The following is a 144,179-nucleotide window of genomic DNA, read 5'->3' as shown; positions in this document are numbered from 1 at the left end:
AGTGATCATTACCCCATAGTATGTACAGTAGGGAGTGATCATTACCCCATAGTATGTACAGTAGGGAGTGATCATTACCCCATAGTATGTACAGTAGGGATTGATCATTACCCCATAGTATGTACAGTAGGGAGTGATCATTACCCCATAGTATGTACAGTAGGGATTGATCATTACCCCATAGTATGCACAGTAGGGAGTGATCATTACCCCATAGTATGCACAGTAGGGAGTGATCATTACCCCATAGTATGCACAGTAGGGAGTGATTATTACCCCATAGTATGTACAGTAGGGGTGATCATTACCCATAGTATGCACAGTAGGGATTGATCATTACCCCATAGTATGCACAGTAGGGAGTGATCATTACCCCATAGTATGCACAGTAGGGAGTGATTATTACCCCATAGTATGTACAGTAGGGAGTGATCATTACCCCATAGTATGCACAGTAGGGAGTGATCATTACCCCATAGTATGCACAGTAGGAGTGATCATTTACCCCATAGTATGTACAGTAGGGAGTGATCATTTACCCCATAGTATGTCACAGTAGGGAGTGATCATTACCCCATAGTATGCACAGTAGGGAGTGATCATTACCCCATAGTATGTACAGTAGGGAGTGATCATTACCCCATAGTATGTACAGTAGGGAGTGATCATTACCCCATAGTATGCACAGTAGGGAGTGATCATTACCCCATAGTATGCACAGTAGGGAGTGATCATTACCCCATTGTATGCACAGTAGGGAGTGATCATTACCCCATTGTATGTACAGTAGGGAGTGATCATTACCCCATAGTATGTACAGTAGGGAGTGATCATTACCCCATAGTATGCACAGTAGGGAGTGATCATTACCCCATAGTATGCACAGCAGGGAGTGATCATTACCCCATAGTATGTACAGTAGGGAGTGATCATTACCCCATAGTATGCACAGTAGGGAGTGATCATTACCCCATAGTATGCACAGTAGGGAGTGATCATTACCCCATAGTATGCACAGTAGGGAGTGATCATTACCCCATAGTATGTACAGTAGGGGAGTGATCATTACCCCATAGTATGTACAGTAGGAGTGATCATTGCCCCATAGTATGCACAGTAGGGAGTGATCATTACCCATAGTATGCACAGCAGGGAGTGATCATTACCCCATAGTAATGTACAGTAGGGAGTGATCATTACCCCATAGTATGTACAGTAGGGAGTGATCATTACCCCATAGTATGCACAGTAGGGAGTGATCATTACCCCATAGTATGTACAGTAGGAGTGATCATTTACCCCCATAGTATGCAGAGGGTGATCATTACCCCATAGTATGTACAGTAGGGAGTGATCATTACCCCATAGTATGCACAGTAGGAAGTGATCATTACCCCATAGTATGCACACAGTAGGGAGTGATCATTACCCCATAGTATGCACAGTAGGGAGTGATCATTACCCCATAGTATGCACAGTAGGGAGTGATCATTACCCCATAGTATGCACAGTAGGGAGTGATCATTACCCCATAGTATGTACAGTAGGGAGTGATCATTACCCCATAGTATGCACAGTAGGGAGTGATCATTACCCCATAGTATGCACAGTAGGGAGTGATCATTACCCCCATAGTATGCACAGTAGGGGAGTGATCATTACCCCATAGTATGCACAGTAGGGAGTGATCATTACCCCATAGTATGCACAGTAGGGAGTGATCATTACCCCATAGTATGCACAGTAGGGAGTGATCATTACCCCATAGTATGCACAGTAGGGAGTGATCATTACCCCATAGTATGCACAGTAGGGAGTGATCATTACCCCATAGTATGCACAGTAGGGAGTGATCATTACCCCATAGTATGCACAGTAGGGAGTGATCATTACCCCATAGTATGCACAGTAGGGAGTGATCATTACCCCATAGTATGCACAGTAGGGAGTGATCATTTATTAGGCTTGGGTGGGGGACTCAGGTGCAGAGACGGACACGCGGACAACGAGGGTGAATTATGATGTAGTTTATTCAGCGTGTTATGGTAGAGAGAAGCAGTACAGGGTGGAGTAGCTTCAGGCCGGGTAGGAGCTGAGTAGGGGTGGAGAGCCAGTAGTCCTGAGGGCTGGATGACGAGGATATCAGACAACAGAGCAGGTTGCGGCGTGGGAATGGCAGGCAGGCAGGCAGCAGGAACAGACGAGATCACAGGTAGTGTAGGAACGAACTGGCGCTGGAGAGGTGTCCAGCCGGGTAGATAACTGCTGGTTGATTGTTGACAATTAGCTGCAGCTGGGTGTAACTGATCTTGTGAGAGAATGGCCACGCCCCTGACCTAGATCCTCTGACTGGACTGCACAGCAGGGGAGACAGACACAAACAACACACACAGGGAAAAAGGGAAAGGAAAACCAGCAGGAACAGGACCAACAGTGCCGGACCGTAACAGTACCCCCTCAACGGGCGCCACCCGGCACCCACCCGGCTTGTCAGGGTGGTCCCTATGGAAGTCAGCCACCAGCTGCGGATCCAGTATAAATCGTCGGGAATCCAGGACCTCTCCCTCGACCGTATCCCTCCCAGTCCACCAGGTACTGAAACCCTCTACCACGCCTCCGGACGTCCAGCAGTCTCCGCACCGTGTAGGCTGGATGGTCGTCAATAATACGCGGTGGCGGAGGGGATCCACAGGCGGACACAAGGGCTGGAGGGACCAGCTTCAGCTGGGACACGTGAAATGTAGGATGGACTCTCATGGCCTGGGGAAGCTTCAAACCGAACAGCCGAAGGGTTGATGATGGAGTCGATCTCGAAAGGACCCAAATACCGGGGCGACAGCTTCACGGGAGTCAGTGCGCAGGGGATGTCGCTGGAGGAGAGCCAGACTCGCTGACCAGGCTGGAACTGGGGAGCGACTACCCTGTGCCTGTCCGCCACCCTCTTTTACGCTCTGCTGTCCGTAGAAGAGCCTCACGGTGTCCACCCACACCTTAGCGGCAGCGCTGAAGGTTATCCTGAACTGACGGGACGGCTAACTCCCTTTCCTGGAGGCGGGAACAATGGCGGTTGGTACCCCACAGCCGCCTCAAATGGTGAGAGGCCGGTGGCAGATGAGGTGAGGGAATTGTGGGCATATTCGACCCACGGGAGATGTTTGGCCCAGGTGGACGGGTTCTGGGATGTCACAGCGTAGAGCAGCCTCCAGGTCCTGATTGGTCCTCTCAGTCTGGCCATTGGACTGGGGATGGAAACCTGATGAGAGACTGACAGTGGCACCCAGAGCGAACAAAACTCCTTCCATACCCGAGAAATGAACTGTGGACCTCTATCGGACACTATGTCCACAGGTATTCCATGGGACGGAATCATGTAGGACAAAGAGGTCGGCTGTCTCACTGGCAGATGGTAATTTTGGTAATGCAACAAAATGGGCAGATTTAGAGAATCTGTCCAACGATGGTGAGTATGGTGTCATTACCCTCAGACATAGGAAGTCCAGTGACGAAGTCCAAGCCCACTGAGACCAAGGACGACTCGGGACTGGGAGAGGCCGCAGCAGGCCGAAGGAGCCCTGTGGGAAGCCTTATTTTGGGCACAGATGGAACAGGCCGCCACGTACTCCCGGACGTCAGCCTCGGCGGATGGCCACCAAAAGTGCCTCTTCAGTAGCGACAGTGTACGGTTCATACCAGGGTGGCAGGAGAAGCGTGAGGTGTGGATCCAGTTGAGCACTTGCGGCCGCACGGCTGCGGGAACATAGAGAAGGTCGGGGGCCATCGGCGGTCCAGGTTCCAACTCTTGTGCCGACTGGACGAGGGACTCGATTTCCCAGTGAACCGCCGCCACCAAACAGGAAGCGGGCAGAACAGATTCAGGATTGCTGGAGTCTTCATTGTCTGTAAACTGGCGAGAGAGAGCATCAGGCTTGACATTACGTGTGCCAGGGGACGATATGTTAAAATAAACTTGAACCTGCTGAAGAACAGAGCCCATCTGGCCTGACGGGGAGTTCAGCCTCTTGGACGACTGGATGTAAGCCAGGTTCTTGTGGTCTGTCCAGACTATGAAGGGTTGCTCAGCTCCGTCCTAGCCAGTGCCTCCACTCCTCCAACGCCAACTTGACAGCAAGCAACTCCCCGGTTACCCACGTCGTAGTTCTTCTCAGCAGGGGTCAATCTCCTGGAGAAGAAGGCCACAGGATGGAGCTTCTGGTCCGTGAGAGACGTTGTGACAGGACAGCCCCCACCCCCCGAATCAGAGGTCCCACTTCCACAATAAACTGCAAACTAGTGTCTGGATGAATAAGAACAGGTGAGGTGGTGAACAGTTCCTTCCAATGTACTCACGGCTGACTCGGCCTCAGGCGTCCACAGGAATGGCACCTTAGGGGAGGTGAGCTTGGTCGGGGCAACCACTGGCTGAAACCCCTGATGAAGCGCGGTAGAAGTTGGCGAAGCCCAGGAAGCGTTGTAGCTGCTTCCGAGCGTGGGTGTCGGCCACTCCACAACCGCTCTGATCTTGTCAGGGTCTGGTGACACTTGTCCCGCTCGATAATAAAGCCCAAAAAGGGGACGGACTGCGGTGGAACTCACATTTTTCTGCTTTCACATACAGTTTGTTTTCCATGAGGCGTTGGAGAACCAGACGGACGTGGGAGACGTGTTCATCCTGTGACTTAGAAAATATTAGAATGTCATCCAAATAGACAAACACAAAAGCGGTGTAGAAAATCCCTCAACACATCGTTAACCATGGCCTGAAACACTGCTGGGCGTTAGTGAGACCGAATGGCATGACTAGAGGTATTCAAAGTGTCCGAGAGGGGTATTGAACCCAGTTTTCCATTCATCTCCCCGCCTGATCCTAACTAGGTGGTACGTTACGTAGGTCGAGGTTTGGTAAACACAGTGGCACCATGAAGGGGTTCAAATGCTGAGTTGATGAGAGGCAGGGGTATGTATTTCTGACTGTGATGTTATTTTGTCCTCTGTAGTCAATGCAGGGGCGTAGGGGTTTTGTCCTTCTTCTCTACAAAAAAGAACCCAGCTCCAACAGCGGAAGATGAGGGACGAATGATGCCAGAGGTTAGGAGTCGCCTATGTAGGTTTCCATAGCTTCTCTCTCAGACGGGACAGATTGAAAAGCCGACTGGACGGCAAAAGGGCTCCAGGCAGTAACTCAATAAGCGCAATCGTATGGCCTATGAGGTGGTAATGAAAGTGCCTTGGACTTACTGAATACCTCGGCCAGGTCCAGGTACTCCTCAGGGACTGAAGAGAGGTCTGGGGTTTTGACAGGGAAGCAGGGGAGCCGAGCCGAGGCGGAATAGCCGACCCAAGGCAAACAGAATGGCAGTGAGTGCTCCAACTGTGTATCTTGTGGTTTTGCCAGTCAATTGGGGGGTTGTGAAGGCTAAGCCAAGGGAAACCGAGGACAGGGGAGGCCGAGGAGGAGACTACTTTAAACTGGATGGTTTCTTTGTGATTGCCGGACAGCATGAGAGAAAGCGGGGACAGTTTGGTGGGTGATATTGGCAAACTGATGGCCGTCAATAGCGGTTACTGTTATAGGCTTAGGCAGGGAGCTTAACAGGGGATCTCAGCCTGAGTGACCAGGTTGACGATCAAGGAAACTATCCTCAGCACCAGAGTCGATTAGAGCAGCTAGTGGGAGAGATAGATTCCTGAACTGGACTGTAGCTGGGATAACTAGACGGGTGCTGTGGGCATTGAGTCAGGTGCTTAGCACTGCAAGTACGCCCACTTTTACCTACGAGCTTGGTCTTTTGGGCGAACCGGACAGTTAACCAGAAATGAGTCGGTCCCCACAGTACATGCACTCACCAGCCCGCATGCGCCGTTCCTTTTCGGCAGGGCGCGCACGCCCAGCTGCATGGGCTGCTCTGTTCCGTGGAGGGATCCGCTGAGGTGTGTGGGCGGTGTCCCAGTGGTGGTGTAGCTCGGGCTGCCGAAGCGAGGGGGCCCGCCTGTGGTGTGGACCCGACCGCCCCCTCTCCTGTCTCCTCTCCCGTAGCCTGTTGTCTATTCGTGAGCAAGGGAAACGAGAACATGAAGGTTAGCAGGCTCATCCCGAACAGCTAGTTCATTCTTAATCGGGTCACTTAGACCGTTAACAAACGCTCCCTGAAGAGCTTCGTCATTCCACTTGGAATCGCTGCCAAGGTCCAAAGTCAGTGGCGTATTCAGCCACGCTACCGTGCCCTGTCGTAGCTTCAGCAGTCTCTTTGTGGCGGTCCCGGCATGGTCGGGTGATCAAACACAACTTTAAATTGAGAGGAAAAATCGTCAAACGACAGGCTGGCAATCTGCTGAGTAGAACAAGCCGCTTCTGCCCAAATCAAAGCTTTGCCCCTCATTAACCCCAGTCGTAATGTACCTTTGAGGATTCCGTGGAGAAAAGACAGGGCTTCTGTTGGAACACCAAGCGGCACTGAAGCAGGAAACCACGGCATTTGTTCAGGTCCCCGGTGAAAGGTTCGGGTGAGGTTGTAGGGGGTTCCCGAAGGGCAGGATGGAAGCCAACCTGGAGCCACTGTAGGAGGAACAGGCGGAGGAGAAACAGAGGGAGGAAGGCCAGTTCGTTCTATTAGGCTTGGGTGGGGGACTCAGGTGCAGAGGCGGACACGCGGACAACGGGTTTTTGTGTTTATTCTGTTATGTAGAGAGAAGCAGTACAGGGTGGAGTAGCTTCAGGCCGGGGTAGGAGCTGAGTGGGGTGGAGAGCCAGTAGTCCTGAGGCTGATACGAGGATATCAGACAACAACCAGGTTGCGGTGGGAATGGCAGGCAGGCAGGCAGCAGAACACAGAGATCACTGTGAGGAGCGAACTGGGCGCTGGAGAGGTGTCCACGGGTAGATAACTGCTGGTTGATTGTTACAATTAGCTGCAGCTGGAGTGTAACTGATCTTGTGAGAGAATGGCCACGCCCCTACCTAGATCCTCTACTGACTCACAGCAGGGGAACAACACAAACAACACCGGGAAAAAGGGAAAAGGGAAAACCCTGCAGGAACAGGACCAACAGTGCCGGACCGTAACATCATTACCCCCATAGTATGCACAGTGGGGAGGTGATCATTACCCCTGTTGCACTAGGGAGTGATCATTACCCCATAGTATGCACAGTAGGGAGTGATCATTACCCCATTTGCACAGTGGTGATCATTACCCCCATAGTATGCACAGTAGGGAGTGATCATTACCCCATAGTATGCACAGTAGGAGTGATCATTACCCCATAGTATGCACAGTAGGGAGTGATCATTTACCCCATAGTATGTACAGTAGGGAGTGATCATTCCCCATAGTATGTACAGTAGGGAGTGATCATTACCCCAGTAGTATGTACAGTGGGAGATCATTACCCCATAGTATGCACAGTAGGGAGTGATCATTACCCCATAGTATGTACAGTAGGGAGTGATCATTACCCCATAGTATGCACAGTAGGGAGTGATCATCACCCCATAGTATGCACAGTAGGGAGTGATCATTACCCCATAGTATGCACAGTAGGGGTGATCATTACCCCATAGTATCACGTAGAGTGATCATTACCCCATAGTATACACAGTAGGGGAGTGATCATTACCCCATAGTATGTACAGTAGGGAGTGATCATTACCCCATAGTATGCACAGTAGGAGTGATCATTACCCCATAGTATGTACAGTAGGGGAGTGATCATTACCCCATAGTATGTACAGTAGGGAGTGATCATTACCCCATAGTATGCACAGTAGGGAGTGATCATTACCCCCATAGTATGCACAGTAGGGAGTGATCATTACCCCAGTTAGTATGTACAGTAGGGAGTGATCATTACCCCATAGTATGTACAGTAGGGAGTGATCATTACCCCATAGTATGCACTAGGGAGTGATCATTACCCCATAGTATGCACAGTAGGGAGTGATCATTACCCCATTGTATGCACGGTAGGGAGTGATCATTACCCCATTGTATATCAGTGGGGAGTGATCATTACCCCATAGTATGTACAGTAGGGAGTGATCATTACCCCATAGTATGCACAGTAGGGATTCGATCATTACCCCCATAGTATGTACAGTAGGGAGTGATCATTGCCCCATAGTATGCACAGTAGGGAGTGATCATTACCCCATAGTATGCACAGTAGGGAGTGATCATTACCCCATAGTATGTACAGTAGGGACTGATCATTACCCCATAGTATGCACAGTAGGGAGTGATCATTACCCCATAGTATGTACAGTAGGGAGTGATCATTACCCCATAGTATGCACAGTAGGGAGTGATCATTACCCCATAGTTATGCACGTAGGGGTGATCATTGCCCCATAGTATGTACAGTAGGGAGTGATCATTACCCCATAGTATGCACAGTGGGAGTGATCATTACCCCATAGTATGTACAGTAGGGAGTGATCATTACCCCATAGTATGCACAGTAGGGAGTGATCATTACCCCATAGTATGTACAGTAGGGAGTGATCATTACCCCATAGTATGTACAGTAGGGGTGATCATTACCCCATAGGGTATCACAGTAGGGGAGTGATCATTACCCCCATAGTATGTACAGTAGGGAGTGATCATTACCCCATAGTATGTACAGTAGGGGTGATCATTACCCCATAGTATGTACAGTAGGGAGTGATCATTACCCCATAGTATGTACAGTAGGGAGGATCATTACCCCATAGTATGCACAGTAGGAGTGATCATTACCCCATAGTATGCACAGTAGGGAGTGATCATTACCCCATAGTATGTACAGTAGGGAGTGATCATTACCCCATAGTATGTACAGTAGGGAGTGATCATTACCCCATAGTATGCACAGTAGGGAGTGATCATTACCCCATAGTATGTACAGTAGGGAGTGATCATTACCCCATAGTATGTACAGTAGGGAGTGATCATTACCCCATAGTATGCACAGTAGGGAGTGATCATTACCCCATAGTATGTACAGTAGGGAGTGATCATTACCCCATAGTATGTACAGTAGGGAGTGATCATTACCCCATAGTATGCACAGTAGGGAGTGATCATTACCCCATAGTATGCACAGTAGGAGTGATCATTACCCCATAGTATGTACAGTAGGGAGTGATCATTACCCCATAGTATGTACAGTAGGAGTGATCATTACCCCATAGTATGCACAGTAGGGAGTGGTCATTACCCCATAGTATGCACAGTAGGGAGTGATCATTCCCCCATAGTATGTACAGTAGGGAGTGATCGTTACCCCATAGTATGCACAGTAGGGAGTGATCATTACCCCATAGTATGTACAGTAGGGAGTGATCATTACCCCCATAGTATGCACAGTAGGGAGTGATCATTACCCCATGTATGCACAGTAGGGAGTGATCATTACCCCATAGTATGTACAGTAGGGAGTGATCATTACCCCATAGTATGTACAGTAGGGGTGATCATTACCCCATAGTATGCACAGTAGGGAGTGATCATTACCCCATAGTATGTACAGTAGGGAGTGATCATTGCCCCATAGTATGTACAGTAGGGAGTGATCATTACCCCATAGTATGCACAGTAGGGAGTGATCATTACCCCATAGTATGTACAGTAGGGAGTGATCATTACCCCATAGTATGTACAGTGGGAGTGATCATTACCCCATAGTATGCACAGTAGGGAGTGATCATTACCCCATAGTATGTACAGTAGGGAGTGATCATTACCCCATAGTATGCACAGTAGGGAGTGATCATTACCCCATAGTATGCACAGTAGGGAGTGATCATTACCCCATAGTATGCACAGTAGGGAGTGATCATTACCCCATAGTATGCACAGTAGGAGTGATCATTACCCCATAGTATGTACAGTAGGGAGTGATCATTCACCCCATAGTATGCACAGTAGGGAGTGATCATTACCCCATAGTATGCACAGTAGGGAGTGATCATTACCCCATAGTATGCACAGTAGGGAGTGATCATTACCCCATAGTATGTACAGTAGGGAGTGATCATTACCCCATAGTATGCACAGTAGGGAGTGATCATTACCCCATAGTATGTACAGTAGGGAGTGATCATTACCCCATAGTATGCACAGTAGGGAGTGATCATTACCCCATAGTATGTACAGTAGGGAGTGATCATTACCCCCATAGTATGTACAGTAGGGAGTGATCATTACCCCATAGTATGTACAGTAGGGAGTGATCATTACCCCATAGTATGTACAGTAGGGAGTGATCATTACCCCATAGTATGCACAGTAGGGAGTGATCATTACCCCATAGTATGCACAGTAGGGAGTGATCATTACCCCATAGTATGCACAGTGGGAGTGATCATTACCCCATAGTATGCACAGTAGGGAGTGATCATTACCCCATAGTATGCACAGTAGGGAGTGATCATTACCCCATAGTATGCACAGTAGGGAGTGATCATTACCCCATAGTATGCACAGTAGGGAGTGATCATTACCCCATAGTATGCACAGTAGGGAGTGATCATTACCCCATAGTATGCACAGTAGGGAGTGATCATTACCCCATAGTATGCACAGTGGGAGTGATCATTGCCCCATAGTATGCACAGTAGGGAGTGATCATTACCCCATAGTATGCACAGTAGGGAGTGATCATTACCCCATAGTATGCACAGTGGGGAGTGATCATTACCCCATAGTATGCACAGTAGGGAGTGATCATTACCCCATAGTATGCACAGTAGGGAGTGATCATTACCCCATAGTATGCACAGTAGGGAGTGATCATTACCCCATAGTATGCACAGTAGGGAGTGATCATTACCCCATAGTATGCACAGTAGGGAGTGATCATTACCCCATAGTATGCACAGTAGGGAGTGATCATTACCCCATAGTATGCACAGTAGGGAGTGATCATTACCCCATAGTATGCACAGTAGGGAGTGATCATTACCCCATAGTATGCACAGTAGGGAGTGATCATTACCCCATAGTATGCACAGTAGGGGAGTGATCATTACCCCATAGTATGCACAGTAGGGAGTGATCATTACCCCATAGTATGCACAGTAGGGAGTGATCATTACCCCATAGTATGCACAGTAGGGAGTGATCATTACCCCATAGTATGCACAGGTAGGGAGTGATCATTACCCCCATAGTATGTACAGTAGGGAGTGATCATTACCCCCATAGTATGCACAGTAGGGAGTGATCATTACCCCATAGTATGCACAGTGAGGGAGTGATCATTACCCCCATAGTATGCACAGTAGGGAGTGATCATTACCCCATAAGTATGCACAGTAGGGAGTGATCATTACCCCATAGTATGCACAGTAGGGAGTGATCATTACCCCCATAGTATGCACAGTAGGGAGTGATCATTACCCCATAGTATGCACAGTAGGGAGTGATCATTACCCCATAGTATGCACAGTAGGGAGTGATCATTACCCCATAGTATGCACAGTAGGGAGTGATCATTACCCCATAGTATGCACAGTAGGGGAGTGATCATTACCCCATAGTATGCACAGTAGGGAGTGATCATTACCCCATAGTATGTACAGTAGGGAGTGATCATTACCCCATAGTATGCACAGTAGGGAGTGATCATTACCCCATAGTATGCACAGTAGGGGAGTGATCATTACCCCATAGTATGCACAGTAGGGAGTGATCATTACCCCATAGTATGCACAGTAGGGAGTGATCATTACCCCATAGTATGCACAGTAGGGAGTGATCATTACCCCATAGTATGCACAGTAGGGAGTGATCATTACCCCATAGTATGCACAGTAGGGAGTGATCATTACCCCATAGTATGCACAGTAGGGAGTGATCATTACCCCATAGTATGCACAGTAGGGAGTGATCATTACCCCATAGTATGCACAGTAGGGAGTGATCATTACCCCATAGTATGCACAGTAGGGAGTGATCATTACCCCATAGTATGCACAGTAGGGAGTGATCATTACCCCATAGTATGCACAGTAGGGAGTGATCATTACCCCATAGTATGCACAGTAGGGAGTGATCATTACCCCATAGTATGCACAGTAGGGAGTGATCATTACCCCATAGTATGTACAGTAGGGAGTGATCATTACCCCATAGTATGTACAGTAGGGAGTGATCATTACCCCATAGTATGTACAGTAGGGAGTGATCATTACCCCATAGTATGTACAGTAGGGAGTGATCATTACACCCATAGTATGCACAGTAGGGAGTGATCATTACCCCATAGTATGTACAGTAGGGAGTGATCATTACCCCATAGTATGCACAGTAGGGAGTGATCATTACCCCATAGTATGCACAGTAGGGAGTGATCATTACCCCATAGTATGCACAGTAGGGAGTGATCATTACCCCATAGTATGTACAGTAGGGAGTGATCATTACCCCATAGTATGTACAGTAGGGAGTGATCATTACCCCATAGTATGTACAGTAGGAGTGATCATTACCCCATAGTATGCACAGTAGGGAGTGATCATTACCCCATAGTATGCACAAGTAGGGAGTGATCATTACCCCATAGTATGTACAGTAGGGAGTGATCATTACCCCATAGTATGCACAGTAGGGAGTGATCATTACCCCATAGTATGCACAGTAGGGAGTGATCATTACCCCATAGTATGCACAGTAGGGAGTGATCATTACCCCATAGTATGCACAGTAGGGAGTGATCATTACCCCATAGTATGCACAGTAGGGAGTGATCATTACCCCATAGTATGTACAGTAGGAGTGATCATTACCCCATAGTATGCACAGTAGGGAGTGATCATTACCCCATAGTATGCACAGTAGGGAGTGATCATTACCCCATAGTATGTACAGTAGGGAGTGATCATTACCCCATAGTATGCACAGTAGGGAGTGATCATTACCCCATAGTATGCACAGTAGGGAGTGATCATTACCCCATAGTATGCACAGTAGGGAGTGATCATTACCCCATAGTATGCACAGTAGGGAGTGATCATTACCCCATAGTAATGCACAGTAGGGAGTGATCATTACCCCATAGTATGCACAGTAGGGAGTGATCATTACCCCATAGTATGCACAGTAGGGAGTGATCATTACCCCATAGTATGCACAGTAGGGAGTGATCATTACCCCCATAGTATGCACAGTGGGAGTGATCATTACCCCATAGTATGCACAGTAGGGAGTGATCATTACCCCATAGTATGCACAGTAGGGAGTGATCATTACCCCATAGTATGCACAGTAGGGAGTGATCATTACCCCATAGTATGCACAGTAGGGAGTGATCATTACCCCATAGTATGCACAGTAGGGAGTGATCATTACCCCATAGTATGCACAGTGGGGGAGTGATCATTACCCCATAGTATGCACAGTAGGGAGTGATCATTACCCCCATAGTATGTACAGTAGGGAGTGATCATTACCCCATAGTATGCACAGTAGGGAGTGATCATTACCCCATAGTATGTACAGTAGGGAGTGATCATTACCCCATAGTATGCACAGTAGGGAGTGATCATTACCCCATAGTATGCACAGTAGGGAGTGATCATTACCCCATAGTATGCACAGTAGGGAGTGATCATTACCCCATAGTATGTACAGTAGGGAGTGATCATTACCCCATAGTATGCACAGTAGGGAGTGATCATTACCCCATAGTATGCACAGTAGGAGTGATCATTACCCCATAGTATGTACAGTAGGGAGTGATCATTACCCCATAGTATGCACAGTAGGGAGTGATCATTACCCCATAAAGTATGTACAGTAGGGAGTGATCATTACCCCATAGTATGCACAGTAGGAGGTGATCATTACCCCATAGTATGCACAGTAGGGAGTGATCATTACCCCATAGTATGCACAGTAGGAAGTGATCATTACCCCATAGTATGCACAGTAGGAGTGATCATTACCCCATAGTATGCACAGTAGGGAGTGATCATTACCCCATAGTATGCACAGTAGGGAGTGATCATTACCCCATAGTATGCACAGTAGGGAGTGATCATTACCCCATAGTATGCACAGTAGGGAGTGATCATTACCCCATAGTATGCACAGTAGGGAGTGATCATTACCCCATAGTATGCACAGTAGGGAGTGATCATTACCCCATAGTATGCACAGTAGGGAGTGATCATTACCCCATAGTATGCACAGTAGGGAGTGATCATTACCCCCATAGTATGTACAGTAGGGAGTGATCATTACCCCATAGTATGTACAGTAGGGAGTGATCATTACCCCATAGTATGCACAGTAGGGAGTGATCATTACCCCATAGTATGCACAGTAGGGAGTGATCATTACCCCATAGTATGTACAGTAGGGAGTGATCATTACCCCATAGTATGCACAGTAGGGATTGATCATTACCCCATAGTATGCACATTAGGGAGTGATCATTACCCCATAGTATGCACAGTAGGGAGTGATCATTACCCCATAGTATGCACAGTAGGGAGTGGTCATTACCCCATAGTATGTACAGTAGGGAGTGATCATTACCCCATAGTATGCACAGTAGGGAGTGATCATTACCCCATAGTATGCACAGTAGGGAGTGATCATTACCCCATAGTATGCACAGTAGGGAGTGATCATTACCCCATAGTATGCACAGTAGGGAGTGATCATTACCCCATCAGTATGCACAGTAGGGAGTGATCATTACCCCATAGTATGCACAGTAGGGAGTGATCATTACCCCATAGTATGCACAGTAGGGAGTGATCATTACCCCATAGTATGCACAGTAGGGAGTGATCATTACCCCATAGTATGTACAGTAGGGAGTGATCATTACCCCATAGTATGCACAGTAGGGAGTGATCATTACCCCATAGTATGCACAGTAGGGAGTGATCATTACCCCATAGTATGTACAGTAGGGAGTGATCATTACCCCATAGTATGCACAGTAGGGAGTGATCATTACCCATAGTATGCACAGTAGGGAGTGATCATTACCCCATTGTATGCACAGTAGGGAGTGATCATTACCCCATTGTATGTACAGTAGGGAGTGATCATTACCCCATAGTATGTACAGTAGGGAGTGATCATTACCCCATAGTATGTACAGTAGGGAGTGATCATTACCCCATAGTATGTTTACAGTAGGGAGTGATCATTACCCCATAGTATGTACAGTAGGGAGTGATCATTACCCCATAGTATGCACAGTAGGGAGTGATCATTACCCCATAGTATGTACAGTAGGGAGTGATCATTACCCCATAGTATGCACAGTAGGGAGTGATCATCACCCCATAGTATGTACAGTAGGGAGTGATCATTACCCCATAGTATGTACAGTAGGGAGTGATCATTTACCCCATAGTATGTACAGTAGGGAGTGATCATTACCCCATAGTATGCACAGTAGGAGTGATCATTACCCCATAGTATGTACAGTAGGGAGTGATCATTACCCCATAGTATGTACAGTAGGGAGTGATCATTACCCCATAGTATGCACAGTAGGGAGTGATCATTACCCCATAGTATGCACAGTAGGGAGTGATCATTACCCCATAGTATGCACAGTAGGGAGTGATCATTACCCCATAGTATGTACAGTAGGGAGTGATCATTACCCCATAGTATGCACAGTAGGGAGTGATCATTACCCCATAGTATGCACAGTAGGGAGTGATCATTACCCCCATAGTATGCACAGTAGGGAGTGATCATTACCCCATAGTATGCACAGTAGGGAGTGATCATTTACACCATAGTATGCACAGTAGGGAGTGATCATTACCCCATAGTATGTACACGTAGGGATTGATCATTACCCCCATAGTATGTACAGTAGGAGTGATCATTACCCCATAGTATGCACAGTAGGGAGTGATCATTACCCCATAGTATGCACAGTAGGGAGTGATCATTACCCCATAGTATGCACAGTAGGGAGTGATCATTACCCCATAGTATGCACAGTAGGGAGTGATCATTACCCCATAGTATGTACAGTAGGAGGAGTGATCATTACCCCATAGTAATGCACAGTAGGGAGTGATCATTACCCCATAGTATGTACAGTAGGGAGTGATCATTACCCCATAGTATGTACAGTAGGGATTGTGATCATTACCCCATAGTATGCACAGTAGGGAGTGATCATTACCCCATAGTATGCACAGTAGGGAGTGATCATTACCCCATAGTATGTACAGTAGGGAGTGATCATTACCCCATAGTATGCACAGTAGGGAGTGATCATTACCCCATAGTATGTACAGTAGGAGTGATCATTACCCCATAGTATGTACAGTAGGGAGTGATCATTACCCCATAGTATGTACAGTAGGGAGTGATCATTACCCCATAGTATGTACAGTAGGGAGGATCATTACCCCATAGTATGCACAGTAGGGAGTGATCATTACCCCATAGTATGTACAGTAGGGAGTGATCATTACCCCATAGGTATGCACAGTAGGGAGTGATCATTACCCCATAGTATGCACAGTAGGGAGTGATCATTACCCCATAGTATGTACAGTAGGGAGTGATCATTACCCCATAGTATGCACAGTAGGGAGTGATCATTACCCCATAGTATGTACAGTAGGGAGTGATCATTACCCCATAGTATGCACAGTAGGGAGTGATCATTACCCCCATAGTATGTACAGTAGGGAGTGATCATTTACCCCATAGTATGTACAGTAGGGAGTGATCATTACCCCATAGTATGCACAGTAGGAGTGATCATTACCCCATAGTATGCACAGTAGGGAGTGATCATTACCCCATAGTATGCACAGTAGGGAGTGATCATTACCCCATAGTATGCACAGTAGGGAGTGATCATTACCCCATAGTATGCACAGTAGGGAGTGATCATTACCCCATAGTATGTACAGTAGGGAGTGATCATTACCCCATAGTATGCACAGTAGGGAGTGATCATTACCCCATAGTATGTACAGTAGGGAGTGATCATTACCCCATAGTATGCACAGTAGGGAGTGATCATTACCCCATAGTATGTACAGTAGGGAGTGATCATTACCCCATAGTATGTACAGTAGGGAGTGATCATTACCCCATAGTATGCACAGTAGGGAGTGATCATTACCCCCATAGTATGTACAGTAGGGAGTGATCATTACCCCATAGTATGTACAGTAGGGAGTGATCATTACCCCATAGTATGCACAGTAGGGAGTGATCATTACCCCATAGTATGTACAGTAGGGGAGTGATCATTACCCCATAGTATGCACAGTAGGGAGTGATCATTACCCCATAGTATGTACAGTAGGGAGTGATCATTACCCCATAGTATGCACAGTAGGGAGTGATCATTACCCCATAGTATGCACAGTAGGGAGTGATCATTACCCCATAGTATGTACAGTAGGGAGTGATCATTACCCCATAGTATGTACAGTAGGGAGTGATCATTACCCCATAGTATGTACAGTAGGGAGTGATCATTACCCCATAGTATGTACAGTAGGGAGTGATCATTACCCCATAGTATGCACAGTAGGGAGTGATCATTACCCCATAGTATGTACAGTAGGAGTGATCATTACCCCATAGTATGTACAGTAGGGAGTGATCATTACCCCCATAGTATGTACAGTAGGGAGTGATCATTACCCCATAGTATGTACAGTAGGGAGTGATCATTACCCCATAGTATGCACAGTAGGGAGTGATCATTACCCCCATAGTATGTACAGTAGGGAGTGATCATTACCCCATAGTATGCACAGTAGGGAGTGATCATTACCCCATAGTATGCACAGTAGGGAGTGATCATTACCCCATAGTATGTACAGTAGGGAGTGATCATTACCCCATAGTATGTACAGTAGGGAGTGATCATTACCCCATAGTATGTACAGTAGGGAGTGATCATTACCCCATAGTATGCACAGTAGGGAGTGATCATTACCCCATAGTATGCACAGTAGGGAGTGATCATTACCCCATAGTATGTACAGTAGGGAGTGATCATTACCCCATAGTATGTACAGTAGGGAGTGATCATTACCCCATAGTATGCACAGTAGGGAGTGATCATTACCCCATAGTATGTACAGTAGGGAGTGATCATTACCCCATAGTATGCACAGTAGGGAGTGATCATTACCCCATAGTATGTACAGTAGGGAGTGATCATTACCCCATAGTATGTACAGTAGGGAGTGATCATTACCCCATAGTATGTACAGTAGGGAGTGATCATTACCCCATAGTATGAATTCATTACCCCATGTACTGCTAGGAGTGATCATTACCCCATAGTATGTACAGTAGGGAGTGATCATTACCCCATAGTATGTACAGTAGGGAGTGATCATTACCCCATAGTATGTACAGTAGGGAGTGATCATTACCCCATAGTATGTACAGTAGGGAGTGATCATTACCCCATAGTATGTACAGTAGGGAGTGATCATTACCCCATAGTATGCACAGTAGGGAGTGATCATTACCCCATAGTATGTACAGTAGGGAGTGATCATTACCCCATAGTATGTACAGTAGGGAGTGATCATTACCCCATAGTATGCACAGTAGGGAGTGATCATTACCCCATAGTATGTACAGTAGGGGAGTGATCATTACCCCATAGTATGTACAGTAGGGAGTGATCATTACCCCATAGTATGTACAGTAGGGAGTGATCATTACCCCATAGTATGCACAGTAGGGAGTGATCATTACCCCATAGTATGCACAGTAGGGAGTGATCATTACCCCATAGTATGTACAGTAGGGAGTGATCATTACCCCATAGTATGCACAGTAGGGAGTGATCATTACCCCCATAGTATGTACAGTAGGGAGTGATCATTACCCCATAGTATGCACAGTAGGGAGTGATCATTACCCCCATAGTATGTACAGTAGGGAGTGATCATTACCCCATAGTATGCACAGTAGGGAGTGATCATTACCCCATAGTATGCACAGTAGGGAGTGATCATTACCCCATAGTATGCACAGTAGGGAGTGATCATTACCCCATAGTATGCACAGTAGGGAGTGATCATTACCCCATAGTATGCACAGTAGGGAGTGATCATTACCCCATAGTATGCACAGTAGGGAGTGATCATTACCCCATAGTATGCACAGTAGGGAGTGATCATTACCCCATAGTATGCACAGTAGGGAGTGATCATTACCCCATAGTATGTGACAGTAGGGAGTGATCATTACCCCATAGTATGCACAGTAGGGAGTGATCATTACCCCATAGTATGCACAGTAGGGAGTGATCATTACCCCATAGTATGCACAGTAGGGAGTGATCATTACCCCATAGTATGTACAGTAGGGAGTGATCATTACCCCATAGTATGCACAGTAGGGAGTGATCATTACCCCATAGTATGCACAGTAGGGAGTGATCATTACCCCATAGTATGCACAGTAGGGAGTGATCATTACCCCATAGTATGTACAGTAGGGAGTGATCATTACCCCATAGTATGCACAGTAGGGAGTGATCATTACCCCATAGTATGCACAGTAGGGAGTGATCATTACCCCATAGTATGCACAGTAGGGAGTGATCATTACCCCATAGTATGCACAGTAGGGAGTGATCATTAACCCCATAGTATGTACACAGTAGGGGTGATCATTACCCCATAGTATGTACAGTAGGGAGTGATCATTACCCCATAGTATGTACAGTAGGGAGTGATCATTACCCCATAGTATGTACAGTAGGGAGTGATCATTACCCCATAGTATGCACAGTAGGGAGTGATCATTACCCCATAGTATGCACAGTAGGGAGTGATCATTACCCCATAGTATGCACAGTAGGGAGTGATCATTACCCCATAGTATGTACAGTAGGGAGTGATCATTACCCCATAGTACGAGGGAGTGATCATTACCCCATAGTATGTACAGTAGGGATTGATCATTACCCCATAGTATGTACAGTAGGGAGTGATCATTACCCCATAGTATGTACAGTAGGGAGTGATCATTACCCCATAGTATGCACAGTAGGGAGTGATCATTACCCCATAGTATGTACAGTAGGGAGTGATCATTACCCCATAGTATGCACAGTAGGGAGTGATCATTACCCCCATAGTATGCACAGTAGGGAGTGATCATTACCCCATAGTATGTACAGTAGGGAGTGATCATTACCCCATAGTATGTACAGTAGGGAGTGATCATTACCCCATAGTATGTACAGTAGGGGAGTGATCATTACCCCATAGTATGTACAGTAGGGAGTGATCATTACCCCATAGTATGCACAGTAGGGAGTGATCATTACCCCATAGTATGCACAGTAGGGAGTGATCATTACCCCATAGTATGTACAGTAGGGAGTGATCATTACCCCATAGTATGTACAGTAGGGAGTGATCATTACCCCATAGTATGCACAGTAGGGAGTGATCATTACCCCATAGTATGTACAGTAGGGAGTGATCATTACCCCATAGTATGTACAGTAGGGAGTGATCATTACCCCATAGTATGTACAGTAGGGAGTGATCATTACCCCATAGTATGTACAGTAGGGAGTGATCATTACCCCATAGTATGCACAGTAGGGAGTGATCATTACCCCATAGTATGTACAGTAGGGAGTGATCATTACCCCATAGTATGCACAGTAGGGAGTGATCATTACCCCATAGTATGCACAGTAGGGAGTGATCATTACCCCATAGTATGCACAGTAGGGAGTGATCATTACCCCATAGTATGTACAGTAGGGAGTGATCATTACCCCATAGTATGTACAGTAGGGAGTGATCATTACCCCATAGTATGTACAGTAGGGAGTGATCATTACCCCATAGTATGCACAGTAGGGAGTGATCATTACCCCATAGTATGCACAGTAGGGAGTGATCATTACCCCATAGTATGCACAGTAGGGAGTGATCATTACCCCATAGTATGCACAGTAGGGAGTGATCATTACCCCATAGTATGCACAGTAGGGAGTGATCATTACCCCATAGTATGTACAGTAGGGAGTGATCATTACCCCATAGTATGCACAGTAGGGAGTGATCATTACCCCATAGTATGCACAGTAGGGAGTGATCATTACCCCATAGTATGCACAGTAGGGAGTGATCATTACCCCATAGTATGCACAGTAGGGAGTGATCATTACCCCATAGTATGCACAGTAGGGAGTGATCATTACCCCATAGTATGCACAGTAGGGAGTGATCATTACCCCATAGTATGCACAGTAGGGAGTGATCATTACCCCATAGTATGCACAGTAGGGAGTGATCATTACCCCATAGTATGCACAGTAGGGAGTGATCATTACCCCATAGTATGCACAGTAGGGAGTGATCATTACCCCATAGTATGCACAGTAGGGAGTGATCATTACCCCATAGTATGCACAGTAGGGAGTGATCATTACCCCATAGTATGCACAGTAGGGAGTGATCATTACCCCATAGTATGCACAGTAGGGAGTGATCATTACCCCCATAGTATGCACAGTAGGGAGTGATCATTACCCCATAGTATGCACAGTAGGGAGTGATCATTACCCCATAGTATGTACAGTAGGGAGTGATCATTACCCCATAGTATGCACAGTAGGGAGTGATCATTACCCCATAGTATGCACAGTAGGGAGTGATCATTACCCCATAGTATGCACAGTAGGGAGTGATCATTACCCCATAGTATGCACAGTAGGGAGTGATCATTACCCCATAGTATGCACAGTAGGGGAGTGATCATTACCCCATAGTATGCACAGTAGGGAGTGATCATTACCCCATAGTATGTACAGTAGGGAGTGATCATTACCCCATAGTATGCACAGTAGGGAGTGATCATTACCCCATAGTATGCACAGTAGGGAGTGATCATTACCCCATAGTATGTACAGTAGGGAGTGATCATTACCCCATAGTATGTACAGTAGGGAGTGATCATTACCCCATAGTATGTACAGTAGGGAGTGATCATTACCCCATAGTATGCACAGTAGGGAGTGATCATTACCCCATAGTATGCACAGTAGGGGAGTGATCATTACCCCATAGTATGTACAGTAGGGAGTGATCATTACCCCATAGTATGCACAGTAGGGAGTGATCATTACCCCATAGTATGCACAGTAGGGAGTGATCATTACCCCATAGTATGTACAGTAGGGAGTGATCATTACCCCATAGTATGTACAGTAGGGAGTGATCATTACCCCATAGTATGTACAGTAGGGAGTGATCATTACCCCATAGTATGCACAGTAGGGAGTGATCATTACCCCATAGTATGCACAGTAGGGAGTGATCATTACCCCATAGTGTGCACAGTAGGGAGTGATCATTACCCCATAGTATGCACAGTAGGGAGTGATCATTACCCCATAGTATGCACAGTAGGGAGTGATCATTACCCCATAGTATGTACAGTAGGGAGTGATCATTACCCCATAGTATGTACAGTAGGGAGTGATCATTACCCCCATAGTATGCACAGTAGGGAGTGATCATTACCCCCATAGTATGCACAGTAGGGAGTGATCATTACCCCATAGTATGCACAGTAGGGAGTGATCATTACCCCATAGTATGCAGTAGGGAGTGTCTTACCCCATGTATGCATGAGGGAGTGATCATTACCCCATAGTATGCACAGTAGGGAGTGATCATTACCCCATAGTATGCACAGTAGGGAGTGATCATTACCCCCATAGTATGCACAGTAGGGAGTGATCATTACCCCATAGTATGCACAGTAGGGAGTGATCATTACCCCATAGTATGCACAGTAGGGAGTGATCATTACCCCATAGTATGCACAGTAGGGAGTGATCATTACCCCATAGTATGCACAGTAGGGAGTGATCATTACCCCCATAGTATGCACAGTAGGGAGTGATCATTACCCCATAGTATGCACAGTAGGGAGTGATCATTACCCCATAGTATGCACAGTAGGGAGTGATCATTACCCCATAGTATGCACAGTAGGGAGTGATCATTACCCCATAGTATGCACAGTAGGGAGTGATCATTACCCCATAGTATGCACAGTAGGGAGTGATCATTACCCCATAGTATGCACAGTAGGGAGTGATCATTACCCCATAGTATGCACAGTAGGGAGTGATCATTACCCCATAGTATGCACAGTAGGGAGTGATCATTACCCCATAGTATGCACAGTAGGGAGTGATCATTACCCCATAGTATGCACAGTAGGGAGTGATCATTACCCCATAGTATGCACAGTAGGGAGTGATCATTACCCCATAGTATGCACAGTAGGGAGTGATCATTACCCCATAGTATGCACAGTAGGGAGTGATCATTACCCCATAGTATGCACAGTAGGGAGTGATCATTACCCCATAGTATGCACAGTAGGGAGTGATCATTACCCCATAGTATGCACAGTAGGGAGTGATCATTACCCCATAGTATGCACAGTGAGGGAGTGATCATTACCCCATAGTATGCACAGTAGGGAGTGATCATTACCCCATAGTATGCACAGTAGGGAGTGATCATTACCCCATAGTATGCACAGTAGGGAGTGATCATTACCCCATAGTATGCACAGTAGGGAGTGATCATTACCCCATAGTATGCACAGTAGGGAGTGATCATTACCCCATAGTATGCACAGTAGGGGAGTGATCATTACCCCATAGTATGCACAGTAGGGAGTGATCATTACCCCCATAGTATGCACAGTAGGGAGTGATCATTACCCCATAGTATGCACAGTAGGGAGTGATCATTACCCCATAGTATGCACAGTAGGGAGTGATCATTACCCCATAGTATGTACAGTAGGGAGTGATCATTACCCCATAGTATGCACAGTAGGGAGTGATCATTACCCCATAGTATGCAGTAGGGAGTGATCATTACCCCATAGTATGCACAGTAGGGAGTGATCATTACCCCATAGTATGCACAGTAGGGAGTGATCATTACCCCATAGTATGCACAGTAGGGAGTGATCATTACCCCATATAGTATGCCAGTAGGGAGTGATCATTACCCCATAGTATGTACAGTAGGGAGTGATCATTACCCCATAGTATGTACAGTAGGGAGTGATCATTACCCCATAGTATGTACAGTAGGGAGTGATCATTACCCCATAGTATGTACAGTAGGGAGTGATCATTACCCCATAGTATGTACAGTAGGGAGTGATCATTACCCCATAGTATGCACAGTAGGGAGTGATCATTACCCCATAGTATGTACAGTAGGGAGTGATCATTACCCCATAGTATGCACAGTAGGGAGTGATCATTACCCCATAGTATGCACAGTAGGGAGTGATCATTACCCCATAGTATGTACAGTAGGGAGTGATCATTACCCCATAGTATGCACAGTAGGGAGTGATCATTACCCCATAGTATGTACAGTAGGGAGTGATCATTACCCCATAGTATGTACAGTAGGGAGTGATCATTACCCCATAGTATGCATACAGTAGGGAGTGATCATTACCCCATAGTATGCACAGTAGGGAGTGATCATTACCCCATAGTATGTACAGTAGGGAGTGATCATTACCCCATAGTATGTACAGTAGGGAGTGATCATTACCCCATAGTATGCACAGTAGGGAGTGATCATTACCCCATAGTATGTACAGTAGGGAGTGATCATTACCCCATAGTATGTACAGTAGGGAGGTGATCATTACCCCATAGTATGCACAGTAGGGAGTGATCATTACCCCATAGTATGCACAGTAGGGAGTGATCATTACCCCATAGTATGCACAGTAGGGAGTGATCATTACCCCATAGTATGTACAGTAGGGAGTGATCATTACCCCATAGTATGCACAGTAGGGAGTGATCATTACCCCATAGTATGTACAGTAGGGAGTGATCATTACCCCATAGTATGCACAGTAGGGAGTGATCATTCCCCATAGTATGTACAGTAGGGAGTGATCATTACCCCATAGTATGCACAGTAGGGAGTGATCATTACCCCATAGTATGTACAGTAGGAGTGATCATTACCCCATAGTATGCACAGTAGGGAGTGATCATTACCCCATAGTATGCACAGTAGGGAGTGATCATTACCCCATAGTATGTACAGTAGGGAGTGATCATTACCCCATAGTATGCACAGTAGGGAGTGATCATTACCCCATAGTATGCACAGTAGGGAGTGATCATTACCCCCATAGTATGCACAGTAGGGAGTGATCATTACCCCATAGTATGTACAGTAGGGAGTGATCATTACCCCATAGTATGCACAGTAGGGAGTGATCATTACCCCATAGTATGCACAGTAGGGAGTGATCATTACCCCATAGTATGCACAGTAGGGAGTGATCATTACCCCATAGTATGTACAGTAGGGAGTGATCATTACCCCATAGTATGTACAGTAGGGAGTGATCATTACCCCATAGTATGCACAGTAGGGAGTGATCATTACCCCATAGTATGTACAGTAGGGGTGATCATTACCCCATAGTATGTACAGTAGGGTGATCATTACCCCATAGTATGTACAGTAGGGAGTGATCATTACCCCATAGTATGCACAGTAGGGAGTGATCATTACCCCATAGTATGCACAGTAGGGAGTGATCATTACCCCATAGTATGTACAGTAGGGAGTGATCATTACCCCATAGTATGCACAGTAGGGAGTGATCATTACCCCATAGTATGTACAGTAGGGAGTGATCATTACCCCATATGTATGCACAGTAGGGAGTGATCATTACCCCATAGTATGTACAGTAGGGAGTGATCATTACCCCATAGTATGTACAGTAGGGAGTGATCATTACCCCATAGTATGCACAGTAGGGAGTGATCATTACCCCATAGTATGTACAGTAGGGAGTGATCATTACCCCATAGTATGTACAGTAGGGAGTGATCATTACCCCATAGTATGCACAGTAGGGAGTGATCATTACCCCATAGTATGTACAGTAGGGAGTGATCATTACCCCATAGTATGTACAGTAGGGAGTGATCATTACCCCATAGTATGTACAGTAGGGATTGATCATTACCCCATAGTATGCACAGTAGGGAGTGATCATTACCCCATAGTATGCACAGTAGGGAGTGATCATTACCCCATAGTATGTACAGTAGGAGTGATCATTACCCCATAGTATGTACAGTAGGGAGTGATCATTACCCCATAGTATGCACAGTAGGGAGTGATCATTACCCCATAGTATGTACAGTAGGGAGTGATCATTACCCCATAGTATGTACAGTAGGGAGTGATCATTACCCCATAGTATGTACAGTAGGGAGTGATCATTACCCCATAGTATGCACAGTAGGGAGTGATCATTACCCCCATAGTATGTACAGTAGGGAGTGATCATTACCCCATAGTATGTACAGTAGGGAGTGATCATTACCCCATAGTATGTACAGTAGGGAGTGATCATTACCCCATAGTATGTACAGTAGGGAGTGATCATTACCCCATAGTATGTACAGTAGGGAGTGATCATTACCCCATAGTATGTACAGTAGGGAGTGATCATTACCCCATAGTATGCACAGTAGGGAGTGATCATTACCCCATAGTATGTACAGTAGGGAGTGATCATTACCCCATAGTATGTACAGTAGGGAGTGATCATTACCCCATAGTATGCACAGTAGGGAGTGATCATTACCCCATAGTATGTACAGTAGGGAGTGATCATTACCCCATAGTATGCACAGTAGGGAGTGATCATTACCCCATAGTATGCACAGTAGGGAGTGATCATTACCCCATAGTATGTACAGTAGGGAGTGATCATTACCCCATAGTATGTACAGTGAGGAGTGATCATTACCCCATAGTATGTACAGTAGGGAGTGATCATTACCCCATAGTATGTACAGTAGGGAGTGATCATTACCCCATAGTATGTACAGTAGGAGTGATCATTACCCCATAGTATGTACAGTAGGGAGTGATCATTACCCCATAGTATGTACAGTAGGGAGTGATCATTACCCCATGTAGACAGTGGGTATACCATAGTATGTACAGTAGGGAGTGATCATTACCCCATAGTATGTACAGTAGGGAGTGATCATTACCCCATAGTATGTACAGTAGGGAGTGATCATTACCCCATAGTATGTACAGTAGGGAGTGATCATTACCCCATAGTATGTACAGTAGGGAGTGATCATTACCCCATAGTATGCACAGTAGGGAGTGATCATTACCCCATAGTATGTACAGTAGGGAGTGATCATTACCCCATAGTATGCACAGTAGGGAGTGATCATTACCCCATAGTATGTCAGTAGGGAGTGATCATTACCCCATAGTATGTACAGTAGGGAGTGATCATTACCCCATAGTATGTACAGTAGGGAGTGATCATTACCCCATAGTATGTACAGTAGGGAGTGATCATTACCCCATAGTATGTACAGTAGGGAGTGATCATTACCCCATAGTATGTACAGTAGGGAGTGATCATTACCCCATAGTATGTACAGTAGGGAGTGATCATTACCCCATAGTATGTACAGTAGGGAGTGATCATTACCCCATAGTATGTACAGTAGGGAGTGATCATTACCCCATAGTATGTACAGTAGGGAGTGATCATTACCCCATAGTATGTACAGTAGGGAGTGATCATTACCCCATAGTATGCACAGTAGGGAGTGATCATTACCCCATAGTATGTACAGTAGGGAGTGATCATTACCCCATAGTATGTACAGTAGGGAGTGATCATTACCCCATAGTATGCACAGTAGGGAGTGATCATTACCCCATAGTATGCACAGTAGGGAGTGATCATTACCCCATAGTATGTACAGTAGGGAGTGATCATTACCCCATAGTATGTACAGTAGGGAGTGATCATTACCCCATAGTATGTACAGTAGGGAGTGATCATTACCCCATAGTATGTACAGTAGGGAGTGATCATTACCCCATAGTATGTACAGTAGGGAGTGATCATTACCCCATAGTATGTACAGTAGGGAGTGATCATTACCCCATAGTATGCACAGTAGGGAGTGATCATTACCCCCATAGTATGTACAGTAGGGAGTGATCATTACCCCATAGTATGTACAGTAGGGAGTGATCATTACCCCATAGTATGTACAGTAGGGAGTGATCATTACCCCATAGTATGCACAGTAGGGAGTGATCATTACCCCATAGTATGTACAGTAGGGAGTGATCATTACCCCATAGTATGCACAGTAGGGAGTGATCATTACCCCATAGTATGTACAGTAGGGAGTGATCATTACCCCATAGTATGTACAGTAGGGAGTGATCATTACCCCATAGTATGTACAGTAGGGAGTGATCATTACCCCATAGTATGTACAGTAGGGAGTGATCATTACCCCATAGTATGTACAGTAGGGAGTGATCATTACCCCATAGTATGTACAGTAGGGAGTGATCATTACCCCATAGTATGTACAGTAGGGAGTGATCATTACCCCATAGTATGTACAGTAGGGAGTGATCATTACCCCATAGTATGTACAGTAGGGAGTGATCATTACCCCATAGTATGCACAGTAGGGAGTGATCATTACCCCATAGTATGTACAGTAGGGAGTGATCATTACCCCATAGTATGTACAGTAGGGAGTGATCATTACCCCATAGTATGTACAGTAGGGAGTGATCATTACCCCATAGTATGTACAGTAGGGAGTGATCATTACCCCATAGTATGCACAGTAGGGAGTGATCATTACCCCATAGTATGCACAGTAGGGAGTGATCATTACCCCATAGTATGCACAGTAGGGAGTGATCATTACCCCATAGTATGCACAGTAGGGAGTGATCATTACCCCATAGTATGTACAGTAGGGAGTGATCATTACCCCATAGTATGTACAGTAGGGAGTGATCATTACCCCATAGTATGTACAGTAGGGAGTGATCATTACCCCATAGTATGTACAGTAGGGAGTGATCATTACCCCATAGTATGTACAGTAGGGAGTGATCATTACCCCATAGTATGCACAGTAGGGAGTGATCATTACCCCATAGTATGTACAGTAGGGAGTGATCATTACCCCATAGTATGTACAGTAGGGAGTGATCATTACCCCATAGTATGTACAGTAGGGAGTGATCATTACCCCATAGTATGTACAGTAGGGAGTGATCATTACCCCATAGTATGTACAGTAGGGAGTGATCATTACCCCATAGTATGTACAGTAGGGAGTGATCATTACCCCATAGTATGCACAGTAGGGAGTGATCATTACCCCATAGTATGTACAGTAGGGAGTGATCATTACCCCATAGTATGTACAGTAGGGAGTGATCATTACCCCATAGTATGTACAGTAGGGAGTGATCATTACCCCATAGTATGTACAGTAGGGAGTGATCATTACCCCATAGTATGTACAGTAGGGAGTGATCATTACCCCATAGTATGCACAGTAGGGAGTGATCATTACCCCATAGTATGTACAGTAGGGAGTGATCATTACCCCATAGTATGTACAGTAGGGAGTGATCATTACCCCATAGTATGTACAGTAGGGAGTGATCATTACCCCATAGTATGTACAGTAGGGAGTGATCATTACCCCATAGTATGTACAGTAGGGAGTGACATTACCCCATATATGTAGGGAGTTGATCATTACCCCATAGTATGTACAGTAGGGAGTGATCATTACCCCATAGTATGTACAGTAGGGAGTGATCATTACCCCATAGTATGCACAGTAGGGAGTGATCATTACCCCATAGTATGTACAGTAGGGAGTGATCATTACCCCATAGTATGCACAGTAGGGAGTGATCATTACCCCATAGTATGTACAGTAGGGAGTGATCATTACCCCATAGTATGCACAGTAGGGAGTGATCATTACCCCATAGTATGTACAGTAGGGAGTGATCATTACCCCATAGTATGTACAGTAGGGAGTGATCATTACCCCATAGTATGTACAGTAGGGAGTGATCATTACCCCATAGTATGTACAGTAGGGAGTGATCATTACCCCATAGTATGTACAGTAGGGAGTGATCATTACCCCATAGTATGCACAGTAGGGAGTGATCATTACCCCATAGTATGTACAGTAGGGAGTGATCATTACCCCATAGTATGCACAGTAGGGAGTGATCATTACCCCATAGTATGTACAGTAGGGAGTGATCATTACCCCATAGTATGCACAGTAGGGAGTGATCATTACCCCATAGTATGTACAGTAGGGAGTGATCATTACCCCATAGTATGTACAGTAGGGAGTGATCATTACCCCATAGTATGTACAGTAGGGAGTGATCATTACCCCATAGTATGTACAGTAGGGAGTGATCATTACCCCATAGTATGTACAGTAGGGAGTGATCATTACCCCATAGTATGTACAGTAGGGAGTGATCATTACCCCATAGTATGCACAGTAGGGAGTGATCATTACCCCATAGTATGTACAGTAGGGAGTGATCATTACCCCATAGTATGTACAGTAGGGAGTGATCATTACCCCATAGTATGTACAGTAGGGAGTGATCATTACCCCATAGTATGCACAGTAGGGAGTGATCATTACCCCATAGTATGTACAGTAGGGAGTGATCATTACCCCATAGTATGTACAGTAGGGAGTGATCATTACCCCATAGTATGTACAGTAGGGAGTGATCATTACCCCATAGTATGTACAGTAGGGAGTGATCATTACCCCATAGTATGTACAGTAGGGAGTGATCATTACCCCATAGTATGCACAGTAGGGAGTGATCATTACCCCATAGTATGTACAGTAGGGAGTGATCATTACCCCATAGTATGCACAGTAGGGAGTGATCATTACCCCATAGTATGTACAGTAGGGAGTGATCATTACCCCATAGTATGTACAGTAGGGAGTGATCATTACCCCATAGTATGCACAGTAGGGAGTGATCATTACCCCATAGTATGCACAGTAGGGAGTGATCATTACCCCCATAGTATGTACAGTAGGGAGTGATCATTACCCCATAGTATGTACAGTAGGGAGTGATCATTACCCCATAGTATGCACAGTAGGGAGTGATCATTACCCCATAGTATGCACAGTAGGGAGTGATCATTACCCCATAGTATGCACAGTAGGGAGTGATCATTACCCCATAGTATGCACAGTAGGGAGTGATCATTACCCCATAGTATGTACAGTAGGGAGTGATCATTACCCCATAGTATGCACAGTAGGGAGTGATCATTACCCCATAGTATGTACAGTAGGGGAGTGATCATTACCCCATAGTATGCACAGTAGGGAGTGATCATTACCCCATAGTATGCACAGTAGGGAGTGATCATTACCCCATAGTATGCACAGTAGGGAGTGATCATTACCCCATAGTATGTACAGTAGGGAGTGATCATTACCCCATAGTATGCACAGTAGGGAGTGATCATTACCCCATAGTATGTACAGTAGGGAGTGATCATTACCCCATAGTATGTACAGTAGGGAGTGATCATTACCCCATAGTATGCACAGTAGGGAGTGATCATTACCCCATAGTATGTACAGTAGGGAGTGATCATTACCCCATAGTATGTACAGTAGGGAGTGATCATTACCCCATAGTATGCACAGTAGGGAGTGATCATTACCCCATAGTATGTACAGTAGGGAGTGATCATTACCCCATAGTATGTACAGTAGGGAGTGATCATTACCCCATAGTATGTACAGTAGGGAGTGATCATTACCCCATAGTATGCACAGTAGGGAGTGATCATTACCCCATAGTATGTACAGTAGGGAGTGATCATTACCCCATAGTATGCACAGTAGGGAGTGATCATTACCCCATAGTATGCACAGTAGGGAGTGATCATTACCCCATAGTATGCACAGTAGGGAGTGATCATTACCCCATAGTATGTACAGTAGGGAGTGATCATTACCCCATAGTATGTACAGTAGGGAGTGATCATTACCCCATAGTATGTACAGTAGGGAGTGATCATTACCCCATAGTATGTACAGTAGGGAGTGATCATTACCCCATAGTATGCACAGTAGGGGGTGATCATTACCCCATAGTATGCACAGTAGGGAGTGATCATTACCCCATAGTATGTACAGTAGGGAGTGATCATTACCCCATAGTATGCACAGTAGGGAGTGATCATTACCCCATAGTATGTACAGTAGGGAGTGATCATTACCCCATAGTATGTACAGTAGGGAGTGATCATTACCCCATAGTATGCACAGTAGGGAGTGATCATTACCCCATAGTATGTACAGTAGGGAGTGGATCATTACCCCATAGTATGCACAGTAGGGAGTGATCATTACCCCATAGTATGTACAGTAGGGAGTGATCATTACCCCATAGTATGCACAGTAGGGAGTGATCATTACCCCATAGTATGTACAGTAGGGAGTGATCATTACCCCATAGTATGTACAGTAGGGAGTGATCATTACCCCATAGTATGCACAGTAGGGAGTGATCATTACCCCATAGTATGCACAGTAGGGAGTGATCATTACCCCATAGTATGTACAGTAGGGAGTGATCATTACCCCATAGTATGCACAGTAGGGAGTGATCATTACCCCATAGTATGTACAGTAGGGAGTGATCATTACCCCATAGTATGCACAGTAGGGAGTGATCATTACCCCATAGTATGTACAGTAGGGAGTGATCATTACCCCATAGTATGCACAGTAGGGAGTGATCATTACCCCATAGTATGTACAGTAGGGAGTGATCATTACCCCATAGTATGCACAGTAGGGAGTGATCATTACCCCATAGTATGCACAGTAGGGAGTGATCATTACCCCATTGTATGCACAGTAGGCCGGAGGGAGGGGGAGGTGTTAGTGGAGGGAGCAGGTGGGTGTTTGGAAGGGCAAAGTGGGATCAGTTTCAGGAGCTGAGTGAGCAGGTGATGGCTCGGGTGGATATGAGAGGGGATGTGGATAGTATGAATAACTGGGGGAGAACAGCGTTAGTGGGGGCAGCTACTGAGGCTATACCTAAGAGTTCTGAGGCTATACCTAAGAGTTCAGGGAGGAGGAGGAGGAGGAAAGCAGACCCATGGCGGACGGAGGAATGTGGGGCGATGGGGAGGAGTAGGAACAGGGCATTTAGAGTACTGAAAAGGATGCATAACTTCCAACATCTGATTCAGTATAAGCAGGCCCAGGCCCTGGTGAGGACAACTATCCGTCAGGCAAAGAGGTCATGTTGGCATCGGTTCTGTGACACCATTGGAAGGGCGATACCTGTGGGAGAAGTGTGGGGGCGAATTAAGAGGATGAGTGGGGTCAGAAGGGAGTGGGATTATCCAGTGTTGACGAGTGGGGAGGATGTGGCAGTAACAGATGAGGAGAAAGCAGAGATGATGGCCAAAGCATTTGTCCAAGTGCATAGCTCTGCAAATCTGTCAGAGGAGGGGCAGAGGGGGAGAGAGAACCCGAGAGAGGAGCATCCTGGAGTGCTGAAAAGGAGGGAGGATGTAAATGATGTGTTGAATGCACCATTTACCAGGGCAGAGGTGAAAAGAGCAATAGGTAAGGCTGGGTTAACTTCACCTGGGAAAGATGAGGTGTGCTGTGTTATGTTGGCCCATTTTAGTGATGAGGCACTGGATAAGGTATTGGTGTTGTACAACAGAGTGTGGGAGGAGGGGAAACTACCAGGCAGTTGGAAGGAGGCAGTAGTGGTACCAATCCGGAAGCCCGGGAAGGATCCTACGAAGCCAACAATCTATCAGCCAATAGCTTTAACATCACATGTATGTAAGATTATGGAACGTATGATTACGGAGAGGCTAACTTACTTCCTGGAGAGCAGAGGGCTAGTAACGCCACATCAGAGTGGGTTCAGGAAGGGTAGGGGAACTATGGATCCAGTGCTCTGCTTAGAAGCAGAGGTCAGGAAGGCTCAGGGAAACAAGGAGACTGTTGTAGCTGTCTTTTTTTATGTGGAGAAGGCGTATGATATGATGTGGAAGGAGGGGTTGTTAATCAAGCGTGATATTATAGGGGTTGGAGGAAGAATGTACAACTGGATAAAGGATTTCCTGTGAGGGTAGGAAGTCTTTATCAGGCAGCTACTTGGTGGATAATGGTACACTGCAATGATGTGTACTCTCAGGTACGGCTGGATATTGGGAGGTGGTTATTTGCAGATGATGGGGCCTTATGGAAGAGGGGAAGAAATGTGCCATACATAGCCAGGAAGGTACAGGAAGCAGTTGATGAGGTAGAGCGGTGGGCATTAATGTGGGGATTCAGGTTCTCTGTAGAGAAAACTCAAACAGTGTTCTTTACCAGGAGGAAGGTGGGAGATGAGGTACGCTTGAGGTTATATGGGAGAAACTTGGAGAGGGTGGTGACCTTCAGGTTCCTTGGGGTATACTTTGATACTAGACTGACCTGGGCAGAACACATTGAGAGAGTGGTGGGAAAGTGTAAGAAGGTGCTAAATGTGATGCGCTGTCTGACGGGGAAGGAGTGGGGGGGCTGGGCATTCCTCATTGAAGACCATGTATGTTGCATTGATCCGATCTGTAATAGACTATGGCAGTATAGCATATGGTTCGGCAGGCCGGACCTCATTGGAAAGGCTAGATGTCATACAGGGGCAAGGACCTCCCCAGTGGCTGCATTACAGGTGGAGATGGGGGATATGCCGTTGCAGATTAGGAGACAGCAGCTGGCAATGAATTACTGGGTCGACCTACAAGGACATGGGGTGTCTCAGCCTGCGAAAGGGATTTTACAGGCATGCTGGGAACATGAGCGAAGACAGAACACGAGCTTTGGGTGGGTGGGTAATAGCCAGGCGAAGGAGATGGGACAGTATGGAAGGGAGTTTAGTCCAACGGTAGCTATTCCTGTATATCCACCATGGCTACTCCAGCCTCCAGTAGTTGATCTAGAAGTGTTGGAGAGACTACAGAAAGATTGGGAGGGTGTTGATCCAGCTGATTTCTTTAAGAAACGTCTGGATACTGTGTATCAGGATTTTGTGCCCATTTACACAGATGGTTCAAAAGATCCAAGGACAGGACGTACTGGGTCAGCATTTGTAGTGCAGGAATGTGGGGTGGAAGTCAGGAAACTTATTACAGGTCATCTGGCTGTATATACGGCGGAGCTGATGGCCATACTGTTGGCCTTGCAGTGGGTGGAGGAAGTTAAGCCAGACAGAGTAGTCATTTGCTCTGATTCATGTGCAGTGTTAATGAGTCTCCAGTCCTTTAGCTCACGTAGCAGACAAGACCTGCTTTATGAGGTGCTACAAACTCATGGCAGGATTAAACAGATGGGTATTCAGATAAGATTTGCTTGGGTTCCAGACCATGTGGGGGTGGAGGGGAACGAGGCAGTAGATGAACAGGCTAAACAAGCACTTAGTAGTGGGGATGTTGATGTTGTAGTGTCAATGAGCAAGGCAGAGGCAAAAAGACTGATATATACAGTGATGGTGCAGAGATGGCAGGAGCAGTGGAATAGAGATAATAAGGGAAGGCATTTATTTCAGGTACAGAGGAAAGTCGGGGAGGACGGCAGGAAGGGACAGAAGAGAGGAGGCTATTTTTTTACAAGATTAAGGGTGGGACACAGCCAGTTGAATAAGACATTAAACGTGATTGGAAAGCATCCATCAGGAAAGTGTGATTATTGTCAGGAAACAGAGACTGTGGAGCATGTATTGCTACAGTGTGGGCAGTATCAAAGGGAAAGAGAGAGGATGAGATTTAGTATGCGGGAGAAGGCGATACAGGAAATTAGTTTAAAGAGTATATTGAGCAGAACGTCATTAGATATAGTCTCAAATATTTTATATTGTTTAAGAGAAACTGGGTTGGCAGGTAGGATTTAGTTTCTCCCTGTCTCTGGCCCACATTCCAGTACGGTAGGTGGCGGTAATCCACCATAACGTTGGATGCCAACCGCCGATAAACCCCACTGAAGAAGAAGAAGAAGAAGAAGAAGGAGGACGGAAGTTGGTGGAAACTGAGTTTTTGTTTGAAACTGCTAGTGAGTCGAGTGAAGCTAATAGTACAGAAAGGGAGAATGAGAGGGTTACCATGGTGAAGAAGAAGGGAAACAAGAGAAGTAAAGCTGTGGTGGAAACTAGGAAACCACTAGACTCGTTTTTGGTCGGAGTCAGGGTTTTGGATCAAAAATACTTGGGAAATCAGTTTAACGTCTTCAGGAAAATCTGGAATGTGTTGGAGGAAAGTGTGGAGTTGGTGAGAGTCACAATAAGTGGTCTTATTTTGATTTTGTGTGTGTCTGCGGAGCAGAAGAAGCGTGTTTTTAAGACTGAAAAATATATCGGAGTGGAATGTTTCCTGTATGGATTTTCAAAGCAGGGCGCCTATCAAGGGGGATATAACTGAAAACATCGATGGAGTGGTTGGTGCACGTCGACTGACCCGTATAGTGGATGGAGAAAATAAATTCACTTCATCCATACTACTGCTACCCTAACCCATCCATGCTACTGCTACCCTAACCCATCCATACTACTGCTACCCTAACCCATCCATGCTACTGCTACCCTAACCCATCCATACTACTGCTACCCTAACCCATCCATGCTACTGCTACCCTAACCCATCCATACTACTGCTACCCTAACCCATCCATGCTACTGCTACCCTAACCCATCCATACTACTGCTACCCTAACCCATCCATGCTACTGCTACCCTAACCCATCCATACTACTGCTACCCTAACCCATCCATGCTACTGCTACCCTAACCCATCCATACTACCCTAACCCATCCATACTACTGCTACCCTAACCCATCCATACTACTGCTACCCTAACCCATCCATGCTACTGCTACCCTAACCCATCCATACTACTGCTACCCTAACCCATCCATGCTACTGCTACCCTAACCCATCCATGCTACTGCTACCCTAACCCATCCATGCTACTGCTACCCTAACCCATCCATGCTACTGCTACCCTAACCATGCTACTGCTACCCTAACCCATCCATGCTACTGCTACCCTAACCCATCCATGCTACTGCTACCCTAACCCATCCATACTACTGCTACCCTAACCCATCCATGCTACTGCTACCCTAACCCATCCATGCTACTGCTACCCTAACCCATCCATGCTACTGCTACCCTAACCCATCCATGCTACTGCTACCCTAACCCATCCATGCTACTGCTACCCTAACCCATCCATGCTACTGCTACCCTAACCCATCCATGCTACTGCTACCCTAACCCATCCATGCTACCCTAACCCATCCATGCTACTGCTACCCTAACCCATCCATGCTACCCTAACCCATCCATGCTACTGCTACCCTAACCCATCCATGCTACCCTAACCCATCCATGCTACTGCTACCCTAACCCATCCATGCTACTGCTACCCTAACCATGCTACTGCTACCCTAACCCATCCATGCTACTGCTACCCTAACCCATCCATGCTACTGCTACCCTAACCCATCCATGCTACTGCTACCCTAACCCATCCATGCTACTGCTACCCTAACCCATCCATACTACCGCTACCCTAACCCATCCATACTACTGCTACCCTAACCCATCCATGCTACCCTAACCCATCCATACTACTGCTACCCTAACCCATCCATGCTACTGCTACCCTAACCCATCCATGCTACTGCTACCCTAACCCATCCATGCTACTGCTACCCTAACCCATCCATACTACTGCTACCCTAACCCATCCATGCTACCCTAACCCATCCATGCTACTGCTACCCTAACCCATCCATACTACTGCTACCCTAACCCATCCATGCTACTGCTACCCTAACCCATCCATGCTACTGCTACCCTAACCCATCCATGCTACTGCTACCCTAACCCATCCATACTACTGCTACCCTAACCCATCCATGCTACTGCTACCCTAACCCATCCATACTACCGCTACCCTAACCCATCCATACTACTGCTACCCTAACCCATCCATGCTACTGCTACCCTAACCCATCCATGCTACCCTAACCCATCCATGCTACTGCTACCCTAACCCATCCATGCTACTGCTACCCTAACCCATCCATGCTACTGCTACCCTAACCCATCCATGCTACCCTAACCCATCCATGCTACCCTAACCCATCCATGCTACTGCTACCCTAACCCATCCATGCTACTGCTACCCTAACCCATCCATACTACTGCTACCCTAACCCATCCATGCTACTGCTACCCTAACCCATCCATGCTACTGCTACCCTAACCCATCCATGCTACTGCTACCCTAACCCATCCATGCTACCCTAACCCATCCATGCTACTGCTACCCTAACCCATCCATGCTACTGCTACCCTAACCCATCCATGCTACTGCTACCCTAACCCATCCATGCTACTGCTACCCTAACCCATCCATGCTACTGCTACCCTAACCCATCCATACTACTGCTACCCTAACCCATCCATGCTACTGCTACCCTAACCCATCCATGCTACTGCTACCCTAACCCATCCATACTACTGCTACCCTAACCCATCCATGCTACCCTAACCCATCCATGCTACTGCTACCCTAACCCATCCATGCTACCCTAACCCATCCATGCTACCCTAACCCATCCATGCTACTGCTACCCTAACCCATCCATGCTACTGCTACCCTAACCCATCCATGCTACTGCTACCCTAACCCATCCATGCTACCCTAACCCATCCATGCTACTGCTACCCTAACCCATCCATGCTACCCTAACCCATCCATGCTACTGCTACCCTAACCCATCCATGCTACTGCTACCCTAACCCATCCATGCTACTGTTCTTTGATGAAGAGTCTCTCCCTTCTCAGATAAAGGTAGGATTCATGAGATACCCTGTAAGAGCTTTTGTGCACAAGCCCCTTCAGTGTCATAAATTTAAAAGATTTGGTCATGTGTCAAGTGTGTGCAGAAGGAAAGAATATCGAATGCCAGATGAAGGAAAATGTTGCAACTTTGGAGGTGAACATGCGCCTGGATTGGGTCCCGTGTAGCTCAGTTGGTAGAGCATGGCGCTTGCAACGCCAGGGTTGTGGGTTCGATTCCCACGGGGTGGACCAGTATGAGAAGCATATGCACTCACTAACTGTAAGTCGCTCTGGATAAGAGCGTCTGCTAAATGACTAAAATGTAAATGTAAATTAATTATTGGGTTGCCCTGTTAGGGAGAAGGAGAATGAGGTGGCAAGGGTAAGGAGTGTCCTGTTAGGGAGAAGGAGAATGAGGTGGCAAGGGTAAGGAGTGCCCTGTTAGGGAGAAGGAGAATGAGGTGGCAAGGGTAAGGAGTGCCCTGTTAGGGAGAAGGAGAATGAGGTGGCAAGGGTAAGGAGTGTCCTGTTAGGGAGAAGGAGAATGAGGTGGCAAGGGTAAGGAGTGTCCTGTTAGGGAGAAGGAGAATGAGGTGGGAAGGGTAAGGAGTGTCCAGCCTGTCTCCTATCTGGAGGCGGTGAGAAGATTGGAAGGAACGAGTGGCAGGGAAGAAGCAATGGTAGTAGAGCCACCAGGACCACTGGAGGTTTCTCATCAACCGAGGGATAGTGAAATGGAATGGTCATAAACTGTACAGCACAACTGGAGAAGAAGTCTAAGAATGTTGGGAATCATTGAATGCCGCTGAACGTTTTTTGGGTCTTCGTGATTTCACAGCCGAGGCCGCGCAAGAAATCCTGTCGGTGAATGTACCCCCAAGCACAGGCCCCTGAGCCTGTGTAGGGATGTATTTAGGAGTGGACTGTGATTGAATAAGTGTGATGGGTTTTCTTAGTTTACGTGTTATTTTGTATGATGTCGTTTTCCCTCTTTCCAGAAATGTTTTAGTTTCTTATTCAATACCCCGTCCAGCTGGTGGCGCTAATGCACCATTAACATTGGATGCTATCCGCCGTTAACCCCATCGAAGAAGAAGAAGCTCTCTAGTTAGGTAATCGCATATTTTCAACGTCTTTGTTCCAAACCGTTCACCCCCCTTCGGCTGCAGCTGGCAACCATAGCTTCGTGAACACTGCAAGCATGGATGCTGCCGCTCCCCCGGTTGTCCTTGAACAGTCGGCGACAACGACCCAACAACCAATGTTCGACATATCCAAGCCCCCCGTTATAGAAGGATTTACGCCGCTATCGCGACCCAGAGAAGAGACGTTCCAGGAGAAGTTTATGAGGAAGTCGAAGGAGAACCCCTTCGTCCCTATAGGTGAGTTGCGTAATGAGTAACTCTAGTGAAAATCGTCCACAGCTGTACCTAGTCGGCTTCGATGCATACTAGGACTAAGTTAGATGATTCATGCATTGAATAGACAGTCATTTGGTCATTTAATGTGCGTCTTACGACCAAGAGACAACCGTTTTGTAGCTAGTTAGCTAACTATGCGAACTAATTTGCTAGCTAGCTACAGTAGGGAAAAGCATGCAATCAACTTAATTTGGTATGGCCAGCTACAGTTTTTATAAGATGTCATGCACAGTGTCATACACTAAAAGGCCTCAGCGTTGATTATTTGATTGGAACATAGCCTAGTGTGCCAAGACCCATTATGAAACGTTACAGGGGCCATAATGCCCTTGTATAATGGTAAACTAGTGCAATCAATGGGTCATACCCTGGGTGCTAGGCTACACTGGTAGACCAGTGTCCAAACTGTCTGTATAACATAGTTAGGTATTGAACATTTATGTGAATAGGTATTGAACATTTATGTGAATGTGCGGCAGGTAGTTTAGTGGTTAAGAGCGTTGTGGTCCTCTGTAGCTCAATTGGTAGAGCATGGCGCTTGTAACGCCAGGGTAGTGGGTTCGATCCCCGGGACCACCCATACGTAAAAATGTATGCGCACATGACTAAGTCGCTTTGGATAAAAGCGTCTGCTAAATGGCATATTATATTATTATTGTGCCAGTAACCGAAATGTCGCTGTTCACCTAGTCGGCTAGGGGATTAGAACCAATCTGTCGATGTGCCCTTGAGCAAGGCACTTAACCCTAATTGCTCCTGTAAGTCGCTCTGGATAAGAGCGTCTGCTAAATGACTACAATATAAAATAGAGCACTACTTCACGTTGGGCATGCTTTCTCTCTGTAGCTGTTCTTCCCCCTGTGGTTACAGGATGAATTGCATCTGAATGAAAACAAACGCGCACACACTTATGCCTAAAATGTCTTTAAGATTTACAGTGGTCAGGGTGCCTGTTCTTTTACAGTACTGTGATTGTACACCTTCATAGATCCTCCGTCCTCCAAAACAGAACAGAGAAGCATTGGGCCCCACTGTGAAACCAAATGGAAGCTGCTAAATGCATCTCCTTTCACACCTATTCTTTTCAGACTGGTTACGGAAAACGTAATTATTTTGGGTTTTAATAAAATCTATATTCTGCGTCTCTCCCCAGGTTGTCTCGGTACAGCTGGAGCGTTGATGTACGGTCTCCGAGCCTTCAAACAAGGCAAGACCCGTCAGTCCCAGCTCCTGATGAGAGGGCGTATCTTCGCACAAGGCTTCACCGTAGTCGCCATCATCTTCGGCGTGTTCGCCACGGCTCTGAAGAAAGACTGAGCAGCGTCGGGGTTGTATTAATCATTACTGCAAAAAAACGTTTTGCAACGGGGGAAAAAAACGAAAACAAGGGGTTTCTTATCAGACAAGTTCTGGTAGTCCCTCCTTGTTCCAGACCGTTTTCTAGCGTTAGGTGGCTAGTGAATACGACCCAGGCCTTTTTATTTTTTTGGAAACACCCATAAAACTCCTGGCAGTTTATCCCATCATTTGACCTTTGGAGAGAACCGTGGTGGTGAATGAAATGTGTTGTTTGAATGTGTAGAAAGGCTTAACGGAACAGATATTTAAAAGGCCAACCAACTGTTTTTTTTTTTCCTCGACTCCCTTAACTGCGCTTTTTGGGCTGGTCCAGTCAAATGAAATGTACACCCTGTCCTGCAGATAGCAAAGCAAGCAGGGCACTGACTGCCTTGAGTTTAAAACATAATTGTGTAACTTTATAATTGAAGTGCAATGCAGCCATCCACAAAAACATCTCTGGGTTGGAGGAAATGGGCCAGCTGACCCCACTACCTCTTGCCTCTGTTAGTGAGATCCACCTCTGTATAATACCGATCATTATTCCAAGACTCTGAAACACCTTTTTAGCACTGTGTATTGTCAGTCCCACTTTGGCTGTGCGAGCCATGTCAAGTGAAGCACAGGTCATTGTATCCACACACACACAGGGTACATGTCTATCCCTTTATAAACATGTGAAAAAGTGAATAGTTTGTGTGCTGTAATACTTGAGAGAAAGATGGTGCATCGGTGGAGCATCTGGCTCTTAACACCTATAAAGCGAATAAGGGGTGTTATAGGCACTGGGGAAAGATGACCTGCCACTGTGGGGCTCTGTTAAGGGAGGCAGAGGTACAACTCGGGGATTTTCTAGTGCTAGTCCAGTGGTTCTTAGCTGGTTTTGGTCACTGAACCACCAAGTACATTTTTCTGCCCAGAGTACCCCTGAAGTACCCCTTCATGAGCATTTTGACAGTAAGCCTGTGGTCTCGAGTCTTCCCAAGTACCTGCTGTGTATCGTACACGGTCTTATTTAATGCTCACACAAACCCTTTGCTTGATTAAAACAATGACAACACCAAAACAGGCAGATTTCAGAGATCATTTTTATTGATGGACGAAGAGTTTTCCAATTTCCATGTAACATTCTCTCATCTGTGTGAGGATGGATGACAACGTCCCACTAGGCAACAGCTGAGCACAGATTCAGAGGCAATGCAGTTGAAAATGAAGGGGAAGTGTTTGAAAATATGACTCAACATTAGACTAGTGTTCATTCAACGGTTTACCACATGTTCATGTAATTCTAGATTTCTTGTGTTTAATATGGCCGTGATACGAGGACTGTTAAAAACAAGAGTGGCTGTGGATCTGAGTTCTACTGGACCTTTCTTCCTGGGGCTAAAGGTCCCGAAGATTCTGCAAGATGTGGGGGATTCTCTACTTCCACAGTCTGGGCTGGCTCCTCTGGTGAATGGTTCTCATTTAATAAAAGTCAGGTCAAAGCTGAATCAATGCTTGCAAGATCACATGATATTGTACAGAACAGAAACTAATAAAATAGTATAATAATATGCCATTTAGCAGACGCTTTTATCCAAAGTGACTTACAGTCATGCGTGCATACATTTTTTTTGGTGTATGGGTGGTCCCGGGCATCGAACCCACTACCTTGGCGTTACAAGCGCCGTGCTCTACCAGCTGAGCTACAGAGGACCACGTTACTGTAAGATAAAAACACACAATTTCTTATGAGATTTTAGGTTGCATTTCTCTCATGCGGCCATAACGCAACAGCGTGCCACTGGACAGAATGTGCTTTGATTGAAACAAAAAAACACCGATATGTTACAGTTTAACACCGTCTGCTCTAGAAGTCACTCGCTGTTGCATAATTCAAAACACTACATAACTCAGATCTAAATGCACATTCCCATGAAACTGAGATCAAAATGGTTGGCATGCAGATGCTGCATGGACGTTTCACTGGTAAAAAACTCGGGAAGAAATCACCATTTACGATTGACAGTGAGAAAAGTGAAGGGAGGGTGACGTAGAGGTCAAGAGACATGCGCAGAACATGATATGGCACTATCCAGGGGGAACGGGGCGGTTCCAAGGGTCCTCGGCCTGAAAACAACAAGCTCCTTATTATGTGGATTCTTCTGGCGCTTACTGAGGATCTACCTCAGAACGATTACATGATTCTTCGGATGTGAAGACACTTATTTTTGTTGGAGCAGACGACATTGTCTAGCCTGGTCCCAGATCTGTTTGTGCCGTCTTGCCGACTCCTATGGTCATTGCATAGACTGTATAAATAGGGTCATTGTCAAGTTTGGCAAGACGGCACAAACAGATCTGGGACCAGGCTATTGGTCTAGCTTGGGAAGGATATTCATTACATTTTAGTCATTTAGCAGACGCTCTTATCCAGAGCGACTTACAGGAGCAATTAGGGTAAAGTGCCTTGCTCAAGGGCACATCGAACAGATTTTTCACCTAGTCGGCTCGGGGATTAGAACCAGCGACCTTTCGGTTACTGGCACAACGGTCTTAACCACTAAGCTACCTGCCCCCCTAAATTCCAACAATTAATCTTGCCAAAAGCACAAACAGTGACAGGAGTTCAAAGGTCAACAAGGCCACAAGCTCATAGCATCTCAAATTTCAGGACACATTTCTACTAGCTACCTTAAAATAATCAAATTTACATTTACGTCATTTAGCAGACGCTCTTATCCAAATGAGGAATATCATACAAACAGTGAATGAAGAGGTCAGTGAATCAATTCTTAATTTTAAAAAAAAACACAGGCATCGGTGGTTTACAATCTCCTAATGTAGTGGGCGGCAGGTAGCTTAGTGGTTAAGAGCGTTGTGCCAGTAACCGAAAGGTCGCTGGTTCTAATCCCCGAGCCGACTAGGTGAAAAATCTGCCCTTGAGCAAGGCACTTAACCCTAATTGCTCATGTAAGTCGCTCTGGATAAGAGCGTCTGCTAAATGACTAAAATGTAAATGTAAAAATGTGCCTGAACAGGACTGGCTAGGTTAGACCTCACACATTAAATCAGATTAAAATTACAGTCGAGATTAACGATTCATCTAATCTGTTATTTTATAAAAATACAAAAAACACTTGACATCCAAAATATTGGGAGAGGCACCATGCTTAAGAGATAGGGGTTTTACCTAATGCCCTCATAGGTTAGGAGAGGGAAGGAGTTTCATAAAAGCATTTACAGTAACAATATTTCCTTAACGTCAGTAATGTAGTGGTCAAATAGAAGCATTGCTGAGGGAAGTTCAAAGGACAGAGAGCAGGTCAGTCGTTCATGTTAAGGTACATTCATTCATACATTCAGAATAAGGAAAGACGGCGGAAGAGGCGAAGTACCTTTCCTCCAAAGTTAGAAACATGAGCAGAAAACAGGAGGCACCCTACACCAAAACATAGCAGAAAACAGGAGGGTCTGCACACAAAAAGAAGGGACCCTACACCAAGAGAAGACCTATATGATAAGAGACTAGTTGACGTTCTGCCTTAATGCAAACAGGGTTCCTAACTCGAGCAGGTGTTTTAAAGGAAGGGAAACAGGAACCATCATCACCACCCCCTCCGTTCCATTGGCCCGACTAGCGGACCAGAGGTGTCTGTTTGAGGGCTATGAGGACAGAGCGCATCCGGGACACGTCCTTGGCTGTCTTGTTGGTCTTGGGGTTGAAGTCACAGAGACGGGCCACTCTCTCCCACTCCGTCCCTGGGCTGTCACCGTCAGCCTCAGACAGGAAGGCCTCTTCAGATGCCCTGGAGGAAGGGTTAGGAAGGGGATGGATAAAGGTGTTTGAGGGACGGTTTCCCCGGACGCACATTAAGCCTGGTCCTCAATGGAGAATCTCCTTCGAAATAACATTTTATTCCAGGACTTAAATCTGTGTCAGGAAAACCGTCCCATAGATTTTAGCACCACTGACATGCCATGCTTCTGCAAACAGCACCTACTGCCTAAACACGAACTTTCAAAAACACAATCACTTCCACGTCAGACTCAGTGTGTGTACATTTGACTAAAACTGACACACACACACACAGTATTGAAAATAGGCTACATGCATTTCTGGCAAAATATCACAGCTGAAATAATGAATGAATTTCGATGAACACTGTTGTTGTGATTTATGGACATGGTCAAATACAGTCCAAATAAGCCCTCCCAAAAATGGAGCCTAACTAACGTGTTATTCACTGGTTTGTTTCACAGTTGGCAAACAAAGTAACTACAGGTGACTGAAACTAAGAGGTAGAATGCCAAGACAATAGAGAAGAGATGTAATCCTACACAAAGCCCTTCAGAGTTGGCCTGTTTGTAGAAAGTCTTAAATCCTAGTGTGCAGTAGAACGGAACGAGACAGTGTCACACAACAGGCAGAGAAATAAAATGATGTAGGCCTTGAGACGTCGTTAGTGTACGTCTGCCATTCGGGCGGTGAATAGGCAAGACAAAATATTTAAGAGCCTTTGAACGGATTATGGTAGTCACGTCCTCTCACTGTCAACTGCGTTTATTTTCAGCAAATTTAACACGTGTAAATATTTGTATGAACATAACAAGATTCAACAACTGAGACATAAACTGAACAAGTTCCACAGACATGTGACTAACAGAAATGGAATAATGCCTAAGGCACGTTCACGCAGATGAGCAGGGTCCCTGGGCATCTTTCTTTTGGCGTTTTTCAGAGTCAGTAGAAAGGCCTCTTTAGTGTCCTAAGTTTTTATAACTGTGACCTTAATTGCCTGTAAGCTGTTAGTGTCTTAACGACCGTTCCACAGGTGCATGTTCATTAATTGTTTATGGTTCATTAAACAAGCATGGGAAACAGTGTTTAAACCCTTTACAATGAAGATCTGTCCCGTGTAGCATGGCGTTTGAAACACCAGGGTTGTGGGTTCGATTCCCACGGGGGGCCAGTATGATTTTTTAAAAATGTATGTACTCACTAACTGTAAGTCGCTCTGGATAAGAGCGTCTGCTAAATGACTAAAATGTAAATGTAAGACAGGGTCCTGAAAAAGGGACGTTTCTTTTTTTTGCTGAGTTTAGGTGCCAGGCGCAGCGGTTTGAGTCAAGAACTGCAACACTGCTGGATTTCAAGCTGAATAGTTTCCCGTGTGTATCAAGAATGGTTCACCACCCAAAGGACGTCCAGCCAACAGCAGGCCAGTCGTCGAAAACAGGTCATTGATGAAAGAGGACAAACGAGGATGAGCAACAGACGGGCTGCAGTTAGTCGACTGACATTCCTGTACAACACTGGTGCCCAAAGACCCATAAAACGAATGAAGAGCTTGTCATACCTTGAAAACGAATGGGGTATGGCAGCCAATGACCTTACATAGTTCCACTTCTTCTTTTAGAAAAAAAACAAGAAACTGAGGTTGCAGTGGGCTAAGGAACTAAAATTGGAATTGGAAAAACATTGCCTGGTCTGATGAATCCTGGTTGCTGCTGTTTCACGCTGATGGGAGGACATGGAGAAAACTAGGAGTACATGCATCCATCATGAGGCGCGTGTCAACATTGCAGGCTGGTGGTGATGGTGTGGGGTGTGTTTTCATGGCACACATTGGGCCCCTTGATAAAAGTGGAGCAACGTTTGAATGCCACAGGATAACTGAACATCATTGCCAATCAGTTGCATCCCTTCATGGCAGCAGTGTATCCATCTGCAAATAGATTTTTTCAGCAGGATAATGCCCCATGCCACAAGGCTAGGATTGTCCAGGAATGGTTCCACGAATATGACAGTGAATTCAGCTTACTGCAGTGGCCTGCCCAGTCACCAGAGCTCAATCCAATTGAGCATCTGTGGGGATGAGATGGAACGAGCTATTCGGAGTAGAGATCCACTACCAGCCAACTTGACACAACTGTGGGAAGCATTGGAGTCAACATGGGCCAGCATCCCTGTGGAACGCGGAATTCGACACCTTGAAGAGTCCATGCCCCGAAGAATCGAGGCTGTTCTGTGGGCAAAAAGGGGGTGCAACTCAATATTAGGAAGGTGTTCCTAATATTTTGTACACTCAGTGTACAGGACAATACAATTCATATGTCATCTGTAAGATGTATAGGATCAAACACGATATTGTCTCAATCATCATAGTGCATACAGCAGTCAACAGTCTAGAGAATGGCCCGATATAATGCAATGTGACACTTCTAAGTCATTACTAGCCTTTCCTAGCCTATCGATATATCCCAAATAGCACCCTATTCCCTATAAAGTGCACTACTTTAGTAAAGCGTTGGGAGTAGTACACTGTATAGTGAAGGTGCCATTTGGGACGCAGCCTGTGTTGTTGTCTATATCCCCGGCCGTGTTGCCCGGACACAGCGCTAGCCTGTCTCCATCTTAGTGCTCACAGTCCCGTTACAGCAGGAAAGAGAGTTGTTGTTGTTGTTGCAAACTGCTACCGTGCCAGACTTGGACAGAGAGAAGGTTTGGTTTTACACTGAACAAAAATATAAAAACACAACATATAAAAAGTGTTGGTCCCATGTTTCATGAGCTTAAATAAAAATACCCCAGAAATGTTCCATACGCACAAAAAGTGCTCTCAAATTGTGTGCACAAATTTGTTTACATCCCTGTTAGTGAGCATTTGTCCTTTGCCAAGATAATCCATCCACCTGACAGGTGTGGCATATCAAGAAGCTGATTAAACAGCATGATCATTACACAGGTGCACCTTGTGCTGGGGACAATAAAATACCACTGAAGTTGTCACAACACAATGCCACAGATGTCTCAAGTTTTGAGGGAGTGTGCAATTGGCATGCTGACTGCAGGAATGTCCACCAGAGCTGTTGCCAGAGAATATAATGTTCATTTCTCTACCTTAAGCCGACTCCTACATCATTTTAGAGGATTTGGCAGTACGTCCAACCGGCCTCACCACGTGTAACCACGCCAGCCAATGACCTCCACATCCGGCTTCTTCACCTGCGGGATCGTCTGAGACCAGCCACACGGACAGCTGATGAAACTGTGGGTTTGGACAACGGAAGAATTTCTGCACAAACTGTCAGAAACCGTCTCAGGGAAGCTCATCTCACCAGGGTCTTGACCTGACTGCAGTTCGACGTTGTAACCGACTTCAGTGGGCAAATGATCACCTTCGATGGCTACTGGCACGCTGGAGAAGTGTGCTCTTCGCGGATGAATCCCGGTTTCAACTGTACCGGGCAGATGGCAGTCGTGTGGGCGAGCAGTATGCGTATGTCAACGTTGTGAACAGAGTGCCCCATGGTGGCGGTGGGGTTATGGTATGGGCAGGCACAAGCTACGGACAATGAACACATTTGCATTTTAATCTATGGCAATTTCAATGCACATTCACTACATGACCAAAAGTATGTGGACACCTGCTCATCGAACATCTCATTCCAGAATCATGGGCATTAATATGGAGTTGGTCCTCCCTTTGCTGCTATAACAGCCTCCACTCTTCTGGGAAGGCTTTCCACTAGATGTTGGAACATTGCTTTGGGGACTTGCTTCCATTCAGCCACAAGAGCATTAGTGAGGTCGGGCACTGATGTTGGGCGATTAGGCTTGTCTTGCAGTCGGCGTTTCCAATTTATCCCAAAAGCTGTTCGATGGGGTTGAGGTCAGGGCTCTGTGCAGGCTAGTCAAGTTCTTCCACACCGATCTCGACAAACCATTTCTGTATGGACCTCGCTTTGTGCACGGGGGCATTGTCATGCTGAAACAGGAAAAGGGCCTTCCCCAAACTGTTGCCACAAAGTTGGAAGCACAGAATCGTCTAGAATGTCATTGAATTCTGTATCGTTAAGACTTCCCTTAACTGGAACTAAGGGGCCTAGCCCAAACCATGAAAAACAGCCCCAGACCATTATTCCTCCTTCACCAAACTGTATAGTTGGCACTATGCATTGGGGCAGGTAGTGTTCTCCTGGCATCCGCCAAACCCAGATTCGTCCATCGAACTGCCATATGGTGAAGTGTGATTCGTCACTCCAGAGAACACGTTTCCACTGCTCCAGAGTCCAATGGCGGCGAGCTTTACACCACTCCAGCTGACGCTTGGCATTGCGCATGGTGATCATAGGCTTGTCTGCGGCTGCTCGGCCATGGAAACCCATTTCATGAAGCTCCCGACGAACAGTTCTTGTGCTTCCAGAGGCAGTTTGGAACTCGGTAGTGAGAGTTGCAACCGAGGACAGACGATTTTTACGTGCTATGCTCTTTAGCGCTCGGCGGTCCCGTTCTGTGAGCTTGTGTGGCCTACCACTTCGCGGCTGAGCCGTTGTTGCTCTTAGACGTTTCCACTTCACAATAACAGCACTTACAGTTGACCGGGGCAGCTCTAGCAGGGCAGAAATTTCACGACCTGACTTGTTGGAAAGGTGGCATCCTATGACGGTGCCACGTTGAAAGTCACTGAGCTCTTCAGTAAGGCCATTCTACTGTTTGTCTATGGAGATTGCATGGCAGTGTGCTCAATTTTTATACACCTGTCAGCAACGGGTGTGGCTGAAATAGCAGAATCCACTAATTTTAAGGGGTGTCCACATACTTTTGTATATATATATAGATAGATAGATAGATAGATAGATAGATAGATAGATAGATAGATACTGTGATCCTGAGGCCCCTTGTTGTGCCATTAATCCGCAGCCATCACCTTATGTTTCAGCATGATAACCTGGAGTCCACCTGTGTTAAATTCACTTGATTGGATATGATTTGGACACACCTGTCTATATAAAGGTCCCACAGTTGACAGTGCATGTCAGAGCAAAAACCAAGCCATGAGGTCGAAGGAATTGTCCGTAGAGCTCCGAGACAGGATTGTGTTGAGGCACAGGTCTGGGGAAGGGTACCAAAACATTTCTGGTCACATTGAAGGTCCCCAAGAACACAGTGGCCTCCATTATTCTAAAATGGAAGAAGTTTGGAACCACCAAGACCAAACTGAGCAATCAGAGGAGAAGGTCCTTGGTCAGGGAGGTGACCAAGAACCCGATGGTCACTCTGAATGAGCTCCAGAGTTCCTCTGTGGAGATGGGAGAACCTTCCAGAAGCATAGCCATCTCTGCAGCACTCTACCAATCAGGCCTTTATGGTAGAGTGGCCAGACAGAAGCCACTCCTCAGTAAAAGGCACGACAGCCCGCTTGGAGTTTGCCAAAAGGCACGTAAAGGACTCAAGACTATGAGAAACAAGATTCCCTAGTCTGATGAAACCAAGATTGAACTCTTTGGCCTGAATGCCAAGCGTCACGTCTGGAGGAAACCTGGCACCATCTCTACGGTGAAGCATTGTGTTGGCAGCATCATGCTGTGGGGATGTTTTTAAGCGGCAGGGACTGGGAGACTAGTCAGGATCGAGGGAAAGCTGAACAGAGCAAAGTACAGAGAGATCCTTGATGAAAACCTGCTCCAGAGCGCTCAGGACCTCAGACTGGGGCAAAGGTTCACCTTCCAACAGGACAACGACCCTAAGCACACAGCCAAGACAACGCAGGAGTGGCTTCGGGACAAGTCTCTGAATGTCCTCGAGTGGCCCAGCCAGAGCCCGGACTTGAACCCGATCAAACATCTCTGGAGAGACCTGAAAATAGCTGTGCAGCGACGCTCCCCATCCAACCTGACAGAGCTTGAGAGGATCTGCAGAGAAGAATGGGATAAACTCCCCAAATACAGGTGTGCCAAGCTTGTAGCGTCATACCCAAGAAGACTTGAGGCTGTAATCGCTGCCAAAGGTGCTTCAGCAAAGTACTGAGTAAAGGGTCTGAATACTTATGTAAATGTCATATTTTTTTATATTATATTTGCAAAAATGTCTAAACCTGTTTTTGCTTTGTCATTATTAGGTATTGTGTGTAGATTAATGAGGAAAAACGACAATTTTAGAATAAGGCTGTAACATAACAAAATGTGGAAAAAGTCAAGTGGTCTGAATACTTTCCGAATGCACTTTAAGTTTACGACAGTTCAGATCTATTACAACAGTTCAGCTTGGTGACGTAGATATAGGACACAAACGTCTGATTCTTCAAGCGTACAAACTGATCTCTGCATTTCTGACCAATCCTACATAATGAACAATATCTATCTGTTATAAAAAAGCAGGTCAACAAAACATTGGAGCCCTGGAGGCATCGAGGTCAGCTCAGCTATCACAGTTCCAAGTTTCCACTCAGTTTAGGCCATTTACCAAGAAATCCTGTTCACATTATTATTATTATTTATTAGGTACATGAATAAAGTAAACTTTCTGTGACAGTCTATAGAAAGTCTTTAATCCTAAGTTTAAACATCCTATTTCCTGATCTGATCTCACGGAATAACAAGGAAATAACCACAGAAACACATATTCTGATCGAATCGTTGCTCTTAAGATTCTGATAGTGAACCATCACAGATACAAATCAGATCCATTAGATGAATATTTAGCCTTATCTCTATTTTGTATAATGTTATACTTGTATTTCCTGTTACGTTAGTTTTGAGGGAACCATGTAGGAACTAAAACAGAGCTAGGTAGGAACTAACCTGTTGTTGGCCTTGTTCTTCTCCATCTGTTCATTCTGGTGCACATGCCAGTCCTCCAGCTCTTTCTTGGCCTTGTCTTTCCACTCAGCCTCCGCAGCCTTGGACGCAGAGTCTTCAGGGTTCACATGCACACAGGGAGATGGTGATGGTATGATCAATACAGAATCAACAGAATGGGCACATTACAGTCGTATTCAGTAGGAATGAAGTGGAAAGCAAACAGGTGGAAATGGGCAGGACTACCTGAATTTGTCCAATAAGAATAGCTTGTTTTCGTTTTTTTCCGTTGCAAAACGTTTTGCTACGGTGTGCTCTAATGAATACTACCCAGGATGAAATGTTTCAGTCTGAAATGCATTGATCTACAGAAGGCAGTGCTCTTTTCTCAGGAGATCAACTAGAGTCAATACAGCAAGAACAAGACCAACCATTCCATACAGGCCATGACAAAACGAAGGGTGGTTCGCACACAACATCAGACAGACTATTCAACATTAGACAGACTATTCAACATTAGACAGACTATTCAACATTAGACAGACTATTCAACATTAGACAGACTATTCAACATTAGACAGACTATTCAACATTAGACAGACTATTCAACATTAGACATACTATTCAACATTAGACAGACTATTCAACATTAGACAGACTATTCAACATTAGACAGACTACTCAACATTAGACAGACTACTCAACATTAGACAGACTATTCAACATTAGACAGACTACTCAACATTAGACAGACTATTCAACATTAGACAGACTATTCAACATTAGACAGACTATTCAACATTAGACAGACTATTCAACATTAGACAGACTACTCAACATTAGACAGACTACTCAACATTAGACAGACTATTCAACATTAGACAGACTATTCAACATTAGACAGACTATTCAACATTAGACAGACTATTCAACATTAGACAGACTATTCAACTTCAGATTTGTTTTTTTGTAGGTATTTTATTTCGCTTTTTAGCAGGCAGTGGGAAAATGTGACATTTAGGTGTCAACCTTCGTCAGTGTGTACATTGAGTGGACAAAATACTGACTGAGAAGTCAGTAGTAGATACTGTATGTATCGTAGTAGATACTGTATGTATCGTAGTAGTAGTAGTAGATACTGTATGTATCGTAGTAGTAGTAGTAGATACTGTATGTATCGTAGTAGTAGTAGTAGTAGATACTGTATGTATCGTAGTAGTAGTAGTAGTAGATACTGTATGTATCGTAGTAGTAGTAGTAGATACTGTATGTATCGTCGTAGATACTGTATGTATCGTAGTAGTAGTAGATACTGTATGTATCGTCGTAGATACTGTATGTATCGTAGTAGTAGTAGATACTGTATGTATCGTAGTAGTAGTAGATACTGTATGTGTCGTAGTAGTAGTAGTAGATACTGTATGTATCGTAGTAGTAGTAGATACTGTATGTATCGTAGTAGTAGTAGTAGATACTGTATGTATCGTAGTAGTAGTAGTAGATACTGTATGTATCGTAGTAGTAGTAGATACTGTATGTATCGTAGTAGTAGTAGATACTGTATGTATCGTAGTAGTAGATACTGTATGTATCGTAGTAGTAGTAGATACTGTATGTATCGTAGTAGTAGATACTGTATGTATCGTAGTAGTAGTAGATACTGTATGTATCGTAGTAGTAGTAGATACTGTATGTATCGTAGTAGTAGTAGATACTGTATGTATCGTAGTAGTAGTAGATACTGTATGTATCGTAGTAGTAGTAGATACTGTATGTATCGTAGTAGTAGATACTGTATGTATCGTAGTAGTAGATACTGTATGTATCGTAGTAGTAGATACTGTATGTATCGTAGTAGTAGTAGTAGATACTGTATGTATCGTAGTAGTAGTAGATACTGTATGTATCGTAGTAGTAGATACTGTATGTATCGTAGTAGTAGTAGATACTGTATGTATCGTAGTAGTAGTAGATACTGTATGTATCGTAGTAGTAGATACTGTATGTATCGTAGTAGTAGATACTGTATGTATCGTAGTAGTAGTAGATACTGTATGTATCGTAGTAGTAGTAGATACTGTATGTATGTAGTAGTAGTAGTAGTAGTAGTAGTAGTAGATACTGTATGTATCGTAGTAGTAGTAGATACTGTATGTATCGTAGTAGTAGTAGTAGATACTGTATGTATCGTAGTAGTAGTAGATACTGTATGTATCGTAGTAGTAGTAGTAGTAGTAGTAGTAGATACTGTATGTATCGTAGTAGTAGTAGATACTGTATGTATCGTAGTAGTAGTAGTAGTAGTAGTAGTAGTAGATACTGTATGTATCGTAGTAGTAGTAGATACTGTATGTATCGTAGTAGTAGTAGATACTGTATGTATCGTAGTAGTAGTAGATACTGTATGTATCGTAGTAGTAGTAGTAGATACTGTATGTATCGTAGTAGTAGTAGTAGATACTGTATGTATCGTAGTAGTAGTAGTAGATACTGTATGTATCGTAGTAGTAGTAGTAGATACTGTATGTATCGTAGTAGTAGTAGATACTGTATGTATCGTAGTAGTAGTAGATACTGTATGTATCGTAGTAGTAGTAGATACTGTATGTATCGTAGTAGTAGTAGATACTGTATGTATCGTAGTAGTAGTAGATACTGTATGTATCGTAGTAGTAGATACTGTATGTATCGTAGTAGTAGTAGTAGTAGTAGATACTGTATGTATCGTAGTAGTAGTAGGTAAGTCTGAAGTAGCTGCGTGTGTCCAAACTGGCACCCTATTCCCTACATAGTGCACTACTTTTGACCATAGCCCTATGGACCCTGGCTAAAAGTAGTGCACTATATAGGGAACAGAGTGCCATTTGGGCCACACATCAGCAGTCTCTGTTGTTTACTTACCTAGTTGCTCCAGCCGTGCCTTCTGCTCCTCCCTCCACTTACGCAGGCTCTCAGGCTCTGCTCTCAGAGAGTCCACCTGGGCGATGGCCGCATAGCTGTCCGATGGACCGTTGGACTCCTGGGGGGAGAAGAACCAGGACCAGGCATGAGACATAAGGACCACCAGTCATAGGCTGCGTTTACAAAGACAGCCCAATTCTGATCTTTTGCCCAATTACTGGCAAAAGACCTGATCTGATTGGTCAAAAATACCAATTAGTGGAAAAATAAAATCAGAATTGGGCTGCCCGTGTAAACGTAGCCATAAGACAAGACAGACTCGTCCATTATGAACTGATGTATACTAGCTTTTGGTGCTGTGGGTTAGACATACACCAGACAGACTCGTCCATTATGAACTGATGTATACTAGCTTTTGGTGCTGTGGGTTAGACATACACCAGACAGACTAGTCCATTATGAACTGATGTATACTAGCTTTTGGTGCTGTGGGTTAGACATACACCAGACAGACTAGTCCATTATGAACTGATGTATACTAGCTTTTGGTGCTGTGGGTTAGACATACACCAGACAGACTCGTCCATTATGAACTGATGTATACTAGCTTTTGGTGCTGTGGGTTAGACATACACCAGACAGACTCGTCCATTATGAACTGATGTATACTAGCTTTTGGTGCTGTGGGTTAGACATACACCAGACAGACTAGTCCATTATGAACTGATGTATACTAGCTTTTGGTGCTGTGGGTTAGACATACACCAGACAGACTAGTCCATTATGAACTGATGTATACTAGCTTTTGGTGCTGTGGGTTAGACATACACCAGACAGACTCGATCCATTATGAACTGATGTATACTAGCTTTTGGTGCTGTGGGTTAGACATACACCAGACAGACTAGTCCATTATGAACTGATGTATACTAGCTTTTGGTGCTGTGGGTTAGACATACACCAGACAGACTCGTCCATTATGAACTGATGTATACTAGCTTTTGGTGCTGTGGGTTAGACATACACCAGACAGACTAGTCCATTATGAACTGATGTATACTAGCTTTTGGTGCTGTGGGTTAGACATACACCAGACAGACTAGTCCATTATGAACTGATGTATACTAGCTTTTGGTGCTGTGGGTTAGACATACACCAGACAGACTAGTCCATTATGAACTGATGTATACTAGCTTTTGGTGCTGTGGGTTAGACATACACCAGACAGACTCGTCCATTATGAACTGATGTATACTAGCTTTTGGTGCTGTGGGTTAGACATACACCAGACAGACTCGTCCATTATGAACTGATGTATACTAGCTTTTGGTGCTGTGGGTTAGACATACACCAGACAGACTAGTCCATTATGAACTGATGTATACTAGCTTTTGGTGCTGTGGGTTAGACATACACCAGACAGACTAGTCCATTATGAACTGATGTATACTAGCTTTTGGTGCTGTGGGTTAGACATACACCAGACAGACTCGTCCATTATGAACTGATGTATACTAGCTTTTGGTGCTGTGGGTTAGACATACACCAGACAGACTCGTCCATTATGAACTGATGTATACTAGCTTTTGGTGCTGTGGGTTAGACATACACCAGACAGACTAGTCCATTATGAACTGATGTATACTAGCTTTTGGTGCTGTGGGTTAGACATACACCAGACAGACTCGTCCATTATGAACTGATGTATACTAGCTTTTGGTGCTGTGGGTTAGACATACACCAGACAGACTCGTCCATTATGAACTGATGTATACTAGCTTTTGGTGCTGTGGGTTAGACATACACCAGACAGACTAGTCCATTATGAACTGATGTATACTAGCTTTTGGTGCTGTGGGTTAGACATACACCAGACAGACTCGTCCATTATGAACTGATGTATACTAGCTTTTGGTGCTGTGGGTTAGACATACACCAGACAGACTAGTCCATTATGAACTGATGTATACTAGCTTTTGGTGCTGTGGGTTAGACATACACCAGACAGACTAGTCCATTATGAACTGATGTATACTAGCTTTTGGTGCTGTGGGTTAGACATACACCAGACAGACTAGTCCATTATGAACTGATGTATACTAGCTTTTGGTGCTGTGGGTTAGACATACACCAGACAGACTAGTCCATTATGAACTGATGTATACTAGCTTTTGGTGCTGTGGGTTAGACATACACCAGACAGACTAGTCCATTATGAACTGATGTATACTAGCTTTTGGTGCTGTGGGTTAGACATACACCAGACAGACTAGTCCATTATGAACTGATGTATACTAGCTTTTGGTGCTGTGGGTTAGACATACACCAGACAGACTAGTCCATTATGAACTGATGTATACTAGCTTTTGGTGCTGTGGGTTAGACATACACCAGACAGACTCGTCCATTATGAACTGATGTATACTAGCTTTTGGTGCTGTGGGTTAGACATACACCAGACAGACTAGTCCATTATGAACTGATGTATACTAGCTTTTGGTGCTGTGGGTTAGACATACACCAGACAGACTCGTCCATTATGAACTGATGTATACTAGCTTTTGGTGCTGTGGGTTAGACATACACCAGACAGACTCGTCCATTATGAACTGATGTATACTAGCTTTTGGTGCTGTGGGTTAGACATACACCAGACAGACTCGTCCATTATGAACTGATGTATACTAGCTTTTGGTGCTGTGGGTTAGACATACACCAGACAGACTAGTCCATTATGAACTGATGTATACTAGCTTTTGGTGCTGTGGGTTAGACATACACCAGACAGACTCAGTCCATTATGAACTGATGTATACTAGCTTTTGGTGCTGTGGGTTAGACATACACCAGACAGACTAGTCCATTATGAACTGATGTATACTAGCTTTTGGTGCTGTGGGTTAGACATACACCAGACAGACTCGTCCATTATGAACTGATGTATACTAGCTTTTGGTGCTGTGGGTTAGACATACACCAGACAGACTCGTCCATTATGAACTGATGTATACTAGCTTTTGGTGCTGTGGGTTGGACATACACCAGACAGACTAGTCCATTATGAACTGATGTATACTAGCTTTTGGTGCTGTGGGTTAGACATACACCAGACAGACTCGTCCATTATGAACTGATGTATACTAGCTTTTGGTGCTGTGGGTTAGACATACACCAGACAGACTAGTCCATTATGAACTGATGTATACTAGCTTTTGGTGCTGTGGGTTAGACATACACCAGACAGACTCAGTCCATTATGAACTGATGTATACTAGCTTTTGGTGCTGTGGGTTAGACATACACCAGACAGACTAGTCCATTATGAACTGATGTATACTAGCTTTTGGTGCTGTGGGTTAGACATACACCAGACAGACTAGTCCATTATGAACTGATGTATACTAGCTTTTGGTGCTGTGGGTTAGACATACACCAGACAGACTAGTCCATTATGAACTGATGTATACTAGCTTTTGGTGCTGTGGGTTAGACATACACCAGACAGACTAGTCCATTATGAACTGATGTATACTAGCTTTTGGTGCTGTGGGTTAGACATACACCAGACAGACTAGTCCATTATGAACTGATGTATACTAGCTTTTGGTGCTGTGGGTTAGACATACACCAGACAGACTAGTCCATTATGAACTGATGTATACTAGCTTTTGGTGCTGTGGGTTAGACATACACCAGACAGACTAGTCCATTATGAACTGATGTATACTAGCTTTTGGTGCTGTGGGTTAGACATACACCAGACAGACTAGTCCATTATGAACTGATGTATACTAGCTTTTGGTGCTGTGGGTTAGACATACACCAGACAGACTAGTCCATTATGAACTGATGTATACTAGCTTTTGGTGCTGTGGGTTAGACATACACCAGACAGACTAGTCCATTATGAACTGATGTATACTAGCTTTTGGTGCTGTGGGTTAGACATACACCAGACAGACTAGTCCATTATGAACTGATGTATACTAGCTTTTGGTGCTGTGGGTTAGACATACACCAGACAGACCTAGTCCATTATGAACTGATGTATACTAGCTTTTGGTGCTGTGGGTTAGACATACACCAGACAGACTAGATCCATTATGAACTGATGTATACTAGCTTTTGGTGCTGTGGGTTAGACATACACCAGACAGACTAGTCCATTATGAACTGATGTATACTAGCTTTTTGGTGCTGTGGGTTAGACATACACCAGACAGACTAGTCCATTATGAACTGATGTATACTAGCTTTTGGTGCTGTGGGTTAGACATACACCAGACAGACTGGTCCATTATGAACTGATGTATACTAGCTTTTGGTGCTGTGGGTTAGACATACACCAGACAGACTAGTCCATTATGAACTGATGTATACTAGCTTTTGGTGCTGTGGGTTAGACATACACCAGACAGACTCGTCCATTATGAACTGATGTATACTAGCTTTTGGTGCTGTGGGTTAGACATACACCAGACAGACTAGTCCATTATGAACTGATGTATACTAGCTTTTGGTGCTGTGGGTTAGACATACACCAGACAGACTAGTCCATTATGAACTGATGTATACTAGCTTTTGGTGCTGTGGGTTAGACATACACCAGACAGACTAGTCCATTATGAACTGATGTATACTAGCTTTTTGGTGCTGTGGGTTAGACATACAACAGACAGACTAGTCCATTATGAACTGATGTATACTAGCTTTTGGTGCTGTGGGTTAGACATACACCAGACAGACTAGTCCATTATGAACTGATGTATACTAGCTTTTGGTGCTGTGGGTTAGACATACACCAGACAGACTAGTCCATTATGAACTGATGTATACTAGCTTTTGGTGCTGTGGGTTAGACATACACCAGACAGACTCGCCCATTATGAACTGATGTATACTAGCTTTTGGTGCTGTGGGTTAGACATACACCAGACAGACTAGTCCATTATGAACTGATGTATACTAGCTTTTGGTGCTGTGGGTTAGACATACACCAGACAGACTAGTCCATTATGAACTGATGTATACTAGCTTTTGGTGCTGTGGGTTAGACATACACCAGACAGACTAGTCCATTATGAACTGATGTATACTAGCTTTTGGTGCTGTGGGTTGGACATACACCAGACAGACTCGTCCATTATGAACTGATGTATACTAGCTTTTGGTGCTGTGGGTTAGACATACACCAGACAGACTAGTCCATTATGAACTGATGTATACTAGCTTTTTGGTGCTGTGGGTTAGACATACACCAGACAGACTAGTCCATTATGAACTGATGTATACTAGCTTTTTGGTGCTGTGGGTTAGACATACACCAGACAGACTAGTCCATTATGAACTGATGTATACTAGCTTTTGGTGCTGTGGGTTAGACATACACCAGACAGACTAGTCCATTATGAACTGATGTATACTAGCTTTTGGTGCTGTGGGTTAGACATACACCAGACAGACTCGTCCATTATGAACTGATGTATACTAGCTTTTGGTGCTGTGGGTTAGACATACACCATACATAAGGCACAGTGCCGAGCGATTAACCAAAACGTTGGTTATTAAAAACAACTCATTGACCAACGTCGGTTCAATTATTTGAATTCCATTTTGTTCCGTTTTTTTGTTTGTTGTTTATCTTTGAGCTCGATGTGCAGTTTCTGTAGAGATAAAATCAGATCAAGCCTGAACTGGGCGATTTAGTAGGGATTTGTAGTTTCCAACAGGCCAATATTCTACAGTTTAGCGCGGAAAACTTGGTAATTAACTACAGTGACCATAATCCATTGCGCGCCCGCTTAAAGTTGTCCGGTCTGTGTGGCGCAGACACGGAGACAAAGAGAGAACGCAGATAGAAAGCGATAAGAAAGTCATCAAATAAAACAAATATTTTAGTAAAGTAATGTGAATAAATGATGGTTAATGTGATATGCAGTAATGGGAAGTCACTGCCATCATGGGACTTTAATTATTGTATTCTGTGTTGTTACAGAATTCAACTCACATAATGCATTTAATATCTCAAAAAATAATTGAAACTGAAATCCGTGATTATTCTTTAAATAATCGAACCGACCTCAAAAAGCACTAATTGCTCAGCACTAATAAGGCATGAGGACCACCAGTCCACGGGTCATTCAATAATAACAGCTGAACACTGAGGAGCAAATGCAGAAATCCTTAAAGGGCGGCTGAACTTCCTGATTTGGCCTCGTTTTAGATTTGTCTCATTAAGAAATATCAACAGCCATGACAATTCATACGTGAGTTGGTTTTGGGGTGTGGTTTGATGTGGGTATCTCGTGTGTGTGTTCGCAGGTGGGATGAGTTAGCCAAATTATTTTGCCAATAAGCTTCAGCCCTGGTGTGCAACCGTGGTAAAGTTGGTTTCACGTTGGATAGCCTATATCCAGGCTAGTTAGGGACTGTCAATAAATTACACAATGTAAATGAGACAATATTTTCATGTTGCACACCTTTTAGTTCTCATTAAATGCTTTCAATATCTGTATATGCATTTCTACAATTTATAGTTGTTTGATGTATTTAAAATCATTGACATTTGAGGTATTGGAATTTTTACATATTGTCCCATGTAGCCTACATTGTGTAATTTACAGATGGTCCCCAATTCGCCCCATGGGGATATCCAAAGTCAAACCACATTTACCACGGGCATTATGATAGGGTCAGTGACGATTACTTGTGTGCTGCCAGCTGTGGGCAGGATTGAAACAAACCCAACCTTAATTTAAGTTGTGACATACTCAGGTACAAAATGCTGTTTTGGATGAGACTGACTTTGACCAAAATTATCCTATTTACACTGTTGTCAATTTTGACAGTAGAATACATGATTCGGACTCTTTTCTAAAATATACGTAGTTTTTTGCGAGCAGTTGGTCTTTACATTACCCAAGCATGTTTCTCTTCTCATGCTTCCTTGAACAACATTTACTTGTTAACAATTCTCTTACCATAGAGAATGGGTAACTAGTTCAGGTGTCCTCATCTGCTACAAGTACAGCCTCACTTACAAAACTAACCTGCAATTAAAACATGTCCAAGAACAGAAAGAAGTGAATTATCTTACCAGCTCAAACATGTCTCCGTTTACCGTGGCTGCTGACGCCTCTGCAAACCCGGCATCTGGCAGATGAAACAAAGGCAACCGTACATGACATCTTTAGCATTATTCTAACCTAGCTAAAGTCATCATTTGCTTTCGAGGGGTGGATAGCTAGTGACACATTAACACCTGTTTGGGCAGTAACGTAAACTAGCTTCTGTAATTTGACCCGAGGATCGCTTCAAGACATGACACAATCACATCCAGACAAAGTGACAAACTTTAGTCATCATCGTCCAACTAAAGGGTGTGGTGTGCTGCTCCAACTAACGTTCCTGTTTACACTGACAGCTGTCAATTAGCTAACTAAAAGCCAGGCTAACTTAGCTAACTAACTAACTAGCTGTCTGGTAAGAATTAACTACCTAACTATAGCACTAATAAAAGTGACTTTTGTTGTCTCCGTTTATGTACTTTTAGCTTGGAGTTAGTTTAGCTAACATGCTAACTTAGCATAGTTAGCAACTTACGGTTTTCTACAGCAGCAGGTGAATCGGTTACCGGCGGTTGCTGGAGAAGCTCAACGGATCCGTCCAAAGCACCGAATCCTTCGTCGTTATTCTCTATCACCGCTATTTCGCTTTCTTGCTGGGCTAAGAAAGCTGCTGCTGGGTCCACCTCGACAGGCAGGACTCCGTTGTCAGACATCTTTCACAAAAAGTGAAAAGTGTAGCTAGCCTTTTGATACCTCTAACGTTATATTATTGCTTGTTATCTTGCTGGCTATCAATTAATTCAGCTGAGAGAGAAGAGTTATGATGATGGATATATCTGAATCAGGCAGAACATGCAACTAACCCAACTTTTCATGAACGTTTGTCAGCTAATATAACAAGGACTAACGTTAGCAAGCTTGTGGCTGTGATGATTCATGATTGCTCATGTTGAACTCGCCTGGCCTGCCACAAGTACTTCCAACTTCTGCTTTATTAGGACGTGTCTCCATCTGCTGGTCAAACCTAGAAATGCACTCTCCTATTTCCTAACCGGTATCTGAACTAAACGTTTTCTTCTTGCCTATTAGGCTATTATGTATAAACCTTTTTCTATTTGTTAGTATAGAATATAGAAGAGTATCATAATATAATATAATTAGAATACAATAAAGGATTTTCCTTTTCTATTTTCAAAGTGTCCGTGGAAAATAAAACATTTCTGGATAAAGTCATCATTTTTGGGGGTCATGTGGGGGCAATTGATTGCTTATTCTTAGTCGCCTTTACATATTTCAGAATAGATGGGAAATAGAGAATGTTGGGGAAAGCGACAGCCAGAGTCGCCGGCGCACCACCTCTCATAGGAGAGCACAGAGGTAGGCCAGGGATATCCTACCCCCATGTGACTTGCTGACGTTACAGTAGACCTCTACTAAAGAGGAATGCACTGAATGAATGCTGATTGCTGCTTAAGGAGGGATCCACAGTGCCGCTGACGTCCAAGTCGAGGAAGTCCGAAGTTTAGTTTTCAGCTGGTTTACTTGTTTGATTCACATATTTCTTTCAGATCACGACTACCGTTGGCCGACTCACGATGTCCGGCGATCATCCTAATGACAAGGAGGTAGGCTGATAGGGAAAACTGTACTCTAAGTTATGAATGCAACTAGCGATTTCTACATGGATTCCATGGAAGTTTGTTGTAGCCAAGTCTGTAAAACATACATACCCTTGTCTGACGTTAGATTGTATAAAGTTACAATGGAAAAAAAAAGTGATATTTAAATTGATGTTTTTCCTTTTACTTGAAAGTAAGATATTTTGCTGTTTTTCTTGGTGGAATAAAACTTTCCCGGCGGCGACACAGCGGTCTAGACCTCGAAGTGGGTCTAGTCTTGGCCGGGCCCGTCTTAATACTGCAGCCCTTTCTTTCGTATCGCATTCCACAATATTAAAAACCAATAGATTATATATTTCAACACCTGGTCTTGTTCAAAAGTTTTAGTTTTTTAACAGTTTCCTTCGTTTTTACAAGAGACTGTATGTATTGTATGGTGTTACATTGTATCCAGTCCATGTTAGTAGTGTGTAAGGGCAATAATGTAACATTATGCATGTCACTTTCTATATTTGAATGACGACAGTTTATTGATATGCCCTCCTTCCATAATTCAGTGTTGGCAATTTTTTGGGGGGGTGGGTTACAACACTTTCGTTTATACTGAACAAAAATATATACTGAACAAAAAACATGAAACAATTTCAAAGATTTTGCTGTTACAGTTCATATAAGGAAATCCGTCAATTGAAATAAATTAATTAGCCCCCCCCCCAATGATCACGCAGGTGAAGAAGCCTGATGTTGGAGGCAGTTTACAGTAGAGAAATGAACATTCAAAGCTCTGGTGGACATTCCTGCAGTCAGCATGCCAATTGCACACTCCCTCAAAGCTTGAGACATTGTGTTGTGTGACAAAACTGCAGTGGTATTTTATTGTCCCCAGCACAAGGTGCACCTGTGTAATGATCATGCTGTTTAATCAGCTTCTTGATATGCCGCACCTGGCAGTCAGTTGGATGGATTATCTTGACATAGGATAAAATGCTCACTAACAGGGACGTAAACACATTCGTGCACAACATTTGAGGAATAAGCTTGTTGTGCGTATGGAACATTTCTGGGATCTTTTATTTCAGCTCATGAAACATGGGACCAACACTTTACATGTTGTGTTGTTGTTCAGTGTATTTTAAAAAGCAAAGATAATACTGTTCCTGAAAACAAGCGACACTGGTTTCAATAGCATTGTTACCACTCTAGTGTTCTGTCTGTATGCAAGACAATACGTTAATGTCTTTGTTGCCAGTGGCTGTTATGGGAAACTACTAGGTTAACCTCCTGAGTATCTTTATTTTGATACATGGGAAAAAAAAGACCAGCATTCATTTGGATATACACTGAGTATACCAAACATTAGGAACACCTTCCTAATATTGAGTTGTACCCCCTTTCAATGCTTCCCAGAGTTGTCAAGTTGGCTGGATGTCCTTTGGGTGGTGGACCATTCTTGATGCACACGGAAAACTGTTGAGCGTGAAAAACCCAGCAGCGTTGCATCCGGCACCGACTACCACACCCCGTTCAAAGGCACTAAAATGTGTTGTCCTGCCCATTCACCCTCTGAATGATACACAATCCATGTCTCAATTGTCGCAAGGCTTACAAATCCTTATTTAACCGGTCTCCTCCCCTTCATCTACACTGATTTGAAGTGGATGTAACAAGTGACATCAATAAGGGATCATAGCTTTCACCTGGTCAGTGTCTGTCACGGAAAGAGAAGTTGTTCTTAATGTTTTGTCCACTCAGTGGACTTTGCAATTCAAGCTTTGTTTTTAATTCTATTTAACTCTCATTAACTCTAACTTTTCATTTTGATTCAGGAGTGTTACATAAATAAGTCTTATTTAGCTAAAGAGTGTAGGCTACATAAATAAGTCTTATTTAGCTAAAGAGGGTATTGCAGTATATGAACAAGTCTTTATTTAGGATTGCAGTATTTATTTACAGGACCTCCTGAACCTGCTATTCTGGGCGTTGACGTCTGGCTTCTCTTCTCTTCTTTCATTAAAGTGTGTCTATGGTCATGGAGGCAACTACTGGGGAGGCCTAGTGACAGGATTCTCTAATTGTTACCGTCCCTTTTTTAGTTTTGTTTGTGTGACTTTTCACACATTACCTCAGGCCAGATTGAACACCTATTTTAGATATGTAGGATACTAAGCTGCGGAGAGCCAAGCTTGCTGAGGTCTATATGAACACACTACCAGGAGATAATTCAGACAGGGCAGATAGCATTTTCTAATAGCAGCAGCTCATTGGGGTTGACTTGTTTTTTAGAGTAGCGATAAGTACATGTAGCCTACACATTCTCAATTATTTGGATTTACTTTTAAACATAAATCAAAGTAACTTTTTCACTGCATATAGAAAAAGTCCAACCAGATCTGTCTCTTTTTTTAAGGTCTTTTGATGTCCTATATCCTAATTGCTGGTTTGGTTGAGGTTATAATGGACTGAGCTGTACTTCATGCCCTCTGGAAGGAATGTGGTTTTCACTTCACCTTCTTCTTCGTCACTTAGGTTCTGCTCTACTCTTCCTCCTGGGATTCCTCCCGTTCTAAATATCTTTTTGGCTTTTACGTGCGAAGCGCGGGGGTGCCAGATAATGTGTAGTTGATGTTCCCCCTCTCTCTCCTGCTCCTTCTCTCCATTGCTGCCCCCCCCCCTCTCTCTGTGACTCATGTGGGTGTAGGGCTGAAATAGTTTGTAGTTTTGCATTCCTTATATAGCTCTCCGAGGAGAGGAGCCTGGCTGCCTAGCTGTGTCACTAGGGGAGGGGGGGAGGGCCTTGCTCTGCCAACAGGGAGGGAGAAGAGTCAGCCCAGCCTGCGTCAGTACTGTAGCACCCAGCACTCCTGTAGTTTTCTGACAGCTTTGGGTTACCAGGAGGGCCTCAGGACAAGGTATGGTTGCATTGCAGGTAGCTCTGTGTCATGGTGAGGTTTTTGAATACCTTTGAGGAGGGAGAGGTGCAGCAAGCGTCATGGTCTCAGGTTGTCCTTGGTTCTTAAAATGACGTGTGTGTGTGGCGCTGTCTGTGAGCGAAGGGAATATGCTGTACCAATGTAATTTAAGCCTATATTACTTTGACAGATGCGTTTTAGTGCGTACAGCAAAGGCAGTTATATATTTCAATGGAGTTGAAGGATATTTGTTTGCGGACAGACTGACTTTTGGCAACTATGTGGAATAAGCGTGAACAGCTTAAATACGTTCTCTATGAGTGTCCCTCTGTTTGTTTCCAGGGTAACGTGTGACAGACTTGTACTAGGCCTACATTAATTAGCGTTTTCTTTAGTTTGTAATAAGGGCATACCAATGGATATATTTAGCCTAGTTTGCAGGCTATACATGTCATTCATGTCGCTTTATTGCTGTGACTTGACCTACTAATCTCCTACGTTAGTTAAAATGCACTGACTGTAAGCCACTCTGTATAAGAGTGTCTGCTAAATCACTTGAATGTAAAGGCAATGGCTCTCTGCTGTTCTCTGAATACTGTATGTCTAAAGTGTAAGTCTGACTGTCAGTATGTGTCAATCAGACCAGAGGTGGATGTTTATTTTTTATTGATTTTATTTCACCTTTATTTAACCAGGTAGGCCAGTTGAGAACAAGTTCTCATTTACAACTGCGACCTGGCCAAGATAAAGCAAAGCAGTGCGGTTAAAAACAACAACACAGAGTTACATATGGGGTAAAACAAAACATAAAGTCAAAAATACAACAGAAAATATATATACAGTGTGTGCAAATGTAGCAAGTTATGGAGGTAAGGCAATAAATAGGCCATAGTGCAAAATAATTACAATTAGTATTAACACTGGAATGATAGATGTGCAAATAGAGATACTGGGGTGCAAATGAGCAAAATAAATAACAATATGGGGATGAGGTAGTTGGGTGGGCTAATTTCAGATGGGCTGTGTACAGGTGCAGTGATTGGTAAGCTGCTCTGACAACTGATGCTTAAAGTTAGTGAGGGAGATAAGAGTCTCCAGCTTCAGAGATTTGTGACTCTGGGGTTTAATTTATTAGTGCAAAAAAGTAGTAAAACAGTTTTGCAACGGAAAATGAAAACCAGCGTTTCTTATTGGTCAAGAATTGACGTAGTCTCTCCCTGTTTCAGTCCGTTTCCTTGACTATGACCCAGGGCGCGCAGTCTGAAATCCAGACTTGAACCCCTCCATATGCATAACTGGTCTCAGATGCGTAGCTCATGTTCTGATTTTTGAATGAGATATTTGCAGAAAATACTATTGAGCTTTCTGGAATAAGTAACTCCAGTCAGGCCTTGCATAGTCCTCTCTTCCTGTAGGATTCCATGGCTAGACGTTGCATCACTCTGCCCAGAAGCGTCTTGAAACATTCGAGTTAGTTTGAGCCTTGCATTAGACTGTCTCTCAAACAGTGTGTTGGAGCCCACTGGTGGGTCATGGCAGATGTGTCCCTGGTTAAAGGGTCCTGACTAAGGGTGGATTTACATGAGTAAAATCATTTATGTCTAGTGAGGTCTGTCTGTCTGTCTTCAACCTCAGACTGTTCTGTTTACACTGTCCTTGGATGTGGTGTGGCCAAAGTCACATTCCTCCCTTACCTGAATGCATCTATTATCATACCACAGTATATAGACCGCCATACCACAGTATATAGACCGCCATACCACAGTACATAGACCGCCATACCACAGTACATAGACCGCCATACCACAGTATATAGACCGCCATACCACAGTACATAGACCGCCATACCACAGTATATAGACCGCCATGCCACAGTATATAGACCGCCATACCACAGTACATAGACCGCCATACCACAGTACATAGACCGCCATACCACAGTACATAGACCGCCATACCACAGTATATAGACCGCCATACCACAGTACATAGACCGCCATACCACAGTACATAGACCGCCATACCACAGTACATAGACCGCCATACCACAGTACATAGACCGCCATACCACAGTATATAGACCGCCATACCACAGTATATAGACCGCCATGCCACAGTACATAGACCGCCATGCCACAGTACATAGACCGCCATGCCACAGTACATAGACCGCCATGCCACAGTACATAGACCGCCATACCACAGTACATAGACCGCCATACCACAGTACATAGACCGCCATGCCACAGTATATAGACCGCCATGCCACAGTATATAGACCGCCATGCCACAGTACATAGACCGCCATGCCACAGTACATAGACCGCCATGCCACAGTACATAGACCGCCATACCACAGTACATAGACCGCCATACCACAGTACATAGACCGCCATACCACAGTACATAGACCGCCATGCCACAGTACATAGACCGCCATGCCACAGTATATAGACCGCCATGCCACAGTACATAGACCGTCATGCCACAGTACATAGACCGCCATGCCACAGTACATAGACCGCCATACCACAGTACATAGACCGCCATACCACAGTACATAGAGCGCCATACCACAGTACATAGAGCGCCATACCACAGTACATAGATCGCCATACCACAGTACATAGACAGCCATACCACAGTATATAGACCGCCATACCACAGTACATAGACCGCCATGCCACAGTACATAGACCGCCATGCCACAGTACATAGACCGCCATGCCACAGTACATAGACCGCCATGCCACAGTACATAGACCGCCATGCCACAGTATATAGACCGCCATGCCACAGTACATAGACCGCCATGCCACAGTACATAGACCGCCATGCCACAGTACATAGACCGCCATGCCACAGTACATAGACCGCCATGCCACAGTACATAGACCGCCATGCCACAGTACATAGACCGCCATGCCACAGTACATAGACCGCCATGCCACAGTATATAGACCGCCATGCCACAGTATATAGACCGCCATGCCACAGTATAAAGACCGCCATGCCACAGTACATAGACCGCCATGCCACAGTACATAGACCGCCATACCACAGTACATAGACCGCCATACCACAGTACATAGACCGCCATACCACGGTACATAGACCGCCATACCACAGTACATAGACCGCCATACCACAGTACATAGACCGCCATACCACAGTACATAGACCGCCATACCACAGTATATAGACCGCCATGCCACAGTACATAGACCGCCATACCACAGTATATAGACCATCAAAATAAGGATAGAAATTCAAACTATACAGGAGCTTATCATCTAAACCATGTTGCACATAGTGTTGCACACTTGATTTAATGCAATGATTCACAATTGTGTGGATATTCTAAAAGCCTTTTTCATGTTCAATTTGGCTAACAGAGCATTAAGGTAATTCTTACGGGGACATATGGCGCGGGAGAGAGGTTGTCTTTGCGCTGGACCGCTCCGAGGGGGTATGTGGTGTAGATGTAGGTGGTGTGGGAGACGTATCTCTTTTTTAAAGAGACATTTTTTAAATCTAGATCCGTCTCTTTACACTACTCAAGGATCTTTCCTGGACCTAGTTTGTGATGCAGCGTTCTAAGGCACTGCGTCTCAGTGCTTCAGGTGTCACTACAGACACCCTGGTTGGCCCAGCGTCGTCCGGGTTTGGCCGGTGTAGGCCGTCCCATTGTATTCTTAACTGACTGGTCCTCTGTAGCTCAATTGGTAGAGCGTGGCGCTTGTAACGCCAGGGTAGTGGGTTCGATCCCCGGGACCACCCATACGTAAAAATGTATGCACACATGACTGTAAGTCGCTTTGGATAAAAGCGTCTGCTAAATGGCATTATTATTATTAGTTAAATAAAGGTTATTTTATTTTATTGTGTCATCAAAGTAGTGTAGTGTAAAGAGGCCCTAACTGGCTCCTGGGTTATTACCTTCTGGGTGACATGACAACTGTCAACTGAGAATGTGTTAAATGGGTCACAATGTAAAACATCTAGGGACCTACATCTTTGAATCATTCCAACACTAGTCTATCACCTCTGATTCAACTAATCAGCAAGTGTTTTATTGTTGTTTCTAGATGCTGGGTGTCCCGGAGGAGGGCTGGGGTTGGGAAACGCTGTGTCCTAAATGGTATCCTGTTCTCTACATAGTGCACTGCTTTTCACATAGGGCGCTGGTCAAAAGTAGTGCTCTATAAAGGAATTAGGGTGCTATATGGGGTGCGTTGGAGGCCCTGGGGATGACCTCGGGGATGAGTATAATTTAAAAAAATAAAATAATAATGTATTCACTAACTGTAAGTCGCTCTGGATAAGAGCGTCTGCTAAATGACTGTAAATGTAAATGTAACTCTGAGTCCCTATTGTGGTGGTGTTCTGCTGCCAAGGCAAGCCCATCCATACCAACTATCCTCAAAGAAACTGGCCTTGCATGTAGTTCTATGCAAGGGTTTTAAACCTTGGCTCATTGTAGGTCTATTTGAAATAAATTACATTAAATTGGCCCTAATCTATGGATTTCACATGACTGGGCAGGGGCGCAGCCATGGGTGGGCCTGGGAGGGCATAGGCCCACCCACTGGGGAGCCAGGCCCAGCCAATCAGAATGAGTTTTTCCTCACAAAAGGGCTTTATTACAGACAGAAATACTCCTCAGTTTCATCAGCTGTCCGGGTGGCGTAGTTACACGTGGTCTGCAGTTGAGGCCGGTGGACGTACTGCCAAATTCTCTAAAATGACGTTGAAGGCGGCTTATGGTAGAGAAATTAACTTTGAATTCTCTGGCAACAGCTCTGGTGGACATTCCTGCAGTCAGCATGCCAATTGCGCATTCCCTCAACTTGAGACATCTGTGACATTGTGTTGTGTGACACAACTGCACATTTTAGAGTGGCCTTTTATTGTCCCCAGCACAAGGTGCACCTGTGTAATGATCATGCTGTTTAATCAGCTTCTTGATATGCCACACCTGTCAGGTGGATGTATTATCTTGGCAAAGGAGAAATGCTCACTAACAGGGACGTAAACACATTCGTGCACAGAATTTGAGGAATAAGCTTGTTGTGCGTATGGAACATTTCTGGGATCTTTTATTTCCGCTCATGAAACATGGGACCAACACTTTTTACATGTTGCGGTTTATATTTTTGTTCAGTGTGTATCTATTTCTCTCCTCTATAGGCCATATATATATATATATACCACTCAAAAGTTTTGGGTCACTTACAAATGTCCTTGTTTTCCATGAGTTTGAATAGGAAATATAGCTAAATGAATAGGAAATGTAGTCATTGACAAGGTTAGAAATAATGATTTTTAATTGAAATAATAATTGTCCTTCAAACTTTGCTTTCGTCAAAGAATCCTCCATTTGCAGAAATTACAGCCTTGCAGACCTTTGGCATTCTAGTTGTCAATTTGTTGAGGTAATCTGAAGAGATTTCACCCCATGCTTCCTGAAGCACCTCCCACAAGTTGGATTGGCTTGATGGGCACTTCTTACGTACCATACGGTCAAGCTGCCATTGGAACACAGGACTGATGGTTGCTGATAATGGGCCTCTGTACGCCTAATGTAGATATTCCATAAAAAATCAGCCGTTTCCAGCTGCAATAGCCATTTACAACATTAACAAAGTCTACACAGTATTTCTGATCAATTTGATGTTATTTTAATGGACCATAAAATTGCGTTTCTTTCAAAAACAAGGACATTTCTAAGTGACCCCAAACTTGTGTGTATCTCTATCCCTCTCTTCTCTCCTCTATAGGCCATGAATAACCCTCTCTCTTCTCCCCTCTCCTCTATAGGCCATGAATAACCCTCTCTCTTCTCTCCTCTCCTCTATAGGCCATGAATAACCCTCTCTCTTCTCCCCTCTCCTCTATAGGCCATGAATAACCCTCTCTCTTCTCTCCTCTCCTCTATAGACCATGAATAACCTTCTCTCCTGTCCTCTATAGACCATGAATAACCCTCTCTCTTCTCTCCTCTCCTCTATAGGCCATGAATAACCCTCTCTCTTCTCTCCTCTCCTCTCCTCTATAGACCATGAATAACCTTCTCTCCTGTCCTCTATAGACCATGAATAACCCTCTCTCTTCTCCCCTCTCCTCTATAGGCCATGAATAACCCTCTCTCTTCTCTCCTCTCCTCTATAGACCATGAATAACCTTCTCTCCTGTCCTCTATAGACCATGAATAACCCTCTCTCTTCTCTCCTCTCCTCTATAGGCCATGAATAACCCTCTCTCTTCTCTCCTCTCCTCTCCTCTATAGACCATGAATAACCCTCTCTCTTCTCTCCTGTCCTCTATAGACCATGAATAACCCTCTCTCATCTCTCCTCTCTAGACCATGAATAACCCTCTCTCTTCTCTCCTCTCCTCTCTAGACCATGAATAACCCTCTCTCTTCTCTCCTGTCCTCTATAGACCATGAATAACCCTCTCTCTTCTCTCCTCTCCTCTATAGGCCATGAATAACCCTCTCTCTTCTCTCCTCTCCTCTATAGGCCATGAATAACCCTCTCTCTTCTCTCCTGTCCTCTATAGACTATGAATAACCCTCTCTCTTCTCTCCTCTCCTCTATAGGCCATGAATAACCCTCTCTCTTCTCTCCTCTCCTCTATAGGCCATGAATAACCCTCTCTCTTCTCTCCTCTCCTCTATAGGCCATGAATAACCCTCTCTCTTCTCTCCTCTCCTCTATAGGCCATGAATAACCCTCTCTCTTCTCTTCTCTCCTCTATAGGCCATGAGTATATACAGTATAACCCTCAACGGCCCAGCACCATGGGGCTTCAGACTTCAGGGGGGGAAGGACTTCAGCATGCCCCTCACTGTGTCCAGGGTAAGCTTTGTGTTTCTACCGTATTCTACTATATACCCGTATTGATGCTGGACCGGTTTGGGTTTTTACTTTACCTTCTATAACGGTATTTAGTTGTTGTTTTTTATAGTTTACTCCACTACTTTACGCTGCATTCTCTCACCGAGCCCTGCCTCCTGTCACTCAAGAAGCTCAGTTGTTGTTGCTCGTACACGAGAGATCATTTGCCGACCGTTCACTCTTCAGTCTGAATGGTCAATGCAGCAGATGCAACAATATGTTGATTGATGACAACGATGCTGTTTCCACTTTACTTGTTAATATAAATCCACAAGCGTTCTATAATACACTATTAGTTAGTATCTTACTGTCTGCAAACAGCTAGTGTCTTTTTCTTAGCATGTCGCAAACGTAGCCAACGGTTATCCAGCAGTAATTATAACCCTAGAGCAATAAAAATAATACAAATAAATCCAGAAAAATGAAACTAAAGGCAATTGAACCCAGTCTGCCACAAAGAGAAGATTCAAGTATGAGCCAGGCCTACATCTATATACATACGTGCCATTTGCTGTGTGTTTGTATGACCTGGGGGGGGGTCTGTCTGTATGTGTGGCTTTGAATCTCTCTCTGTGTGTGTCCATGTTTTGTATCCCCTGTGGACATATCAATTATACAGGTTACACGCTACTCTGCCCAATCAAACAACCGGATATGTTTCATCCATATGCTACAATTCCTAAGCAGCTATTTTGAAAGAGGCTATATCTGAACGCAACAGAAGCTCTTTCCCCCCCGGTGTGACCTGTACCCTGGGCCTGATCATGCCACCTGTTGTGTGTTTTTTTTAATTTGAACAGCAAACTATTGGGGAGAATAGCTAGCTATGATTGGGTGTCATTTTTTAAATCCATGTTTTCAGCTCTGAAACGATCGGTTGCGCGTCTCAGTTCATGCATTCCTCTGAGGTGTGTCAGTGGGCTGTATCCAAAATTGCACTCTATTACCCTTTGGACTATAGCACTACATTTGACCACGGACCATAAGGCTCTAGGGAATAGGGTGCCATTTGGAATGTACTCAGTATGTATGATACAGTATCAGAAGTCTCTGAGTTTCTCCACTTCTCTCTCTCCTCACAAGGACATGTTGTGGCTTGTTTAGCCCAGGAACAACTTGTTACTGTGTTAGGTCACTGTGTCTGAGCTAAATTAATCATACGTAGTGAAATGGTTTCTCTGATTGTCCATAAACGACCGGCTATTGAACAGAGTGACACCCAGCACAGGGTTTCCAGCCCTTATAAGTGCTTGGTCGGTCTGTGTGTGTGTATATGCCTGTGATGGAGGGAGCAGTTACAGTGCCATGCAAAAGTATCCATCCCCCTTGGCGTTTGTCCTATTTTGTTGCATTACAACCTGTAATTTAAATTGATTTTTATTTGGATTTCATGTAATGGACATACAAAAAATAGTCCAAATTGGTGAAGTGAAATGAAAAAAAAAAAAAAAGTTGTTTCAAAGAATTCTAAAAAATAAATAACGGAAAAGTGGTGCGTGCATATGTATTCATCCACTTTGCTATGAAGCCCCTAAATAAGATCTGGTGCAACCAATTACCTTCAGAAGTCACATAATTAGTTAAATATTGCCCACCTGTGGGCAATCTAAGTGTCACCTGATCTCAATGTGTGTGTGTATGTATGTGTATATATACACACACACAGTGCCATACATACACACACACAGTGCCCTCCACAATTATTGGCACCCCTGTTTAAGATGTGGTCGAGGACTTCCAAAAATTCTCCTTTTTTTTAAACAACATAGAACCCAAATGCAAAAAATAGAAAAATCCAACCTTTTATTTAAGTACATTACTTTGGTGTAAAAAAAAATCACACATTTAGATTTTTTTTTTTTTTTGAAATCATGTGTCCCACAATTATTGGCACCCCTGATGTTAATACTTTGTACAACCCCCTTTTGCCAACAAGACAGCACTTAATCTCCTCCTATAACATTTCACAAGATTGGAGAACACAGAGAGAGGGATCTTTGACCATTCTTCTTTGCACAATCTTTCTAGATCATCCAGTGTCCTGGGTCCTCTCTTATGCACTCTCCTCTTTAGCTCGCCCCCACAGGTTTTTGATTGGGTTGAGGTCTGGGGACTGAGATGGCCATGGGAGGACCTTGAGTTTGTGACTGCTGAACCATTTTTGTGTAGATTTTGCCACATGTTTTGGATCATTATCCTGCTGAAAGACCCAATGACGACCCATCTTCAGCTTTCTGGCAGAGGCCATCAGGTTTTTATTTAAAATGTCCTGGTAGTTCAAAGCGTTCATAATGCCATGCACCCTAACAAGGTTCCCAGGGCCTTTGGAAGAGAAACAGGCCCACAGCATCACAGATCCTCCACCATACTTCACGGTGGGCATGAGGTGCTTTTCGGCATACTCATCTTTTGTTTTACGCCAGACCCACTTAGAGTGTTTGTTGGCAAAAGCTCAATCTTAGTCTCATCTGACCAAAGCACACGATCCCAGTTGAAGTCCCAGTGCCGCTTAGCAAACTCCAGACGTTTACGTTTGTGAGTGTTAGTGAGAAAAGGCTTTTTCCTTGCATGCCTCCCAAACAGCTTGTTGGCATGTAGAGAGCGTCTGATGGTTGTTTTGGAGACTTTGTGACCCCAAGATGCCACTCTTTGATGCAATTCTGTGACAGTGAGCTTAGGACTTTTTTTTACTTCTCTTACCATCCTCCTCACTGTGCGTTGTGGCAAGATAAACTTGGGACCTCTTCCAGCCTTGTTTGTCACTGTTCCAGTTGTTTTAAACTTCTTAATGATTCCTCTGACTGTAGATACGGGCAAGTTAAGGCGAGTGGCTATTTTCTTGTAGCCATTGCCTGACTTATGAAGGTCGACACAAATCTGCCTTACTTGAATGGTGTGTTCTCTTGTCTTTGCCATGTTGACAAATGGGTAAGAGAATTAGGCCTCTGTGTCACGTCATATTTATACCCCAGGGAAACAGGAAGTCATGAATTACTAATTACAAGTTCCTAGATACCCTGACCAACTTTAGCAACTACAGAAAAATATAGTTAAAAAAAAATCAATTAAAATTTTCAGCGGAATTGTTAGGGGTGCCAATAATTGTGGGACACATGATTTCAAGTTTTTTTTTCTTCTAAATGTGTGATTTTTTTTTTTTAACCACCAAAGTAATGTACTTAAATAAAAGGTTGGATTTTTCTATTTTTTTGCATTTGGGTTCTATGTTGTTTTTTTTAAAAAAGGAGAATTTTTGGAAGTCCTCGACCACATCTTAAACAGGGGTGCCAATAATAGTGGAGGGCACTGTATATACCAGTTTTTGCCCCAGAGTCTGCAACATCACCAAGCAAGCGGCACCATGAAGACCAAGGAGCTCTCCAAACAGGTCAGGGATAAAGTTGTGGAGAAGTACAGATCAGGGTTGGGTTACAAAAAAATATCAGAAACTTAACATCCCACGGAGCACCATTAAATCCATTATTAAAAAATGGAAAGAATATGGCACCACAACAAACCTGCCAAGAGAGTGCCGCTCACCAAAACTCACAGACCAGGCAAGGAGGGCATTAATCAGAGGCAACAAAGAGACCAAAGATAACCCTGAAGGAGCTGCAAAGCTCCACAGCGGAGATTGGAGTATCTGTCCATAGGACCACTTTAAGCCGAACACTCCACAGAGCTGGGCTTTACGGAAGTGGCCAGAAAAAAGCCATTTGCTTAAAGAAAAAAATAAGCAAACACGTTTGGCATGTGGGAGACTCCCCAAACATATGGGAGAAGGTACTCTGGTCAGATGAGACTAAAATTGAGCTTTTTGGCCATCAAGGAAAACTCAATGTCTGGCGCAAACCCAACACCTCTCATCACCCCGAACACCATCATGCTGTGGGGATGTTTTTCATCGGCAGGGACTGGGAAACTGGTCAGAATTTAAGCAGATGGAGCTAAATACAGGGAAATTCTTGAGGGAAACCTGTTTCAGTCTTCCAGAGATTTGAGACTGGGACAGAGGTTCACATTCCAACAAGACAATGACCCTAAGCCTACTGCTAAAGCAACACTCGAGTGGTTTAAGGGGAAACATTTAAATGTCTTGGAATGGCCTAGTCAAAGCCCAGACCTCAATCCAATTGAGAATCTGTGGTATGACTTAAAGATTGCTGTACACCAGCGGAACCCAACCAACTTGAAGGAGCTGGAGCAGTTTTGCCTTGAAGAATGGGCAAAAATCCCAGTGGCTAGATGTGCCAAGCTTATGGAGACACGGTCATACTAACAGGCCTGACATACAGGAGTACAGTCATACTAACAGGCCTGACATACAGGAGTACGGTCATACTAACAGGCCTGACATACAGGAGTACGGTCATACTAACAGGCCTGACATACAGGAGTACGGTCATCATACTAACAGGCCTGACATACAGGGGTACGGTCATACTAACAGGCCTGACATACAGGAGTACGGTCATACTAACAGGCCTGACATACAGGGGTACGGTCATCATACTAACAGGCCTGACATACAGGGGTACGGTCATCATACTAACAGGACTGACATACAGGAGTACGGTCATACTAACAGGACTGACATACAGGAGTACAGTCATACTTGGGTTGACACCACCTGGTTAGGCTGTAGTTTTAGATTATATCCCCTAGCTCAGTCATTCTCAAATGGCGGACCGCGGTACGTGTCCGGACCCAGCGACGGGGTCAATACGGACCGAACGGCACCAAACGATATCGAAGTTTAGTACATTTTTAATTTCAGACAGCTTTCAAACATGATCGACCGGGCGCCGTTTCCCAAGTGCAGCGCGGCCTCTCTATGTCTCCAGTAGTGGTGAAGATACCCCAGATTGCATCCTATCCAAATCGCGTGCATTTATGCAAATAAGTCTCACGAAGAGAGCCGTGTCTCATCCGATCGCATAAATATATGCAAATATCTTTGACAGTGAACGACTGTGTTGGGAGCAAGCAGCAGGAAGGAACACGGAAATACGTCCGTCGATAGACATTGTGAATGTGAAGGATGGCTAGTTCAAAGAAAAGTTGATAGTGAAAATCACATTTTCAAAGACAAGTGGACAGAAGAAGTACGCATTCATTCTCCCCGCAAACAAGTTCAAAACCAATGTGCCTGATTTGGCTCAGAGTCCCGTAGCGCTCCTAATGTGAAGCGTTGCTATGACACAACAGTCATTTGGCGCAAACGTGTCCCCATAAAACACAGAGGTGAGAACGAGAAAGCCCAATATGAGAGGCCCACCAAAGTTCCCTGACAGCCCAAGAACATCCAATGGAGCGCTCACTGAAAAATAGCTTGCGTTTTGGGAAAACGCAAAAAGCCATTTACTGACGCAGAGATGTTTTAAAGAATGCAATGAGTGACGTTGCTGAGACCTTGATGGTGAACAAAAAGATGAGCTGAAGGAAAAGATCAAACCGATCCCACAGCAATGAGAACTGAAATATTAGCTGAAGATGTGATTTCACAACTTGATGAGGCCATTCAGAATGCATCATGCATTTCTTTAGCTGTGGATGAATCAACAGATAACAACTCTTGAAGCACACACACGAGGAGAGGACATTCATGAGGCCATCAAAGGGATGCTGACAAAGGGGGATAGATCTGAAGTCGGTGGTCTCCATCACCACAGATGGAGCTCCAGCCATGATAGGAAGAGGAAGGGGACTGGTTTCACGTTTTGAAAGACGACCGACCTGACATTTTTACCACTGCATCATCCAGTCTGGGAGAAGTGTACGCTGAGGTCATGACAACAATGATGAAACGGATCAACTTTTTGAGAGCATCATCATCATCCCAACAGCATGGTCTGCGAAGAGGCTTTCTGACAGAGGTTAATGCCAACTATGATGACTTACTAGTGCACAACAATGTCAGATGGCTCAGCAAAGGCAGGGTTTTGGAGCGCTTTTGGGGAATTCGGGAGGAGATAATCTTTCCTATCAGAGTGAAAAGGCAACTCGGTTTACAGAGTTTTTGGAAGATGTGGAGAAAATGCAAACGGCTGTATTTCTGGCAGACATTACATCTTAATGAGCTCAATGTTAAGCTGCAGGGACAGAACAACACTGTGTGATTTGATAACAACAGTCTGGGCTTTCCAGAGGAAATTGGAGATTTTCAAGACTGATCTCCAGGGAGAACTTGTCCACTTCCCCAACTTTTGGAGCAAACCCAGGGAGAGCGAGATGTTCCTCACCACGGTGATTTTTTAAATAAAGAAGCTGACGGATAACTTCAAGGCTCGCTTTTATGACTTTGCCTCTTGGAAGACAACTGCTGCTGTTTATACAGAAGCCCTTCTTGGTCACAAATGTCCCTTTTTTTTTTTTCAGAGGAAGCAAAACAGACCTTCAGATGGGTAAATGTTGCAACACTACAAATTGTAGTTGATTTGAACTGCAAGAAAATGTGGCTTTGAAAGAGCAGGTTGGTGATTTGTGACCCTGTCCGTTTCTGGGGAAAGATGGTGCCTGCAGCTGGTTTCCCTGTTCTTAACAAAACGGCACTACACATCCTGACCACGTTTGGTTCCACATACTGCTGTGAGTCAGCCTTCTCCACAAAGAACATTATTAAAACCGAATACCGCACCAGGATCACCAATGAACACCTGCACCAGTGTCTTAGAATTGCACTCGCACCATTTTTGCCAAAGTTCTAAGTATTGGCAGGAGGGGAAAAAAAAAGTGATTTCTCTCATTAGTCATTGATGCAAGGCCCAGAGTGACTTGGGCATGCATGGAACACAGTCTGTGCACTCAGATGTTCTTTTCTATTGGACTCTCCTTTGTTCTCCATATAATGTACACTTTAGATTATATTAATATTTATTCATTAAAGAGAAATGCAAGGCCCATGTACATTGGCTCAGTGACTTTTTTTGCTTACAGATTACTATGCAATCACTTTTGTTCTTCAGCAATGTTCAGCACTTTATTATTATTGTAAAAAGAGAAACCATTCATTTAACAAAAAAAATACTTTTTGTTGTACTAATTTCTTTAAATGTCTTTTTGAAGCAGCATGACAAATAGTAATAGCCTACTTGCTACTGCAGCACAGGTACATTGTTCACAGTCAAAATAAAGATGTTTGTAATTCATTAGAATGTATCTGATTGGGCCCATTTTTAATGTTTTTAATAGAGGTCCTGAAAACATTTTAGATATATAAAACATGTATCCCAAATCAGAATATGGACAATGGTAAGTTTGATACTATGCTGTGCTAGAGCACCAATAAATCACTATATATATATATATATCTCTATCTATCTCTCAGGACCTTTCCCACTTTGGAAGTTTGTGTGACCGCACCTTCTCAAGTTGTATTTGAATACCCCTGCCCCAGCTGTTTCCATACTGACATGCAGAGGACAGTCATACTAGCAGGTCCCTGTTGACTGACGGACTTTCATAATAAAAGGCCTTTTCCTTTCAGCTCAGACTGGCTGACGTCAGACTAGCAGGCCCCTGTCTCAGACTGTTGACTGATCATAATAAAAGGCCTAGTCTAGTCAGCCCCATCTCCCTGGCTCTGACTGGCTGACAGACTTCTCTCCCTGGCTCTGACTGGCTGGTCCTCCTGGAAGTGATGTGTGTGGGTGGTCTGCTCTGCCCCAGGGCCCCTGAGATATCATCTCAACCCAGAGAGGGAGCTGATTTACACAATAAAGGACAATCCAACTGACAGCAAGACTAAAGCTTCAGAGAGAGGCTGCAGGGTGACGAGATGGGCAGTGTGAGATAAGGCTAAATTCTTAGGGCTTTAATAGCATGGGAAACACATGTTGCCAAAGCAAGTGAAATAGATAAAGGTGAGAAGAAAGAAACTATTACAAATGAACAGTAAACATTGCGCTCTAAGGTTTACAATATATCAAGACATTTCAAGTGTTCTAGTCACAGCTACATTTTTTTTAGCAATGTGCAAATAGTTGTAGTACAAATAGTACTAGTTTCTCTCTCTCTCTCTCAGCTAATGTAGTTGGTAGCTTTGAGAAGGTTTGATTTATTAGGAGGAGTATAGGGCTGTATCTGTTTGAGTTTGGCCAGGTAACGGCGGCTGTTAAGGTCCATAAGTGACTTTATAGACGATTGTCCCGTAGACCTGTTAAATGGGGATCTGTTCCTCTGCTATTGGTCCTGTCGACCTGTTAAATGGGGATCTGTTCCTCTGCTATTGGTCCTGTCGACCTGTTAAATGGGGATCTGTTCCTCTGCTATTGGTCCTGTCGACCTGTTAAATGGGGATCTGTTCCTCTGCTATTGGTTTAGAACGGTGTGTGTGTGTGTGTGTGTGTGTGTGTAGGGTGGTATGTCTATGAATGCTCTGCTTCCATCCTCTCCCTGTATGAGCCAGGAACCCAATGTTTCCTCTAAATTCCTGGAATGCCGTCATTCCTCATGTCTCTCCCGTTCCCAGATCCTGGCAACAGCAGAGCCCTTTGTTTTCTCTCGGCATCCATTGGCTGGGTCCCTATATAGGGCTCTACACATTGGCTGGGTCCCTATATAGGGCTCTACCCATTGGCTGGGTCCCTATATAGGGCTCTACACATTGCCTGGGTCCCTATATAGGGCTCTACACATTGCCTGGGTCCCTATATAGGGCTCTACCCATTGGCTGGGTCCCTATATAGGGCTCTACACATTGGCTGGGTCCCTATATAGGGCTCTACCCATTGGCTGGGTCCCTATATAGGGCTCTACACATTGGCTGGGTCCCTATATAGGGCTCTATCCATTGGCTGGGTCCCTATATAGGGCTCTACACATTGGCTGGGTCCCTATATAGGGCTCTACACATTGGCTGGGTCCCTATATAGGGCTCTACACATTGGCTGGGTCCCTATATAGGGCTCTACACATTGGCTGGGTCCCTATATAGGGCTCTACCCATTGGCTGGGTCCCTATATAGGGCTCTACCCATTGGCTGGGTCCCTATATAGGGCTCTACCCATTGGCTGGGTCCCTATAGGGGCTCTATCCATTGGCTGGGTCCCTATATAGGGCTCTATCCATTGGCTGGGTCCCTATATAGGGCTCTATCCATTGGCTGGGTCCCTATATAGGGCTCTATCCATTGGCTGGGTCCCTATATAGGGCTCTATCCATTGGCTGGGTCCCTATATAGGGCTCTATCCATTGGCTGGGTCCATATATAGGGCTCTATCCATTGGCTGGGTCCCTATATAGGGCTCTACACATTGGCTGGGTCCCTATATAGGGCTCTATCCATTGGCTGGGTCCATATATAGGGCTCTATCCATTGGCTGGGTCCCTATATAGGGCTCTATCCATTGGCTGGGTCCCTATATAGGGCTCTATCCATTGGCTGGGTCCCTATATAGGGCTCTACACATTGGCTGGGTCCCTATATAGGGCTCTGTTACGAACCCCGTGGCTCTAAACATCTAGGGTGGATGGACATGAGACCCGTAACATAAATTATGCAAATTAGGAGTGTGGCATGGAACAGTGAGAACAAATATGACACAACAACCATGAACTACCGTCAAACACAAATGGTTTATTTCTGAACACACGGTAAGGGTTTGGGAAAAAGGGCTGAGCAGGACCCAAGAAATGAAACAATAGTGTAAAACCCCCTAAGCTGATCTTGCCTGCCTCAAGAACCGCTAGGCTACTGCTAGTCATACAAAAATACAGTGGGTGGTCCGCTCAGGTCTAACTAGTGTTTAGACAGTTCTTTCTACGGGAAATGTATGCCCAAGGGCAGCTAGCTCAAACTCCCCTTTTCCCAGAAACACACAATAGTTACCAAACAGAGTAACCAGCAAATCAATGAGTACTCTAAACACAGGACATCACAGTATCCATTACTCACATACAAAACAGTAGTCTAACAGAATTACCAATCATAGTAAACAACAACTTAGTGAGTAACCAAAAACAGGACACCACCGTGTCCATACTCACATACGGAAATATTCTCTCTCTCTCAACAAACACAAGACTGGTTTTTATACAATGGGATGTGTGATTGAAACAAACGAGTAACAGGTGGTGCAATGCACAGGAATGTTCACTGATTGGTCCAATCAGCAGACACCTCAACGACCACCAATCAGGAACATACAGGACACCTGTGATTAGGGCAGAAGGAGAGAAACACACAAAAACACAGGATACCTGTATCCGTAACAGGCTCTACACATTGGCTGGGTCCCTATATAGGGCTCTATCCATTGGCTGGGTCCCTATATAGGGCTCTACCCATTGGCTGGGTCCATATATAGGGCTCTACACATTGGCTGGGTCCATATATAGGGCTCTATCCATTGGCTGGGTCCCTATATAGGGCTCTACCCATTGGCTGGGTCCCTATATAGGGCTCTACCCATTGGCTGGGTCCCTATATAGGGCTCTACACATTGGCTGGGTCCCTATATAGGGCTCTACCCATTGGCTGGGTCCCTATATAGGGCTCTACCCATTGGCTGGGTCCCTATATAGGGCTCTACACATTGGCTGGGTCCCTATATAGGGCTCTACCCATTGGCTGGGTCCATATATAGGGCTCTACACATTGGCTGGGTCCCTATATAGGGCTCTATCCATTGGCTGGGTCCATATATAGGGCTCTACACATTGGCTGGGTCCATATATAGGGCTCTACCCATTGGCTGGGTCCCTATATAGGGCTCTACACATTGGCTGGGTCCCTATATAGGGCTCTACACATTGTTTGCGTCCCTAATGCACCAACACCCTATGGGCCTGGTCAAAAGTGGTGCACTATGGAGGGAATAGGGTTCCATTTGGAACTCAACCCTGGTGTCCTGACCCAGCAGACAGAGCATGACTACCTTCTCACATCTCAAAGGAACGCTTTACCGCTGACATCACTGGAAGAAACACCATCTCAGCACCATGCCCCCGGCCCTGTGCCCCCGGCCCTGTGCCCCCGGCCCTGTGCCCCCAGCCCTGTGCCCCCAGCCCTGTGCCCCCAGCCCTGTGCCCCCAGCCCTGTGCCCCCGGCCCTGCTATCAGAAGTCTCTATCTTGTATTTAAATCTGGGGGCTTTGTGGAGCCTTTAAACGTAGTGATTGCTTAGCTTTGGGCCCCGCAGAGCCACAGAGGGGGGAGACATCTGGTTTCTATCTCAGAGCACATATCACCTTGCTAAAATCATTAACACAGCACGTTAATAAGCAGGAAGTGAGATTTGTGACTGGTACCAGAGATAGATGTGTAATCAGGGGGGGGGTGTCAGAGATATATGTGTAATCAGGGGGGTGTGTCAGAGATAGATGTGCTATCAGGGGGGGGTGTCAGAGATAGATGTGTAATCAGGGGGGTGTCAGAGATAGATGTGTAATCAGGGGGGTGTGTCAGAGATAGATGTGTAATCAGGGGGGTGTCAGAGATAGATGTGTAATCAGGGGGGGTGTCAGAGATAGATGTGTAATCAGGGGGTGTGTCAGAGATAGATGTGTAATCAGGGGGAGGGGGTGTCAGAGATAGATGTGTAATCAGGGGGGGTGTCAGAGATGAGTGTAATCAGGGGGGGGGTGTCAGAGATAGATGTGCTATCATCATGTAGGCTGTTCTCTGCTAGGGTTCAGTTTTGCTGTGGGTGTGTCCTGTTCACTGCTCATCCACACACACACACACACACACACACACACACACACACACACACACACACACACACACACAGGACTTGTCATGGGTGTGGATTAATAATTCAAGGCTGACTGGTACATTGGCTGATGAAGGAAGGATAATCTAGTAGTTTATCTTTAGCTGGTTAAACGTGAATGGCCTGTGTTGTGTACTCCAACAGGGCTGGTTTAACCTGGAGTTACTGCTGGTTTAACCTGGAGTTACTGCTGGTTTAACCTGGAGTTACTGCTGGTTTAACCTGGAGTTACTGCTGGTTTAACCTGGAGTTACTGCTGGTTTAACCTGGAGTTACTGCTGGTTTAACCTGGAGTTACTGCTGGTTTAACCTGGAGTTACTGCTGGTTTAACCTGGAGTTACTGCTGGTTTAACCTGGAGTTACTGCTGGTTTAACCTGGAGTTACTGCTGGTTTAACCTGGAGTTACTGCTGGTTTAACCTGGAGTTACTGCTGGTTTAACCTGGAGTTACTGCTGGTTTAACCTGGAGTTACTGCTGGGGGGGGTAGACATAAAATAGTAAAGGTAAATCTGGGGGGGCTTTACAATTGCCCACGCATCCAACTACACTACTTTCGTTTTTTTGCCTTATAATATGCCATTTAGCAGACGCTTTTATCCAAAGCGACTTACAGTCATGCGTGCATACATTTTTGTGTATGGGTGGTCCCGGGGATCGAACCCACTACCTTGGCGTTACAAGCGCCGTGCTCTACCAGCTGAGCTACAGAGGACCTTAAGTAACCTTCATTCTTATGTAACCAAACGAAACGTGCCATACTCCATTTGAGTGTCCCGACTTAACGTTTGACTATGTTACGTCTAGTCTGAGACCAGGTCGCCCTGAAGTGGGCAGCAGTGCAATGAGGAAAAGGTAACCGTGGGTATAGAGCTGGGCTCAGAGGCACTGAAATTGCATTGTCAGTTTGGTCAAATGGCCCCCTGTAGGGACCGGTGAGAGGTGTGTTCAGAACACTGTCGGTTGAAAGGTACCGGTAGGCCTCTCCTTTTAAAATACTATAGTTAATACCAACACCTCATTTATAACTTTTATTTAACTGTTTTACTGTAATTTCTCAAACAGCTGACACCTAAAGAGAAATCAGAAATGATATAGGTTGACTTTCGTTGATCAGAATGAATAATGTATTTTATAAATGGTTTCACAGATTATTATTATTTTTTAACAATGTTTCAATAGGAAACTTAACGATACACCATCATTCTCTTGCTGATAAGATGCAGCTGTTTTCTAACCCCTTTGTGCACGTAACAAAAGTGCCACATTTTTAAAAAGCCGTCTTCATTACATATGGCAGATCATATGAGGCCATGCGATCTCATTGGTGTGTGGCGTGGTGTGATGTGTTCCAGGGTATGTTGTCCTCTCCTAGTCTCCTTCCTTCCCAGTATTGACTAACTGCGGTGGGGTGTAGAGTTTCCTCCCTCCCCTCTCTCGTCTAAAGGCCTGAGCACAGCACTTCACTACGGCAGCGTCCCAAATGGCACCCTATTCCCTACATAGTGCACTACTTTTGACCAGGGCCCATAGGGAATAGGGTGCCATTTTGGGACCCATACGTACAGGAACAGCTGTGATCTAAACCTGAGACACCGACACAGGTGCCTGTGTCCATCACTGGCCTGGCCACACACACACACACACACACACACACACACACACACACACACACACACACCCCCCTACTCTGGTGCCGCTACCTCTATCTGCTTCACTCATTCTTACTAATCACGCTGCATCTCACTCCATCTCACCTTCCCTCTGTTTTAACCTGTCACTGCTGCTTTCTATTATAATCTGCTCTGCTAGGCCTTACTGTCGCTGCCTTTCACTGTCTCTCTCTCTCTCTCTCTGCCTCTCCCTCTGTCTCTCCCTCTGCCTCTCCCTCTGCCTCTCCCTCTGCCTCTCCCTCTGCCTCTCTCTCTGCCTCGCTCTCTGCCTCGCTCTCTGCCTCGCCCTCTGCCTCCCTCTGCCTCTCTCTCTCTCTCTCTCGCCCTCTGCCTCTCTCTCTCTCGCCCTCTGCCTCTGCCTCTCTCTCTCTCTCTCTCTCCGCCCTCTGCCTCTCTCTCTGCCTCTCTCTCTCTCTCTCCTCGCCCTCGCCCTCTGCCTCTCTCTCGCCCTCTCTGCCGCCTCAGAATACCAGTCACACACGAGGGCCTACATGTGTTGTCTTAGTAGTTGTGGTGTTTCTCTGTAACAGATGCAGACCAAATTTAGAGAAGCTGTAACAACACCTTTAGTTCCCTTTTAATTGCTTCTAGCTTGGGTAGATCATAGGTAATTCACTTGATGTTAAAAGTAGTTTTTCATGAGGAATGCATTTAATGTAATTATATTTTTAGGTTTTTGACGTGTTGAGATTTTTTCCCTGAAAACAAAGAAAACCAGGTTCTTTTTTTCAACAAGCTACGCCTCACTGCAGAATTAGACTTTTGTCCGTGTTCTCCAAACGCCCGTGTTCTCCAAACGCCCGTGTTCTTGTTTCTCCTGCTGCTCTGTATCGTTCAATTTCTCCAAATTTCAAAGTTAATAGTTAAGTTAAGGCTCTCATTCCGAATGGTTAAGGTTTGGGAAGGGTTCAAATAAAAAAAATTGTCCACGACTGGGATCAAACACACACAACCTTCTATCCACAACCTTCTGATCCAGAGTCATGGGATTACCCAGGCCTACTTGATGGTAATAGCGCTCAATGTTGCCCCTAGTGGCCAGTTTAAGGCATTTCTCGACATCCTCAAGACATAGATAGACGTCCAATTTCAACATCAATCTTGAACGACCTGGCTGGCTTTTTTTTCTAGGTCTCTACAGTCAAGGAAAGGTGAAATTAAGCCACTCCACAAGGGAACTGTGTCCTCAGCTATGGGTTAATGTTAATGTGCTGAATCAAAGAGGCTGGATCTTATAGCTTAGTGGAACACGACAGAAACCAATGATTAGGGTCTAGAATCCTCTGTTAATTTAAGAGCCAATAGTCTACAGGGATCTAAAAGGATCAATGACCGGAGAGGACAGGGTAATCGATGTCTACAGAGACCAGGTCTGCATCCCAAATGAGACCGTATTCCCCATGTAGTGCACTACTTTTGACCAGAGCTCTATGGACCCTGGCCAAAAGTAGTGCACTACATAGGGAATAGGGTGCCATTTGGGATGCACACAATGTCTACATGACAGAAATCAGTATTCCAGTCAGGGTTCGGCCCTGTGATGTTCAGCCCTGTGATGTTCAGCCCTGTGATGTTCAACCTGGCTTTGGCTTTCTCTGGCTCGCTCTCCTTTTAGTGATCTGATGTTGAACACTTTGTACTCTGAGTGATCTGAGACTTTGACACGTTTCGTTAAGCCTCTGGGACAAGGCTGAGTAAGGCCCTTTATTAAACTAAACACGTTCTGGGACAAGGCTGAGTAAGGCCCTTTATTAAACTAAACACGTTCTGGGACAAGGCTGAGTAAGGCCCTTAATTAAACACGTTCTGGTATCTCCTCTCTCTTCATACCATCTCCACTGTGTGTGTGTATCAACAGCCTCTGTGTACATCAAGAGTTTTTTAAAGGACACTTCTCAAATGGCACCCTATCCACTACATAGTGCACTTTATTTGACCAGAGCCCATAGGGGATTAGGGTGCCATTTGGGAAACACCCACTTACACTGCTGTAGCAGGCCTGGCAGGGTAGGGACTGAGTGCACGTGTGGTATGAGGTTCATATTTACAGCCTGTTCCCTACGGAGTGTGATGCAGGGTAGGGACTGAGTCTGTTCCCTACGGAGTGTGATGCAGGGTAGGGACTGAGCCTGTTCCCTACGGAGTGTGATGCAGGGTAGGGACTGAGCCTGTTCCCTACGGAGTGTGATGCAGGGTAGGGACTGAGTCTGTTCCCTACGGAGTGTGATGCAGGGTAGGGACTGAGCCTGTTCCCTACGGAGTGTGATGCAGGGTAGGGACTGAGCCTGTTCCCTACGGAGTGTGATGATGTGGCTGTAACTCATGTCTGTCATCCAACTTATTTACATGACATCATCGAAAATCAATCACGCTCGTATCATCATCCTGTACAGTCACGGTCAATGACCTGTGGTGCTGCTCGCTCCTGTACAGTCACGGTCAATGACCTGTGGTGCTGCTCGCTCCTGGACAGTCACGGTCAATGACCTGTGGTGCTGCTCGTATCATCATCCTGTACAGTCACGGTCAATGACCTGTGGTGCTGCTCGCTCCTGTACAGTCACGGTTAATGACCTGTGGTGCTGCTCGCTCCTGTACAGTCACGGTTAATGACCTGTGGTGCTGCTCGCTCCTGTACAGTCACGGTTAATGACCTGTGGTGCTGCTCGCTCCTGTACAGTCACGGTTAATGACCTGTGGTGCTGCTCGCTCCTGTACAGTCACGGTCAATGACCTGTGGTGCTGCTCGCTCCTGTACAGTCACAGTTAATGACCTGTGGTGCTGCTCGCTCCTGTACAGTCACGGTTAATGACCTGTGGTGCTGCTCGCTCCTGTACAGTCACGGTCAATGACCTGTGGTGCTGCTCGCTCCTGTACAGTCACGGTCAGTGACCTGTGGTGCTGCTCGCTCCTGTACAGTCACGGTCAATGACCTGTGGTGCTGCTCGCTAATATAATCTACAGTAACAACTGCTCCCCAGGTGCCGACGACATGGACGCCGATTTAATACAGCCCTCCGCACCTCTCTGATTCAGAGGGGTTGGGTTAAATGCGGAAGACATACAGTGCATTGGGAAAGTATTCAGACCCCTTGACTTTCTCCACTGTTGCTTGACAGCCTTATTCTAAAATTGATTAAATCGTTTTTTTCCCCCTCATCAAGCTACACACAATACCTCCATAATGACAAAGCAAAAACAGGTTTAGAAATGTTTGCAAATAAATAAAAAAACTGAAATCACATTTATATAAGTATTCAGACCCTTTACTCAGTACTTTGTTGAAGCACCTTCGGCAGCGATTACAGCCTTCAGTGTCCCATTCTTCTCTGCAGATCCTCTCAAGCTATTTTCAGGTCTCTCCAGAGATGTTCGATTGGGTTCAAGTCCGGGCTCTGGCTGGGCCACTCAAGGACATTCAGAGACTTCCCGAAGCCGCTCCTCTGTTGTCTTGGCTGTGTGCTTAGGGTCGTTGTCCTGTTGGAAGGTGAACCTTCGCCCCTGTCTGAGGTCTTAGTGCTCTGAAGCAGGTTTTCATCAAGGATCTCTGTACTTTGCTCCGTTAATCTTTCCCTCGATCCAGACTAGTCTCCCAGTCCCTGCCACTGAAAAACATCCCCACAGCATGATGCTGCCACCACCATGCTTCACCGTAGGGATGGTGCCAGGTTTCCTCCAGACGTGACGCTTGGCATTCAGGCCACAGAGTTCAATCTTGGTTTCATCAGACCAGAGAATCTTGTTTCTCATGGTCTGAGAGTCCTTAAGGTGCCTTTTGGCAAAATCCAAACCGGGCTGTCATGTGCCTTTTTTTTTTATTGAGGATTGGCTTCCGTCTGGCCACTACCATAAAGGCCTGATTGGTGGAGTGCTGCAGAGATGGTTGTCCTTCTGGAAGGTTCTCCCATCTCCACAGAGGAACTCTGGAGCTCTATCAGAGTGACCATCGGGTTCTTGGTCACCTCCCTGACCAAGGCCCTTCTCCCCCAATTGCTCAGTTTGGCCGGGCGGCCAGCTCTAGGAAGAGTCTTGGTGGTTCCAAACTTCTTCCATTTAAGAATGATGGAGGCCACTCTTTTTTGGGGGGACCTTCAATGCTGCAGAAATGTTTTGGTACCCTTCCCCAGATCTGTGCCTCGATGCAATCCTATCTCTGAGCTCTACAGACAATTCCTTCGACCTCATGGCTTGGTTTTTGCTCTGACATGCACTGTCAACTGTGGGACCTTATATAGACAGGTGTGTGCATTTCAAAAATTGAATTTACCACAGGTGGACTCCAATCAAATTGTAGAAACAGCTCATGGATTATCAATGGAAACAGGATGCACCTGAGCTCAATTTCGAGTCTCATAGCAAAGGGTCTGAATACTTATGTAAATAAGGTATTTCCTCTTATTTTTTTATATACATTTGCAAAAAGTGTCTAAACCTGTTCACTTTGTCATTGTGGGGTATTGTGTGTAGATTGATGATGGAAAAACAGCTATTTAATCCATTTTAGAATAAGGCTGTGACGTAACGAAGTGGAAAAAGTGAAGTGGTCTGAATACTTTCCGAATGCACTGTATTTTGGTTGAATGCATTCAGTTGTCCAACTGACTCTCTTTCCCTAGGATAATCTAACAGAGGAGTTTTGCTGCTAATATCATGTGCAGCAGGGATGGGTAACTTTCTGCTCTGCGGCTCGTGGGGTTTAGTGAAGAGATGGTTACCCAGCCTCTCATGCATCCCAAATGGCTCTCTATTGGGCCCATAGGACTCTAGTGAAAAGTAGCGCTTCATGTAGGGAATAGGGTGACGTTTGGGGGCGAAGCCGCTCTCTCTCTCTCTCTCTCTCTCTCTCTCTGTGGTGTCCTTTCGTGAGTTAACTTCACTTCAAAGCTTTGGTCCACATCTGTAGTGGATCACAAGAAAGTGATGTCATAGTGCTATTCAGAAACTCTTACCCCATGTCCTCATTGTGGTGTGGGGAACTGTCTGGCTAGACACAGACAGAAAGACAGACCCCTCTACAGATCATTAGACGGCGATAACAGACCCAAACATGAATCCTCTTGTTGACTTTGTATGTATATTTAGTCAATACACTAGTTGACAGTGTTAAAAGGTTCGCTAGCTAGTGGTAAAAGCAAGATAGGACACATCTCTGTTGTTTACCTGTTGATTTGGTGTGCACATACTAGGCCCTAGAACGTTTCACTGTGCACTTTCATCTCTCTGATCCAAGTCCTATTCTTAACCAATATGTTCCCTACTGACTAGATATCCTCCTGTTCTTCCCTTTAGACCAGCTACTGACTAGATATCCTCCTGTTCTTCCCTTTAGATCAGCCCTGCTACTGACTAGATATCCTCCTGTTCTTCCCTTTAGATCAGCCCTGCTACTGACTAGATATCCTCCTGTTCTTCCCTTTAGATCAGCCCTGCTACTGACTAGATATCCTCCTGTTCTTCCCTTTAGACCAGCCCTGCTACTGACTAGATATCCTCCTGTTCTTCCCTTTTTAGACCAGCCCTGCTACTGACTAGATATCCTCCTGTTCTTCCCTTTAGATCAGCCCTGCTACTGACTAGATATCCTCCTGTTCTTCCCTTTAGATCAGCCCTGCTACTGACTAGATATCCTCCTGTTCTTCCCTTTAGACCAGCCCTGCTACTGACTAGATATCCTCCTGTTCTTCCCTTTTAGACCAGCCCTGCTACTGACTAGATATCCTCCTGTTCTTCCCTTTTTAGACCAGCCCTGCTACTGACTAGATATCCTCCTGTTCTTCCCTTTAGATCAGCCCTGCTACTGACTAGATATCCTCCTGTTCTTCCCTTTAGATCAGCCCTGCTACTGACTAGATATCCTCCTGTTCTTCCCTTTAGATCAGCCCTGCTACTGACTAGATATCCTCCTGTTCTTCCCTTTAGATCAGCCCTGCTACTGACTAGATATCCTCCTGTTCTTCCCTTTTAGACCAGCCCTGCTACTGACTAGATATCCTCCTGTTCTTCCCTTTAGATCAGCCCTGCTACTGACTAGATATCCTCCTGTTCTTCCCTTTAGACCTGCTACTGACTAGATATCCTCCTGTTCTTCCCTTTAGATCAGCCCTGCTACTGACTAGATATCCTCCTGTTCTTCCCTTTAGACCTGCTACTGACTAGATATCCTCCTGTTCTTCCCTTTAGATCAGCCCTGCTACTGACTAGATATCCTCCTGTTCTTCCCTTTAGACACCTGCTACTGACTAGATATCCTCCTGTTCTTCCCTTTAGATCAGCCCTGCTACTGACTAGATATCCTCCTGTTCTTCCCTTTAGATCAGCCCTGCTACTGACTAGATATCCTCCTGTTCTTCCCTTTAGACCTGCTACTGACTAGATATCCTCCTGTTCTTCCCTTTAGACCCTGCTACTGACTAGATATCCTCCTGTTCTTCCCTTTAGATCAGCCCTGCTACTGACTAGATATCCTCCTGTTCTTCCCTTTAGATCAGCCCTGCTACTGACTAGATATCCTCCTGTTCTTCCCTTTAGATCAGCCCTGCTACTGACTAGATATCCTCCTGTTCTTCCCTTTAGACCTGCTACTGACTAGATATCCTCCTGTTCTTCCCTTTTAGAGCAGCCCTGCTATTGACTCATTGACCTGTATTGCATTGTTGTGTATCACTGATAGTAGCTTAGCCTCAGAACAATACCGTTTACATGCTTGTCTATGGGACCATATTTGAATAAGCACAGTATCGGTTATGGCAGATGTTTGTTCCATTTAACCCTGAAAATATTCAGAGACACCGCGAGAGGATATAGTAGGTGATATTATTATTTTTCACATGTACTTATGCAGCCATACTGTTGGGTGAAACAGAAAGGCTGAATAATGTTCCGTGGGATTTGATGTGTTTTTGTGTCGGTGACCGGCATTAATAGGCCAAAGGTCATATTTCTGTATGATTGAGCGCCCCTGTTGAGACCCTCAAACCCCCCTCTCTCTCTCTCTCCGTCTACAGCTGACCCCCGGGGGTAAGGCCGTGCAGGCCGGTGTGGGCGTAGGAGATTGGGTGGTGTCCATTGGGGAGACCAACGCAGAAGACATGACCCATGTGGAGGCACAGAACAAGATCAGAGCAGCAGAGCAGTCGCTCACCCTCACCCTCAGCAAGTAAGATACTATAACCATACTATACTCACCCTCAGCAAGTAAGATACTATAACCATACTATACTCACCCTCAACAAGTAAGATATTATAACCATACTATACTCACCCTCAACAAGTAAGATATTATAACCATACTAGACTCACCCTCAGAAGATAAGATTTTATAATTATACAATACTGTATGCAGTGGCTTGCGTAAGTATTCACCCCCCTTGGCATTTTTCCTATTTTGTTGCCTTACAACCTGGAATTAAAATGGATTTTGGGGGGGTTTGTATCATTTGATTTACACAACATGCCTACCACTTTGAAGATGCAAAATATGTTTTATTGTGAAACAAGCTCCTTGGTCTTCATGGTGCTGCTTGCTTGGTGGTGTTGCTTTCTTGGTGGTGCTGCTTGCTTGGTGGTGCTGCTTGCTTGGTGGTGCTGCTTGCTTGGTGGTGCTGCAGACTCTGGGGCCTTTCAGAACAGGTGTGTGTGTGTATATACTGAGATCATGTGACAGATCATGTGACACTTCGATTGCACACAGGTGGACTTTATTTAACTAATTATGTGACTTCTGAAGGTAATTGGTTGCACCAGATCGTATTTAGGGGCTTCATAGCAAAGGGGGTGAATACATATGCACACACCACTTTTCAGTTATTTTTTTTTTTCACTTCACCAATTTGGACTATTTTGTGTATATGTCCATTTGATGAAATCCAAATCAAATTCAATTTAAATTACAGGTTGTAATGCAACAAAATAGGAAAAACGCCAAGGGGGATGGATACTTTTGCAAGGCGCTGTATATACCATACTCTACTCACCCTCAGCACATAAGATGATATAATTATACCATACTGTACAATGCATTTGGAAAGTATTCAGACCCCTTGTTCCCCCCCACATTTTGCTACGTTACAGCCTTATTCTAAAATGTATTAAATATTTATATTTTTTCATCAATCTACACATAATACCCCATAATGACAAAGGGAAACAGGTTTTAGAAGTGTTTGGAAATAACAAAAATATAAAAATAAAAACCCACCTTTTTTATTTACATAAGTATTCAGACCATTTGCTTTGAGACTTGAAATTGAGCTCGGGTGCATCCTGTTTCCATTGATCATCCTTGAGATGCTTCTCCAATTGATTGGAGTCCACCTATGGTAAATTCAATTGTTTGGATATGATTTGTAAAGGCACACACCTGTCTATATAAGGTCCCACAGTTGACAGTGCATGTCAGAGCAAAATCCAAGCCGTGAGGTCGAAGGAATTATCCGTAGAGTACTGAGACAGGATTGTCGAGGCACAGATCTAGGGAAGGGTACCAAAACATTTCTGCAGCATTGAAGGTCCCCAAGAACACAGTGGCCTCCTTCATTCTTAAATGGAAGAAATTTGGAACCACCAAGACTCTTCCTAGAGCTGGCCGCCCGGCCAAACTGAGCAATCGGGGGAGAAGGGCCTTGGTCAGGGAGGTGACCCTGAACTCGATGGTCACTCTGACAGAGTTTCTCTGTGGAGATGGGAGAAACTTCCAGAAGGACAACCAATCAGGCCTTTATGGTAGAGGGGTCAGACAGAAGCCACTCCTCAGTAAAAGGCACATGACAGCCCGCTTGGAGTTTGCCAAAAGGCACCTAAAGGACTCTGACCATGAGAAACCAGATTCTCTGGTCTGATGAAACCAAGATTGAACTCTTTGGCCTGAATGCCAAGCGTCATATCTGGAGGAAACCTGGCACCAACCCTACTGTGAAGCATAGTGGTGGAAGCATCATGCTGTGGGGATGTTTTTCAGCGGCAGGGACTGGGTGACTAGTCTGGATCGAGGGAAGGATGAAAATAGTTATTTCTTAGTGTAGATTGATGAGGGGAAAAAACATTTTTAACCAATTTTAAAATAAGGCTGTAATGTAACAAAATGTGGAAAAAGTCAAGGGGTCTGAATACTTTCTGAAGGCACTGTATCTACCATACTATACTCATCCCAGCAAGTAAGAATAATACATTTTTACATTACATTTTAGTCATTTAGCAGACGCTCTTATCCAGAGCGACTTACAGGAGCAATTAGGGTTAAGTGCCTTGCTCAAGGGCACATTTACGTCATTTAGCAGACGCTCTTATCCAGAGCGACTCACAAATTGGTGCGTTCACCCTATAGCCAGTGGGATAAGTGCCTGGGCGCCGCTCGAGAGGTCTCTTTCTAGCTGGAGGGTTTAATACTATATACTATACTCTCACTTACCCTCGGCAAGAACAAATCCTACCGAACAATAATACTATACTATATTATACTGATTATATACTATATTATGCCCACTGTACCATGCCAGAATATACCATGCATACTAAACCATAAAACATCATGAAAGAACCCACCACACACAGGAAGGATCCATTATAACAAACGCACAGCAGTGATAATTTCTCCCAGCTAGCAAGATCATACACCCACAGAAACACAATGCATTATTTAGACTGAACGCAGTACAGAGGAGTGGCTCGTGATGTCTTGCTTTCTAATTCAATTGGAAAATCCATTCAATGAGATTTAAATCACTTTGAAAGTAAAATTAGATTTGCTTGGCTTTATTTAGCTGAGTTATTTTGATCTGGACTGGGGTTGGGTAACGTTCTCCTCCTACGCCAGAGAACATACCTGCTAGCTACCGAGGCACCCCAGTATTGCCATCTATTATATCTATATTGTATCTGAACAACAACTTCTCCCTCAATGAGATGATCTACTACAGGAAAAGGAGGGCAGAACACGCCCCAATTCTCATCCACAGGGCTGTAGTGGAGCAGGTTGAGAGCTTCAAGTTCCTTGGTGTCCACATCACCAACATACTATCATGGTCCAAACACAACAACACCGTCGTGAAGAGGGCACGACAAAACCTATTCCCCCTAAGGAGACTGAAAAGATTTGGCATGGGTCCTCAGATCCTCAAAAAATTATACAGCTGCACCATCGAGAGCATCCTGACTGGTTGCATCACCGCCTGGTATGGCAACTGCTCGGCATCCGACCATAAGGCACTACAGAGGGTAGTGTGTATGGCCCAGTACATCACTGGGGCCAAGCTTCCTGCCATTATTATCCAGGACCTCTATACCAGGCGGTGTCAGAGGAAGGCCCTAAAAATGGTCAGACTCCAGCCACCCTAGTAATAGACTGCTACTGCACAGCAAGCGGTACCGGAGCGCCAAGTCTAGGTCCAAAAGGCTTCTTAACAGCTTCTACCTCCAAGCCTTAAGACTGCAGAATAGCTAATCAAATGGCTACCCAGACTATTTGGATTGACCCCCCCCCTTTTTTATGCTGCTGCTACTTGCTATCTCAACCCTAGTCTTCGTGCAGACACAGGCAGGGGGTATTTATGCACTGCTTCCATTGGAAACAAAGGCAACCGGAAATCCAGTGACGGATCTGAATCTAAGTGCTCTCGAGGCAATTTATCACAAATTGTCTCCGCCACAAAAGAGAGAACAAAATGACTGAGCTCCTTTTTTGAGATCAAGGCACTGAAACCTTCAAGGGGATATGTGCTTCCTACCAACTGAAGTGGCTATCCCTAACAAATCAATGTAACACATGTACCAGTACTTAAAAACCCCAATGATTAGGAAATAGGCACAAACAAATGGCTTTGTAGACCAACACACAGGGGACAAAGGCTGCTTCCCTTCCAGCATCCACCAAAACAACACCACTAAAGCTTACACAATCAAGGAAAAACCCTGAAAAAAAATGAATGCATGAGACTCCCAAAGTTTGGCTTTAACAAAGACTACCAAACAAATAGTACCACGTTGCATTCTAAGAACTGTAGCAACATAGCAGAACCCAAATTTGGCACAAATTACTACCCCTACAAGGTGCTCCAAGCTGACCGTGAACAAAACGTAAACCAAACACAACTAATTAGGCAAATAACATACCACCAAAACCTCAGATTGGACGAGCCCCCACTGTGTTACGACCTGGCTCATATAGTTCGTAACATCAAAGGGAGAGCACAAATGACTTAAATGTAAAAGGAATACTTTGAGTGAGTGAGTGTGAGCTCTTAAAGGTTATGTGGCAGGTGTGTACCATGCATAAGTATTTTTAAAAACCTTTTTGTGTGACTATACAGTATATGCGGTGATACTGTAGGCCTAGTTTTCTGTAACTGTATGGATATTTGTATTTATTATGGATCCCCATTAGTTCCTGCCAAGGCAGCAGCAACTCTTCCAGGGGTCCAGCAAAATTAAGGCAGTTCATACAATTTTTAAACATTACAATACATTCACAGATTTCACAACAGACTGTGCCCTTAGGCCCCTACTCTACTACCACATATCTACAGTACAAAATCCATGTGTATGTGTGTGTATAGTGCATATGTTATTGTGTGTGTGTGTGTGTGTATGCATGTGTCTGTGCCTGTGTTTGTGTTGCTTCACAGTCCCCACTGTTCCATAAGGTGTATTTTTATGTTTTTTCAAATCTGATTCTACTGCTTGCATCAGTTACCTGATGTGGAATAGAGTTCCATGTAGTCATGGCTCTATGTAGTACTGTGCGCCTCCCATTGTCTGTTCTGGACTTGGGGACTGTGAAGAGACCTCTGGTGGCATGTCTTGTGGGGTATGCATGGGTGTCTGAGCTGTGTGCTAGTCGTTTAAACAGACAGCTCGGTGCACCCAACATGTCAACACCTCTTCATAAACACAAGTAGTGATGAAGTCAATCTCTCCTCCACTTTGAGCCAGGAGAGATTGACAGGCATATTATTGTTAGCTCTCTGCGTACATCCAAGGGCCAGCCGTGCTGCCCTGTTCAGAGCCAATTGTAATTTTCTCTCTTTGTGGCATCTGACCACACGACTGAACAGTAGTCCAGGTGTGACTAAGCTAGGGCCTGTAGGACCTGCCCTGTTGATGGTTATTGTTAAGAAGGCAGAGCAGCGCTTTATTATGGACATTAACTGTGTTATTCAACTACATGTCGAGCAAAACATCTTTATCGTGTGGCTCAGTTGGTGCTTGCAATCCCAGGGTTGTGGGTTCAATTCCCACGAGGGACCAGTACGAAAATGTATGCACTCACATCCCTGTAAGTCACTCAGGATAAAAGCTAAATGACTAAAATGTCAATGTAATGTCTGTGTACATGCTGTTGATGATGTTGTGAATAAATGGGTCACCGCTGTGCTCTGTTTGATTGTGTGTCGGGTTTCTCAGTCTCAGGCGGTGGTTATAATTGATTAGGCAGGTCTGTACTAGTCGGTAGTGAATCTGATGTCACACGGACATGTCTCTCTCGCCACAGTTTCCGCCCCGCGTAACCCAACTCCTTCTAAAGAAGAACTATTGAAAATAACACTGATTTATCCTCCTTCCCGTGACACTCCCCCCTCTCTTCCTACTCCTCCGTGACACTCGCGCACACCCTTTTATTTTTTACTCCTCCGTATTTCTCCTGTTTTTGCCTCTCTTCCTTGCTCGCCCCTCTCTTCCTACTCCTCCGTCACAACAGACAATAAAGCTCCTGTTGAGTTGCATTTTGGCTGGAACACGTCTCTTAGTGCAGGAGCTGTTCTATCCTTGTTGTCTTTCTCTCAGGGTTCCACAGTTTAGTTTTCAGATGAGTTAGGAGGACAGTTTTATGACTGAATATTGGTGTGTTGGTTTGGGGCCTAGTTTTATATCCCATGGCTATGATAAAGTATTATCCTAGTTTTAGGATGTGGTCCTTTTGTAGCTCAGTTGATAGAGCATGGCGCTTGTAACGCCAGAGTAGTGTGTTCGATTCCCAAACATTTCTAACAATCTGTTTTCGCTTTGTCATTATGGGGTATTGTGTGTAGATTGAGAGGAAAAAATAATTTAATCTATTTTGTCATGTGGAAAAAGCCAAGGGGTGAGTACTTTCCGAAGGCACTGTATATACAGGGAGTACCAGTACCAGATCAATGTGGAGCTATATACAGGGAGTACCAGTACCGGATCTATGTGGAGCTATATACAGGGTGTACCAGTACCGGATCTATGTGGAGCTATATACAGGGAGTACCAGATCAATGTGGTACCAGTACCGGATCAATGTGGAGCTATATACAGGGAGTACCAGTACCAGATCAATGTGGAGCTATATACAGGGAGTACCAGTACCAGATCAATGTGCAGAGGTACTAGGTATTTGAAGGCAGGGTAAAGTGACTAGGCATCAGGATAGATAATACTAAGATGTTTGAGGTAGATATGTACATGAAGGCAGGGTAAAGTGACTAGGCATCGGGATAGATAATAATAAGGTATTTGAGGTAGATATGTACATGAAGGCAGGGTAAAGTGACTAGGTATCGGGATAGATAATACTAAGATATTTGAGGTAGATATGTACATGAAGGCAGGGTAAAGTGACTAGGCATCGGGATAGATAATACTAAGATATTTGAGGTAGATATGTACATGAAGGCAGGGTAAAGTGACTAGGCATCAGGATAGATAATAATAAGGTATTTGAGGTAGATATGTACATGAAGGCAGGGTAAAGTGACTAGGCATCAGGATAGATAATACTAAGATGTTTGAGGTAGATATGTACATGAAGGCAGGGTAAAGTGACTAGGCATCAGGATAGATAATAATGTATTTGAGGTAGATATGTACATGAATGCAGGGGTAAAGTGACTAGGCATCAGGATAGATAATAATAAGGTATTTGAGGTAGATATGTACATGAAGGCAGGGTTAAGTGACTAGGCATCAGGATAGATAATAATAAGGTATTTGAGGTAGATATGAACATGAAGGCAGGGTAAAGTGACTAGGCATCAGGATATATAATAAGGTATTTGAGGTAGATATGTACATGAAGGCAGGGTAAAGTGACTAGGCATCAGGTTAGATAATAAGGTATTTGAGGTAGATATGTACATGAAGGCAGGGTAAAGATGGCGTAGCAGTGCGGTTGTGTACTCTGTAGTGTGTCCGTGTAAATAGCCTGTTTTTTTTTTTGTCTCTTTTTCGTATATATTTCTCAATCACACTTTTCATCCTTCTACAAAATATACTTTCCTGCAACCCGCCTCACCCAATGTGGAACAGATTCTATTATTTATTTTACCTTTTTATCCAGAACCTTCAGTTGAAACTAGCCAGCTAACTAGCTACTTGCTATTAGCCACCGGTAGCGTTTTTCACCATTGTCCGTGGCCTGCACTACCTACCAGCCAGCTCTAGCCTGGACTATTATCGGCCAGTCTGCACAGCGTGCTATCGACCCAGAGCATATCAGATTTTCTGCCGGAATCACTGGACATTAACACCGGATCATCGCAACTAGCTAGCTGCAACCGAATGGATGTTGTTGGCTAATCACCACCGCCCCCGAAGCAAGCACCAGTTAGCCTTGAGCTAGCCTCGAGCCACACCCATCTCCCGGCTATCTACCTCTCTGTCAACCGGACGGGACCTCCTAGTGTCGACACGGAACCCCGCCGATCCATCACGACTGGTCTGCCGACGTAATCGTCTGATGTGGTTTCAACAGGCTTCCCTTTGTGACGACCACGAAGATCCATTAGCTGCTCCGGTCTCACCTTTCGTCACTGACCTTAGATCACTCAGCTGCACAGCTGATGCTGCTGGCTGTTCCTACTTTTATCTTAGCCTCAGCCCAAACTTTCGTCGCCATTACCAGTTGTTGTCTTAGCCCTCTCTAATAACACCTGTGATTGCTTTATGCCTCTCTCCCATGTCAATATGCCTTGCCTATTGCTGTTCCAGTTAGTTCTTATTATACAATTTCACTGTAGAGCCCCCAGTCCAGCTCAACCAGCCTCAGAGCTCCTTTGTCCCACCCCCCATACACGCGGAGACAGGCTCAATCGGTGCCTCCAGTGATGCTATCTCTTCCATCGTTACCCAATGCTTAGGTTTACCTCCACTGTACTCATATCCTTCCATATCCTTGTCTGTACATAATGCCCTGAATCTATTCTACAACGCCTGGAAATCTGCCCCTTTTTATTCTCTGTACCCAACGCACTAGAAGACCGGTTCTTAAAGCCTTTAGCCGTATCCTTATTCTACTCCTCCTCTGTTCCTCTGGTGATGTAGAGGCTAACCCAGGCCCTGTAGCCCCCAGTATCACTCCTGCTCCCCAGGCGCTATCATTTGTTGACTTCTGTAACCGTAAAAGCCTTGTTTTTTTTGCATGTTAACATCAGAAGCCTCCTCCCTAAGTTTGAGTTATTCACTGCGTTAGCACACTCCGCCAACCCTGATGTTCTAGCAGTGTCTGAATCCTGGCTTAAGAAGACCACCAAAAACTCTGAAATTTCCATCCCTAACTACAACATTTTCCGTCTAGATAGAACTGCCAAAGGGGGCGGAGTTGCAATCTACTGTAGAGAGAGCCTGCAGAGCTCTATCATACTATCCAGGTCTGTGCCCAAACAGTTTGAGCTTCTACTTCTAAAAATCCACCTTTCCAGAAATAAGTATCTCACTGTTGCCGCTTGCTACAGACCCCCTCAGCCCCCAGCTGTGCCCTGGACACCATATGTGAATTGATTGCCCCCCATCTATCCTCAGAGATCGTACTGCTTGGTGACCTAAACTGGGATATGCTTAACACCCCGGGCGTCCTACAATCTAAACTAGATGCCCTCAATCTCACACAAATTATCAAGGAACCTACCAGGTACAACCCTAAATCTGTAAACATGGGCACCCTCATAGATATCATCCTGACTAATTTACCCTCTAAATACACCTCCGCTGTCTTCAACCAGGATCTCAGCGATCACTGCCTTATTGCCTGCGTCCGTAACGGGTCCACGGTCAAACGACCACCCCTCATCACTGTCAAATGCTCCCTAAAACACTTTAGCGAGCAGGCCTTCCTAATTGACCTGGCCCAGGTATCCTGGATGGATATAGATCTCATTCCGTCAGTAGAGGATGCCTGGATGTTCTCAAAAGTGCTTTCTTCTCCATCTTAAATAAGCATGCCCCATTCAAAAAATTCTGAACTAAGAACAGATATAGCCCCTGGTTCACCCCAGACTTGACTGCCCTTGACCAGCACAAAAACATCCTGTGGCGTACTGCATTAGCATTGAACAGCCCCCGCGATATTCATTTTTTCTGGGAAGTCAGGAACCAATATACACAATCAGTCAGGAAAGCAAAGGCTAGCTTTTTCAAACAGAAATCTGCATCCTGTAGCACTAACTCCAAAACGTTTTGAGACGCTGTAAAGTCCATGGAGAATAAGAGCACCTCCTCCCAGCTGCCCACTGCACTGAGGCTAGGAAACACTGTCACCTCTGATAAATCTACGATAATCGAGAATTTCAATAAGCATTTTGCTACGGCTGTCCATGCTTTCCACCTGGCTACCCCTACCCCGGCCACCAGCTCTGTCCCCCCCGCGTCTCCTTCACCCAAATTCAGATAGCTGATGTTCTGAAAGAGCTGCAAAATCAGGACCCCTACAAATCAGCTGGGCTAGACAATCTGGACCCTTTCTTTCTAAAATTAGCAGCCGAAATTGTAGCAACCCCTATTACCAGCCTGTTCAACCTCTCTTTCGTATCGTCTGAGATCCCCAGAGATTGGAAAGCTGCTGTGGTCATCCCCCTCTTCAAAGGAGGTGACACTCTAGATCCAAATTGTTACAGACCTATATCCATCCTGCCCTGCCTTTCGGAAGTATTTGAAAGCCAAATTAACAAACAGATCACCATCCATTTCGAATCCCACCGTACCTTCTCCGCTATGCAATCTGGTTTCCGAGCTGGTCATGGGTGCACCTCAGCCACGCTAAAGGTCCTAAACGATATTATAACAGTGATCGATAAAAGACAGTACTGTGCAGTCGTCTTCATCGACCTGGCCAAGGCTTTCGACTCTGTCAATCACTGCATTCTTATTGGCAGACCTAAATAGCCTGGGTTTCTCAAATGACTGCCTCGCCTGGTTCACCAACTACTTCTCAGATAGAGTTCAATGTGTCAAATCGGAGGGCCTGTTGTCTGGACCTCTGGCAGTCTCTATGGGGGTGCCACAGGGTTTAATTCTCGGGCCGACTCTATTCTCTGTGTATATCAATGATGTCGCTCTTGCTGCTGGTGACTCTCAGATCCACCTCTATGCAGACGATACCATTTTGTATACATCTGGCCCTTCATTGGACACTGTGTTAAAAAACCTCCAAATGAGCTTCAATGCCATAAAGCACTCCTTCCGTGGCCTCCAACTGCTCTTAAACGCTAGTAAAACTAAATGCCTGCTCTTCAATCAAACGCTGCTTGCACCCGCCTGCCCGACTAGAATCACTACTCTCGGCGGGTCTGACTTAGAATATGTGGACAACTACAAATACCTAGGTGTCTGGTTAGACCGTAAACTCTCCTTCCAGACTCACATTAAGCATCTCAAATCCAAAGTGAAATCTTGAATCGGCTTCCTATTTTGCAACAACGCCTCCTTCACTCATGCTGCCAAACATGCCCTCGTAAAACTGACTATCCTGCCGATCCTTGACTTCGGCGATGTCATTTACAAAATAGCCTCCAACACTCTACTCAGCAAATTGGATGTAGTCTATCACAGTGCCATCCGTTTTGTCACCAAAGCCCCATATACTACCCACCATTGTGACCTGTACGCTGTCGTTGGCTGGCCCTCACTACATATTCGTCGCCAAACCCACTGGCTCCAGGTCATCTATACATCACTGCTAGGCAAATCCCCGCCTTATCTTAGCTCATTGGTCACCATTGCAACACCCACCCGTAGTATGCGCTCCAGCAGGTATATCTCATTGGTCATCCCCAAAGCCAACACCTCCTTTGGCCGCCATTCCTTCCAGTTCTCTGCTGCAAATGACTGGAACGAATTGCAAAAATCTCTGAAGCTGGAGACTCTTATCTCCCTCACTAACTTTAAGCATCAGTTGTCAGAGCAGCTTACCGATCACTGCACCTGTACACAGCCCATCTGTAATTAGCCCACCCAACTACCTCATCCCCCATATTGTTATTTATTTTGCACATTTGCACTCCAGTATCTCTAAATACTAAATTGTAATTATTTTGCACTATGGCCTATTTATTGCCTTACCTCCATAACTTACTACATTTGCACACACTGTATATATATTTTATTTTGTGTTATTGACTGTATGTTTTTTGTTTTATCCCAAGTGTAACTCTGTTGTTTTTATCGCACTGCTTTGCTTTATCTTGGCCAGGTCGCAGTTATAAATGAGAACTTGTTCTCAACTGGCTTACCTGGTTAAATAAAGGTGAGAAGAAAAAAAAATGACTGACTAGGCATCAGGATAGATAATAAGGTATTTGAGGTAGATATGTACATGAAGGCAGGGTAAAGTGACTAGGCATCAGGATAGATAATAATAAGGTATTTGAGGTAGATATGTACATGAAGGCAGGGTAAAGTGACTAGGCATCAGGATAGATAATAATAAGGTATTTGAGGTAGATATATACATGAAGGCAGGGTAAAGTGACTAGGCATCAGGATAGATAATAATAAGGTATTTGAGGTAGATATGTACATGAAGGCAGGGTAAAGTGACTAGGCATCAGGATAGATAATAATAAGGTATTTGAGGTAGATATGTACATGAAGGCAGGGTAAAGTGACTAGGCATCAGGATAGATAATAATAAGGTATTTGAGGTAGATATATACATGAAGGCAGGGTAAAGTGACTAGGCATCAGGATAGATAATAATAAGGTATTTGAGGTAGATATGTACATGAAGGCAGGGTAAAGTGACTAGGCATCAGGATAGATAATAATAAGGTATTTGAGGTAGATATGTACATGAAGGCAGGGTAAAGTGACTAGGCATCAGGATAAATAATAATAATAATAATAACAAGTAAAATAAAGACCTGAGTAGCAGCAGCGTGTAAAGTGTGTGCATATGAAGTTTGAATGTCTGTCTAGTGAGTCAGTGCAGGAATGTTAAAGGATAGAGACGGAGGACAGTGGTGTCAGAGGGTTCGAATGAAGGGGATGCCTGTGGTGGGGCACTACCATTATAAAGCCTAGAGAATGATGATCTGAATGTGAGGTACCCTACCCATATAGGGCCTCAGTGTTAGGAAGTAATGGTGGTTCACTTTTACTATTTTTAGGAGACAAGGTGTAATTCTAACCTTGGATATTTTGGATTAGTGTATGTTTTAACACTTTTAAATCGAGACAAATATGAATTTGTTTGTGATGGTTTTAGTTCAGTGCATTTTCGGACACCAAAAAGCCAGATTTGATTATGGTAACTAAGCGTACATTATATTTACTCTGCATCAAGTGACTTCTTCAAAACTAACCAAAGTTATAATAAAAACAAACTATACACCAGTCTAGTATACATAGAATTTCCTGCAAATTAAACTAAATTAGACCCTGAAAAGTTGACGCTTCTATTTCAGAACTGTTCCCAAAAGCCCATATTGAAGTCCATATGGAAATGCAACAAACTGCTATTTTTATGCAGAATAAAGAACTTACACTTTCAGAAGTTTTGAGGTCGAGAGATTTTTAAGTTTAACTTTAATTTCAAATGCAGAAAAGGATACGTTCAGATTTACAGTTGAAGTCGGAAGTTTACATAAACTTAGGTTGGAGTCATTTAAACTCGTTTTTCAACCACTCCACAAGTTCTTGTTAACAAGCTATAGTTTTGGCAAGTCGGTTAGGACATCTACTTTGTGCATGACACAAGTAATTTTTCCAACAGTTGTTTAGACAGATTATTTCACTTATAATTCACTGTATCACAATTCCAGTGGATCAGAAGTTTACATACACTAAGTTGACTGTGCCTTTAAAAAGCTTGGAAAATTCCAGAAAATGATGTCATGGCTTTAGAAGCTTCTGATAGGCTAATTGACATCCATTTGAGTCAATTGGAGGTGTACCTGTGGATGTATTTCAAGGCCTACCTTCAAACTCAGTGCCTCTTTGCTTGACATCATGGGAAAATCAAAAATTATAGACCTCCACAAGTCTGGTTCATCCTTGGGAGCAATTTCCAAATGCCTGAAGGTACCACATTCATCTGTTCAAACAATAGTACGCAAGTATAAACACCATGGGACCACGCAGCCATCATACCGCTCAGGAAGGAGATGCGTTCTGTCTCCTAGAGATGAACGTACTTTGGTGCGAAAAGTGCAAATCAATCCCAGAACAACAGCAAAGGACCTTGTGAAGATGCTGGAGGAAACAGATACAAAAGTATCTATATCCACAGTAAAATGAATCCTATATCGACATAACCTGAAAGGCTGCTCAGCAAGGAAGAAGCCACTGCTCCAAAACCGCCATAAAAAAGCCAGACTACGATTTGGAACTGCACATGGGGACAAAGATCGTACCTTTTGGAGAAATGTCCTCTGGTCTGATGAAACAAAAATAGAACTGTTTGGCCATAATGACCATCGTTATGTTTGGAGGAAAAAGGGGGATGCTTGCAAGCCGAAGAACACCATCCCAACCATGAAGAACGGGGGTGGCAGCATCATGCTGTGGGGGTGCTTTGCTGCAGGAGGGACTGGTGCACTTCATAAAATAGATGGCATCATGAGGAAGGAAAATTATGTGGATATATTGAAGCAACATATCAAGACATCAGTCAGGAAGTTAAAGCTTGGTCGCAAATGGGTCTTCCAAATGGACAATGACCCCAAGAATACTTCCAAAGTTGTGGCAAAATGGCTTAAGGGCAACAAAGTCAAGGTATTGGGGTGGCCATCACAAAGCCCTGACCTCAATCCTATAGAAAATTTGTGGGCAGAACTGAAAAAGCGTGTGCGAGCAAGGAAGCCTACAAACCTGACTCAGTTACACCAGCTCTGTCAGGAGGAATGGGCCAAAATTCACCCAACCTATTGTGGGAAGCTTGTGGAAGGCTACCTGAAACATTTGACCCAAGTTAAACAATTTAAAGGCAATGCTACCAAATACTAATTGAGTGTATGTAAACTTCTGACCCACTGGGAATGTGATGAAAGAAATAAAAGCTGAAATAAATCATTCTCTACTATTATTCTGACATTTCACATTCTTAAAATAAAGTGGTGATCCGAACTGACCTAAGACAGGGAATTTTTACTAGGATTAAATGTCAGGAATTGTGAAATACTGAGTTTAAATATATTTGGCTAAGGTGTATGTAAACTTCCGACTTCAACTGTATGTAAATGAAGGATTTTTAGGATCTACCACTGTGGCGTTCTAACACTATTTTCTCATCTTTCAGAGCTTTCCATGCGGGTGGCGATCAGAAGGTAAGAGTGTCTGCCTTGCATCCCAAACACCACCATATTCCCTATATAGTGCACTACTCTATCTGGGCTCAGGTCAAAAGTAGTAACCTACACATGGAAAAGGGTTTCAGATTCACATTTTAATGTCTGTGTTAACTCACACCTCTGAAACCCTGTGACGGTGATGCTTCTGCAATGTGAATGAACAGATCCCTGTCTTCACTAGGCAGTGAATAAACAGTCGGTCAAGTCCTATCTAGTTCATAGTCCAAACATTTATTACGCTCTATGACAGTGCTTACATACAGTTTTCCCTACAGCCTGTTAATATTGTGGTGTCGGATGAGAGGAATTCACTTTTGTGTTTTGGCTCCTAGTGGCCTCTCAACAACCTACACCATCGCCTTGCATCTAAAGTCGTTCAGTCATTGTGATTCAATCCCCCATCAGGCTGTCAGCTGGTTCATAGCACACATTGCACAAGCAGCAGCCAGTTATACGTTTGTTTGTTTGTTGAGGTGAAATGATTATAGTATTAGTTATACACGTGAATGGCCCTAAAGAGCACAATCCCAGACTCAATAATATGTGAAAGGCAACAATAATGTTATCATGACAGTTTTTTTCATTTCAACCCAATGTATTCATTATCATGCGACGTTCATAGTTCAAGCCCTATTATGGAAATGCAGTATTATTTCCATTGAAGGCAGTACAATGAAACATCTTACCCCTAGTGGACATTGTGTCAGACACAATGAGAAATCCCAGCTGAGGAAAACACTGTTCAACTCAAAGTTCAGTGAACATTTTGGAAATCTATTTAAGTGTTAAGTGTCATAGCCAAGCTAACAGAGACCGAGGAAGAACCTTAGTGGGACAAACTCCAGCTTTGCAAGATAAACGTAGTTGCTTTCCAAATGGCACCCTATTCCCTATATAGTGCACTGCTATGGGTAGTCAATGGGTCAAAAGTATTATAGTGAAATGGGGTACCATCTGGGACACAGGCCATGAGTCAGACAGTTGCAAAGTGTTCACACGTCTTCCCTCCACACAGAGAGACCGAGCTGGCCTTGGCAAGGCCCTGATCTTGCAACACATACTGATGTTATGAGTCATGTTGAGGCTAACCGAGTTGGTTTTCAGCAGATATGGGATTGATACAGTACACTACACTTAGCTAGGGCTCTCACAATTTATGCACACGTGTGTGTGTGTGTGTGTGTGTGTGTGTGTGTGTGTGTGTGTGTGTGTGTGTGTGTGTGTGTGTGTGTGTGTGTGTGTGTGTGTGTGTGTGTGTGTGTGTGTGTGTGTGTGTGTGTGTGTGTGTGTGTGTGTGTGTGTGTGTGTGTGTGTGTGTGTGTGTGTGTCTAACTGCATGTTATTTGCTGTGGTTTTTGCCCCTGTGTCTCCCCCCCCTCTCTCACACCCTGTAGGATTCGCTCGCCCCCGCCTACGTTCAGCCCAAATACTCCTTTGCCCCCAGCACCGCTATCAACAAGATGGCGCGGCCATTCACGCCGGGCGGCGGTAACACGGTCATTAAACCGGTGGCGTACGCCCCTAAAGTAAACACCCCGGCCTCAACGGCCCGCGCCAGCATGCTACAGCCACACAACGGGTAGGTACACAACAAACAAACAAACAAACACGCAAACACAACGCCTCCGCTGGGAGAGAACAGACCAAATGTTTTCACTGTATTTGAGTTCTGAAACAAGTCACTCTGGGTTCCTGTGGAAGGTATACATTTCAGCTCTGAGTCATTCAGGTAACTCTGGGGAGGAGACATTTCTGACTGCACCTTTTAAGAGTGAAGGTTGAGTTGTAGTAAGATTGATGATCTGATCAGAAGAGTCCTTCTCCTGGTCTGTTGGGAGCAGACTGAGTAGAATACAGGAAATAAAATGGACTTCCATCAGCCAAAGGCTTCAACTGTGTCTTATTGGCTAGAGGGAGAACATTCTCTTTGTCTTATTGGCTAGAGGGAGAACATTCTATTTTGTCTTATTGGCTAGAGGGAGAACATTCTCTTTTGTCTTATTGGCTAGAGGGAGAACATTCTCTTTGTCTTATTGGCTAGAGGGAGAACATTCTCTTTGTCTTATTGGCTAGAGGGAGAACATTCTATTTTGTCTTATTGGCTAGAGGGAGAACATTCTCTTTTGTCTTATTGGCTAGAGGGAGAACATTCTCTTTTGTCTTATTGGCTAGAGGGAGAACATTCTCTTTTGTCTTATTGGCTAGAGGGAGAACATTCTCTTTTGTCTTATTGGCTAGAGGGAGAACATTCTCTTTTGTCTTATTGGCTAGAGGGAGAACATTCTCTTTGTCTTATTGGCTAGAGGGAGAACATTCTATTTTGACTTATTGGCTAGAGGGAGAACATTCTCTTTGTCTTATTGGCTAGAGGGAGAACATTCTATTTTGTCTTATTGGCTAGAGGGAGAACATTCTCTTTTGTCTTATTGGCTAGAGGGAGAACATTCTCTTGTCTTATTGGCTAGAGGGAGAACATTCTCTTTGTCTTATTGGCTAGAGGGAGAACATTCTATTTTGACTTATTGGCTAGAGGGAGAACATTCTCTTTGTCTTATTGGCTAGAGGGAGAACATTCTCTCCACATGTAGTCATTATTCCTGCGTTTAACATTCCTAAGCGACCAATATGTACGTCTGTCTAAAAGTTCCAAGAGTTCTTTCTCATTTAGTTCTGGAGGATGAACCGTGGTGTGTTCTCCAGACCAGAGGTTCCCAAACGTTTTCACTCAGGTCCCCCTTCCATCGTTGGGGAACATCCCGCACCCCGGGGATGTTTTTGGAACTCAACGCGCCCCCTATTTCTAAAGCCTCTGTCCATGCCTGCGTCCCAAATGTCACCCTATTCCCTATATAGTGCACTACTTTTGACCAGGGGGGCTCTGGTCAAAAGTAGTGCACTATATAGGGAATAGGGTGCCATTTGGGACTAATAAATGATTTCATCTCTGGCTTGCGTTAACCAGCTGTGAACTGCTCCGTTCTGTTAACAAACTGTAACATGTTGTAAGACTGACATCACGTCTGACGTAGAAGTCATGGCTTTCAGCAGTTTTATTTCCTCCTCTTCCAAACCGGCCAAGTACTGTAGTTAAGTGTTCACACGATCCAGACAGGGAGAATAGACAACCTGTATACTGCTTTACGAGGGTTTCAGATGTTCTATGTCGGGCCGAAAGGACCCTTAAGGGAAAAGCCACATGGATTTCATGTGATCTAATGTGAAGTTCATGTGATAACATGGGAAAACCATGTAAAGCAACGTGTGGTTTCATGTTATCACATGTGAAGCGTTCCAAAAACACGTCTTCACATGATTTTTACATGTGAAATTTCACGTGAGAATCATGTGGTTTTTCCTGTAAGGGGAGTACTTTTCTCCTATAACATGACTTGGCCTGTGTCCTTAATGACACCCTATTCTCCCTATACACTGATTGTACAAAACATTAAGGGCACTTGCTCTTTCCTTTTTGGGTGTAGGCAACTTAATGGTTTGTACACTCCGTGTATAGCTCTGGTCAAAAGTAGTGCACTATATAGTAAACTCTCCACAGGGTGGCCTGACCAGGCGTTACTGTACGGTTTTTACAAATCTTGGTCGGAAGATTCCTGGAATCAGGAGGGAATATGTAGGAAATCCAGAATTCTCTGATCAGGATTTCTGGAAAACCAGTCCGTTTTGAAGGATTTTGCAACCCTTGTTCCATGCCTGATACTTGGTACACGGTCTACGGTCACCGTGGTGTGTCGGGGGGATGGGATAGGATGGGTTTAAGGTCTGACTTTTTTGGCGAGGTCTAGATGTTGTCTGTGGCTGCATTTAGCCGTGCCGTGCCGTGCTGTGCTCAGGACCCCTCCCGTAGAATCTGCTGAGCTGTCAGAATGGTTTTACTGTGGCGGTGCTGCGTTACCAAACTAGCCTTACTTGGAGAAGTCACATGGACCTGATCAAGCCTGATCCGTATAGCTCTCATGCTTTCACTGTCTAAAGCATAGCATAGAGAGAGAGGGGGAGAGGTTAGAAACACTAGTTTACTAAAATTCAACGTTTTAATGATTGGTCATTTTAAGTTGTTATGAACGGTTAAGGCCCACATCTGTATTCTGTATAGCTCTTCTCATGCTTTCAGTGTCGCAAGCACAGCATACTGAGAGGGAAAATTAGGGTTTATAACATTAGAAACAGTTGAGTCTATCGAAAAAGCTTCACATTCAACCAGTGTTCTTTTATAAGACCATATGAATCTTTTCTATGAAGAGTCATACAATTGTTGTGAACAGTTTTTTTTTTTTTTAAAGACACAGTTAGTACTTAAGTTTAAAGGAGTAAGTAGTCTTTCCTCCAGAAGTCTTAGGTTGCCCGCCACATTATTCGGCAGGAGTCTATAAACTGCCACTCCTTCACACAGCTGTTTTCTTATGACAGGGGCTAAATCATGCAGAGTCCTACTATTCCTGTTCAGAACTAATCTGTGATTTACTACAAGGCAGGGTTGTACGGAACGCCGTTTGGGTCTTTACGTGTCAAAAAGAAGATGGACGTCAAATAACACTTTGACGCATCAAATAAGCTTGTTGACCAATCAGGACCTGGATATGATATTTTTTTACATAGTTATTACACATTGATTACACTGTCACTCATATGTCATATGTAACAGCGATTCACCGATACGTGTGCTATGATACTGGGAAAGTTATGTCTTGTACACCTGCCGCTGCCGAACGAGGCAGACTGGGACAGTGCTGGTCAAAAACAAAAGCTAGCTAGCTGATGGGGATGCAAACAATGTTCTACCCCCAAAACATAGCAAAACAACAATCTGTTTCAGTAGCTATAGTTAGATAGCTAACTATCTAGCTAGGTGTCGTCCTCTAAAATAACCCTAATTTATAAGACAGTTTTCGTATTTGGCTGATGATGGTCAGAGCCACTAGCCAGCTAGCTAGCTAGCTGCTTATAACATTAGCTTGGGGCAACAGGGTTAAGTAGCTGGCTAGTTTGTTATCTAGCTGGCTAGTTATTTTTCATGAACTGAGGTTATATTTCAATAAGAGCACAACAAGTGGCTGCCTAACTAACACTGTCACATGGACTCCTAAATCATTGCTAAGAATATTGAAAATGATTGCATTTTCTGGTCATTGTTTTCAGGCTGGTTGCATTGGTTCTAGCAAGGTACCAAGCTAAAGCTAGCTAGCTACCCCAGAAGTTGCTAATAACATGGAAGATATTTGTGAGTGACTTTGTCATACTGCAAACCGATCAACGTAGTAGAGAGACCGCCTTCCTCCAGTTCTCAAACTGTCATCAATGTTGACACAATGCTTGGTTGTTATTCGGTATTTTGACCAGCTAGGATGAATCAGGTTGGGGTGTGGCTGGCTGGCTGGTTGGCAGAGGCAGCAGGGACTCTAAGCAACAGGATCACCATCCTTTCTCCCCTGCCTCTGGAATGGTTGCATGTCGTGGAGAATGTTGGACTGCCTTAACATTTGTAATCCTGATAGTTTGATCCTCATCTTATTTTGTTATGCTCACAGACGTTTTTCTCATTTGGTCGAACAAATAGTGGCTTATTACCAACGTGGTATTGTAAACCCGTTGTGGCCGGTGACTTTGTTCAGGTGCAGCTTTGACAGTGCTGCTGACCGTATTGGTGCTGCTTGACTTGCGCATGCAACATTCTATAATATCATTTTGTTAATTTGACGTGCATCTTTTTTGATACGCAAAGACCCAAATGGCGTTAGGGTAAATTCCATTTAAATTCAGGAAGTAAACTGAAATTACAATTCAAATTGTTTCTCATCGAGAAGCTTTGAGGATAATTGAAATTGAAATTTTACTTCCCGAATTGACTGGGTTGAAATGGAATATATCCCAACCCTGCTGGAAAGTATTCGGAAGAACAGATTTGAATTTGAGGTCTTTCCCACTACACAGTAGTAATCTAGTATGTGGGTATACTAGGTCGTTTTGGCATGGCTGGGTGATACAGCACAAAGCAGGGAATGTGTCCAATGTCTAGGCATGTTGTATACTAGCAGGTCTGGTGTATTTGCACAGAGCTTACCCTGCTGTCATGACGCATCAGTCTAATGAGCACTAGCTAGGATGAATCAGGTTGGGGTGTGGCTGGCTGGCTGGTTGGCAGAAGCAGCGGGGACTCTAAGCAAAAAAATATATTACTGCGTCCTTATGGAAGTCTGTGCACAATGGACATATTGGACTTTCCGGTTGGTCGTAAATAAGTTCGAATTGGAATTGTACACCGTTTGATGGAATAAATATATGGGCCAGATAATTATTGTAAAAGAGAATGTGTTTTCAATGACTTACCTGGTTAAACAAAGGCAAAAATAAAGAAATCGTTTTAGAAGTTAGGAACAGTCAATACAGACGTCAACCGGATCCGTTGTAGATCAGATGAGAGGAAGCCGTGGACACTGGATGCGCGTCCCAGATGTCACACAGCCTGCCTGCCTGCACGTTTTCTGTGAAAGTCTCTGAGTCCGCGTCATCAGAACACCCCATGCTGTGTGTCTTTGACAGAACCCGTCAACAATGAAAGCCTGTGTGTGTGTTCACCCCCACTGCATGATTATCTGCATCCCACAACAACTCTGTCTCCTCACTGCATGACTTCTCTGCATCCCACAACAACTCTGTCTCCTCACTGTTGACTGTTCTCTGCAACTATTGTTGATTTGAAAAGTTCTTCCAAGCTGTTGTCGTCTTGTTTTTCCAAACTGACCTTTTTACCCCCCCCCCCATCTTCTTTCCCTCCTCTCTTCTTTCACTCCGCAGATGGATGAGAAGTCAGTAAACTCTCTTTACTTCTTTTTTACTTGAATGTTAAATCAGTGTTTTCCTGTCAGTAGCTGAGCTAGTGGTCAGTAATGATTAGTGGTATTTCTACTAGCAGTATTAGTAACAGTTCATTAATCATTGGCTAATCATTCATTTTTCAGAATTCTTCATCTTTAACAGTTTCTTTCTTTCTCCTGTGATTTGTTGTTCATTCTGTCAATTACTACCTCATCCTCTCCTACCTCTCCTCTCATCTCCTCTTCCTCCTACCGCTTCGCCCCTTTTCTTCCTCCTCCTCCTCCCCCTACAGAGATGATCAACCTTTCTATGATCACCAGATTTACCAACACGAGAAGTAAGAGACTGATCCATTATGGTCCAGCCTGTTTGACCGCTGGTCACTAGATGGCCATGTTAGAGAGGACATATTGACATGGTTAAAGAGAGGACATATTGACATGGTGTCAGACAGTCATGGTAGAGAGGACATATTGACATGGTGTTGGACAGTCATGTTAGAGAGGACATATTGACATGGTGTTGGACAACCATGTTAGAGAGGACATAATCGAGGACATATGCCAGTTGAATATGATATTGAGCTGCATCCGAAATGGCACCCTATTCCCTACGTAGTGCACTCCTTTTGACCAGGGATCTAGGGCTCTTGTGTTTGTCTGTGTGTGTGTGTGTTTGAGGAGCCAACACTAAAAACCCTAAGGATGATCATCTGCTGGATGCATACTGTGCATAATCAGTGCATGGTAATGTTTTCTAATTAGTGGCCATCCGTTCTTTGCTTGCCCGTCGCTGGGTTCACGTCATGGTGGTTTCATCATTGTGATAATGCCATGTCTGTGTGTAGGCACGGTTTGTTACGTTAACGTTGTTGGAAACCTTGCGTGTGTGCTGGGCATGGTACGTTGTTGTTCATGTTATATTAACGTTGTGGTGACGTGGGGTGTGTACTAGGCATGGTCCGTTGTTGTTAATGTTATTTTAACGTTGTGGTGACGTTGGGTGTGTACTAGGCATGGTCCGTTGTTGTTAATGTTATTTTAACGTTGTGGTGACGTGGGGTGTGTACTAGGCATGGTACGTTGTTGTTAATGTTATTTTAACGTTGTGGTGACGTGGGGTGTGTACTAGGCACGGTCTGCGGGTGGATGGCATCCCCATGTTCATCCCCAACGACCGCAGCAAGAAGAGGCTGATCGAGGACACTCAGGATTGGCAGCCCCGCACAGGCACCACCCAGTCACGCTCCTTCCGCATGCTGGCCCAGCTCACAGGCACCGACTACAGTAAGTCGGAGAGGGAGAGGTCAGAGAGAGAGAGGGGAGGGGAGGGGGGACAGAAGCGTCGGTGGTCGAGAAGCGTAGGTGGGAGGGAGAGAGAAGTGTCGGTGGTCGTGAGTGAGTGAGCGATGTCTCTTGTAACATAACATTCTGATTGTGTTTTTTTCCTGGCTCTCAGTGCAGGACCCAGACGATGAGACAATGAAGAGGGCCAGGTAAACAACCTGTTGACTGGTATAACCTGTCTGTTATAAAGCTCCAGTTGACTGGGATAGCCTGTGTGTTTAAAGGCTGTGTGGTACTGTAAAGTTACGGCTGATGCTGACATGCTTGTGTGTTAGAGCTAACGATAAAGGGACACTCTGCAAGATGAATCATTACACACACGAGGCAACTTCCTACTTCGCAATGTGGGCGTGCCACAGTTGATGATGATGATGATGATTTCTTCATCTTGCTGAGTTCACCTTTTTTAAAGACCTTCTAGTTGAACTCAACAGTTGAGTTATGGACATCCGCTGCTTTCAGCTCTAGCATGTGGTTTGGTGTGTGAGTTATACAGGTGTTGTTCCAGGACCACTTTTGTAGCTTTTCTCTGTCCCCATATTGAGTTGTGATGTAGTTTTACCATTTCCGTTGCGTGGTGAATTGTCTGTCTGTTAGGAAATGAAGACATAACTCTATCAATTTTCACTCTCTCTCTCTCTCTCTCGTGGTGGTTAGGGAAAAGTTCCTTACAGAGATTCAGAGCCCCCGTTATGCCCGTCTGAGGGACTGGCACCACGAGAGGTCCGCACGCGCCCTCAACATCAAGTCCTGAGCGTCACCATGGCAACATGCAACGCAGGGCCGGAGCCCTAGCGATCGATAGCCATTCACAACGACGACAATGACTAAAACGACAAACGACGATAGCCCGATAATCCAGACAACACACCAGATATACAGAGGAGGGGAGAAAAAAATAAGTTATTAAAAAAAATAAAGATGAGGAATCTATGATCACTAAAGCCATACGTGGAACCATTGCATACTGAGCCTGTCTGACTGTCAGATTCACTTCTTCTCCTTGAGTTGATGAGTTAGTAGTGTTGATAACATCTTGTGGATCACCTTGTGTTTGTAGCAGACCTGGGGCCAACACATACGTCAAATACATTGATTGATTGATTGATTGATTGATCAAATATCTGAGGTGCAGGGGGGACTTTGAACTTTGGGACTGTTCTATTGGTCCCATTGTCCCGGAGCAATCCAAATCAAGTGCGCCTCAAGACTTCTACAGTATTTGACGTTATGTATCTGACCAAGGTCTGGTTTGTAGTCCTGTTCCGCCTAGTAAACTGTGTTACTCAGAGTTATCTAAACGGGGAGGGGAGGGGGGGGGTCACAGCTGTTGGAACAGCACCGTTAAGGCTGTTCTTCCTGTTCTATTCTGATTCTGTAGTTTAGTTCCAGAACCTTCTTTTGATCTGTAAACTCTCTCTCTTTCTTAGCTCTGTGTTTTTGAGTTCTGCTCTCTTTTTCTGTTTTCATTTTCTGAACTCTGTCCTTGTTCTTTAGTCACCTCCCTCTGATAAGAAATGGAAAGAGAAATAAATATGTACTTTGTTTTTTCTGCTGCTGTCATAAAACATTTGAAAACACCCCGTCCTCCTGCTATCTGTGATTTATCTTTCTCTGCTTCCTTCTTCTTTACTGCACTGTACTCCACAATACTATACTGTTACTCCACAATACTATACTGTTACTCCACAATACTATACTGCACTCCACAATACTATACTGTACTCACAATACTATACTGCGCTCCCCAATACTGTACTCCACAATACTATACTGCGCTCCCCTATACTGTACTCCACAATACTATACTGCGCTCCCCTATACTGTACTCACAATACTATACTGCGCTCCCCAATACTGTACTCCACAATACTATACTGCGCTCCCCTATACTGTACTCCACAATACTATACTGCGCTCAACAATACTATACTGTACTCCACAATACTATACTGTGCTCCACAATACTGTACTCCACAATACTATACTGCGCTCCCCTATACTGTACTCAACAATACTATACTTCGCTCAACAATACTATACTGTACTCCACAATACTATACTGCGCTCCACAATACTATACTGCACTCCCCAATACTATACTGCTGCTCCACAATACTATACTCCACAATACTATACTGTACTCCCCAATACTATACTGCGCTCCACAATACTATACTGCGCTCCACAATACTATACTGCGCTCCACAATACTGTACTCACAATACTATACTGCACTCCACAATACTATACTCACCAATACTATACTGTACTCCCCTATACTGCGCTCCACAATACTATACTGCACTCCACAATACTATACTGCACTCCACAATACTATACTCACAATACTATACTGTACTCACAATACTATACTGCACTCCACAATACTATACTGTTACTCCACAATACTATAATGCGCTCCACAATACTATACTGTACTCCACAATACTATACTGCACTCCACAATACTGTACTCCACAATACTATACTGCACTCCACAATACTGTACTCACAATACTATACTGCGCTCCACAATACTATACTGTTACTCCACAATACTATAATGCACTTCACTATACTGTACTCCACAATACTATACTGCGCTCCACAATACTATACTGCGCTCCACAATACTATACTGCGCTCCACAATACTATACTGCACTCCACAATACTATACTGTACTCCACAATACTATAATGCACTCCACAATACTATACTGTACTCCACAATACTATACTGCTCTCCACAATACTATACTGTTACTCCACAATACTATAATGCGCTCCACAATACTATACTGTACTCCACAATACTATACTGCACTCCACAATACTATACTGTACTCCACAATACTATACTGTACTCCACAATGCTATGCTGTGCTCCACAATACTATACTATACTCCACAATACTATACTGCGCTCCACTATACTGCGCTCCACAATGCTATACTGTTACTCCACAATACTATACTGCACTCCACTATACTATACTCCCCAATACTATACTGCACTCCACAATATATACTGCACTCCACAATACTATATTGCACTCCACAATACTATACTATACTCCCCAATATTGCGCTCCACAATACTATACTACACTCCACAATACTATACTGCACTCAGCGATACTCGACCATTATACTTTACCATGCAATACTCATTATACTGTATAATACTATATCATGCAATACTCATTATACTGTATAATACTATATCCTGCAATGCTCATTAAACTGTATAATACTATCATGCAATGCTCATTATACTATATAGTACTATATCATGTAATACTCGTTATACTGTATAGTACTATCATGCAATATTACCTACTGTTATGTAATAGTCTCCATATCTTTTTTTTCCACCAGACTTCAGTGTTTGACACTAGAGTTAGCCTCATCCACGTCTGCAGTAGCTCATCTAGGTGATTATAGACTACCATTGCATGTCAAAGTGCATTTTCAACATTTTGTTTTTAGAAGATTTTATATAGGTGGCACTTTTTGGCAAACGGATAGAACATGAATAAATGGTAACCGGCTGTACAGAAGTCTGCATCTTAATCATGGTACATCGAAGTCCAAACACGGATCATTTGGATAATTTTGAAGCCGTCTGTCTGGTAATGACGTCAAACCCAACGCTTAACCTGCTGTTCACACCAAGGTAGTAACCGGTATGATGACACTATCATGTCTCATTTGGATAGAGAACTACCAGAAGACAGTGAAGATGATGTGTTCCTCTGTAGCTCAGCTGGTAGAGCACGGCGCTTGTAACGCCAGGGTAGTGGGTTCGATCCCCGGGACCACCCATACGTAAAAATGTATGCACACATGACTGTAAGTCGCTTTGGATAAAAGCGTCTGCTAAAATGGCTTATTATTATTATTCTACTATCTGACCACTTTCACAAATACATATTTCGCTCCTCTGCGATCTCTCTGCCGTTACAAGTTTGTAGTAAGGAGAATTTGTATCCAGAGTTTGCTGTAGACACCTGTTACTGAAACAGATGCTATTAACTCTACAGAAGGGGTAGGCAACTTGATTCAGCCGGGGGCCGATTTTTTTTTGTCGGGGGGGGATAATAATAATGATAATAATAATAATAATAATAATTTGTACACTGCAAATTGACCTCAACTAAGCCCAAAAATAGATTGTATTTGAAAATAACAATCATTCCATACCTTGATTTACATTGAGACACTATCACGTCTCTTTTTTTTGTTCAAGTGGGAAGGAATACTTGGGATCAGATGTCCTAAATTAAACATGTGACTGACCACTTCAATTCGGTCTTATGTAGCAACATTTGAACGTTTTTTTTTTTTTACATTGGATAAAGGTAGAGACTCAGAGCTACAAAATGGTAGATCATAAACGGCAGTTGAGGAACAATGGGAAAGTAACTCTGCTTTGAGAAAATGGCCCTTGAATGTTTTGGTACCTACTGGAGATCTCTTTGTCTACACCCATTCAGCATCGTTCACACCCTCTTAAGCCCCACCCATATCTTTAAGGATTCACGTGCAGGTCATGTTGTAGTATAAAGACTATTTATCTGGTCCTATATCCTAATCTGACTGGTGCAAGTCATGTAGTATAAAGACTATCTGGTCCTATATCCTAATCTGACTGGTGCAAGTCATGTTGTAGTATAAATACTATTTATCTGGTCCTATATCCTAATCTGACTGGTGCAAGTCATGTTGTAGTATAAATACTATTTATCTGGTCCTAATCTGACTGGTGCAAGTCATGTTGTAGTATAAATACTATTTATCTGGTCCTATATCCTAATCTGACTGGTGCAAGTCATGTTGTAGTATAAAGACTATCTGGTCCTATATCCTAATCTGACCGGTGCAAGTCATGTTGTAGTATAAAGACTATCTGGTCCTATATCCTAATCTGACCGGTGCAAGTCATGTTGTAGTATAAAGACTATTTATCTGGTCCTATATCCTAGCCTGACTGGTGCAAGTCATGTTGTAGTATAAAGACTATCTGGTCCTATATCCTAATCTGACCGGTGCAAGTCATGTTGTAGTATAAAGACTATTTATCTGGTCCTATATCCTAATCTGACTGGTGCAAGTCATGTTGTAGTATAAAGACTATTTATCTGGTCCTATATCCTAACCTGACTGGTGCAAGTCATGTTGTAGTATAAAGACTATTTATCTGGTCCTATATCCTAATCTGACTGGTGCAAGTCATGTTGTAGTATAAAGACTATTTATCTGGTCCTATATCCTAACCTGACTGGTGCAAGTCATGTTGTAGTATAAAGACTATTTATCTGGTCCTATATCCTAACCTGACTGGTGCAAGTCATGTTGTAGTATAAAGACTATTTATCTGGTCCTATATCCTAATCTGACTGGTGCAAGTCATGTTGTAGTATAAATACTATTTATCTGGTCCTATATCCTAATCTGACCGGTGCAAGTCATGTTGTAGTATAAAGACTATTTATCTGGTCCTATATCCTAATCTGACCGGTGCAAGTCATGTTGTAGTATAAAGACTATTTATCTGGTCCTATATCCTAACCTGACTGGTGCAAGTCATGTTGTAGTATAAAGACTATTTATCTGGTCCTATATCCTAATCTGACTGGTGCAAGTCATGTTGTAGTATAAATACTATTTATCTGGTCCTATATCCTAACCTGACTGGTGCAAGTCATGTTGTAGTATAAAGACTATCTGGTCCTATATCCTAATCTGACTGGTGCAAGTCATGTTGTAGTATAAATACTATTTATCTGGTCCTATATCCTAATCTGACTGGTGCAAGTCATGTTGTAGTATAAAGACTATTTATCTGGTCCTATATCCTAATCTGACTGGTGCAAGTCATGTTGTAGTATAAATACTATTTATCTGGTCCTATATCCTAACCTGACTGGTGCAAGTCATGTTGTAGTATAAAGACTATTTATCTGGTCCTATATCCTAATCTGACTGGTGCAAGTCATGTTGTAGTATAAATACTATTTATCTGGTCCTATATCCTAACCTGACTGGTGCAAGTCATGTTGTAGTATAAATACTATTTATCTGGTCCTATATCCTAACCTGACTGGTGCAAGTCATGTTGTAGTATAAAGACTATTTATCTGGTCCTATATCCTAACCTGACTGGTGCAAGTCATGTTGTAGTATAAAGACTATTTATCTGGTCCTATATCCTAACCTGACCGGTGCAAGTCATGTTGTAGTATAAAGACTATTTATCTGGTCCTATATCCTAACCTGACTGGTGCAAGTCATGTTGTAGTATAAAGACTATTTATCTGGTCCTATATCCTAATCTGACCGGTGCAAGTCATGTTGTAGTATAAATACTATTTATCTGGTCCTATATCCTAATCTGACTGGTGCAAGTCATGTTGTAGTATAAAGACTATCTGGTCCTATATCCTAATCTGACTGGTGCAGGTCATGTTGTAGTATAAAGACTATACTGGTCCTATATCCTAATCTGACCTGTTGCAAGTCATGTTGTAGTATAAATACTATTTATCTGGTCCTATATCCTAATCTGACTGGTGCAAGTCATGTTGTAGTATAAATACTATTTATCTGGTCCTATATCCTAACCTGACTGGTGCAAGTCATGTTGTAGTATAAAGACTATTTATCTGGTCCTATATCCTAATCTGACTGGTGCAAGTCATGTTGTAGTATAAAGACTATTTATCTGGTCCTATATCCTAACCTGACTGGTGCAAGTCATGTTGTAGTATAAAGACTATTTATCTGGTCCTATATCCTAATCTGACCGGTGCAAGTCATGTTGTAGTATAAAGACTATTTATCTGGTCCTATATCCTAACCTGACTGGTGCAAGTCATGTTGTAGTATAAAGACTATTTATCTGGTCCTATATCATAACCTGACTGGTGCAAGTCATGTTGTAGTATAAAGACTATTTATCTGGTCCTATATCCTAATCTGACTGGTACAAGTCATGTTGTAGTATAAAGACTATCTGGTCCTATATCCTAATCTGACTGGTGCAAGTCATGTTGTAGTATAAAGACTATTTATCTGGTCCTATATCCTAATCTGACTGGTGCAAGTCATGTTGTAGTATAAAGACTATCTGGTCCTATATCCTAATCTGATTGGTGCAGGTCATGTTGTTCTTCACATTACTGTCTCTGGTAAAAACACACTATATCAAATAAAATCAACATTTATTTGTCACATGCACAAGATACAGAAGGTGTAAACAGTACAGTGAAATGGTTACTTGCATAGTAGCAATATCAAAAATAGTGTCCAGATAAAAATATTTTATCGATAGCGCCTGCTAAATTCTCTCTTTCCTCGTCTCCTCTTATCTCTCCTTCCTTGTCTCCTCTTATCTCTCCTTCCTCGTCTCTCCTCGTATCTCTCCTTCCTCGTCTCCTCTTATCTCTCCTCTTCTCTCCTGCCTCGTCTCTCTCCTGCCTCGTCTCTCCTCGTATCTCTCCTGACTCGTCTCTCCTCGTATCTCTCCTGCCTCGTATCTCTCCTGCCTCGTCTCTCTCCTGCCTCGTCTCTCCTCGTATCTCTCCTGCCTCGGCTCTCCTCGTATCTCTCCTGCCTCGGCTCTCCTCTTATCTCTCCTGCCTCGTCTCTCCTCGTATCTCTCCTGCCTCGTCTCTCCTCGTATCTCTCCTGCCTCGTCTCTCCTCGTATCTCTCCTGCCTCGTATCTCCTCGTCTCTCTCCTGCCTCGTCTCTCCTCGTATCTCTCCTCTTATCTCTCCTGCCTCTTATCTCTCCTGCCTCGTCTCTCCTCGTCTCTCTCCTGCCTCGTCTCTCCTCGTATCTCTCCTGACTCGTCTCTCCTCGTATCTCTCCTCGCCTCCCCTCCTCGCCTCCTCGTCTATCTCTCCTGCCTCGCCTCTCCTCGTATCTCTCCTGCCTCGCCTCGTATCTCTCCTGCCTCGTCTCTCCTCGTATCTCTCCTGCCTCGTCTCTCCTCTTATCTCTCCTGCCTCGTCTCTCCTCTTATCTCTCCTGCCTCGTCTCTCCTCGTATCTCTCCTGCCTCGTCTCTCCTCGTATCTCTCCTGCCTCGTCTCTCCTCTTATCTCTCCTGCCTCGTCTCTCCTCGTATCTCTCTGCCTCGTCTCTCCTCTATCTCTCCTGCCTCGTCTCTCTTTCCTGCCTCGTCTCTCCTCTCATCTCTCCTGCCTCGTCTCTCCTCTCATCTCCCCTTCCTCGTCTCTCCTCTCATCTCCCCTTCCTCGTCTCTCCTCTCATCTCCCCTGCCTCGTCTCTCCTCTCATCTCTCCTGCCTCGTCTCTCCTCGTATCTCTCCTGCCTCGTCTCTCCTCGTATCTCTCCTGCCTCGTCTCTCCTCGTCTCTCCTGCCTCGTCTCTCCTCGTATCTCTCCTGCCTCGTCTCTCCTCGTATCTCTCCTGCCTCGTCTCTCCTCGTATCTCTCCTGCCTCGTCTCTCCTCGTATCTCTCCTGCCTCGTCTCTCCTCTCATCTCTCCTGCCTCGTCTCTCCTCGTATCTCTCCTGCCTCGTCTTCTTCCTCGTATCTCTCCTGCCTCGTCTCCTCTCCCTCGTTCTTTCTCCTGCCTCGTCTCTCTCATCTCCCCTGCCTCGCCTCTCCTCGCATCTCTCCTGCCTCGCCTCTCCTCTTATCTCCCCTGCCTCGCCTCTCCTCGTATCTCTCCTGCCTCGTCTCTCCTCCTCGTCTCTCCTCTCATCTCCCCTTCCTCGTCTCTCCTCTTATCTCTCCTGCCTCGTCTCTCCTCTCATCTCTCCTGCCTCGTCTCTCCTCGTATCTCTCCTGCCTCGTCTCTCCTCGTATCTCTCCTGCCTCGTCTCTCCTCTTATCTCTCCTGCCTCGTCTCTCGTCCTCGTCTCTCCTCCATCTCTCCTGACTCGTCTCTCCTCCTGCCTCGTCTCTCTCCTCGCCTCTCTCTCTCCTGACTCGTCTCTCCTCTCATCTCTCCTGCCTCGTCTCTCCCTCCTGCCTCGTCTCTCTCCTGCCTCGTCTCTCCTCGTATCTCTCCTGCCTCGTCTCTCCTCGTATCTCTCCTGCCTCGCCTCTCCTCGTATCTCTCCTGCCTCGCCTCTCCTCGTCTGTTTTTTTTGGGGGGGCCAAAAAACAAAAACGTGTGTCCTGTTGCGGACTCCTGCTCTCCAGACTTCAGTCATAGAAGTTGTATGATACATACAGCAGGATAGTAGTCACAGCTGTTTGGAGGAACATGACTTAACAATTCCCAGTCCACTTTCTATGAGCAGTGGTATAGTCACAGAGAGATGTGAAGTTAAGGAGCAATCCTCTCAATCACCATTCCATTATGCTCCTTCGATTTTTAAAAATGCACACAGAACTCACTCCAAGATGGTGTCATGATGATGATGATGTCAGCCAATACTGCCACTCTATCTCTTCTGAGTCACCATGGTAACCCTATAGCACCTGTTCCTAAGGGAGTGTGTTTCTCCACAGCGTCAAGGCCTCTGTGTCACCTGCCAAGGCCCAGACCCAGGCGGCGGACAAACCTGATGGTGAGTTACTACAGTTCAGAGTTCAAATGACCAGGGATGCTGGTAATATGTATTAGTTAGATGCATCATAACATGCTATAAGCATCCATATAATCCCACACTTCCTTATAATATGCTATATGAGTCTACCTGTTTGACGTGCTGAATGAATACATTTCTCTGGGTTCCCCAGCCTCTAGGACGCCAGCTCCAGTCAGCTCTGGTCCTAAGGTGCGTCCTCCGTGGGTGACCGACCCAGGTTTCGCTGACCGCTACGCCCCAGATAAGACCAGTACGGTTCTGACCCAGCACAGACAGCCGGCACAGCCTACGCCCATGCAGAACCGCTCCTCTATCCTACAGGCAGCTCAGCAGGCACCCGAGGACAGTGGAAGGACCCCTCTCTGTGGAGCCTGCAACAAGATCATTAGGTGGGAACCATATGATTATACTACCCTCTGTCTGTTAGATTAATAACGCCAAGGCCTTTATTTACTACTGCCCACTGTCTGTTATATCTATAAACACTAGAGCCAGCCAAGCCGGAAATGCCACCCAATTCCTTTATATATTGCAAAATGTTTGACCAAAACCCTGAATGTCAAAGTAGCCCCCTATCGGGTCAATACAGCAACTGCTGTTCCCTACATGAGTCCTACATGAAAAAGTACTGCACTATATGAATAAAGAGAATAAACTCCATAGACTATCATAATACCTGGGATAGGATAAAGTAATCCTTCTACTCCCACCGCCCACAAAAAAAAAAAAAAACATATTGTAAAGTGGTTATCCCACTGGCTATAAGGTGAATGCACCAATTTGTAAGTCGCTCTGGATAAGAGCGTCTGCTAAATGACGTAAATGTAAATTTCATAATAGACTGTATTTATTTCATTGAACTGCTAGGCCCTGATTTCGTTAACCATGTGACCTGACCAGGGAACACTCTCTTGGTCTTTTTTATATAAACCCATTATTCTATAGAAAATAACCCGTTGTCTCTCAAACCGGAACGACCTGACACCATCTGAACAGTTAAGTGGATTCATCCAGTAAGTCATGTCTGTGATGGTAGGATCACTATGCTCCATTACAGAGAGCTACAGTAGATACCTCTTGTTACTCCCAGCTGGGCTTATCTAACTGGTGTTTACTTTGTGTGTGCCTGTGTCTGTCTGTCTGTCTGTGTGTGTCTGTCTGTGTGTATAGGGGCCGGTACCTGGTGGCGCTGGGTCAGTCCTGGCACCCAGAAGAGTTCCGGTGTTCCCAGTGTAAAGTGGTGTTGGATGAGGGAGGATTCTTTGAGGAGCGGGGCTCAGTCTTCTGCGCCAAGTGTTATGATAACCGCTACGCTCCCAACTGTGCCAAATGCAAAAAGGTCATCATAGGGGTAAGATCTCTACTGTGTCTGTCTACCACCATCCATGATAATACTGTGGAATGTGGACCACAAGCTAGTTTAGCAGGTAACTTGGTGGTTAAGAGCGTTGTGCCAGTAACCGAAAGGTCGCTGGTTCTAATCCCCGAGCCGACTAGGTGAAAAATCTGTCGATGTGGCCTTGAGCAAGGCACTTAACCCTAATTGCTCATGTAAGTCGCTCTGGATAAGAGCGTATGCAAAAAAACAAAAAAAAACGTAAATGTCTACCATCATCCATGAAAATACTGTGGAATGTGGACCACAACCTAGGTTAGCAGGACAGGATGCACGTGGAAGCTGTGGCCTGACCACCTTCCTTCCTTCCTTTCTTTCCTCTTGTGTAGGAGATCATGCATGCTCTGAAGATGACCTACCATGTCCAGTGTTTCATGTGCGCTGCCTGTAAGAGCCCCATCCGGAACCAGGCCTTCTATATGGAGGAGGGAGAACCTTACTGTGAGAGAGGTGAGGCTTAGAGAGAGGTGTCTGTGTGTGGGAACCGGGCCTTCTATATGGAGGAGGGAGAACCTTACTGTGAGAGAGGTGAGGCTTAGAGAGAGGTGTCTGTGTGTGTGGGAACCGGGCCTTCTATATGGAGGAGGGAGAGCCTTACTGTGAGAGAGGTGAGGCTTAGAGAGAGGTGTCTGTGTGTGGGAACCGGGCCTTCTATATGGAGGAGGGAGAACCTTACCGTGAGAGAGGTGAGGCTTAGAGAGAGGTGTCTGTGGGTTGCCTTACATGTTGACGTTATAACTTTTCAATCAAAAACAAGGAAAACTGTGTTGAGGTACTTAGAGAAAGAATGAGTTAAACTACATGTACACACATTCACAGCCTTGGGGGGAGTGGACAGATTCTCTCAGTGAGATATCCACAGCTACTGCTTCCATAGATGATGACTTCATATGGGAACATCTGTTTAGCTGATTTTTTTACGTTATGTGTTTGTCTATTGGTTTATATGAATGGAGCGTGCTTCTGAATTCTCTATTGCGTTGCTGTACATGGTTTCCTGGGTCTCAACACACGACACACCTGCGCCTCAGGAGTGGGTTGCTTTGTCAGAGTACTGCCTTCAGCGTTGAGAAACATTCTGCCGCCTCAGTACCTCTCTGGGATTGTGCTGCTCACACACACACACACACACACACACACACACACACACACACACACACACACACACACACACACACCACCCACACCACACACCACCCACACCACAAACACCACACCCACACCACACACCACGCCCACACCACACACCACACACCACACACCAACCACACCACAAACACCACGCCCACACACCCACACCACAAACACACACACGCCCACACACACACACACACACACACACCCCACACACACACCCACACCACACACACACACCCACACCACAAACACCACCCCCACACCACACACCACAAACACCACGCCCACACACCCACACCACACACCACCCACACCACAAACACCACGCCCACACACCCACACCACAAACACACACACACACACACCACAAACACACACACACCATATACACACACACACACACACCACAAACACACACACACCATATACACACTCTTGCTCTGAGTACTGGCTCTAAAGCCTGCCTCTTTCTCCAAGTCCCAGAGATGGAAAATAAAATGGGGACAATCCATTTAATGTGGAGCAATCTGCCCTGTCATCCCTTCCCTACATACAGGATCATCACTGATGTCATCCCTCTTTTTCGTTCTGTTTTTTTCTTTGATCCGTTGATGATGTTCTCAGGCCAAAACCTTACAGGGAAAACATTTTTGCTGATGAATATGGTAACTCAACCTCTCTCTTTCTCCTCTCTCCTCCACCCCCTCTCAACTTCTCTCTCTCCTCCACCCCCCCCCCTCTCTCTCTCCTCCACCCCCCTCTCTCTCTCCTCCACCCCCCCCCTCTCTCTCCTCCACCCCCCTCCCTCTCTCTCCTCCACCCCCCCTCTCTCTCTCCTCCACCCCCCTCTCTCTCTCCTCCACCCCCCTCTCTCTCCTCCACCCCCCCTCTCTCCTCCACCCCCCCTCTCTCTCTCCTCCACCCCCCCTCCCTCTCTCTCCTCCACCCCCTCCCCCTCCTCCTCTCTCCTCCACCCCCCTCTCTCTCCTCCACCCCCTCCCTCTCTCCTCCACCCCCCTCTCTCTCTCCTCCTCCCCCCTCTCCCTCTCTCCTCAACCCCCCCTCTCTCTCTCCTCCCCCCTCCCTCTCTCTCTCCTCCACCCCCTCCCCTCTCTCTCTCCTCCACCCCCCTCCCTCTCCCTCTCTCTCCTCCCTCTCTCTCTCCTCCCCCCCCCTCTCTCTCTCCTCCACCCCTCCCTCTCTCTCTCCTCCACCCCCTCTCTCTCTCCTCCACCCTCCTCCACCCCTCTCCCTGTAGATTATGAGAAGATGTTTGGCACTAAGTGCCATGGCTGTGACTTTAAGATTGATGCTGGGGACCGCTTCCTAGAGGCCTTGGGATTCAGTTGGCACGACACCTGCTTCGTCTGCGCTGTAAGTCACTCTCCTGATTCACCTGGACCTCTGGCTATCTCACCTCTATCTACCTACGTCTCTACCTGTCTCTCCTGGACCTGCTCCAACCTACATCTCTACCTGTCTCTCCTGGACCTGCTCCAACCTACGTCTCTACCTGTCTCTCCTGGACCTGCTCCAACCTACGTCTCTACCTGTCTCTCCTGAACCTGCTCCAACCTACGTCTCTACCTGTCTCTCCTGGACCTGCTCCAACCTACGTCTCTACCTGTCTCTCCTGGACCTGCTCCAACCTACGTCTCTACCTGTCTCTCCTGGACCTGCTCCAACCTACGTCTCTACCTGTCTCTCCTGGACCTGCTCCAACCTACGTCTCTACCTGTCTCTCCTGGACCTGCTCCAACCTACGTCTCTACCTGTCTCTCCTTGACCTGCTCCAACCTACGTCTCTACCTGTCTCACCTGGACCTGCTCCAACCTACGTCTTTACCTGTCTCTTTGACCTGCTCCAACCTACGTCTCTACCTGTCTCCTTGACCTGCTCCAACCTCCGTCTCTCCTGGACCTGCTCCAACCTACGTCTTTACCTGTCTCTCCTGGACCTGCTCCAACCTACGTCTCTACCTGTCTCTCCTTGACCTGCTCCAACCTACGTCTCTACCTGTCTCTCCTGGACCTGCTCCAACCTACGTCTCTACCTGTCTCTCCTGGACCTGCTCCAACCTACGTCTCTACCTGTCTCTCCTGGACCTGCTCCAACCTACGTCTCTACCTGTCTCTCCTTGACCTGCTCCAACCTACGTCTCTACCTGTCTCTCCTGGACCTGCTCCAACCTACGTCTCTACCTGTCTCTCCTGGACCTGCTCCAACCTACGTCTCTACCTGTCTCTCCTGGACCTGCTCCAACCCTACGTCTCTACCTGTCTCTCCTGGACCTGCTCCAACCTACGTCTCTACCTGTCTCTCCTGGACCTGCTCCAACCTACGTCTCTACCTGTCTCTCCTGGACCTGCTCCAACCTACGTCTCTACCTGTCTCTCCTGGACCTGCTCCAACCTACGTCTCTACCTGTCTCTCCTGGACCTGCTCCAACCTACGTCTCTACCTGTCTCTCCTGGACCTGCTCCAACCTACGTCTCTACCTGTCTCTCCTTGACCTGCTCCAACCTACGTCTCTACCTGTCTCACCTGGACCTGCTCCAACCTACGTCTTTACCTGTCTCTTTGACCTGCTCCAACCTACGTCTCTACCTGTCTCCTTGACCTGCTCCAACCTACGTCTCTCCTGGACCTGCTCCAACCTACGTCTTTACCTGTCTCTCCTGGACCTGCTCCAACCTACGTCTCTACCTGTCTCTCCTTGACCTGCTCCAACCTACGTCTCTACCTGTCTCTCCTGGACCTGCTCCAACCTACGTCTCTACCTGTCTCTCCTGGACCTGCTCCAACCTACGTCTCTACCTGTCTCTCCTGGACCTGCTCCAACCTACGTCTCTACCTGTCTCTCCTGGACCTGCTCCAACCTACGTCTCTACCTGTCTCTCCTGGACCTGCTCCAACCTACGTCTCTACCTGTCTCTCCTGGACCTGCTCCAACCTACGTCTCTACCTGTCTCTCCTGGACCTGCTCCAACCTACGTCTCTACCTGTCTCTCCTGGACCTGCTCCAACCTACGTCTCTACCTGTCTCTCCTGGACCTGCTCCAACCTACGTCTCTACCTGTCTCTCCTGGACCTGCTCCAACCTACGTCTCTACCTGTCTCTCCTGGACCTGCTCCAACCTACGTCTCTACCTGTCTCTCCTGGACCTGCTCCAACCTACGTCTCTACCTGTCTCTCCTGGACCTGCTCCAACCTACGTCTCTACCTGTCTCTCCTGGACCTGCTCCAACCTACGTCTCTACCTGTCTCTCCTGGACCTGCTCCAACCTACGTCTCTACCTGTCTCTCCTTGACCTGCTCCAACCTACGTCTCTACCTGTCTCCTTGACCTGCTCCAACCTACGTCTCTCCTGGACCTGCTCCAACCTACGTCTTTACCTGTCTCTCCTGGACCTGCTCCAACCTACGTCTCTACCTGTCTCTCCTTGACCTGCTCCAACCTACGTCTCTACCTGTCTCTCCTGGACCTGCTCCAACCTACGTCTCTACCTGTCTCTCCTGGACCTGCTCCAACCTACGTCTCTACCTGTCTCTCCTGGACCTGCTCCAACCTACGTCTCTACCTGTCTCTCCTTGACCTGCTCCAACCTACGTCTCTACCTGTCTCTCCTGGACCTGCTCCAACCTACGTCTCTACCTGTCTCTCCTGGACCTGCTCCAACCTACGTCTCTACCTGTCTCTCCTGGACCTGCTCCAACCTACGTCTCTACCTGTCTCTCCTGGACCTGCTCCAACCTACGTCTCTACCTGTCTCTCCTTGACCTGCTCCAACCTACGTCTCTACCTGTCTCTCCTGGACCTGCTCCAACCTACGTCTCTACCTGTCTCTCCTGGACCTGCTCCAACCTACGTCTCTACCTGTCTCTCCTGGACCTGCTCCAACCTACGTCTCTACCTGTCTCTCCTGGACCTGCTCCAACCTACGTCTCTACCTGTCTCTCCTGGACCTGCTCCAACCTACGTCTTTACCTGTCTCTCCTGGACCTGCTCCAACCTACGTCTCTACCTGTCTCTCCTTGACCTGCTCCAACCTACGTCTCTACCTGTCTCTCCTGGACCTGCTCCAACCTACGTCTCTACCTGTCTCTCCTGGACCTGCTCCAACCTACGTCTCTACCTGTCTCTCCTGGACCTGCTCCAACCTACGTCTCTACCTGTCTCTCCTTGACCTGCTCCAACCTACGTCTCTACCTGTCTCTCCTGGACCTGCTCCAACCTACGTCTCTACCTGTCTCTCCTTGACCTGCTCCAACCTACGTCTCTACCTGTCTCACCTGGACCTGCTCCAACCTACGTCTCTACCTGTCTCTCCTGGACCTGCTCCAACCTACGTCTCTACCTGTCTCCTCCTGCCCCACCCTTCTTCCTGGACCTGCTCCAACCTACGTCTTTACCTGTCTCTCTTGGACCTGCTCCAACCTACGTCTCTACCTGTCTCTCCTTGACCTGCTCCAACCTACGTCTCTACCTGTCTCTCCTGGACCTGCTCCAACCTACGTCTCTACCTGTCTCTCCTGGACCTGCTCCAACCTACGTCTCTCCTGGACCTGCTCCAACCTACGTCTCTCCTGGACCTGCTCCAACCTACGTCTCTACCTGTCTCACCTGGACCTGCTCCAACCTACGTCTCTACCTGTCTCTCCTGGACCTGCTCCAACCTACGTCTCTACCTGTCTCTCCTGGACCTGCTCCAACCTACGTCTTTAACTGTCTCTTTGACCTGCTCCAACCTAAGTCTCTACCTGTCTCTTTGACCTGCTCCAACCTACGTCTCTACCTGTCTCTCCTGGACCTGCTCCAACCTACGTCTCTACCTGTCTCTGTTCTGTCTCTGTTATGTCTCACTTCAGTCTCTCTGTCTCTCTGTTATGTCTCACCTCAGTCTCTCTGTCTCTGTAGCACAATGCCCCGTCAGAGATAATGGCACCAACTTCTGATCCTGAGAAATCCTCTCTGTCTCTCTCTCTCTGTCTCTGTGTGTGTGGACTGTGTAAGTAGTGATAGATAAATGCTATGGATCAGCTGCTCAGCACAAGGCTGCATTATGGTGATTCACACAGTGATGTCTCTTACACTGCTCTCTCTCTCTCTCTCTCTCTCTCTCTCTCTCTCTCTCTCTCTCTCTCTCTCTCTCTCTCTCTCTCTCTCAGCTGTGCCAGATCAACCTCGAAGGGAAGACGTTCTACTCTAAGAAGGATAAGCCTCTGTGTAAAGACCATGCCTTTGCTCCCGTCTGAGAGAGAGAGAGAGAGGTGCTTCAGAGGGGACAGGAACCCACCCCGTTCTCTAGACCCTTCAGACCCCTGTACTCAGCAACACACGGCGCCAGATACTCTCCACTCCACTGCAAACCAGACAGCGCCAGCGTCAGTGTTCAGATCCTCACTATCGCTCAAGATGTACTTCATCGCTCAACTTCTATCCCTCAACTTTTCAAATGCGTCCTGTGCTGGCTCTCTCTACCGCGTTCAGCCATACTCACTTGTCTCTTAGTCTAAGATCTAAAGGAATATGATGTCAACCTTTCAAACAAACTGCCAGTTTTCTCTACTGTTGTTAATCATAGCAGGTTATTTAATGGTATAACGAAGTGAGTGTTATTTTCAAACGGAGTCATTTCAAGCCTTAGCTCAACTATATTTCTATCTCATTTATTACCAGTGGACCACTGAATATATACGTAATTCTCACTCTGATTGTGACGCTAACCACTGTTGTTGACAAGTCATTCTTTTACTCCAGTGTGTCAAGTCAGTTCAACTGTGTTTGGGCCAATGCCTGTTAGTCCAGTAAAATATCACGCCCCCTTCTAATCTCAACCTCGTTCATTTCACTTTTAACTCTTTAACTGTCTTCAAAGTTGAACGAACCATTTAGCGTGTCATCTTCTAAAATGTTGCAGCAACTATCACTCCACTATCGACCTCATTTAAAGTCCCCTCCTAGTCTCTGGTCCGTTCGACGCCCCTCTATACTCCAGTACCTGAGATAATGTAAAGGGGTACCCTTACTGCAGTACTTAAAGTAATAGGAACTCAGTGATGTGGAACTACACTGAACAAAAATATAAACGCAACATGCAACAATTTCAATGATTTTACTGAGTTACAGTTCATATAAGGAAATCAGTCAATTGAAATAAATTCATTAGGCCCTAATCTATGGATTTCACGACTGGGCAGGGGTGCAGCCAATCAGAATGAGTTTTTCCCCACAAAAGGGCTTTCTCACAGACAGAAATACTCCTCAGCAACCCGTCCAACCCCCCCAACCCCACCCCTCCCAGACGATCCCACAGGTGAAGAAGCCGGATGTGGAGGTCCTGGGCTGGCGTGATTAAACGTGGTCTGCGGTTGTGAGGCCGGTTGGACGTGCTGCCAAATTCTCTAAAACGACGTTGGAGGCAGCTTATGGGAAATAAATATTATATTATCTGGCAACAGCTCTGTTGGACATTCCTTCAGTCAGCATGCCAATTTCACACTCCCTCAAAACTTGAGACATCTGTGGCATTGTGTTGTGTGACAAAACTGCACATTTTAGAGTGGCCTTTTATTGTCCCCCAGCACAAGGTGCACCTGTGTAATGATCGTGCTGTTTAATCAGCTTGATATGCCACACCTGTCAGGTGGATGGATTATCTTGGCAAAGGACAAATGCTCACTAACAGGGATGTAAACAAATTTGTGCACAACATTTGAGAGAAATAGGGACATTTCTGGGATCTTTTATTTCAGCTCATGAAACCTGACCAACACTTTACATGTTGCATTTGTTGTTGTTCAGTGTAGTTTCCTGTAGTGTTTATGGTGTAGTTTCCTGTAGTGTTTACGGTGTTGTTCAGTGTAGTTTCCTGTAGTGTTTACGGTGTTGTTCAGTGTCGTTTCCTGTAGTGTTTACGGTGTTGTTCAGCGTCGTTTCCTGTAGTGTTTACGGTGTTGTTCAGCGTCGTTTCCTGTAGTGTTTACGGTGTTGTTCAGCGTCGTTTCCTGTAGTGTTTACGGTGTTGTTCAGCGTCGTTTCCTGTAGTGTTTACGGTGTTGTTCAGCGTCGTTTCCTGTAGTGTTTACGGTGTTGTTCAGCGTCGTTTCCTGTAGTGTTTACGGTGTTGTTCAGCGTCGTTTCCTGTAGTGTTTACGGTGTTGTTCAGTGTAGTTTCCTGTAGTGTTTACGGTGTTGTTCAGCGTCGTTTCCTGTAGTGTTTACGGTGTTGTTCAGTGTAGTTTCCTGTAGTGTTTACGGTGTTGTTCAGCGTCATTTCCTGTAGTGTTTACGGTGTTGTTCAGTGTAGTTTCCTGTAGTGTTTACGGTGTTGTTCAGTGTAGTTTCCTGTAGTGTTTACGGTGTTGTTCAGCGTAGTTTCCTGTAGTGTTTACGGTGTTGTTCAGCGTCGTTTCCTGTAGTGTTTACGGTGTTGTTCAGCGTCGTTTCCTGTAGTGTTTACGGTGTTGTTCAGCGTAGTTTCCTGTAGTGTTTACGGTGTTGTTCAGCGTCGTTTCCTGTAGTGTTCTACGGTGTTGTTCAGCGTCGTTTCCTGTAGTGTTTACGGTGTTGTTCAGCGTCGTTTCCTGTAGTGTTTACGGTGTTGTTCAGCGTAGTTTCCTGTAGTGTTTACGGTGTTGTTCAGCGTAGTTTCCTGTAGTGTTTACGGTGTTGTTCAGCGTCGTTTCCTGTAGTGTTTACGGTGTTGTTCAGCGTCGTTTCCTGTAGTGTTTACGGTGTTGTTCAGCGTCGTTTCCTGTAGTGTTTACGGTGTTGTTCAGCGTCGTTTCCTGTAGTGTTTACGGTGTTGTTCAGCGTCGTTTCCTGTAGTGTTTACGGTGTTGTTCAGCGTCGTTTCCTTTAGTGTTTACGGTGTTGTTCAGCGTCGTTTCCTTTAGTGTTTACGGTGTTGTTCAGCGTCGTTTCCTTTAGTGTTTACGGTGTTGTTCAGCGTCGTTTCCTTTAGTGTTTACGGTGTTGTTCAGCGTCGTTTCCTGTAGTGTTTACGGTGTTGTTCAGCGTCGTTTCCTGTAGTGTTTACGGTGTTGTTCAGCGTCGTTTCCTGTAGTGTTTACGGTGTTGTTCAGCGTCGTTTCCTGTAGTGTTTACGGTGTTGTTCAGCGTCGTTTCCTGCCCGCTGGTGCGGAAGCTCTACTTACTGTAAAACACTCCCTGGATGCATTCCAAATGGCTCCCTATATAGTGCACTAAGTTCTATGGGTTATAGTAGTGCACTATATAGGGAATAAGGTGTCCTTTGGGACGCATCCCATATTGCATTAGCACTAGTGACTATACACACTGTAGAACACTCCACATTGACCCCAGAGACCCAGAACGCATCACTTCAAGTCAACTATATTATTCATTGGTTCCTTTAAATCCGAATAGTACATCATCAAAAGGTTTTAGTATTTTGAAGCTGTCAATGTACTGCATATGGAAATAAACTATGGCTTGTTAACAGGCCTGGGGGTCAAATACAGTTTAACTGTGGAAGTGAGATGTCGCTTTTGAATGGAGAACAATCTCATAGAACATTTCTAGAATATCATTACAACTAATTGACCCCCACCCCAAAACTGTGTGATAGGTTTTGTAGTCATTGCGTTGTCCTGGGATTGAAGTCATTCTATACAAGTGGATGTATGTATTGGACCAAATATTGTATAATCTAAGGCTCTATTCAATCCGTATCGCGGAAATTCAGCTTTACAGCGTGAATGAAATTTTAAAGGCAGTGTTCCCTACCGTTTGCATGGTAAATGCTGCAGATCTCAGCTCAATTGCAAATTACCTTTTACATTTCATAGGGCTTATCTGTAACACTTCAACGACACCGATTTTTGAATAGAGCTCAAGCCTTGCAAAAAGGCCTGTAAGCAGTTATTTGATGGGGTGTGTTTTGAAACCAAATGATTTAGTAATGTACTGTTTGTTTGTGTAGAGTATTGAGATGGTTCTCTTCTGATTTGAACCCATTCCTACAAGTGTACGCTCAATGTCAATCTAATGGTCCTATCCCCTCCTACTGTCAGCCTCTGCTCCAAGAATAATAGGATTTATAATAGAATTGTAAAAAAAAAATTCTCAAGTAATTTTGTTACAATTTTTTTTTGTATTAAAGTATTGGATACCAAGTGCCTTTTCAAGCTTTACACTCTGAGCTTTACAATAACGCTTACATTTGAATGTAAAACTGCTGTATTCATATGTGTACATGCTTGAGATGTTTTTAGCAAAATAATTGCTATTCTTGATAGAAGAGCTGTATTGTGTGTTTTAGAACCAGTTAATCAATAAACAATGTCTTCATTCTTCCATAGTCTCTTTTCACTGCAGACCCGGCGCCAGAACGAATCAGTTGGACAGGCATTTGATTTCCATAGGGCGGACCGTTTTTTCACGGGACCTCCTATGTGTGTGTGTGTGTACGCCAGTGCTGATTTTTTTAGCATGTAAATCTTGGTGGGGCAAAAAACAAAAGTGGGATGCATGCCAACAAAGCCACTACACAACACAACACAACACACATTAATTGCACTATAACGGTGACAAACGGTGCCCACAAACTGTTAAGGCCTACATAAAGCTGTCCCAACAGCAGAGTCCCAACACCTTACCACTGCTCCACCTGGCTATCAGCGGAGCCTTGTCTGGCAGCGAAACAGTTCATTCAGCCTCATTTACTGCCTTAAAAAAAAAAACATAGCTGATATGGCTGACTTGCTTAAACAAATGTGGTCTCTACTGACAATTGAGATGTACAAACTATAGCATAAGGGGACGACGAGCGGATAATTTCGATTAAGACCATAAATGAGCGAGCAGCGACCGACGTAGTCAATATAACTATTTGTTCAGCACTTTGGAAATGTACAGCGACAGAATTCAGAACATGGGTCGTTCTTACGGTATTCTCCCTGTACACCAAGTCAGAACCCTAGGATAAATAAAGGGGGCATATAAGCAGACAATGAAAGCTCTTACAATATTCGATGATTACATTTCTCTAAAACAGGTTATAGGCTACATGTGAACCACCAAGTCAGAACAGTAGGTGAAATTAAGAGGGAAAAAATAACAAATGATTAGGGTGAGGCACATGGGCTACTAACAGCTTACTACACAACATACACTTAGTATTACTTCCTTAGCTACAGTATACATATCTCTCTGGCATATTACATCATTTCTGCAGCAGCATAAAATACATTTTTGGACACACCTTCTTGTGCTGCGCTCACTTGAACAGGAAGGTGGCGCGGCGGTCCTTCACGGGCATATTTTGTCATCAAACTTCGTCATCAAAGTCAGCGATTTTATGGAACTCGGGGGGGGAAAAAAACCACACAGCCGCTCCACTGAATAGCAGGCTAGTGATCGCTTTGCAATGCTTGCAGTTAGCCACTGATTCCATCCAAACCACTCATTGTTGAATTTGTGATTTCCAACTTGTTGTGTAATGTCCAATGGCCGATGAGCATCTATACGTTTTATCTATAATTTCTCATCATTATTTATCTTCATATGACAAGGATTAAAAAGGATTTGCCAGTAGATTGCCGACTTGATTCATGATGATGACTGCTAGCTAAGATTTTGAAAGTATGATGTTGACATGATCAGTCCAACCAAAGCTACTGTAGATACAGTATAACGTGATTTACATTTACATTTACATTTTAGTCATTTAGCAGACGCTCTTTTCCAGAGCGACTTACAGTTGGTGAGTGCATACATTTTTCATACTGGCCCCCCGTGGGACGTCATTTTATCTTAGGCCAATGACCTTGAGCCTTCTTGGGTGGGCACTTCTAATGTAACTCTGTGGCAGCAACCAAGGGTCTTGGATTTTCGAGCTCTATCCTTAGACTTGGCGGTGACGTAGTGTCCCCATGAGTGACAGAACACTGAGCCAATCACGGCGCAACGCTCCGTATTTTCTGCTGGCTGCCCCACCACCACAGAAAGCATTGAGCTAGGCTGAAACACCTGCATTTTGGAGCTGCCTTACTCAAGAAAGCAAAAAAGAGACCATGTTTGTATGCAGCTTTATTAACTCAATGATATATACAGTGGGGGGAAAAAGTATTTAGTCAGCCACCAGTTGTGCAAGTTCTCCCACTTAAAAAGATGAGAGAGGCCTGTAATTTTCATCATAGGTACATGTCAACTATGACAGACCAATTGAGAATTTTTTTCTCCAGAAAATCACATTGTAGGATTTTTTATGAATTTATTTGCAAATTATGGTGGAAAATAAGTATTTGGTCACCTACAAACAAACAAGATTTCTGGCTCTCACAGACCTGTAACTTCTTCTTTAAGAGGCTCCTCTGTCCTCCACTCGTTACCTGTATTAATGGCACCTGTTTGAACTTGTTATCAGTATAAAAGACACCTGTCCACAACCTCAAACAGTCACACTCCAAACTCCACTATGACCAAGACCAAAGAGCTGTCAAAGGACACCAGAAACAAAATTGTAGACCTGCACCAGGCTGGGAAGACTGAATCTGCAATAGGTAAGCAGCTTGGTTTGAAGAAATCAACTGTGGGAGCAATTATTAGGAAATGGAAGACATACATTTACGTCATTTTAGCAGACGCTCTTATCCAGAGCGACTTACAGTTAGTGAATACATATATATATTTTTTATACTGGCCCCCCGTGGGAATCAAACCCACAACCCTGGCATTACAAACGCCATGCTCTATCAACTGAGCTACATCCCTGCCGGCCATTCCCTCCCCTACCCTGGACGACGCTGGGCCAATTGTGCGCCGCCCATGAGTCTCCCGGTCACGGCGGGCTGCGACAGAGCCTGGATTCGAACCAGGATCTCTAGTGGCACAGTTTGCACTGCGATGCAGTGCCTTAGACCACTGCGCCACTCAGGAGACATACAAGACCACTGATAATCTCCCTCGATCTGGGGCTCCACACAAGATCTCACCCCGTGTGGTCAAAATGATCACAAGAACCTGCAGAGAGCTGGGACCAAAGTAACAAAGCCTACCATCAGTAACACACTACGCCGCCAGGGACTCAAATCCTGCAGTGCCAGACGTGTCCCCCCTGCTTAAGCCAGTACATGTCCAGGCCCGTCTGAAGTTTGCTAGAGTGCATTTGGATGATCCAGAAGAGGATTGGGAGAATGTCATATGGTCAGATGAAACCAAAATAGAACTTTTTGGTAAAAATTCAACTCGTCGTGTTTGGAGGACAAAGAATGCTGAGTTGCATCCAAAGAACACCATACCTATTGTGAAGCATGGGGGTGGAAACATCATGCTTTGGGGCTGTTTTTCTGCAAAGGGACCAGGACGACTGATCCGCGTAAAGGAAAGAATGAATGGGGCCATGTATCGTGAGATTTTGATTGAAAACCTCCTTCCATCAGCAAGGGCATTGAAGATGAAACGTGGCAGGTTTTGCAGCAGGATGAATCGTCGGGTGAGGTTGTGTTTTCTCTAGCAGGAGGTAAGCTTGGCTTCTTATATGGTGTTGAGTAAAGCTTAAACCATGTATTTAGATTGTAGGTAGGTATTGTAGTTAGGTATTTTAGGTAGTTATTGTAGGTAATTATTGTAGGTAAGTATTGTATTCGAGTGAGCCCGGTGAAGCACGAGGCTAGCTAACCCACTACCTGGACCAATAAAGCTAGCTAGCTAGCGGGTAGCTACTGGTAACTTTTAGCAACTGTGGATAGTTGTTTCCAATGTTATTTCACGCTTAAGAGTACCTGTAATTAAGCCAGCTAGCTACCTACCATTCAGCTGTTTTTCTAACCTCATTATCTGAAGCATTAACGTTAGGTAGTTAGTAGCTACTGTACTTAATTACAGCTACTGATTGCAGAAGACCAATGTCTTCTTGTCTGCCACCCAGACAGCTGGTGTCGGGTAAGTTTGGTTTTATACATAGCTTGGGCTTTGTCGAGTAAGGCTTAAACTATGTATTTAGATTGTAGTTAGGTATTGTAGGTAGGCATCGTGGGTTGTTGTGGGTAGTTATTGTATGTAATTATTGTAGGTTAGTATTGTATTCGGCGGTGCCGGGTAATAGCACGAAGCTAGCTAGCTAGCTAACTCACCTCCTGGACTAGCTGGCGAGTAGCTATTAGCAACGGTAGCAACTAAATACAATATCCTTTTAGCCAGCTACATTCGTTCGCAGCGACGCCGTTTTTCAAACAAAGTCAACACAGCAGCCATTGCTAGCTAGCCAACACTACCAGCTAGCTGTACTGTAGCAGCTAAATACAATATCTTTGTGCTAGCTAGCCAACGTTTAATTATTGCTGCGTTATGAAAGGAACTAGACACGGACACAAATTATCTGTTTAGTGTGTTAACACACTATTGGTAGTTTGTTGTAACCATGTATTGGTGCTAAACTGTGTGTTATTGGATGCTAGCATGCTAGTTAGCTATGGCATCATAGTTAGCTAGCTGAATAAAGTAAGTTGAGTCTATTCCTTGAAACATTGAACCGCTGTAGTTTACAACAATTCTAATTTCTAAAGTGGAAGTTGGGAGAGTTTTATTCGGGTGGTTCAGTGAAACAATTATAGTTTCTGAGGTGGAAGTTGGGAGAGTTATATTTGGGAGTTTTGGTGAGGGAGGCCCTGCTCTCTCCTTTCCCAGATGTTTAGTTAATCTCATTCCGATCTCCTCTGCATTATTGTAGCCATCTGCTACAGCCTGTCAACTATGCCTCTGCCTATCCCTGTTCTCTCCTCTCCGCACAGGCTACACAAACGCCTCACACCGCGTGGCTGCTGCCTCTCTAACCTGGTGGTCCCTGCACGCACCACACACCTGGAGTTCCAGGTCTCAGGCAGCCTCTGGAACTGCCGTTCTGCTGCCAACAAGGCTGACTTCATCCCAGCCTATGCTACCCTCCAGTCCCTCGACTTCCTGGCGCTGACGGAAACATGGATTACCACTGAAAACACTGCTACTCCTACTGCTCTCTCCTCGTCTGACCATGTGTTCTCGCATACCCCGAGAGCATCTGGTCAGAGGGGTGGTGGCACAGGAATCCTCATCTCTCCCAAGTGGACATTCTCAATTTTTCCCCTAACCCATCTGTCTATCTCCTCATTTGAATTCCATGCTGTCACAGTCACTAGCCCATTTAAGCTTAATATCCTTGTCATCTATCGCCCTCCAGGTTCCCTTGGAGAGTTCATCAATGAGCTTGACGCCTTGATAAGTTCCTTTCCTGAGGATGGCTCACCCCTCACAGTTTTGGGGGATTTCAACCTCCCCTACGTCTACATTTGACTCATTTCTCTCTGCCTCCTTCTTTCCACTCCTCTCCTCTTTTGACCTCACCCTCTCACCGTCCCCCCCTACTCACAAGGCAGGCAATACGCTTCACCTCATCTTTACTAGATGCTGCTCTTCTACTAATCTCACTGCAACTCCCCTCCATGTCTCCGACCACTACTTTGTATCCTTTTCTCTCTCGCTCTCCTCCTACACTACTCACTCTGCCCCTACACAGATGGTAATGCGCCGCCGCAACCTTCGCTCTCTCTCTCCCACTACTCTCTCCTCTTCCATCCTATCATCTCTTCCCTCTGCTCAATCCTTCTCCCTCCAATCTCCTGATTCTGCCTCCTCAACCCTCCTCTCCTCCCTTTCTGCATCCTTTGACTCTCTGTGTCCCCTATCCTCCCGGCCGGCTCAGTCCTCCCCTCCAGCTCCGTGGCTTGATGACTCATTGCGAGCTCACAGAACAGAGCTCCGGGCAGCTGAGCGGAAATGGAAGAAAACTAGACTCCCTGCGGACCTGGCATCTTTTCACTCCCTCCTCTCTACATTTTCTTCATCTGTTTCTGCTGCTAAGGCCACTTTCTACCACTCTAAATTCCAAGCATCTGCCTCTAACCCTAGGAAGCTCTTTGCCACATTCTCCTCCCTGCTGAATCCTCCCCCCCCCCTCCTCCCTCTCTGTGGATGACTTCGTCAACCACTTTGAAAAGAAGGTTGACGACATCCGATCCTCGTTTGTTAAGTCTAATGACACTGCTGGTCCTGCTCACACTGCCCTACCCTATGCTTTGACTTCTTTCTCCCCTCTCTCTCCAGATAAAATCTTGCGACTTGTGACTGCAGGCCGCCCAACAACCTGCCCGCTTGACCCCATCCCCTCCTCTCTTCTTCAGACCATCTCCGGTGACCTTCTCCCCTACCTCACCTCGCTGATCAACTCATCCTTGACCGCTGGCTATGTCCCTTCCGTCTTCAAGAGAGCGAGAGTTGCACCCCCTTCTCAAAAAACCAACACTCGATCCCACTGATGTCAACAACTACAGACCAGTATCCCTTCTTTCTTTTCTTTCCAAAACTATTGAGCGTGCCGTCTTTAGCCAGCTCTCTTGCTATCTCTCTCAGAATGACCTTCTTGATCCTAACCAG

The 144,179-nt window shown here is 44.9% G+C and overlaps 3 protein-coding genes across 5 annotated transcripts; 2 read left to right on the top strand and 1 right to left on the bottom strand.

Moving 5' to 3' along the window:
* The first annotated feature begins 39,913 nt into the window (after nucleotides 1–39,913).
* Nucleotides 39,914–43,144, top strand: LOC121555761 (HIG1 domain family member 2A). The gene is made up of 2 exons (XM_041869591.2): nucleotides 39,914–40,211; nucleotides 41,404–43,144. Exons 1-2 carry the CDS (start codon nucleotides 40,031–40,033, stop codon nucleotides 41,565–41,567), a joined length of 345 nt encoding a protein of 114 aa, XP_041725525.1. The 5' UTR covers nucleotides 39,914–40,030; the 3' UTR covers nucleotides 41,568–43,144.
* Nucleotides 43,145–44,743: 1,599 nt separating this feature from the next.
* LOC121555762 (clathrin light chain B-like) lies at nucleotides 44,744–63,104 on the bottom strand. The gene is made up of 5 exons (XM_041869592.2): nucleotides 62,658–63,104; nucleotides 62,152–62,207; nucleotides 55,056–55,173; nucleotides 52,158–52,269; nucleotides 44,744–45,379 (listed from the first exon to the last, which is right to left on the bottom strand). Exons 1-5 carry the CDS (start codon nucleotides 62,833–62,835, stop codon nucleotides 45,208–45,210), a joined length of 636 nt encoding a protein of 211 aa, XP_041725526.1. The 5' UTR covers nucleotides 62,836–63,104; the 3' UTR covers nucleotides 44,744–45,207.
* Nucleotides 63,105–63,502: 398 nt separating this feature from the next.
* Nucleotides 63,503–134,880, top strand: LOC121555763 (PDZ and LIM domain protein 7). 3 transcript variants are annotated; one of them, XM_041869593.2, is made up of 11 exons: nucleotides 63,532–63,747; nucleotides 73,415–73,513; nucleotides 93,944–94,095; nucleotides 108,406–108,433; nucleotides 109,852–110,036; nucleotides 126,129–126,187; nucleotides 126,360–126,597; nucleotides 127,379–127,559; nucleotides 127,934–128,054; nucleotides 130,000–130,115; nucleotides 133,913–134,865. In XM_041869593.2, the coding sequence occupies exons 1-11, from the start codon at nucleotides 63,718–63,720 to the stop codon at nucleotides 133,997–133,999; spliced, it is 1,296 nt and encodes a 431-aa protein (XP_041725527.1). In that variant the 5' UTR covers nucleotides 63,532–63,717; the 3' UTR covers nucleotides 134,000–134,865. The 3 variants fall into 3 exon arrangements, with proteins under 3 accessions (XP_041725529.1, XP_041725527.1, XP_041725528.1); XM_041869594.2 differs by lacking the exon at nucleotides 63,532–63,747 and adding an exon at nucleotides 66,538–66,650 and having other exon boundaries at nucleotides 133,913–134,869; XM_041869595.2 differs by lacking the exon at nucleotides 73,415–73,513 and having other exon boundaries at nucleotides 63,503–63,747; nucleotides 133,913–134,880.
* The last annotated feature ends 9,299 nt before the right edge of the window (nucleotides 134,881–144,179 follow it).

Source organism: Coregonus clupeaformis, unplaced genomic scaffold (assembly GCF_020615455.1).
Source record: "Coregonus clupeaformis isolate EN_2021a unplaced genomic scaffold, ASM2061545v1 scaf0004, whole genome shotgun sequence".
Classification (NCBI taxonomy): Eukaryota; Metazoa; Chordata; class Actinopteri; order Salmoniformes; family Salmonidae; genus Coregonus; species Coregonus clupeaformis.
Note: the sequence above shows the minus strand (reverse complement) of the source record. Positions and strands in the feature narration are given on the sequence as shown.

Coding starts and splice junctions, on each gene's coding strand:
- LOC121555762 (XM_041869592.2), bottom strand. CDS start 62,835: ATGTCTGACAACGGAGTCCTGCCTGTCGAGGTGGACCCAGCAGCAGCT. Junction 62,208..62,657: donor ACCTGCTGCTGTAGAAAACC/GTAAGTTGCTAA, acceptor TTCATCTGCCAG/ATGCCGGGTTTGCAGAGGCG. Junction 52,270..55,055: donor GGCACGGCTGGAGCAACTAG/GTAAGTAAACAA, acceptor TGAACCCTGAAG/ACTCTGCGTCCAAGGCTGCG.
- LOC121555761 (XM_041869591.2), top strand. CDS start 40,031: ATGGATGCTGCCGCTCCCCCGGTTGTCCTTGAACAGTCGGCGACAACG. Junction 40,212..41,403: donor GAACCCCTTCGTCCCTATAG/GTGAGTTGCGTA, acceptor GTCTCTCCCCAG/GTTGTCTCGGTACAGCTGGA.
- LOC121555763 (XM_041869593.2), top strand. CDS start 63,718: ATGTCCGGCGATCATCCTAATGACAAGGAG. Junction 63,748..73,414: donor ATCATCCTAATGACAAGGAG/GTAGGCTGATAG, acceptor TCTCCTCTATAG/GCCATGAGTATATACAGTAT. Junction 110,037..126,128: donor ATGCTACAGCCACACAACGG/GTAGGTACACAA, acceptor GTTTCTCCACAG/CGTCAAGGCCTCTGTGTCAC.